This window comes from Lepidochelys kempii, chromosome 7, assembly GCF_965140285.1.
Source record: "Lepidochelys kempii isolate rLepKem1 chromosome 7, rLepKem1.hap1, whole genome shotgun sequence".
In the NCBI taxonomy this organism is placed as follows: domain Eukaryota; kingdom Metazoa; phylum Chordata; order Testudines; family Cheloniidae; genus Lepidochelys; species Lepidochelys kempii.
In genome coordinates, this window is record NC_136386.1 from 109,480,682 (window position 1) to 109,624,860 (window position 144,179).

General features: G+C 42.2%; 1 protein-coding gene and 1 long non-coding RNA gene across 3 annotated transcripts; both read left to right on the forward strand.

Moving 5' to 3' along the window:
- The first annotated feature begins 2,417 nt into the window (after window positions 1-2,417).
- CACUL1 (CDK2 associated cullin domain 1) lies at window positions 2,418-94,461 on the forward strand. Of its 2 annotated transcripts, XM_073354238.2 has the most exons (9): window positions 2,418-2,948; window positions 15,528-15,654; window positions 23,997-24,099; window positions 47,374-47,469; window positions 63,900-64,002; window positions 76,373-76,462; window positions 84,091-84,229; window positions 89,687-89,730; window positions 90,833-94,461. In XM_073354238.2, exons 1-9 carry the CDS (start codon window positions 2,627-2,629, stop codon window positions 90,871-90,873), a joined length of 1,065 nt encoding a protein of 354 aa, XP_073210339.1. In that variant the 5' UTR covers window positions 2,418-2,626; the 3' UTR covers window positions 90,874-94,461. The 2 variants fall into 2 exon arrangements, with proteins under 2 accessions (XP_073210339.1, XP_073210340.1); XM_073354239.2 differs by lacking the exon at window positions 76,373-76,462.
- On the forward strand, window positions 32,573-36,023 carry LOC140915003 (uncharacterized). The gene is made up of 2 exons (XR_012160070.2): window positions 32,573-33,018; window positions 35,689-36,023. It is a non-coding gene; the product is annotated as an uncharacterized LOC140915003 (long non-coding RNA).
- Window positions 94,462-144,179: the final 49,718 nt, after the last annotated feature.

A 144,179-nucleotide genomic window follows, 5' to 3' on the forward strand; every position in this document is an offset into this window, starting at 1 on the left:
ACTAAAATTCCCTCCCCCCTTTGCAGTGATAAAACAGATCAGTTTTAACTCTGCCGCAGCTTGGAAAGGCTCTGAGCAGCAGCAGGGGCACTAAGACTGTTTGTAGTCTCTTTAAGACAGTCTGCAAGCATAGGTGCCGACTTCTTCTTCCGCTGGTGGGTGCTCGACTCTCCTCTGCTCCCCAGCCCCGCCCTGACTCCACCCTTGCTCCACCCCCTCCTGCCCCTGCCCCACCCCCATTCAAACCCCTTCCCCAAAGTCCCTACCCCAAATCCACCCCCCTCCCTGCCCCTATTCTGACTCCTTCCCCAAATCCTTGCCCTGGCCCCGCCTCTTCCCCACCTCCTCCCCTGAGCGCGCCATGTTCCCACTCCTCCCCCTCCCTCCAAACGCGCTGCCAAACAGCTGTTTGGTGGCGGCAAGGCGGGAAGCGCTGGGAGGTAAGCAGAGGAGCGGGGATGCGGCGCGCACAGGGGAGGAGGCGGAGGAGGAGGTGGGGCGTGGGGATAGGGGAGCTTGGCTGCCAATGGGTGCAGAGCACCCACTAATTCTTCTCCGTGGGTGCTACAGGGCTGGAGTCGGGGCCTATGTCAGCAAGTAGGGTTGCCAACTTTCTAACTGCACAAAACCGAATACCCTTGCCCTGCCCCCGGCCCTGCCCCTTCCCTGAGGCCCCGCCCTGCCCAGCGCCTTCTCCAAGCCCCCCCTTACTTACTCCACCCCCCCCTTCATTGCTTGCTCTCCTCACTCACTTTCATCATGCTGGGGCAGAGGATTGGGATGCGGGAGGGGGTGAGGGCTCCGACTGGGGGTGTGGGCTCTGGGGTGGGCCCATGGATGATGGGTTTGGGGTGCAGGAGGGGGCTCCTGGCTGTGAATGAAGGGTTTGGGGTGCAGGAGGGGGATCAGGGCTGGGGCAGGGGGTTGGGGTATGCGCTCAGGGAGGGAGTTGGGATGTGGGAAGGGGTCCCGAACTGGGGCAGGGGGTTGGGGTGCAGGAGAGGATTATGGGTTGTGGGCTCCGGCTGGGCGGCACTTATCTCAGGTGGCTCCCAGTCAGCGGCGCAGCAGGGTTAAAACAGGCTCCCTGTCTGCCCTGGCCCTGCGCGGCTCCCGGAAGCGGCTGGCATGTCTGGCTCCTAGGCGGAGGGATCAGGGGGCTCTGCATGCTGCCTGCAGCCACTGCCCCTGCAGCTCCCATTGGCCACGGTTCTGGGCCAATGGGAGCTGCAGAGCTGGCACTCGGGGCGGGGTCAGTGCATGGAGCCCTCGTGCCAGACCCTGCACCTAGGAGCCGGGCATGCCTGATGCCTGGCAACCCTATCTACAAGGGGTAGGCAGATAATGAGCTGAGACTCTGCTCATTATGCATAAAAGTACTTTTTAACTGTTACCTCTTCCTTCCCTCTATTTGCCTCAGTACTGCCAAACCCAAGTGTTCAAAAATCACGCGAGTGGCTTAAAAATCATGAGATTTTCATTTTAAAAAACTACCATTTGAGGTTCTTTGTATTTGCCTTTTGGGTTTGACCTTTTTTGGGGGGTGATACAGTCAGATCACTTTTTCAAACTTTTCATCCACAACCATGAGGGCGTTTTAAAATGAGAGCCGCTTGTCTCACAGTCACGTGATTACAGGAGCTGGGACTTTAAGAAAACCACCAAATATGGTGAGAGGTGTGGTGAAATTGAGAGTGGGCTACACTGCGTCTGTTTCATTGTGTCTTGTCATGAAGCTAGGTTTGTATGGTCTCTGAAGCAGAGCACAATGGGGACCTGATCCTTGACTGGGCCCACTAGGCACGACTGCAATCCAAGTTACTAATAATTGGGTTACACTCAGTTCATATTTGGAAGGTTTTCTTTGCCGCTAGGGAGGGCTCAAAACCCTTTTTATATGACAGCTGAAATTCTGCAGAGGTTAATAGCCCTGGCCCAGCACTTCCTCCTCCCGCGGATTTTTCAAGCCCTGTCTCAGGGGAAATCACAAAGCCAAGCCCTTCCCTGCCAGAGAGCCCACCAGCAGATGGCAAACAGGGAGTCTCCCCCAGAGTAACAATGTCCCCATTTGGAAAAAAAGGGGGCACCTTCCCCAAAGAAAAGGGGGTTCCCTCCCCAGAAATGAGTCTCCCTTCCCCACCCCTCACAACAGGAAGAATGAATTTCCCTGACATGCGGGGGTCTTTTCTCCTGCACAGGGTCTGTCCCTCAATTCACAGCGAGGGTACCGCCCGCACCACCCCCGATGTGAGGCTGAGCAACTCGCCCGCCCCACGCCTTGGCCCTTTGCCTATGGTGTCATGGCGTCGGGAACAATGGCCGCGGGCCACGTCACGTGACACAGCCTACCGCCTCCCTGGCCCGGTAAACTACCATCCCCATAGCGCTCCGCGGCGGCACTGGGCGGAGGGTCCGCTTGAGCCACCGCCGCAAAGTGCCGCGGCTTTGGAGCGGCGTCCTTTACGGCTGAAGCTTGAGCTTGCTTTTCCGCAGCTTTGCCCTGCCCTCCTGAGCCGGAGGTTCCGAGCCCTGGGATGTAACGTGCAGGATGGGAGGTCGGTCTTGAGCTTCCCCCCGCCTCGCCGCCCCCCGCCGGACCGAGCGGGGCCCCCCTCCCCCGGGCAGGATGGAGGAGGAGAGCATGGAGGAGGAGGGGGGCAGCAGCTATGAGGCCATGATGGACGATCAGAACCATAACAACTGGGAGGCCGGTGTGGATGGCTACAGGCAGCAGCGCCCTGCGGGCCATGCCCAGGCCCCCCTCGGGGACAGGGCCCTGCAGCTGCCCGCGGATAGGAAGGGCCACCGGGGGCAGCCGCAGGAGGAGGAAGAGGCCCAGATGGTGCCCGAAGCCAATGGCCTGATGAAGGGCTGTGACTCTGCAGGGGCTGCTGGCAAGGGAGGAGCCGTCGCTGCTGCCACCATCAACACCTCCACCTCCAAGTTCTGTGAGTGACAGAGCCTGGCCTGGCCTGGCCCGGCCCGGAGAGGCCTGCACCCCACCCCGAGAATGCCCTGGGTCCCACCAGCTTCCCACACATACACCCTGTGACCAGGCGGCCCTGGCCTGGAGTCTGTCCCTGTGTCGCCCCTGGCATACTCTCACTCTGCGCCTGGGGTCCCCAGCCTGCCCTTGTGTTACACGTGCTGTGTCCGGGGCCTGGGAGTCTACCCTAACTGCCACTGCCCCACCCCTTCTGTAAAACGGGGCTGAAGCTGGGACTTCGCTTGTGTGTCTGAGCTATGCTTCCCTCCACTTCCTGGAGTCTAGGCTGAAACTGTCCTCTCACCCACCATGTGTTTGCCCTTCTCATCCTGCTGCTTAGCTAAAACTGTCACTGTCTTTCGCGCCTCCTTCCCTTTGAACACTCTCTTTCCCTTACATGCCTGTATGGGCCTTGAGTCCGTTCTCAAACTGGTCCACTTCCCTGATTATCTCAGCCCTTGCCTGTATCTGAACTAAGAACAAAAATATTTGAATGGTTGACTGAGTTGGAAGTAGAAAGCATCCCTTCGCCCTCATGCTTCCCACTTGCCTCAGAGCTGGGACTTCCCATGCTGCTTGGCTACTCACCTGGTGGGCTCCAGGTAGTTTGGTATCAAGTATCAGGTTAGCCGTGTTAGTCTGTGTCCACCAAAACAATGAGGAGTCCAGTGGCACCTTAAAGACTAACAGATTTATTTGGGCATAAGCTTTCGTGGTTAAAAAATCCAGATGCAGTTGCATCTGAAGAAGTGGCTTTTTACCCACGAAAGCTTATGCCCAAATAAATCTGTTAGTCTTTAAGGTAGTTTGGTAGATTCAGAAATATTTCAGAAAGGTCACAATGGAATGGTCATTTCAGCTTCTTCTGAATGAAATTTATGAATTCTGCAAGAAATCTTGAAATTTAATTTTTCATTCTGTTTTGGAACAATTTTGTTAAAAACAAAATTTCAGAATTTTCTGTGTAATGTGAATTCCAGTTTTCAGACAACTCTGTTTTTTAGGTTTGAGGGTGAAGGAACTGCTGTGTTTGCTTTTGTGTTGTGTGGGTCTCCTAAAATATAGATCTGTCATTAAAATGGCAGATTTCTTTTTTTAAGCATATTTGAGCATTTGTTCCCAGAGCTCCCATGAAATAGCTATGTACTAGTAGGTATGCAGACCTTCACTTATCTTCAGAATTCCCTTATCCAGTACTGCTATGTAAAAACTAGTAAAATGGTTTAATCAAAATATTTATGAAATCACGAACAAATGTTTGGTTTATTAGAACTCCTCAATGTGATCATCAGTGGTTCTCAACCAGGGGTCTGAGGCCCCGTGGGAGGCCATGAGCAGGTTTCAGGTGGTCCTTCAAGCAGGGACAGCTTTAGACTTGCTGGGCTCCATGGCAGAAACCTGAAGCTCCACCACATGGGACTGAAGCCTGGTGCCTTGAGCCCTGCTATCCGGGGCTGAAGCCGAAGTCTGAGCAGTGTAGCTTTGTCGGGGGCCCCTGTGGTGTGGGGCCAGGTAATTGCCCTGCTTGCTACCCCATAACGTTGGCCCTTGCTTTTATATGCAGAAAAACAGTTGTTGTGGCACAGGTGGGCTGGGGAGTTCTTATAGCATGAGGGGGCTCAGAAAGAAAAAGGTTGAGAACCCTGTGATAGATCATCTTGGCCTATGACAGATAAACGTTGGTGGTATGTGTACATGAGCAACATAGATCTTAGCTTCTGCAGCTGCTGCTCAAATGGCATAATCTATAGAGGCACTGTGATCTGAATGCAGGGCCAGGAACTCCTTTTGTTTTAATTTTGGCTCTGACACTGACTCTATTCTTGGTCTTGGATAAACCATTTAATCTCTCTGCCTTAGTTTCCACATCTGAAAAATGGGGATAATAATTACTCCACAGGTATGTTCTGAGGATGTTTTGAAGAGATAAGTGTGTGGGAGTGAGGAGATGGAAGAGGAGGGACAACCCAACAATTTCTCTCCTGCCTTCCCCACCTCAGCAGCAGCTTACTGTCTAAACCAGGGGTTCTCACAACAAATGTTTTGGTGGCCTCAGAGTGTGGCCACTAACTCTTGCTGGTGGCCACTCTGACAATTTTTCCTAAAATATTTTAGGAAAAACAAATAAATATGCACATATACACGTCCAAATCATTGTAATTTATTTATGCAGTAGGAAGGTGGTAGGAAATAGAGCTCCCCATTCAGTACACCCAGACTTTGCTTCTATTCTTGTGCTCAGTGTGTGTCATGGAACAGGAGTCCCTCACCTTGCTGGGGAGCTGCCAGGCCTGTTGAACAGCTGTGGTATCTAAGGCAACTGTAAACAGCAGGTGCGGCCCCAGGCAGGGAAAGTGCCAATCCATCTCTCTGTTCCTGCCTCCTCTGGTGCTTCAGCGAGAGCCCTCCGTGGGGAAGGTGGGCTGGGAACTCACCAGCCACCGGTGGAGTCCCAGGCTTCCTGTGCCCCAGCTGGGTGGGAGCAGGGGAGATGCCCAGGGGAGCGCCCCAGTGACCGAGTGCCACAGCTGCCTCCACTGACAGGAGCTGCCTCCGACACTGGCCCCACTTGTTTCCAGAGGTGCTGCCCAGAGCCCCCAAGGAGGTTGTGCAATGCAGGGCACCGATCCCCACTGGCAGCGCCAGCGTAAACACCAAAGCAGTACATCTCGCTGCCCTTGGTAACAGCTACTCAGGAGCAACAGCTGGATGCTGCAGGGAGGGGCTGCTGCTTTGCCAGCACCTCCTCTCCCCCCCCCCCGCCCCCATCCCACTCTGCCCGTGCTTTAGAGGCTGTCATGGCTGCAAAAAAATCCACCTTTGGCAGCATTTGAGAAATGCTGGTCTAAACTACTCTTCAATCTTGCAGTTTTAAAATACATACAGGAGGTCAAATCTATTTTAATATATAAATGATATTCTGGTAAGGTTGGTAGACCTAAAACTAGATAGACTTGATGTTGCATATTTAATTTCACATTGTCCTCCTTTTGTTCCTATAAAAGACTTAAAAGAAGTTACTTCTCTGTTGCGAGTTTTGTTGTACATCGCCAGATAGATGATTCTAAACCTAATATTTATAGAAGCCGTTCATTTTATAGTGTTTTTTTTCTAAGGTCATTAGAGAGTCAGTTCATGTTGTTTTACTTAAAATATTGAGAACTTATCGATTGTGTTTGTAATCAGATCGTAGGATAATTGTAGAGAAAATGGGTAAAGCGCAGTTTGCATCAACGCACAATGCGGCTGTAAACTGTTTTAAGTTTGGCTTTAGCTCTGCTTGCAAACATGGCTAATATGGATTTGTTGCTCAGCTTAATAAATCCTTGTTTGGCAGTGCAGATAGCAGCAGGATGATTGAGATATGCTGATGTATGTTTACCCAAATTATGTAAGAACTTAATTATAAAGCATTCTGTGTTCATTTTTCTGTGTAAGAAATCCATTGATGTAGACAAAAGTTTGAAATTTACTCTTGGTAAGCATTTTGAGTAGTGAGTGGGAAGTAGTGGTGTGTAATGCAGCCACAGAATGGATTCATAATTTTGCTACGTTATGCCAGGGTATAGCTGGGGAAAAATGCCATTGGACATTCTTTTAACATTCTGTACTACTTTGTTTAAAAACAAAGGACAATGGGGAATGGTCATCATATGAAGAGCAGCAATTTCTACAGGTAAACTCTTCATACAGTATATGACAGAATGTTTTCCAAAAGCATTCATTCTTAGAACTAATTTGTTATAGTTGTGAATGGTGATTGCAAGAGGAATACTAGAGTTATTTTTATTCATACAACAATAAAAGAAAAGTATGAGATGCAAGGTGTGCTTGGATACAGGTGAGTCGCATCATACGTGCATTTAACTTAAGCAAATTCAACTATATGCGCTCTGCAAAAAAAAACCAAAAAAACAAAAACAAGATACCTGTAAATAGTGTGGGCGATTCCGCCCACCATTCCACTCAATGAGCTTATGCCCTGGAGTGAGCGTGAGATGGGAAACTTGAATCTGCTGTTCCCTCAGTCAGTCTCAGTTCCCGCATGCCTCTCATAGTGTGAGCATCTCGCCACGCTGAGTGTGATTCTAGTGTTTAAAGATACTGTACGTATTTTTCGTACAACATGGCCCCTAAACGCAAGCCAACTACTTCATCTGGTGCTCAGCTGAAGAAACAGCGATCTGCTCCAGTGCTGGAGGAAAAACTGGCTGTGTTCGACTTAGAGACGGTATGTCGGTCTCCAACATGGCACGTAAATATGGCCGCAAAGAATCTAGCATCAAGATTAGAGAGAGAGAAATTCGTCATGCTGTGGCATCAAGTGCTCCAAAAACTGCTAAGATGACAAGCCAGATGCATGATAAGACTTCAGTGAAGACTGAAAAGGCATTAAACTTATGGCTGGAAGACATGAACTGTAAACGTGTGCCTATCGATGGCAACACGTTGCGAGAAGAGGCTCTTAGCCTCTGTGTGCTGTTCAAACCTCCCACCAAAGAGGGACAGCCTTCTGATGAGAAGGAATTCAAAGCCAGCCAAGGCTGGCTTAACAGTTTTAGGAACTGCTTCAACGCAAAAACGTACAGACTACCGGTGAAGCTGCATCTGCCAGTGAAGAGGCAGCAAAAGCCTACCCTGAATAATTAAAGAAAAATCGTAGAAGAAAAGAGCTATCTTCCGGAACAAGTTTTTAATGCTGATGAGACTGGGCTCTTCTGAAAAAAAATGCCCAACAGCACTTACACTTCGAAATCAGAAAGACAAGCCCCTGGCTTCAAAGCAGCTAAAGACCGTGTGACTGTGTTGTTTTGTGGTAATGTGGCTGGGCTTACTCTACAGGGCTGCAAATCGCCGTGCCCTAAAAGACAAGAACAAAAATCTACTGCCAGTGTCCTGGCAATTAAATAAAAAGGCTTGGGTGACGTCAGCAGTATTTTTGGATTGGTTCCACAAGTGTTTCATTCCAGAGGTCAAGCTGTACCTCGAAGAGAAAGGACTTGACTTTAAAGTGTTGCTGATTGTAGACAATGCTCTTGGCCACCCTGTGGCACTCTGGTTTGCGCATAACGATGTTGAAGTCGTCTTTCCCTCCCCCAATATCACCTCCAACCAAGGCGTGATTCGCTGTTTCATGGCCACGTACATGAGGTTTACGTTCTCACGGATACGTAGCGCTATGGATGCCGGTCCCAATCTTAATGTGATGGAGTGTTGGAAGTCCTTCAACATTGCCAATTGCATCACTTATATTAAACAGGCAATGGATGCAATCAAGCCTGAAACAGTCAATTTATGTTGGCAAAACCTATGGAAAGAATGTGTGAATGATTTTAAGGGTTTCCCGACCATTGACAAAGAAGTGAAACTCATTTTTCAGGTGGCCAGGCAAGTGTGTGGTGATGGCTTCGTCGACATCCTTGAGGAAGAAATTGAAGAATTATTTGAGAGCCACAGAGAAACGTTGACTAACGAAGAGTTAGAGGAACTGATAAAATCGTCTACAGAAGATGAAGATGATGATGATGACCAGGAAGAGCCAGCAAGTTGGAATCTTCATAAATTTTCTGAAGTGCTCCAAGCAGCGAAACACTTGAATGATTTAATTTCTGAATATGATCCCTCTATGGAACAAAGCCTCAAAATCACACATAGTATTATGGACGATTTGAGACCATATCAAGAAATGTTTGAGCAGCTCAAGAGACAACAGCGACAGTTGCCGATCACCATGTTTTTCAAGAGAAAAACAACCAGCAGCAGATGAGACTATGCAATCAACTTCTCGAGCTGAACCAGAGCCAACCACTTCGTCTATGACTCTCCATCACCTCTGTCTCCTGGGCTGACATCAAGCCCTGATGACCCCCTGTAATTACCCACTGTAATTAAAAATACAGTACTGTAAAATTATATTTTGCATATATACTCTTTATTATTTACTGTCTACATTATACATGTATACATATTACTGTACAGGGTTGTATACACAAGACCATGTACAGTATACTGTACTTTATGGGTGATTTAAGGGATTTTTAAGGGTAATTTTGACTATATACGTGATTTTCGCCTTATGTGCTAACTTTAGAACCTAACCCCCGGGTAAGATGTGACTCCACTGTGTATTGGTATATTTGAATGACACTATCTAGCAGGCTTTGCTAGTTTAGTTGGAATTCTCTCAACTATGCTTTGCAATTGCCTAGAATGCAGTTTCTTCCAACTGGCTCTTCCTGATCTGAATTACCTAAGACCTATTAAATAGGACTTGCACTGTAGTTAAGAATAAAGATTTACATTACTCTTGGAGGCCCTGTGCAAACCAGTTTCAGTCAAGCTTTCACCTCTCTCATTTAACACTGCTGATTAATCTTTCTGCATTTTCAGCTTTCCCCCTCTCCTCTTATGCTGACTTTGTTTTGGAATAATGCACTTCACAAATCCACATGGACTGTGAGACCTTTGTGAACATCAAAAGACCCAGAACATATGATTTAGCATTTAGCCATCATGATAGTTTGCAACCACTGTTTGGATGCTCTTTCTGAGAAGGAGTGGGTCCCCATAGGTGATTTAGAAACTGTAATCACCTTGCATTCATGTCCATGTTAACTCTTTCAGTTTTTCCTTTTAAAATTTCTTCACTTGCAGGATCTATTAGTGGATCTGTGAATTTAAATCTGTCTGGAGGACAGTGTTTAGGGACAAAGTGCTTCAGTCTTTTTTTAATTTGTCACTTTGTGCTATACAGGAAGTGAGGTTAGCATAAAAAGAACTTTGCAGATTTCTTATCAATTTCAAGTTTATTTTATGACAATTAGTGATTGCTCTTTGCTGCTTCTTGGCATTTGGACGGCTTCTGAATGAAGTTGATGTGAAAGAGTTCATGGAAGGCCTGGAACGTGAATATTTTTTGGCAGTATTTCAGTTATGACCGTGACATTGAAAATGCTTGTTGCAGTATAAAACTCATCAGCATTCTGCTTTTCCACTTTAATAGACAACATTTAATTCACTGGCACATTTGACTTTAGGCTCTGAAGAAACTGAATGCTCATCTCAAAAAGTGTAGAAAAATTCCTTTTATCTTGCTACTTTTCAAATCTTGGCAAAGTTTACAATTTACCTGGGAGGAATTGTTTGGTTTACTTCTGTCCCTTTAATCACCAGTTTTCTATCACTTGTTTCAACAGTAGTCATAGTGTGTCAGATAAAATCATACAGTGATAGCTGGTAATCAGTAATTTGCAGTATTGATCAGCAGTTTTCACATTTAGTATGGTTTGAATGTGAAATAGCCCCGGGATGAATACAACACTGAAAAATAAATAAAAGGTTGCCAGATTTATGTAGAACCACGTTATCAGCTGCCCTTTGGAGAATTGTATAGCTCATACCACACCAGAATTTTCTTCTGATATTTTAGAATGTTTTCACTTACAGATTGAAACTGGAGCCTAATGATGGTGGTGGTTTAAAAACAAAATAAAAAGCAAAAAACACTTACTTTCAAATATGTGCGATATTCATAAACAAATGGAAAAAATACAAATTATTACCCTAAAAACTCACTGAGTTGATCTTCCCACCCCCATCCTGCCCTTGCTCTCGATAAAACCGTTTGTGCAAAATCTTGATGTTACCCCTACGGAACTGATCATCAGGCAGTATTGTGCTAATTCAGCATTTATTTGGTGTGAGTAGATATGGGTGGGAAGAAAGGGATGTGATGTATATGAGAGCAAGAGTTCTTAGAATTCTGGAGAAACTTATTTTTTTTAAGGGAAAGAATAAAATTAGCAGGAATTGGACAGTGCACAGTCCTTGGACCGTTTGATATATAAACATTTTGGTTGGCTTCAGTTGAAAGCTGTGTGGTGGCAATCAAGTGCACTTTACTCCTGAATGGACTAAATAGGGTTTGTAATAGCTTTCTAATTAAAATCTACTACACAATACTTCCAGAATCTATAGGTTCTAGCCAGTTAGTACACTGCAACCGCTACCTCTGTCAGAGGGTTATTCATAAAAGTGTCACTTTACCCCTGCCCTCTTAAAGACTGAAACGGAATAGGTTTTCAGGTTTCTAGTGCTTAATTCTTTGTAGTGCCACAAAAAAGTTGATAGGACTTATCACTCCATTTAAAAATTGATTCCATGTAGTTCCAAATTAGTTCTTAGGTCACTCGATCTCTTTGTCAGGGTAGCATAGTTAATTACACTCAAATCTACACGAGGATTTGGACTAATATTTAGTGTTGGCTGCATGGAGGCATTATTTTTTGGATGAGACTTTAAATGAAAGTCTCTTCTTTCTCTGGTGACCAAACCATTCTTTTTAATACAAGCAGATTAGGCTGTCCAAAGCTACATGTAAGGTTTTGTTGAGAACAGCTACCCAGATACTAGACTATTATGAGTCTTAGGGCTAGATCCATAAAGCAGTTTAGGTACCTAATTGCCACTTTGAGCACCTAAATCCAGAAATTAAATCCTCAACCCCCCTAGTCAGCTGCCACCTAACTATGTAGGTGCCTAAATTCCCACCTGTAAAGTTCCCATGACACCTAAATTTCTGTTGCTGGCCATGTACATAGCTGCCTTGGTCCTGACACCACTGAGCAGTTTGGTGATTAAGCCTTGGAGGATGCTCAGACTAAATATTTCCCTGCCTGTCTCTCCTGCAGGGCCAAATCCTGTAGACATGTTCCCAGGCATCCTACTGGATCAGGCCATGCATAAAAATCCAAGGAGAAGGAGGTGGTCTCTCTGTTATGCACAATAACCCAGGGGTTAGAGCATTCACCTTGGATGTGAGAGACCTGGGTTCAGGTCCCCCCCTCTGTCTGATTTGGATCAGGCTCTTGAACCCAGGTCTCCCACCTCCCAAGTGAGCTCCCTAAACACTGGTGTGGGTATTATTCTGTCAGGTTGAAGCTGTTCCATTTTGTATAAATTACTTAAATAGTCCTTGTGCCAGAGAGAGCGAGACTGATTCTCTAGCGCAGTGGTGGAGGCGTTCACCTAGGAGGTGGGGATTTGAACTTGGGTCTTATATTCCAATGACTATTTAATTATTTATATTGCTCTCCTCAGCGTTTGCTGTTGGCTAGCTTAGGCGGCTCCCCACTCAGCTTGCTGGCTTTTGTGGATCCCATTCTTAGATGCCTCACGTTCCCCATGCATTGCATAGGGAGCCTGGGTGCCCAGCTTGGGGCCGTGGATTCCACTAAGTGACAGGGCACCTAAATGTTACATATTGTAATGCTGAGTTTGTCCCCTTTGTGGCTCTAGTCCTTAATGTCATAGATAACTTTTACTTCATTGATTTGCTGGAGTAGAGTGGCGTGCTGTCAGAACGAAGGTTTAGCTGTGGCTAAGGCAGGCTACAATACTCGATAGGCGTGCTATGTACACTGCTGAGTGTCCTAAAGCCTCTGGTGTCCATCCATTTGCAATGAACAGAATGTATAACAAATATTAAGCGAGGGTGAACAAATAGTTTTGCCAAGATGGGCTGGCAGTATAGCATTTTAGTGTTATACAGTCAGCAAAACTGCTGAATCTGAACTAAATGTTATAAGAAGAAATATGTAAAGTACCATTCTACTGAGAAATCTTTTCAATTCAGTTCTGCTTTTGATGCTGCTATTCAGACACTTGCTTGACTCGCACCTCTTTCCATGCCCTTTGTATCTTTCTTTTCTTGTGTTTGTCTTCTTTCATGTTGCAAGTTTTGCCTGAAATCCTCTCCCTCTTGTTGCATTAAGCTACCATGCTCCCTTCATTCAAATCCCAAACTAAAACATGTTTAGTTCACTAATCCCATCAATGTTAATCCACCAAAGAGAGTAGTGATGCTATATTTAGAAAAGTATTTAAAATATCTTCATGGTTTCTGACTATATCCCTCTCCAAAATGTTGTTTGAATTTATATTGTCCATTTAGAATGTGAGCTATTTGGAACTGAAGCAGTCTCTTCTTGTGTTCTGAGGAGCATAGAATATCAGGGTTGGAAGGGACCTCAGGAGGTCATCTAGTCCAACCCCCTGCTCAAAGCAGGATCAATCCCCAACTAAATCATCCCAGTCAGGGCTTTGTCAAGCCTGACCTTAAAAACTTCTAAGGAAGGAGATTCCACCACCTCCCTAGGAAACGCATTCCAGTGTTTCACCACCCTCCTAGTGAAAAAGTTTTTCCTAATATCCAACCTAAACCTCCCCCACTGCTACTTGAGACCATTACTCCTTGTCCTGTCCTCTTCTACCACTGAGAATAGTCTAGGACCATCCTCTCTGGAACCACCTCTCAGGTAGTTGAAAGCAGCTATCAAATCCCCCCTCATTCTTCTCTTCTGCCGACTAAACAATCCCAGTTCCCTCAGCCTCTCCTCATAAGTCATGTGTTCCAGTCCCCTAATCATTTTTGTTGCCCTTCGCTGGACTCTCTCCAATTTATCCACATCCTTCTTGTAGTGTGGGGCCCAAAACTGGACACAGTACTCCAGATGAGGCCTCACCAATGTCGAATAGAGGGGAACGATCACGTCCCTCCATCTGCTTACTATGCCCCTACTTATACATCCCAAAATGCCATTGGCCTTCTTGGCAACAAGGGCACACTGCTGACTCATATGCAGCTTCTCGTCCACTGTCACCCCTAGGTCCTTTTCCGCAGAACTGCTGCCTAGCCATTCGGTCCCTAGTCTGTAGCTGTGCATTGGGTTCTTCCGTCCTAAGTGCAGGACCCTGCACTTATCCTTATTGAACGTCATCAGATTTCTTTTGGCCCAATCCTCCAATTTGTCTAGGTCCCTCTGTATCCTATCCCTGCCCTCCAGCGTATTTACCACTCCTCCTAGTTTAGTATCATCCGCAAATTTGCTGAGAGTGCAATCCACACCATCCTCCAGATCATTTATGAAGATATTGCACCAAGCTTCCTGCTCAGATAATAATACAATTTTGAACAGATCAGTTCAGATTTGGTAAAAAACGTGCTATGTATTGTATTGACTATTTGTGTCTTTGGGCTAGTTGGAACTTGCGTTCAAGCTCCCTGTGAGCAAGAGCTAGCAAAGTGGTTCTACTAATGCAATACACTATGCATTTTTGAGGGAAAAGGTGTTGTTCATTCTAGAACAGCTGGAATTGTTCCATGGGCAGTTAATCAAGCTTCCTTGTCTGAGAAGAGAGAGCTTTAATTTCAGATGTTAGGGGCTTGACTGTGCCTGTGTGGATGCCCAAAGTGTGTGGGGAAAAGGACACAAGGAACAAAAGTGGGATGGTGGTTGAGCTCAGTAGTATATATAGTCCTAGGTACTTCTGTCCCCCATTACCATAATATCTGAGTGCATTACAATCTTTAATGTATTGCTTCCTGCAACATCCCTGCCAGGTATGGGTGTACTATGCTTCTCTTATAGAAGGAGAACTAAGGCACTGAAAGATATAGGGGTTGTCTACATGGTGCCTTATTTTACACCCCAGCCAGTGTAGACTAATATTCACTGGTGTGTTGTGCACTAACTGGCTCATATGGCCCCTTGCTGGCATGCACAAAAAGTTGCCTAGTGCGTGTTAATGGTCTACATCAACACACACTAGGGAACTTTTAGGATATGTCTACACTGTTTTAAAACTGGTGGCAGTGAGTGTAGAGACTTGAGCTCAGGCTATGGCACTAAAATCAGTTGCATAGATGTTCAGGCTTGGGCTGGAACTCAGGCTCTGAAGCCTGGGGAAGGGGTGGGTTTCAGATCTGGAGCTCCAGTCTGAGCCCAAATGTCTACACAGCTTATATTTAGTGCTGTAGCATGAGTCAGTGTTTAGATTTGGGGTCAGAGACTTGCCACAGATTTTGAAACACAGAATGGACATGAGTATGAGTATGCACCAGCAGGATCCACAGCGGCCAATTAATACACAATATGCTGGCACACATTGGAATTTACACTACAGTTAGTGTGGACTAATGCACCATGTAGACAAGTCCTAAATTGTCGCTGCATTGACCCATGAACCTTGTAGTCAAGAGTGTTGATGGTCCATTGTAAGATGGTGTGGTTCGCATACCAGTTGAGAGGGAGTGTTCTGGGAAACTGATGCTCCCAGCCTACCCTTGTTCTTCTGGTGTGGGAGAGCTTAGTGTTAATCTTTAATTCTGGTTTCCCACACAGTTGCATAATTTGTCATATGCTAAGTCACTGAGCCACTTTCTGTTTTTTTCATTTTGTCATTATTGGAGCTTCCAGGATGGTGATTTTCCCTTTCACAGCAGAATTGGTAACTCTTTTCTGGGGCCACAAAACACTGACTTAGCAACTTTTTCATTTGTAAACCTCAAATACAAATTAGGGCATAACCTCTATTGTGCAAGATGGGTGTATCCTGACAAAAATTAAATGCAGTTATTCATAGGGAGTTCTCTGCCTGCTTATCAGTTGTGATCTTAAATTGCTGACAGTTCACCAGCCTCTGAGTACCTCAGCTAAAAGTGCAGTAAAACACAGTTTTGTCTTTTTTTTTTTCCTTACAGTAATGAATGTTATAACCATTGAAGATTATAAGAGCACATATTGGCCAAAGTTGGACGGTGCCATAGATCAGCTTTTAACTCAGAGTCCTGGTGACTACATCCCTATCTCCTATGAACAAATATACAGGTAAGGAACCCTTTAAGTACTACGTAACTTCCTTTCAGTTGAACTTATGTGTAAAATCCTCCCTTACAAGCTACATATGTTATTGATTTTGTTTATTATATAAAATGCAATCCATTTACTACTCATGTGGTTAGAATGGGAAAAAATAAGCTGTAAAAATATCCTTGCATCTTCTGTCAGGGAATACATGCATTTATGCTTGATCTACGTAGAGCAAAACCATGATCATCTTGAATAAGTGAAAACTATAAAAATAAAATACGGTGCCCCTACAGAATTTTGGTATAATACACCCAGAAGTGTGTAACGCACCATTAATTATGGCAGTTGAGGGAGGCATCATGGTAAGAAGTTGAGTGAATGCCTCAAGTAACCTTTTAGGGTATGGTTACACAGCAAAAAAATCCCCATCTTAACAAGTCTTGGGGCCTCTGTCAACTGACTTGAGCTCGCCCTTCAAGGCTAAAAGTAGCAGTGTAAACATTCAAGCTTGGGCTGGACCCAGGCTCTGAGACCCTCTTCCCTCACCAGGCTTCAGAACCCAGGCTCCAGCATGAGCCGAAATGCTTACATTGCTATTTTTGGCCCTGCAGCATGAACCTGAGTCTTTTGACCCAGGTCCTGAGTCTCACTGCTGTGGGTGTTTTTTTGCTGTGTAGACATACCCTTAGAAGCCTGATCCTGCAAGGTGCTAAGAGTCTCCTCTAGAAAAGGATTAGTGATCTATATTTCTAAATTTGGGATGAAAGGGAGTTTTTGCCCTGTGGGTGGCAGCTATTCAGGGAGTCGGAGAAAAGCTGGTGAGGAGAGATGCAGCTGCTTTTATTGGGTAAGGGGCTGACTCTTGCTAGTGACACCAGCAGATTAAAGCCACCTTCCATGTTCCTTAGCAGAGGACTGGGTTCTAAGCATGGGTGCCAGGAATGCAGTCCTATTTCAGCTCTATTTCATGAGGCTTATGGCCTCTCAGCTCTTGTCTACTGCCCCCGCTTGGACATAGCCTTCCACTTCTCCATCCCCATTTCCCCAAGCTGGATCCTTAGAAAAAAGAGCCAGATGGGGAAAATTAAATTACCTGCCACATTGCATCTAGGGCACTGCCTGTTGCTGCCTTACTGTTTAATAAAAGTATTTATAATTTTTCAATAATTACAAAATTAATCACCTCTACCCTGCTCTTCTCTCCCGCTGCCCTGCTCTTAGAAAATGCTCTCCTCAGTCTCTGGACTGCAACATCTGTATCAAAAATTAAGAGGGATAAGTTCACTTTAATTCATTAGATGGTAACTGAATCTTCATTCTTTAGAAGTAACAGGTGTTCTCCCCATCTAGAAGTCTCAAATGAGCACAAAGCCAACAATAAAGACAAGCTTAGCACCTACCAGCATTGACCTATGATAAACAATAAACACAGCAAATCCAGACCATTTTTTCCCCCAGATAATTAGACTAACTCTTTACTCCTTTAGAAATAAAAATAATTGGTTTATTGTTTATAGATTTGGAGAGGAAAAACGGTCTTCTGGTTAAGGCACTGGACTGGAACACTTCTGAATGAATGATATATTTTCATGAGAAACTAATCATAAGGATAAATAATTTTAAATTGCTCCCAAAGGATTTTAGTCTCAGAAGCAACAATTAGTATTCAGATTGTGATGGTGCCTACAGGTCCCAACAGAGATCAAAGCCTTAGTGTTCTAGCCCCCATACAAACACATAGTAAGAGACAATTCTTATCTCACAGAGTTTACAAGCTAAATAGACAGGGTAGATCAAGCATAGGGGAAAGAATATGTATATAATATTTTTTATACTGACACACAGAAAAATGAAGAGACAAAGTGTTGCAGGAATTCAGTAAGAGAGCCAGGACTTGAAAGCACATCTCTTGTTCCAGTCCAGTGCCTTAACCAGAAGACTGTTTTTCCTCTCCAAATCTATAAACAGCTACGCATCTTTATCTTTCTCGCTGTCTGAGAAAGAGATGGGAAAAACAAAGACCTTCTGGACCTTAAAACCTAAGTTGTACTAAATAAAGTAGCCAATCCTTCTCTCACACACAAAGTACTTACATAAAGTCTGCCTATACACTGAATATTTTTCCTGTATCCCTGAGGAGTTAAAAATAAGACACAATCTGTAGAGAGCATCTCTCAGAGGAAGAAAATCTGAGGTAGACGGATCAGTTGTACTTCTAGTACTTTTTATAAGCTCTCTTTAAATCTAATTAAAAATTAGAATTTCAATCACCATTATTCAACAGTAGAAAATTTACAAATCTCAGATTATTTTCCATTCAGTTATCTTCTAATTGTTCTATTTGGGGAGTTGATAATCTCTCATTGAAGTGTGGGACTGTGCTAAAAGGAACATCAGTCTGGTAAAATTCTCTTTCAGCTTCCTTAGAGTGATATCAGAGCAGTGGTGACTCAGACTCAGCCTGCACTTGGGAAGTGAGAACAGGATCTGAAAATGGGAAATAAGTTCTAAAATAGAAGTCTTCAAATAAAAACTTAAACACACACACCTATATTCATATACTAACATTGTCCAACTATAGCTGTTTAACTACATAAAGGATTGCAGAAATTCAGGGCAGGAGTAGATATAGCAGCAATTCAAAGTACATTCCTGCAAAATGTCACGTAGAACTTTGTAAAATTACGTACTATTTCAAATGAATCAGTCCACTTCACTTATTGTGGGAGTGGCCACATATTGTGCTGTGTCTGAACAAATAAACCCCACAGCCATGTGCTGTCTTTATCTAAATGTCAGTTTGACACAACCAATCTCATCTGCCTTATTCTGTCTCCATTTCTCTTCATCCAAATTACAGAAATGTTGTTTCTGACATTAATGTATTATATGATATGTTTCTACCTGGTCATTCCTTCTTTAGACTTTATGCTAGAAGATTGAACTCCTCGGTATGGAGGAGTAAACATGAGAAACTATAGGGAGTTGAGTTGAAAACCAAGTATATGTAAGAGGAGGAGGAGCAGTTTTTAAGAGACCTGTTGGATAGGGAAGTTGCAGTGTAGGTGGCCACTGGAGGAGCCCTGGAAGGGGATGGACAGATGTGTTCTATAGTAAAAATTGTTGTCATACTTTGTAATGTTCTGAAGGAGCTATTAGTCTGTCATGACAATTCTACCAAAATGCGTCTTCAGTGGCCTGAGAGCATGACATAGTTACTGAGTGGGCTTCCCTTTTTTCACCTGTGAAACTGTGGGGTTAATTCCTGACATTTCACCAGTGTTATTGAGTTCTTGGAGATCTTATCCTATGATTCATTGTGTGATCCATATTGCATGTTTATTGGCATTGTTAGCCTCTGCTGAGGGGGGACGGACGGGACGACGACAAAGAAAGGAATTGGAGAGTTGTATACTCCTGAGGGCATTCTGTGCCAAAAAATTAAAAATTCTGCAACAAAAATAAAAATAAAAATTCTGCGCACAACACCCTAGGGCCCTGCCCCTCCTTGCCAGGTGCACCAGGTGTGGACGGGCAGGCTCAGCAAAGCAGGATCCAAGTGTGGAGGGGCTTGGTGTGGGGGGATCCAGGTGTGGGTTGAGCAGGTTCTGCGTGGGGCAGTCTGGGTGTGGGTGGCTCAGTGGGGTATCCGTGTGTGTCTGTGGGGATCTGGATGCACAGGAGCTTGTTGTGGGGTTCTGGGTACAACGGTAATGGGACGCTGCAGGGGGGTCCAGGTGAAAGTGGTTGGGGCTCAGCAGGGGGGATCTGGGTGTGGGGGGGATAGAGCTTGAGTATGGGTATGGAGGGCTCAGTGGGGGGGCCAGATGCTGGAGCAGTGGGGCTCAGTGGGGTAGGGATCCAGGTGCAGCTTCTTGGGGCTCGGTGGGGTGGGGATCAGGATCTGGGTGTGGGTGGCTCGTCGGGTGATCCAGGTGCGGGGGGGGGTCATCGTGGGGATTCTGAATTCGGGAGGGGGTGAGGCTCAGTGGGAGGGTCTGGGTATGAGGGTGTCTGGATGCCTGGTGTCATGGGCATTGGGTGGATGGGGGAACAGCTCCCTGTACAAAGATCCCTCCACCTGCAGATGAGGAGCGATGGGCGCAGGAAGCCCGGGAGGGGGAGAGGGGGTTGGCAGAGCTTTCTGCAGTCGGGGGAGAAATCTGGGGGTGGGTCTGACTCGGCTCCGGATGCTGTGCAAGGGAAGAAGAAGTCCCTTCCTCCCCAGCCCAGCCGGGACTAGCAGTTGAACCTGGCGCAGGGTAGGAGCCACCAGCCGGGTCTTTTCCAGTCTCTCCCTCTGCCCCACAGTGATTTACCTCTCTGCTGGCTGCCCTGGGCCCCCGAAACATACTGCTGGGGAGGGTCACATGACTGCTCTTGTGGCTTCCCCGTGAGAAAGGAATTTTTCTGTGGGGAAGCAAAGAAATCTGCAGGGGACATAAATTCTGTGCATGCGCAGTGGTTCAGAATTCCCCCAGGAGTAGTTGTAGTCAAGATTTTGGGTACTTCAGCAGAGGTGTACAGAAGGTCGTTTATAGTTTGGCTTTAGTTCGTTATAAATTTGTATTGTAGTAGCACCTAGAGGCCTCAAATAGGATCAGAACCCCATTGTGCTAGGCACTGTGCAGACACACAATAAGAGGCAGTCCCTACTGCAAATTGTGTGCATTCTAAATAGATAAGATGGACCAAATGTGGGGAGGAGAAACAAGGGCACAGAGAGGTAGTGACTTGCCCAAGATCATATAGCAGGTCAGTGGCAGAGACAGGAGTAGGAACCAGATTTCCAATCTGCTGCTCTATCCATTAGTCCATGTTGCCTCTCACTACTAGAAGGATTAGTAGTAGTATTAACTTTCAAAAGAGCCAAATTCACATAATTAAAAAAATACGCAAATTGTATTAATACAACAGCAAAAGTTTTTGGTAGGGTGGATTGATTTTTAAATCATCGATTTAAATCAAGTAGAAAGCCTTGATTAAAATCAATTATTTAAACCAACTTTTCCATTTGTATGTTAATTATTTTCTAGAGAGAGGTGCATTCTTATTAGTTAATATAACCATTAAAACATGTTTGTTTACAACTAAATGAGCCTTTGTGCTAAAATTGATACATCTTTTTGCTACCGAGGAAGCAAAACTGTATACATTTATAACTATATACATATTTAAGCAAACATATAGTTTAATATGTTCAGATTAATAATTGTACATTTTTAGTTTGTTAGAAAATGGAGAATGACATACTGATTTACTAGATAATTAACTTTGTGCTCATGATTTGTGTCAAGTTATATTAAGATGGTAACTGAAATTTAATTAAACACATGAATTAGAGTAGAAAACTTACTTTGATTAAACAAAACAACCTTAAATGTTTTGGATATATAAACTTCTCTTATCAAAACATGTTTTAAGTTTACAGCTAAATGATTTATTAAACAGAGGGATAAACTGTAGTAAGTGAATTAAACTGATTATTTTCAGGTAAGCCTGGGAAAATTTTCAAATATGCCTAAATGAAAGTGGCTGAAGCTTATGTTCCTACTCTCATAGGTCTCTTGAAAATGACAGTCTCCGAAGTTACATAGGCTTGACCTATTGTGCCATTTTTTTAAAAGCTTGACCTCAAAAGTTAGATATTTCCCCCCTGATTCTTTCATAATATAGAAAACCAGCCTTTAACTCAAAGTTTGATAGAGGCTCATGGGTTCAGTATATTTTATTTATTTATTTAAATGTTTTAGGAGATTATAATAAGTTTAGCTCTTAACGTATTTTGTATTAAATTCAAATTTCATTTTAAACAGGTTTATTTTTAGAAAGTAAGAACTTATAATTTAAATAACAAACTAAAAATATCCCATTTAAATTAAAAACCTGATTTTTAATTAAAAAAAATTAGGACTGTTAAGCAATTAAAAAAAATAATTGTGATTAACTGCACGATAAAAAATTAATTGCAATTTATCACACTGTTAAACAATAATAGATTACAATTTATATAAATATTTTGACTTTTTTCTACATTTTCAAATATATTGATTTCAATTACCACACGATAGAGTATACAGTGCTCATTTTATATTTTTGATTACAAGTATTTGCACTGTAAAAAAGCAAAAGAAATAGTATTTTTCAGTTCACCTAATACAAGTACTGTAGTGCAATCTCTTTATCATGAAAGTTGAACTTAGAAATGTAGAATTATGTACAAAAAAAACCCCTGCATTCAAAAACAAAACAATGTAAAACTTTAGAGCCTAAAAGTCCACTCAGTCCTACTTCTTGTTCATCCAGTTGCTCAGGCAAACAAGTTTGTTTACATTTTCAGGTGATAATACTGTCCACTTCTTGTTTACAATGTCCCCTGGAAGTGAGAAGAGCCATTCACATGGCACTGTTGTAGCCAGTGTTGCAAGATATTTACATGCCAGATGCGCTAAAGATTCATGTGTCCCTTCATGCTTCAACTACCATTCCAGGGGACATGCGCCCATGCTGATGACAGGTTCTGCTTGATAACGATCCAAAGCAATGTGGACCGTAGCATGTTCATGAGTCAGATGCCACCAGCAGAAAATTGATTTTCTTTTTTGGTGGTTCGGGTTCTATAGTTTCCACATCAGAGAGTTGCTCTTTTAAGACTTTTGAAAGCATGCTCCACACCTTGTCCCTCTCAGATTTTGGAAAGTACTTCAGATTCTTAAACCTGGGGTCTAGTGCTGTAGCTATCTTTAGAAATGTCACATTGGTACCTTCTTTGTGTTTTGTCAGATCTGCAGTGAAAGAGTTCTTAAAATGAACAACACATGCTGAGTCATCATCTGAGACTGCTATAACATGAAATATATGGCAGAATGTGGGTAAAACAGAGCAGGGGACATACAGTTCTCCCCCAAGGAGTTCAGTCACAAATTTAATTAACACATTTTTTTCACGAGCCTTGTCGGCTTGGAAGCATGTCCTCTGGAATGGTGGCCGAAGCATCAAGGGGCATACGAATGTTTAGCATATTTGGCACGTAAATACCTTGCAATGCCGGCTACAAAAGTGCCATGCAAATGCATGTTCTCACTTTCTGGTGAGGTTGTAAATAAGAAGAGGGCAGCATTATCTCCTGTAAATGTAAACAAACTTGTTTGGCTTAGCAATTGGCTGAACAAGAAGTAGGACTGAGTGGACTTGTAGGCTCTGAAGCTTTACATTGTATTGTTTTTTTGAGTGCAGTTATGTAACACAAAATCTACATTTGTAAGTTGCACTTTCACAACAAAGAGATTGCACTACAGTACTTGTATGAGGTGAATTGAAAAATACTTTTTTTGTTTATAATTTTTACGGTGAAAATATTTGTAATAAAAATAATATACGCTTTGATTTCAATTACAACAAAGAATACAATAGATATGAAAATGTAGAAAACATCCAAAATATTTAATAAATGTCAATTGGTATTCTTTTGTTTAACCGTGCAATTTAAACGGCAATTAATTATGATTAATTTTTTTTGAGTTAAGTGCATGAGTTAACTGCGATTAATCGACATCGCTAAAAAAGGTCAATTTTTAATCCACCCTATATTATGGCAAAGGTAAGCTGTGTCTAATCTTCGACGTTTCTGATTAGCTTAGGGCATGTTCTTGCTGCACGTATTGTAAGTATTTGTTTTATTACTGCTTACGTATATTTCTAATCTGTAGTTTTGTTGCCATGGAGGAAAATAAAATCTTTTAAAAGAACTAATGGTGATGATTTGACTTAAACCAACCAAATCCTAAAATGAGCAATTAAGGTACCATTTATGGTCTCTTGACTTCACGTTTCTGTGAAGATGTGGCTTTATGTCAAAAGTCTTAGACCAATGGACGGCGAATTGTAATATGCTCTAATTCTGAGGCACTCAGCCAAGTTTTATCTGTGGCAATAAATTTTATGTCTTTTGATGGTTTAAAACCAATTGTTTTGCTATTTTTATTTTTATGACTGGTTGCAGTGCTGTATATCTTATATACTTAATATGGTAACTTTAATGCTGTGTATGGAAGGAGAAACATACAAAGTGTACTCCTGACAGAATTACCAATGTACTTAGAAGTGCAACCTTACTTCCTAGACAGCATTAGGTTCTGATCCTGTCCTGAGCTCCATTATGGTGGGTCTTCATTGAGGTCAATGGGGATCCATGCTGAGATTTCAGGATTGGGGCCTTGGTCATTGGCTTAGTGTACAAACTGTTAAAGCTTCATCTTGTTGCCCTCTAAGTTGAGATTTAAAGCAATATTTTAAATGTTCACTGCCCTCCATTGCAAACTGTTGTAAATTCATCATTGTTCCTATATTTGTTTCTGCAGTTGTGTGTATAAATGTGTATGCCAGCAGCATTCGGAACAGATGTATAGTGACCTAATAAAAAAGATAACTAACCACTTAGAGAGAGTCTCAAAGGAGCTGCAGGTAAGAAGCTGCACAATCTAATTTTGTTGTTTTCCTGGGATCTGCCATTGTACTGGAACCAGCATTTAGAAGGGGTTGCTATCAAGACTAGTGCCTGCAATTCAGTAAATTGATGCATAATTAACAGACTGCGATTTAGACAATAACGCAATTGTAGGTAAGGTTAGATTGTACAGCACTGGTTTACACTTGGGAATCTGAACATAATATAGACCACAAATGCATCAAGCAGTCAGGATCTGGCCCATGTGACATAGGTGCTTGACTCCGCTTTGCTAACTTAAAGCACACAAGGTCACTTACAATCCACGTAGGTCAGAAATTGGAGACAACTGTGCATATTAAAGGAAAAAACTTGGTGAGTTATGTATGAGATGGTAAAAAGTAGGTGAATATTATGTGCCATTAAATATGAATTCTTTGAGTTAGAGACAAATGTGCATTTTTCTTACCCATCCCTAGATGTCAGTGGTTTACAGCAATCATAATACAGCTTGTATGTTCCTGTCGCACTCTGCATTTCTGATATTTGTACAGTGTCTTTCGTCTATTTCTTTTGTGTGTTGTGTTCTGGAATTTCTAACATGAAAATTATAACCTAGCATTCTCCAAATTGTCATCACTTGGTCAACTGGAAGTCGAGGGCATCCTGAAAGTTTTCAGGCAGCAGGCTGAAAATGGAAAACTATAGCTGTACTTTTATTGCTATACTGTAGGTAGTTCTGTTCATGTTTATTTCGAGTGAATGTTGCACTGACGTTAGTTGTTAACAATTAAACTAAAATTACAACAAAGTCATGTAATTGACTTTAATCACTTTTGAAAACTGATATTATAGTCACTTGCTGACTTAAAAGTCAAGCAGTAACACAAAACATCTAGGAGTCTTCAAATACAGCAGTTTTTTGTTTTCACTTGGTGAAAATATAGTACCTTGACTATAAACCTCACTTTTTTTCACAGTGCTTGAAATTAACAACAGTTTGTTTTACTGCTTTTATCTTAGATCTGTTTTTGGTTTTTAAATATAAATACACACATCAAAATATGTAATAATGTGCTTATGCTGATGTTACTCTCATCTAAATTTAGGCTGTAAGCATTTTGGGGCAGGGACTCATTCTTTGTCTACTGTGAAGTGCCAAGTAACCAAGAAATAAGAATAATTCCCTTACAATGTCTTACATCCCCACATAACAGCCATCCCAGCTGTTCTACAAGCATTACTTATAGTAGCTGGTTGCAACATCTAGAATTAAGTCTTCAGCTCAGGTCCTGCTGAACTGGTGCTTTATACACTTTTTTTCCTCCATTTGTATGAGAATTGACAATCATTGCACTGGTTCAACTAGTCCTCCTAATTCCATCCTACGATGCAATGCTTCGTGTTTGGAAATTTCCCAAAATCCCTTGCTCCCTGCTGTAGTGCTGGATTCTGAGATAGTTCCTTCAGGAATTTAAGAATTTATTGTTTTTAAAGGCATCTGTGCATGGATGCACTAAAATTCTTCTGAAAATATCTGCTATAACCTATTGCAAGAATAAGTGAGACAACTATTTTGTGCAGCCCCTGTCTTTGCAACAGCTTCCTTGCTTAGATTGAACCCACCTTACGACAGGTGATAGAATTATTATGGTATGATATAATGACATGACCTTTGACTTTAGTTACAATATTTTGTTTCATATACAACAAATCATATAATTTGAAATGTGCATATGTAAAGATCCCTCACTTAGCCTGGTTTCCTACAAGAAATCTCTGTAGGACAAAGAATGGCCATAGTGGGTCAGACCACTGGTCTATCTAGCCTAGTATCGGGTCTTCTAATGGTGGCCAGTGCCAGGTGCTTCAGAGGGAATGAAAGAACAGGGCAATTATTGAGTGATCCATTCCCTGCCTTCCAGTCTCAGCTTCTGGCAGAAAAACTAATTGGCAATAATCCTAGCAGGCAGTTTTGTCCATGTCTACCAGGCCCATACTTGCACACTGGCATTTTGGAGAACGCTAAATTGTGTTGCTAAAACAATTCATTCTTTTTTTATGTACTCACAATGAGGGAGGTGGGACATTTTTGATATTTTAATCATGCCTGTTTATTTTCACAATTAAACTCCATCAGTTTATACTTGCATGTCTTCAATATGATATCTCTTTATACTCTCTAATGTAGAACTATACGCTCAGTAAGTGATCAAGAACCAGTGTAAAGACGTATTATGAAATAAAACTGAGCATCCTGGTTTCTTGTTAGGACAACAGTCTTTTGTTTTTTCAGCTATTTTTATACTTTCCAAAGTATTAATTGCAAAACTGACTCTTGGGGAATGACACTTCTGCTGCTTACTCTAAACTCTCTTATTTAACTGAACAAATTCTGGCTTAACGTAACATAAATCATTGTCAATGTCTTATTATTTTGGTTTAGTTTCATGCATTAAGGAGCTGACTTAAATTAAAACAATGTAATCCAGCTTTAAATTGGTTTTAAGAATGTCTATACCGGAATTTGCACAAAGTTTGACTAAATTCACTTTTTAAAAAGACATTCAGTTTAAACCACTGCAACTCTGTTTAGAACAGGCCTTAAGTGTTAGATTCTTTGTCAGGTATCTATCTCTGAACCTGTCTGGGAAATCACTAGCATGCCATTAATACTATACAAATAATTAAAAATTATTACTGTTTAAATCTCAAGATTATGGACTGTACTATTCATAAATATAGTTCTAGCTTTAACTTCAGTGGATAGAACTCCCTGGTGTGGAATGGTTACCTGTGGTTCCACTCATGCATAAAAGATTTCATACTGTAAAGTGATGAAGTATGTGTGAAAGGATTCTAACTCTCTCATCTTGAGGTGATGTTAAACAATTTGCACTGTGGGTCTGATTGTACAAGTTATCTACAGGTGAACTCACACTGAATTCATGAGAGCTTTGCTCATAAAATGCTTGAAAGTGGTTTTAGTAAGTAGAGGATTTTGTGCTATAAGACTGTCTTGGGTTCCCAATTTTAGCATAGTAAGCTAGTAGCGTTGTACCAAGATTTTTGCCTGCATCAGCCAATTTCAACTGCCTCTCCTTCAGTTTTGCTTGCTGTAATCTGCACTGGAGTTTGAGTTACTTCAAATGACAGTTTCACAAAGCAAGTTAGACTGTGTACAACTCAACTGTAGGTGGGTATCAGCAGAGTACTGGGTCCAGAGCAGACTCATCATAAAAGGTCCACTTTAACACCTATTGAAATAAATGAAAAAACCCCTACTGATTTTAGTGGGGGCTTGCTTGTCTCAGAGTGCAGATCAAAGCCTGAAATTGTATCTACTAATGGGTACCAGATGTGTGAGTGGGACAGGATTTGGTGTGGCATTTATAAAGGGAGAGATGGTTGCGGGTATTTGTAGCTGCTGCATAGCAGGTAAACGTTGTTCTAAAATACTAAGCAAGATGGTTAAGTCTTAAAGTAGTATCAGTTTTTGGCAATTTTTTGTTGTTGGCTACCAGTCTGACACCAATCCTCCTCTTTTTCAATTGGGCTTGGAATCAGCTATAGCAGACTCTGGCAAATGAGTAGGAGCAAATGATACCTGGAGGAATACAAGGATGTAAAGAAATTGGCCAGGAATGTACTTGCAAAATGTACTTGTATATTCAAGGAACTTTACACAAGACTAGGAACAAAGACTTGGCACAAGCATGGGACAAAGGACTAAAGATATAAAGGAAGTGAGGTTCATCAAAGATAAACCTGGTGTGGTGTTGACTGATGGTAGTTGCATAAAGATAAATGGAGACTGTATTCTGAACAGCTTTTAAATGAAGAAAACCCAAGAGAGCAATGCAACTTTGAAATGGTGAACTTAGGTGTAGTGGAGCCTATCACACCAGATGAAGTGGCAAATGCTGTAAAAGAAATGAAAAATTATAAGGCCGTGGGCCCAGAAGGAATCCCTGTTGAGGCACAAAAAAGGTTGGAGTAGAAGGAATAAGCTTGGAATAGAATCTTCTGACATCTCTGTAATCAAATAAATTATGAGACGGGAAAAAATGTCTAACACGTGGAGGAAAAGTTTGTTGGTGCTGATATACATGGCAAAAGGTGACCTTGGCAACTGTACTAATTATAGAGGTTGTCATAAATATAAAGGGAAGGGTAAACCCCTTTGAAATCCCTCCTGGCCAGGGGAAAGCTCCTCTCACCTGTAAAGGGTTAAGAAGCTAAAGGTAACCTCGCTGGCACCTGACCAAAATGACCAATGAGGAGACAAGATACTTTCAAAAGCTGGGAGGAGGGAGAGAAACAAAGGGTCTGTGTCTGTCTGTAGTCGTCTTGGCCGGGGACAGAACAGGAATGGAGTCTTAGAACTTTTAGTAAGTAATCTAGCTAGGTATGTGTTAGATTATGATTTCTTTAAATGGCTGAGAAAAGAATTGTGCTGAATAGAATAACTATTTCTGTCTGTGTATCTTTTTTGTAACTTAAGGTTTTGCCTAGAGGGGTTCTCTATGTTTTTGAATCTAATTACCCTGTAAGATATCTACCATCCTGATTTTACAAGGGGGATTTCTTTATTTCTATTTACTTCTATTTTTTATTAAAAGTCTTCTTGTAAAACACTGAATGCTTTTTCATTGTTCTCAGATCCAAGGGTTTGGGTCTGTGGTCACCTATGCAAATTGGTGAGGCTTTTTATCCAACATTTCCCAGGAAAGGGGGGGTGCAAGTGTTGGGAGGATTGTTCATTGTTCTTAAGATCCAAGGGTCTGGGTCTGTAGTCACCTAGGCAAATTGGTGAGGCTTTTTACCAAACCTTGTCCAGGAAGTGGGGTGCAAGGTTTTGGGAAGTATTTTGGGGGGAAGGACGCGTCCAAACAGCTCTTCCCCAGTAACCAGTATTAGTTTGGTGGTGGTAGCGGCCAGCCCAAGGTGTAATATTTTGTACCTTGGGGAAGTTTTGACCTAAGCTGGTAAAGATAAGCTTAGGAGGTTTTTCATGCAGGTCCCCACATCTGTACCCTAGAGTTCAGAGTGGGGGAGGAACCTTGACATGGTGGCACAGTGGTGGGATTAACCTGAAATCATTTTGAGATCCAGTTGAGATTTTTTGAACTAGAAATACAGATTTTAAAAAGGAATTTTTAGGAAGTCCAGAAGCAGCTTTGAAACTGAAAGCAGCTTGGTTTCTCTCTGCTTTGTGGCCAAGCAGAGACAAAAGGGGATTATCTTGTGAATTGCAGGTTTTCTTTGCTTGGAGGCAGGGTACTTAACTCCTGCAGGGAAATTCACAGTCTTCCAACCCAGAGGTTTTTTTTTTTTTCTTTTCTTCCTAAAAGTAAATAGGGGGTGTGTGCTCTACCCATTTGCCTGGAGACAAAAGTGGCAGGGTTTTTTTTAGGATTTTGATTTTTTTTTTTGTTTTACAAGGAGCACAGGTTTGAAAAGAAATTTTTTTTTTTCTTTGGGCTGGGTAAGCAGGTTTCCAAGTAGTTGGAGGGTTTTTGCTTTAATTTGGGCCCAGAGCAGAGACAAGGGAATTGTCTTTTTCTGTAGGCTGACAATCACTATCAGAGAATAGGTATTCTATTCCAGCACAGCAAAATTTTACAGCCAAGTTTTGTTTGTTTATTTCTAAACCTCGGGTGTAAAGTTAGTTAAAAACAGAGAGGTTAGAATGGCCAAATCCTCGGCTCGACTACAGCTGGAATTAGCCAAATTTCAGGCTGAGGAAAAACAAAGGGAACATGAAAGACAGATAGAACTCATGCGGCTGGAGAAGGAGGTACAGGAGGCTGCCCACAAGAGGGAAATGGAGGCAAGGAAGCATGTGGAGGAGATGGAGAGGATAAAGGGCCAGCAGAATATACCAACAAACCCTAGCAATCCTTCTCCAGGTACCACTTCCCATCCCAGAAAGTTCCCCACCTACAAGGCAGGTGATGATACTGAGGCCTTCTTAGAAAACTTCGAAAGGGCCTGCCTTGGGTACAACATCTCTACTGACCAATACATGGTAGAGCTGAGGCCGCAGCTCAGTGGACCCTTAGCTGAGGTGGCAGCTGAAATGCCTAAAGAACATATGAACAAGTATGAACTGTTTAAATCCAAGGCGAGAGTCAGAATGGGGATAACACCCGAGCAGTCTCGTCGGAGGTTCCGAGCCCTAAGGTGGAAACCAGACATGTCATTTACCCGACATGCCTACCACATTGTGAAACATTGGGATGCCTGGATATCAGGAGCAAGTGTTGAATCTCCAGTAAATTTGCCCTTCCTAATGCAAATGGAACAATTCTTAGAGGGTGTTCCTGAGGAAATAGAAAGATACATCCTAGATGGGAAACCCAAAACTGTAATCGAGGCAGGAGAGATTGGAGCCAGATGGGTGGAGGTGGCAGAGAAGAAGAAAACTGGTCGCAGTTGGAGCGGAGACCAGAAGGGACCACCCCAGACCACACCCTATTACCGGGGGCCGCCCAAAGCCCCACCTACCTCCCAAAGAACCCTCCAGACCCCTTATCGTCCCACCACCCCGTTCTCCAGCAACCCACCTCGCCCCGGTGACCCGTCAGCTGGACGATGTTTTAAATGTAACGAGCTGGGGCATGTAAAGGCCAACTGCCCCAAGAACCCCAACAGATTACAGTTCATTGCACCGGAATCACACCAGAGGTCCACAGGCCCAGATACCTCCCAGATACCCTTGGAGCGGAGGGAAACTGTGAGTGTGGGTGGGAAGAAGGTCACCGCGTGGAGGGACACCGGAGCACAAGTGTCAGCTATCCATGCTTCCTTAGTGGACCCCAATTTAATCAACCCAGAGATCCAAGTGACGATTCAACCCTTCAAGTCCAACTCTTTCAATTTGCCTACAGCCAAGTTGCCTGTCCAGTACAAGGGCTGGTCAGGAATGTGGACTTTTGCAGTCTATGATGATTATCCCATCCCCATGCTGTTGGGGGAAGACTTGGCCAATCATGTGAAGCAGGCCAAGAGGGTGGGAATGGTCACCCGCAACCAGGCTAAACAAGCCGTGAGGCCTAGCTCTGTTCCGGAAACTTCTATCAGGACCCAGTCAGAGGTGATGGACCTGGACCCCAGGCCAATGTCTGCAACAGCAGTAGTGGATCCAGTCCCAGAGACCCAGACGGAACCAGTCCCAGAACCGGAACCAGCCAAACAACCAACACCAGACCCCGTGCCAGCACTGAATCCAGTACTTGCAACCTCAACACCAGAGGGCCCCACCGAACCTGAACTGGCAGCAGCCGATAACCCTACACAAGAGGCTCAGCCGGAGCCTGAATCCCAACATAGTGCACCAGCGGAGAGCGGTTCACAGTCAACAGAAACAGCTCCATCCCCTATATCGCTTCCAGAGGGACCAAGCCTATGTCCCCAATCCAATGAGGAACTGATGTCTCCAGCATCAAGGGAACAGTTCCAGACCGAACAGGAAGCAGATGAAAGCCTCCAGAGAGCGTGGACGGCGGCACGGAGCAACCCACCGCCTCTCAGCTCTTCTAATCGATCCAGGTTTGTTGTAGAAAGAGGACTTTTATACAAGGAAACTCTTCCTGGGGGACACCAGGAAGACTGGCATCCTCAGAGACAGTTGGTAGTTCCAACTAAATACCGGGCCAAGCTCTTGAGCTTAGCCCATGATCACCCTAGTGGCCATGCTGGGGTGAACAGGACCAAAGACCGGTTGGGGGGGTCATTCCACTGGGAGGGAATGGGCAAGGATGTTTCTACCTATGTCCAGTCTTGTGAGGTGTGCCAAAGAGTGGGAAAACCCCAAGACCAGGTCAAAGCTCCTCTCCAGCCACTCCCCATCATTGAAGTTCCATTTCAGCGAGTAGCTGTGGATATTCTGGGTCCTTTTCCGAAAAAGACACCCAGAGGAAAGCAGTACATACTGACTTTCATGGATTTTGCCACCCGATGGCCGGAAGCAGTAGCTCTAAGCAACACCAGGGCTAAAAGTGTGTGCCAGGCACTAGCAGACATTTTTGCCAGGGTAGGTTGGCCCTCCGACATCCTCACAGATGCAGGGACTAATTTCCTGGCAGGAACTATGAAAAACCTTTGGGAAGCTCATGGGGTAAATCACTTGGTTGCCACTCCTTACCATCATCAAACAAATGGCATGGTGGAGAAGTTTAATGGAACTTTGGGGGCCATGATACGTAAATTCGTAAATGAGCACTCCAATGATTGGGACCTAGTATTGCAGCAGTTGCTCTTTGCCTACAGAGCTGTACCACATCCCAGTTTAGGGTTTTCCCCATTTGAACTTGTATATGGCCGTGAGGTTAAGGGGCCATTGCAGTTGGTGAAGCAGCAATGGGAGGGATTTACACCTTCTCCAGGAACTAACATTCTGGACTTTGTAACCAACCTACAAAACACCCTCCGAACCTCTTTAGCCCTTGCTAGAGAAAACTTACAGGATGCTCAAAAAGAGCAAAAAGCCTGGTATGATAAACATGCCAGAGAGCGTTCCTTCAAAGTAGGAGACCAGGTCATGGTCTTAAAGGCGCTCCAGGCCCATAAAATGGAAGCGTCGTGGGAAGGGCCATTCGTGGTCCAGGAGCGCCTGGGAGCTGTTAATTATCTCATAGCATTCCCCACCTCCAACCGAAAGCCTAAGGTGTATCATATTAATTCTCTAAAGCCCTTTTATTCCAGAGAATTAAAGGTTTGTCAGTTTACAGCCCAGGGAGGAGACGACGCTGAGTGGCCTGAAGGTGTCTATTACGAAGGGAAATGTGCTGGTGGTGTGGAAGAGGTGAACCTCTCCATGACCCTTGGGCGTATGCAGCGACAGCAGATCCAGGAGCTGTGCACTAGCTACGCGCCAACGTTCTCAGCCACCCCAGGACTGACCGAACGGGCATACCACTCCATTGACACAGGTAATGCTCACCCAATTAGGGTCCACCCTTACCGGGTGTCTCCTCAAGCTAAAACTGCTATAGAACGGGAGATCCAGGATATGTTACAGATGGGTGTAATCCGCCCCTCTGAAAGTGCATGGGCATCTCCAGTGGTTCTAGTTCCCAAACCAGATGGGGAAATACGTTTTTGCGTGGACTACCGTAAGCTAAATGCTGTAACTCGCCCAGACAACTATCCAATGCCACGCACTGATGAACTATTAGAGAAACTGGGACGGGCCCAGTTCATCTCTACCTTGGACTTAACCAAGGAGTACTGGCAGGTACCGCTAGATGAATCTGCCAAGGAAAGGTCAGCCTTCATCACACATCTCGGGCTGTATGAATTTAATGTACTCCCTTTCGGGCTGCGAAATGCACCCGCCACTTTCCAAAGACTTGTAGATGGTCTCCTAGCGGGATTAGGAGAATATGCAGTCGCCTACCTTGACGATGTGGCCATATTTTCGGATTCCTGGGCAGACCACCTGGAACATCTACAAAAAGTCCTTGAGCGCATAAGGGAGGCAGGACTAACTGTTAAGGCTAAGAAGTGTCAAATAGGCCTAAACAGAGTGACTTACCTTGGACACCAGGTGGGTCAAGGAACTATCAGCCCCCTACAGGCCAAAGTGGATGCTATCCAAAAGTGGCCTGTCCCAAAGTCAAAGAAACAGGTTCAATCCTTCTTAGGCTTGGCCGGTTATTACAGACGATTTGTACCGCACTACAGCCAAATCGCTGCCCCACTGACAGACCTAACCAAAAAGAAACAGCCAAATGCTGTTCAGTGGACCGGAAAGTGTCAGAAGGCCTTTAACAAGCTTAAAGCGACACTCATGTCTGACCCTGTACTAAGGGCCCCAGACTTTGACAAACCGTTCCTAGTAACCACAGATGCATCCGAGCGTGGTGTGGGAGCAGTTTTAATGCAGAAAGGACCTGATCAAGAATTCCACCCTGTAGTGTTTCTCAGCAAAAAACTGTCTGAGAGGGAAAGCAACTGGTCAGTCACTGAAAAAGAATGTTATGCCATTGTCTATGCTCTGGAAAAGCTACGCCCATATGTTTGGGGACGGCGTTTCCACCTGCAAACCGACCATGCTGCACTAAAGTGGCTTCACACTGTCAAAGAAACTAACAAAAAACTTCTTCGGTGGAGTTTAGCTCTCCAAGATTTTGATTTCGACATCCAACACATCTCAGGAGCTTCTAACAAAGTGGCTGATGCACTCTCCCGTGAAAGTTTCCCAGAATCAACTGGTTAAAATCGTCCTTGAGATGTGGAAAATATTGTTAGTCTTTATGTACTTGGTAGTATATTTAGAGATGCATGTGTCTTATTAACTCTGTTTTCCTAGAGCTCCAGGAAGAAATCCCAGCCAGTGTTTCACCCTAGCTGAGATTTGGGGGGCGTGTCATAAATATAAAGGGAAGGGTAAACCCCTTTGAAATCCCTCCTGGCCAGGGGAAAGCTCCTCTCACCTGTAAAGGGTTAAGAAGCTAAAGGTAACCTCGCTGGCACCTGACCAAAATGACCAATGAGGAGACAAGATACTTTCAAAAGCTGGGAGGAGGGAGAGAAACAAAGGGTCTGTGTCTGTCTGTAGTCGTCTTGGCCGGGGACAGAACAGGAATGGAGTCTTAGAACTTTTAGTAAGTAATCTAGCTAGGTATGTGTTAGATTATGATTTCTTTAAATGGCTGAGAAAAGAATTGTGCTGAATAGAATAACTATTTCTGTCTGTGTATCTTTTTTGTAACTTAAGGTTTTGCCTAGAGGGGTTCTCTATGTTTTTGAATCTAATTACCCTGTAAGATATCTACCATCCTGATTTTACAAGGGGGATTTCTTTATTTCTATTTACTTCTATTTTTTATTAAAAGTCTTCTTGTAAAACACTGAATGCTTTTTCATTGTTCTCAGATCCAAGGGTTTGGGTCTGTGGTCACCTATGCAAATTGGTGAGGCTTTTTATCCAACATTTCCCAGGAAAGGGGGGGTGCAAGTGTTGGGAGGATTGTTCATTGTTCTTAAGATCCAAGGGTCTGGGTCTGTAGTCACCTAGGCAAATTGGTGAGGCTTTTTACCAAACCTTGTCCAGGAAGTGGGGTGCAAGGTTTTGGGAAGTATTTTGGGGGGAAGGACGCGTCCAAACAGCTCTTCCCCAGTAACCAGTATTAGTTTGGTGGTGGTAGCGGCCAGCCCAAGGTGTAATATTTTGTACCTTGGGGAAGTTTTGACCTAAGCTGGTAAAGATAAGCTTAGGAGGTTTTTCATGCAGGTCCCCACATCTGTACCCTAGAGTTCAGAGTGGGGGAGGAACCGTGACAGAGGTATAAAGCTGATGAGTTATACATAAAACTGTGGGAGAGAGTCACTGATAAGAGACTAAGAAAATAAGCCGATATTAATGCAAATCAGTGCGACTTCGTGCCAGGAAAAGATCTGTAATTGAGTTCCAAGAAAAGTCACCTGGTGATGTATGAGGGAGAAAAATTGTACCACAACTTTATGTGCAGCATGTTAAAGCCATGTGTGTAGGTGTAATGTCAACAGTTAGAACGTCTAGTAGTGAAAACCCTTCATCAGTAAAGGTGTGAGTGCATCAGGGATCAGCATTGAATTCTTGTTTATCCTCATGCTAGATATCCTGACAAGGAACGTATAGAAGGAATCACGTTGGTGCATGTTGTTTGCAGCTGATGTCATTCTGCATAGTGAGGAGAAAGATGATCTAGAAGAAGATCTTGAAAAATTGACAGATGTGTTGGAGAGACATGGTCTAAAAACAAGCAGAGGAAAAACAGAGTACACGATATGTAATTTCAGTAATGTGAACACGGGAGTATTATCCTTGAAACTAGATGGCCAGACAGTACTGAAAACAGTTTCAAGTATTTGGGTTCCAGAATCCAGAAAAGTGGGGGAAATGGAGGATGAAATTGGAGCTGGGATAATAAATGCGTGGCTTAAATGGAGAGGGAGAAGTGGTGTAGTATGCGACAAGAAGATACCAGTAAGATTAAAAGGGAAAGTTCACTTTTACAGTCTGGCGCTGAATGTTGGGCAATGAAGATAATGATCTGTTCCACAGAAATGCGCATATTAAGATGGTTGAATGGTGTAAGCATAAAGGGGTAAGTGAGGAATGTGTATGTTGGAGACATGCTCAAATGGTTTGGTCATGGAAAGTGCAGTCCTGACAACTATGTGGGTAAGAGAGTCCAGTTGATCAAGACTAAAGGAAAAAGACGGAGGCCAACCCAAGAAGTAGTGGTGGAATCTCATAAAGGAAGACATTGGGATATGGTCTGACAGAAGATACAGCTTTGAACAGAGCACTTTGGAGGGAGGGGACTCGTAGAGTGGACCCCATTTAATGGGATTAATGCAAGGAAAAAAAAGTCTTAATATTTTTAAGCAATTGACTTTGTTCTAGCTAGAGGACTCCATGTCAGGAATTTATCTTCCTTTTTACACCGACAAAATTTTTTAAGTTGTCCTATGGTTCCCATGTCTCTTTTTTAATCTACTATGATTAGAAAACATTTTCCATGCCTGACTGAAGAGAACACATTTACATTTTCTATAAAAGGGGGGTATTTAAAGTTTTTAAAGAACTACATATCATTTAAATCAGAGCAGGACAGATTGTAGTCTGGAAGCTACCTATTACTCTCTAGCACTTAAAAATTCTTAAAACATGTAGTATTTCAGTGCATATTTCACATGTGTGGCCCACAACACGGTAGCCGTTCTACAGTGCTGTAGTTGAGCAGACAAACACTTACCTAACTGGTATGATTTAATAGGAATGGATACAGAAGATGGGGTCTAGTACAAGGTGATGGTATTATAATTTTGTGTCAAAAGAGAGTGGGTGATAAAAATTGCAATGGCAGGCATGCAAAATGTCATCTCCTCAGCAAGCAGAGTACTTAGCAGCGGTTGTGTAACAGCTGCATTACAGAGCATCTGTGTACAACCAGTATGTCAGAATAATCTGGTTATCCTCACGCTGAAATTTCCTAGTGGGAACACTGAACCAAAGAAGTTGTAGAATTGTCAAATATCTGAACATAATGCTTGAGCATTTGATATCTCTAGACAGGCTTTTTAGTCTTGCTGGTTTCTAGTCTTATTAAAACCTATCCTCTGTCTGTAGTGGGTTCATCACAGAGATACTTTTACTTACAAATTTATTAGAGCATAAGTTTTCGTGAGCTCTAATAAATTTGTTAGTCTCTAAGGTGCCGCAAGTACTCCTTTTCTTTTTGCGAATACAGACTAGCACGGCTGCTACTCTGATACTTTTACTTGACACTATTCTTTCTAGACTAGAGAATATTTGTCCCATGTACGTATTCTTTTGAACACTGCATTAAGGAACTTCCACTGAAGTCAATAGAAAGACTTAATGATTTCAGAGGGGTTGAATAGAGCCCTAAAAAAGCAAGAGCAAATGGTGTTTATAGATTTAGAATCTTTAGCTGTCCTAATGTCCAATATTACTCATGGTTATCGATTTGAGATTTATAACTTGTACTGTAGGTGGCAGTAGAATGCAAATAAAAGTTTTCTTCTTTGCACTGTAGCTTCGACTTTGCAGAGGGCTATATTTTAATTTTGACACAAGCAGCAGTTCTGTCTAGAAAGAATACTGCTATATTAATTGCAAACTAAAAAAAAAGACCAATTAACTTTTCTTCTTAACATTAATGGATCACAGCCGCTTCTACACCCCCATTAAAGTTACAAAACATACAAAGTATAATGTATTGCTTCTGTATTCATTGGCTACCGCCTCCTCTGTTCCAAATTGGTTGCCAGGCCTACTTAATACATTCTTTGCTGGAGAAACTACAGTGTAAAGGGTGGATGTAAAATGAATCTACAGGGCTGAATAACGCTTCTTTAGGTGGCACTGAAAAGTTGACAAACAGAATAGGAAAATATTGCTTAGCTTGAAAGAGTATATTCTTGGATATCAGTAGTAGGGTGGGCTGGTGAGCAGCCCAAACCACAAACAGAAGCCAATGTATATTTAATTAAAATATGTAATGTATGTGTCACTTGTTGTCATAGATCATAAACTTTATAAGGCAGGAACTGTCCTCCTGTTTGTGGAAAGTGCCTACGTTTTGGAAATTCAAATAATATTTCTTAATATTGATGTATTGGGAGGAGAGAGTTGAGCAGGGGATGGCTTCCTGGCTTCTTATACTGCCATTCTCACCTCTCTGATCACCATTTATTAGAGTGAGTGGGTCTGTTGAATGGCCCTTCTCTTTCGGGTCCTCTCTGTTGCATCTGTGAAGAGACTTTTTGAACAAGGATTTCTTTGTCTCATCCCCTCTCCCATCCAGCAAATAGGCAGAGAAGGTGACTGTGTGCCTCAGTAAAATTGGGGTATGCTTATTGAACCCTTTTCTGAAGAGCCAGATTGCCATGTGTGTGGTGAGTGGGCTGAGCAGAATTTCAGAAATGAGGCAGCCTAAAAATGGCTACTTCGGCATTCGTTAGGCATTAATAGAGATTTCCCTCCTGGCTATCTAGGCAGAAGGCTTGTGGGGTTCCTTTGGCATGGCAGCCCTAGGTTCAGTTTTCTGAAGGACTTAGTCCCAAAAAGCTGAAAGCACTAAATAAAATCGTATAATTTTCAGTGGATATTTTGTTGGAAAAAGTGTAATCTGTAATGGTCGTGGCCATGATAAAAAAATAAACAAGACATCTATTTCTGTTGTAGAGGCTTGACAGATTAATTTTCCCAATGTGAAAAACAGCAAAAATTATTTATTGCACTTGTGGATGTGTCTAATTAGACCGTGACAGTGAGAGAAGTGATCATTCCTGGTATTGCACTTACATAAGTTGCTCTAGTTGGGGCATTATTTGTTACGCTTTCCTTTTTCAAATAAGTAGTCAAAATTGTATTAAATATGAACATCTCACTTTAAACTCACTAATTTGCAGTTATGATGGTCATTACTTTTTATCATGATTCTCTGTAACACAGAATCACCCCTACTTCTTATCAAAATGGGTTTATTTAGTAATTTTTTGGTAATGTTTTATCATGTTGCTCTAATGGCTTGCACCAGGTTTTAAAACTGCATGGAAATAGATGTGTGGTATTCTAGCAGTTAACTGTTTCCCTGTGGTAAGTGTGCAAACATCTTTAGCCATGACATGTCTGTCAAGCAACTAGCTGTCAAACTTGGAAACACTCTAGGCATTCCTCTTACTTTGAATGTCCATTTAGTATCTCAGTTTAATGAAGAGCCATATAAATAAGAAGCTAAATTCTTAAAACTACCAAATAATGTATTGTTAGTGTTTGTGTGGAGTCGGACACTGATTATTAAATTATAAAATTTAGTTAAAGAACTTTCTTTCTGCAAATATTGGACCTTTAAAATTCTAAAGTGCAACAAAACCATCTCAAAATAGTATGACTACGTAATGTTCATATGAAAAGGTCATTGCTTCTATCATTTCAGTTACAGCTGTATACATTTCTAAAAATGGTCAGAATTACTTTTAGTGCTAGGAAACCAAACCTGGCATAGTGTTGTACCAATAAAATAAAAACCAGCAGGATCTTATTAAAGGGAAAAAGGCAAAATACCACATTTATTGTGAATACAGAAAGAATCATAGTAAGCAGTTAGTTATAGCTATAACATTCCATTCAATCTCATATTTAGTCACACATTCATTCATACAAACACACACACACACACACACACACACAGGTTCTGCAAGGATGTTATCATAGTTACCAGCCTTAGAGTTGCTCATGCCAAGCCACTGGCCAGGTGGCCTGGACATGAGGAGGGAGCAGGGCCTTGTCAGATGCTCATCTGATGCTCCTGGAAGTTGGTTTGCAGAATCAGACCCCAAAGTTCTCACTTTTTAGAGTCTATTTTTATAGGAATTTCTTCCTATGCCAGTCTATGGGAATTGCTTCATCATGCTGTTGCTGAATCAATCAGCAGATAGCACATTCCTGACGGCTCCAAGATGTTATCTTGTTCTTTGGTTCTCCCATTCTTGAGGCTGTTGGGTGGATTCCAGTCTGCACTCCGGGAGGGGGTGGGGGGGGGCGCTCTGGTTATTTCCACTTGACGCCTTCTTCAGCCGATGGACACTGGATTCTTAGGCTGGCACCTCCCTGATCATTCAGTTATTATCCACACCAAGCATCCATCCACATACATCCTCTATCTCTATTTTAATCACAATTGTTAATACAACAAAAGGGCGGGGAGTCTCTGGGTGCTGTTTCTGTTGTTAGAGAGGGAGAGAAACAGTACCAAAAACCAAGAGACTTCTTAATTAGTAATTTAAACTCTGGGGAATCAAACTCATTTGTGATTTTAATACAGAACTTCTTTAATATGATCCAACAATAGCACAGAATTATGCCAATGAAATTTTAGCTGTTGTATGTCTTCTGCTTTCAAAGCGTCTATGCTCCATCCCTACCACAATTTCAGAACAAGTCTCCATACGCTGCCCCAAACCAGTCTTTTCAATCCATGAAAACGGGTTTAATCATTAACGCCATTGAAAATCAATTAAAATTAGCGGGAGGTAGGTGTCTAAATAGCTTTTGAGGATCTCTGGCTAAGGCCTTGTCTACACTGGCAAGTTTATGCTCAGTAAAGCATCTTTCTGCTAAGCATCTAACTCCCGGGGTGTACACACTGCCAAACCAATTAGTGCGCAGAAACGGCGCAGATGCAGCGCTCTAAAAAAACCCACCCTGACGAGAGGCGTACAGCTTTCTGCGCTGGGGTTACAGCGCTATGGTGCCAGTGTAGACACCCTGGTCGATTGCAGCGCTGCGATAGGCCTCCGGGAGCTGTCCCACAATGCCTGTTCTCACCTCTCTGGTCATTGGTTTGAACTCTAGTGCCCTGCCCTCAGGGGAGAGGATGCTGTGCAGTCCCAGCTGCGCTCCAGCCATAGGAATTATGATATCTACGGACAGATTTCACGATGCATGACAGAAAGGGGCCATGACCAGACACATTGCAGTGTAGGGTAAAAGTGAAGGAGCTGTGGAAAGCATACCACAAGGTGTGGGAGGCAAACTGCTGCTCCAGTGCTGCGCCCACGAGCTGCTGGTTCTACAAAGAGCTGGACGCAATACTCAGTGGCAACCTCACCTCTACTGTGAAGGCCCCTGTGGATACTTTGTTGGCTTGCATGCCAGTCGAGAGTGGATTGAGTCAGGAGGAGGAAATCTTGGACGAAAAGGGGGAGGGGGACCCAGAGGCAGAGGATGACTCAGAGGCCAGAGATGCATGCAGCCAGGAGCTCTTTTCTACCCTGGAGGAACCTAGCCAGTCACGGCAGTTGGATCTTGGCGAAGCGCAAACAGGAGAGGAGGCCCCTAATAAGTGGATCTGATTTTGGGAATCGCTGAAGCGAGTTGTCGGGGGCAGGAGGGTTGCAGAAAGCAGGCTTGTCTCCCACTGCATGCCTAGTCTGAGCGGCGGAACAGGCTGTTGATAGACTCCCTCACTTCGTGGGAATGTCCCTCAGAGATCTCCAGGAAACTCTCGTGGAGATACTGGGCAATCTGCTGCCGCAGGTTCCTTGGCAGAGTTGTGTTGTTTCTTGCCCCATTAATGGTAATTTTCCCTTGCCACTTTGCTCCAAGATGGGGAATGATCATTAGGTCCCCACTACAGTGCTGGCTCTCCCCAAGAGCACACCAGCAGGTTCCGGGAAGAGTGATTTACCCTGCCCCTGTGGCTACTCACCATTTTGCGGATCTTATGGCTCATGTGTGCTTGCCTGGGGTCAGCCAGTTAGTGAAAGGTGTGTGAGTACTGGCTGTGTTTTAAAGCACTGAATCAGTGTTGTCTGTGTTGCAAACAATACTGCTTCTGTAAAATGTTGCATTTAAACTTCACAGAGATGACCTTGGGAGCCCAGCCTCCCTCTTTATCGGCGGAAGAATGGCTGCGCAGAATTAGAAAGCGGCCAAGAGCAACTAAGGAGGATTTTCTGCGTGAGGTTATGATACACTCTGCCGCCAAGAAACAGGAATTGAAGGAGTGGCTGGACAGTGAGAAGAGGGACCGAAAGGAGAACGCGGCACACCAGAAAGAAGCTACAGAGCGGCTCTTAAACGTTATGGAGCGCCAAGTGGACATGCTCCAGGCGATACTAGCTCTTCGAACCGAGCAGCTCCCTCCTTTGTTTTTGGACCATTTGTCGCCTTTCTGTCCGGCATGGTCCTATTTAACATTGGACCGTTGGATCCTGAGTACAGTAACAGTTCGTTACACCCTCTAGTTTTTATGCACCCCTCCCTCCCTCCCACCCACCATCCCGTCCCTCTTCAGGGACCTTTCTCACGAGCAACTCCTTGCCCAGAGGTGCAATTCCTCCTACGTGTGGGGGCTGTAGAGGAAGTTTCCCGGGACTCGAGAGGGAAGGGATTTTACTTCACATCCATGAACTCGGAGCCCACCTCCAGGGGTCTTGCTTGTGAATCACCTAGCGTGGAATGGACGTGAGCAAGAACTCTAAAAAGAAAAAACGGTTGTTCTTCGAGATGCATTGCTCATGTCCATTCCATGACCCACGATCCTACCCCTCTGTTGGAGTTACTGGCAAGAAGGAACTGAGAGGCTGCGAGGCCCCTTACATCGGCGCATATGCGTGTGACTCCAGAGGTGCACTGGAGCTGGCCCTGCGGATACCACTAAGGGAAAAATTTCTGGTAACAGTGCACGCAATGCGCGCACACCAAGATGTGTTGCTCATGTCCATTCCATGCTAGAAGAACAACAGTTATGCAAGGTTAGTAACAGTTTTTTACTTGAATGAATTAGATTAGTGATTTTTTTTTATGAAGTATTAGATACTGAGGGTCAGAGAGTTGTATCTTTCTTCCTCCGCATATGAATAAAGAATATTGATCTGCAAGTGCTCTGCAACAAAAAATGGGGCACATCTGTGCTGGATATCATACTATTGAATTAGCAGCATGGTTATTGCTATTCAGTTGGGTGATAAAGATGACAGCCTAAAGCGGCACAGTTGCCAACAGTTTTATTGCAGAAGGAAGAGGAAAAGACTTTTTGTATCTGTAGATGAAAATGTGAAATGTCCACCCTGTAATGAATCTTATTTTGATTGATAAATAATTTTAAAAAAGATTGCTATTCTATACTCTAGATGGCTTTGACAAAAATTTACATAATACATATACAAAATCAGCAGCTTAATCTTCTCCTTTCTCTTAAAATACCCACCCAAAGCAAGTTAACGTAAAAATACCTCACCTTCTTCAAGTATACCAGCCTATAGCTATTTAATCCCTAAGAAAATAGATTAATTTCCAATATGCTCTGAACAAAGTTAGGTTATTTCAAGTGAAGGGAGTGAATTCCAAACTTGAGAGACGCTCATAGATAATGACTTTCCAGTAGTCCTCTCTTCTTAAAACAAGGGAGTTCTAGCTCAAGTACCTCCACTGGTTACATCCAGAGGCAAATCCAAGGTGTGCATCCTGGCAAACTGTAGCCTCCAAAAAATATGAAAGCTCCCAAGAGGGAAAGACTTCCATTGTAATTGAATGCCCAGACTTATTGTCTGGGGAGAGTTCAAAACCTCTGATGCAACACTTCCAGATGTCTTTGCTACACTTTTACGGCCTTGGTTTTGCACAAATAATTTGTGAATCTCTACCCACAGCCAGTCACACTGTAGACAGTGTGGACAGGGCACGGATCTAGGGAGAGAGGAAATGCCTTGTGGCAAAGAAACTACCCGTGAGTCAGTGGAACTGAGAATGCAGAATCATTAAGTACCTTTCTGTTAAGAAAAATGAACAAAAACGAAGACCAATTATTCCATAAACAAACCCCAGCTGTCCAAAAGCCTTTTAACAAAACAAGAGGAGGCAGGAGCCATGTTCACATTCTTTAGTGGTGTACTCAGTCTTTCCTTTATCCTGAATGGTCTGGAGGTTTCAAATATTTTTTTTTTCCTGGTTCTTGATATTTTTCAACTTTCCTGTAATGATCTTACCCAAGCAGTTGAAACAATTTCGGTAGATATTTTGCATGGTTTTTCATTTCCCTTGCATACAGATATTTGTGTGAAATCTTTAACTTTTTTTTCTCAGTATCTCACTTTTCTATTTAGCATGTTTCTTCTATTACAGTTCATTAGTTAAAGGGCAATCAGAGTTTAAAGTCTTTCATAATTGCCTCACCTAGCTGTAAAAAGGTAGTTGTCGTACTTCACTATTTCTTCCATGATTTAAATGGCTGAATGGATTTTTTTGTTAATATTTTCAATAATAATTTGCTTCTGGACTGAGACCAAGAATGAGAAATTTCAGCCAGAGCAGACAGTATCTTTTATGATAGTTATAACCGACTGAAAATAGGGATTTAAAATAGAAGTGACATTTCTACTAGAGCCCCTGTAGAGAATCATTTTAATGAAGTCTGATTACTTGACTGTCTGAATAAGTCCAAGATCCATTTCTTCTTCTTAATTTGCAAAGTCTATGCAGTTATTTAGACAAATAGTCCCACTAGAGTCGTTGGGGCTATTCGTGTGAAGAAGGACTTACTGCGTAGAGTCCTTACTTTGAAACAAGTAGCTCATTGCAGTCCAACAGTTAGGAACAACCCTACAGTAAAATACCATTGAACTGAAAATTTAAGGAAAGGAGGGAAAAATTTAATGAGGCTATGGACTTCCTTTTAGGTACCTAAAGAATTGTTGTGAATCACTGTGGGGAGGAAATGCTTTTAAAATTATGAAATACTCTTCATAGTGATTTTTTTTGTTTACAGTAGTTTACAGGGGAAAGGAGGGGGGATATTGTTTGATAAAGAGAGTGAAATATTGTCACTTTAAAGATAGCTTTTTGGAGGTGAATGGGATTTAGCTGTTCAGTGCTTTACTGTCAGACACCCACGAAAGCTTATGCCCAAATAAATCTGTAAGTCTTTAAGGTGCCACCAGACTCCTTGTTGTTACTGTCAGACACTGGCTGCCATCAACTGTATAAGGGCCAATGTGAAATACCAGAAGAATAAAAATGAAGATAGGCAGCTTGGCTTCGTTAATTTACTCGGCATTAATTATTTGACGCTGGCAGTTACTATGCAAGTTAAGGAAACTTAAGGCTCCTATCCAACAAAACCTTAAACACGTACATATTCAAGCACATAAATATTCCCACTGAAGTCAATTGGCCTTCTTTGTACTTAAAATTAGATGTGCTTTAGGGCTTTGGATCAGTACCTAACACAACAGTTTCTTCCTTTATTATAAGGAGATGATGGTCACAGTTCTTTACTCTGCTCATTTTTGTGTATTCATTGTATCAGAGGAACTCCAGAGACACCATAATCAGGTGGAGTTTTATGACACTTGGGTTGTAGTCAGTATTCGTCATGGGAATTCTTAGAGCCCTATATGACTGTTTCATTAGGTGAAATTAAGGTATATTTTAATCTTTGTGGGAGAAATAAGCATTAAATAAAACTCCAGGACACACATTAATGGGAGATCAGATATAATGTATTGGGCAGAGTGTTCAAATATGGTAAAACAATTTATTATGTCTTTGACTTTTCTCTCTTTTTTATGAAAGTCTTATGTGAACTTCGCATGGCCAGATAAGGATAGAGATGTCCAGTGTGAGATTGTCTCCTGTTTGACACATCCTTTGAAGTGGAAGTTTCCTTTTAAAAAACTTTACTTAGGTTACAACAAATCTTTAAAAACTGGAAATGATCTCAATAATAAAATAGCACAGACAGACACAAAAATGTACCTTGGAGACCATAGTTTGGGGTGGAGAAGTGGAAGGGAACATATTTTAGAGGAAGCAGCAATACTGTCTGCTTGGAAAATGAGATTTGATGGCACACTACTTTCAGCAAATATGTTTTTGTGCATAAATGTCTTCTAAACACTGTGTATGAAAAAGGAGTCTTCCGAGCTCATAGCCACCTCTACATACCCTCTCCTCATTTGCATTTTGTTCCAAGAGTGGGTTGGCTGGGCCTGAGAATTGGTCCCATAATCTGTTTTTAATCATACATTTGTTACACTTGTTCAATTTGATCCTATATAACTCTGTCACTTTTATTACAATGTATCCAAAAAATCTCTTTTATTCTTTTGTGGCTTTTGATTTGCCTTTTTAATGTCTTTACTTCTGTTTCCATGTAACTGGGTTCCGACTGTGAAAATTAACACTTTTTACGAATTTACTAGCTATATTAAGAAAAAAAAGATTGCTGGAAAACCTTGCCTTGTATGGAATGATTGGTTTTGAACATATTAGAAGTAGTGTTAGTATGTCTTTATGAAAATACTGGTAACAGTGAAATCACCTAGAAGATAAGAATTCTGGCTTGTGAAGATGAGGCAATATTTCAGGTGTAGCTAAATAACCGCACACCTACCCACGGGAATTAATATAATGCGAACCATTCTGAATGAGCATTAAGAGTCAGTGTGGCAGACCCGCTTGAGAAATGTGCATCTCTCTCACTGCCACTGCACAGGGTTCAACCACTGTTGCAGTCTTCACATTTGTCTGAGCATAAGAACTACCTGCTCCTACTCGCACTGTGGGAAGGAGATGGGGCAGGGGAAGGCACGTTCCCTGTTAAAGTTTAATAGCAAACTTGACTGGCCTTGGAGAGTAGCAAACCCCTTAAGAGTGGTGCTGTTGCTTCTGCCCTAGGAGCTTCATAAGGCATTATGCCTCACATCACCTCCAACTAAATGTCTGATCATACTTCCCTCACGCTGAAAAACTCAGCAAAACCCAGAGACACAGTTTCTTATATGCCGAGCAGTGGCTTAATGTCACCATAATGTCTAAGAGGTAGATCCTAAAAATGGAAACATGCAGGCACACTTCAATACCCATACAGATTCATTGTCAGGATCTAGCCCTGACAGACTAAACCTTTCAAAAGAATGTTTGGATGCTTAGTTAAATGTATATACTTGGTTGTGCTAAATACTGGTTTATGCTACAGGCATGCTGGTGGTATCATTGGACATATTTGTCAGAGTAATGACAGATTTCTGGGGGGGAACTGGGTGTTGTAGCCTAAGTTTTTGCTGGGTGTCTTGGTGGAGGTTGTTCTAATTCTAATTGGAAATAGGAATTCTGGATTAATATGTGACTTGCTCCTCTTGGACTAAGTGTCGCATCCTTTATAGCCTTGGGAGTTTTGAGTTGAAAGTTTAGTCCATGGTGTCCTACATTTGTGTTTTCCTTTGTGTTAAAATTACTCCTTCCCTTTTACTGTTTCTTGCAGGCCAGCCCTCCAGATCTGTATATTGAAAGATTTAACATAGCTCTTGGACAATATATGGGAGCATTGCAGAGCATTGTGCCTCTTTTCATATATATGGTAAGTTTAGAACATTCTTTTTTTTGAATAGACTATGTCCATGCACATTGAGATGTTAACTGAAAGTGGAAAGAGATAAGTGCAACTTTAATGACTTACGGAATATAGTATTCATTGTTGCTTTTGCTGCTGGTATCACACTTACAATCAAATCTAGGAAAATAAGAAAAGCAATGCACTTAAATTGAGAGTTGTTTGCTATTTTTCTGCCTTGCCAGTGTCTTCATAGCAGAAAGATTGATATTTTTTTGTATCGACAGCAAAAAAATCAACTTTTGTGTAACTTTTTAAATGTATTGCGAGTTTGGCCAGCTCATAGGCTTGTTGTACGTTGGCCTGGTAGTTTGGGTGCATTATGGAAAAGGTGATTTCTCTCTTTAGGTTGCATGAGTTCTCTAGGCCTACAATGGCTTCTTGAAGTCAAGTGGGAGAAACCACACAAACAAAAAAAGCTAAAAACCCCACCATACGGTCTCGGAAGTATAATTAGCCATAACGATAATGGAATTCGGAGCATCAGTTGCACCAAATGATTGTTTGCAAAGCTTACGGTTCGCAAGTATTTTTGCAGAAGTTCTAAACTCATTGAACTGTAACTATTGGTTTTATTGATTTTTCTAAATTCCTGCCTGTGGAGTTTTTAAGCTCTTTGATACCTATGCAGAAGATTATAATAATTCTGTGGGAACCTGTTAGAGCTCCAAGATGTATATTTTTGTAATAAATAACTAAAAACAAAAATTGCATGTGATCTTATCAAAAATAGTTTATGCATTGGACTTCACTCAAGAATATGAATAGAAGGAATATTTCATATCTAGATCAAGAAAAAACTTAAATAAGATTTTAAAAAATGTCTTATACTTTTAATTTTATCTGTTTTAAAAAAATTCTTTGCTAGATGCAAAAAAACTTTGTTAGAAGGGGGAGTGCATATGCATATGCGTGTGTTTAATTCACTTGTCGCAATTTTAGCTAAGGGGTCACTCCTGTATCTTTATTATAATCCTCCAAATTATAAAAGGAGATGGGGATTCTTCAGTCCCCTCCACGTGGACCAGTGAATAGTGGAGCCAGGGACCATGATGAGGAGGTGAGGATTCTCCAGTCCTCTCCTTGGGAGCAGGTACTGTCTATTTTGCCCAGCGTAATCTCTTGTACCAACCCCATTGGCCTGCCCAAAAAAACCCCCAACAGCGCCCTCCCCCAGATTCCCCAGAGATCTACTTGCTGGTGAAGGGATGAGTCAGTTCAGTCCCTTGAGATGGGATATGAATAACTAGGCAGAGATGGCTATACTTCTTGATTTACCAATCTTTGTTGCAATGAGTTGGCTCTCAAGAGTGTGCAATGCTTCCTTTCTGCGTGCTACATGAGAATCCGTTGCATTATCTGTATATGCTTTGAGCTGTCCTTTGTTCATGATTTAGAGCCCATAGCTAAAATAATATATTCTTAATGTTCAAGTACATGCTTTTATCACAGGTTTATTGTGTAAAATCCTGGTCAAAAGCTGTATTTAGCAGATTACATTTGGGCATTGCAGTAATTTTATTCTCTTATTCAGTATACTAACTTTTATGTAATCACAGGTTCTAATTGCTCCATAGGTTTCCCCATCCCATCTTTGTCATAACAGTGTTATTTCAGTTGGTGTTCATTTCTTCTTGATGTGAGGGGAAACGTCTTTAATTCTGTTAGTTTCTTGATAGAGTTTTTGAGAGTACAGAAAATAGTGAAAACAAGAAACTGTAATTGTAAATCAAACGGTCAGAACTTACTGATTAGACACTATAGATGAGGGCTGTGTAAGTAGTAAACAGGCAGATGGTAACAGAATCTGCTTTTAACTCTGTTTAAAAAGAAAAATATAGATTCTTCTTCGAGTAGTGTCCTTGTGGGTGCTCCACTCTAGGTGTGCTTGCATCTCTGGGCTGCTAATCTGAGAACTTCAATAGCAGTGTCCATTGTGCCCGCACATACATTGTCTCTCCTCGTGCTCTGCCAGGAGGCTAGCCAGCATGTATGGCCTCCTCAGTTCCTTCTCAACCGCCCCTGGCTAGAGATGGAGCCATTAGCAGTCCATTAAGACTATCATCTTAATTTACATACCTATGATTAGTTAGTTTCCTAGTTGTAGTTCTAGTTGTTTTTCTACTTTTATTTTATCCTTAAAAATAAAATTTAAAGAAGACTTTATTTTTTCTTCCGGCCTTTTCTCCCCCAATGGGGACCTTTTCCCCCAGTGGGGTATGCCCAGTTCGCTGAGCTTCAAGAATTGCCTCACTTGTAAAGAGGTGATCCCAATTGTGGATAAGCATTCTCAGTGCATTCACTGCCTCAGAGAAGGCCACGTTTAACAAAAGTGTTACCTTCGCCAACAACTCTGGCGAAGATCCTGCAAAGACAGAGGACTCCGCCAGAAGATTATCTTCATGGAGGCAGCTCTCTGACCCCAGTTTCCTGCTAGATGTGAGTCTTTCCCACAGCCTTCTACATCTAAGGGGTGTGGACCCCTCTCACAAATCATCTAAGAAGACAGCAGGAAGCCTCCATAGTGAGCGCCGAGATAGCTGCAAGCGATCACCGTCTCGCTCAGTATCTTCGGCACTGAGGCAATCTCAGTCCGGCACCATGGCTCATGGAAACCGACTGCAACTGGTACTGCTGACAGGCCCACGGACCCAATGGGTATGGGCACTGACTCATTGGCACTGAAAGACAGGAGTAAGCACTGTTCTAAAAAGATGCTTCTAGTATGCAAGTCTGCATCGGTACCACCAGTGATGGCTCGCCAGGCACCAGAGCAATTGGTGCGGGAAAGATCTGTCCCCGCTGGCACCACCACTCCTTTTTATATAGCAGTCATAACAATGTTATGACTTCCGCATCACAAGTCCCCTCCTTTGAGTACTGAGACCTCTGCACCAAGCCTCTACCAAGCATGGGGAGTATCCCTGCTGCCATGCCATTCCCCTCTGCTCTCTAGCGAGGGTTCAAACAGTGAGCCTGAGGAAGTGGTGTTGCAGTACTCCTCCCAAGCTCCATATGGTGCTCTTTACCAACAGAGCCCCAGGATATACCCACAGATGGTCCCATCATCACCATCCTGGTATGGCTATCCATGGGTGCCACTACCAGGTTCTATGCCACCACCACCTCAAAGGCCATATTGGGATCCTTGGGTGCGCACTGCCATCATGCCTCTCGACCTCTGAGCCTCGTCCGAGAACCCTTGAGGCACACTTCCCTCGGCCACACTATCCAGGGCTTCTGAATTGCCTCAAGACTTAGAGGAACAGGAAGCCAGTACTGAAGAGGAAGTGATACCAAGGACCATATCATCCTCCTCCTCTTCAGACAAAGCTGTCATGGCTTCTCCACCATCTTTGGCAGATGACTTTCGTCCCTTCGGGAGCTAACAAAGAAGGTGGCTGACGTGCTCTAGATTCCATTGGAGGAAGTCAAGGATACCCACCATCAACTCCTTGGTACTTCATTCTTCAGCCTCCTCAAAGATCACCCTCCTGATTGAGGCCATTTTAGACCTGGCAAGGGACTGTGTGGCACACCCTGGCATCAATGGCCCCAACCTGTCAGCGAGCGGACAAAAAAAAATACTATAGCCCTGCCAAGAAAGCTGAATTCCTATTCTCCCATCCACCACCCAACTCCATCACACCGTCAACTCCTGTGGTCGACAACACCAGTCAAGAGCTTCTCCTATGACAAGGATTGGAAGTGCCTTGATCTGTTCGGTAGAAAAGCTTACTCAGCTACTCTACAATTTCGTATTGCCAACTACCAGGCCTTCATGGCAAAATCAGATTTCATAAATTACTCAAAACGGAATGACTTTATTGAAAAGATGCCAAAGCACATTGTGACTCATTCAAGGCCATTATCCAGGAAGGCCAATTAATGGCAAAGACGTCACTGCAATCTGCCCTCAGTGCAGCCAACACGGCAGCTAGCTCTATCTCTACGGCTTTGGTGATGCGACGAGTGTCATGGATCCATTTGTCGGGCTTTCCGAAAGTCCACGTGCGAGGACCTTTCCTTTGAGGGCATGAAGCTCTTTGCCAAGAAGACTAACGCTTCCCTTCACACTCTGACAGACTCCAGGGTTACCGGGAGTAACCCTCCTCTGGTCATTGGGTATCTATATACAGGGACAAAAGAGACTATTTAGTTCCCTGTCCCAACATAGACCACAGGCATCTCAGTACCAACTTCACTGCCACTACGAGTCACAAAGAAAGAAAGGGAAATCCTCTAAATGCAAACCACCTGGCCCACAATCTTCTTCATAGCCCTCTATGTCTAAGCACCACTTTTGATGGGCAGGTTGAGGCACCGTTAGACCACTCCCCCTGACTGACTGACTTAGCCGATGGCCAAGGATGTTTGGTGAGGTGCCAGCTATGCCCGTTTTATACCATCCGTGACTTTAACCGCTAGGACGCACTGTCCCTTCGCGGCGGGCAGCCCGGGCTCGGCTGACGGATGCCCCAAGGTCCTAAACACCCGTGACTTTAACTGCTAGAGCTCAGAGCTCCTTCGCAGTGGGCAGTCAGGATTGACTGACAGGCACCCCAAGAGTTTGCCCTGTGGAGGCGGCACAACTCAATGCTAGGCTCTTAGTACTCTCACCTAATGGCCAGGCTTTATAGCCAAAACGGCTGAGGTTCTTTAATTGTGTTGGCTGCTTTACAGTAAACCAGAGAAACAAGTCAGGCTTATGCACAAATGGTTACCAAAATTTATTAAACTAGATTCTAATCATGTGGTTACAAAATTGCTAGTGCCTACTTATTTAAATGTAGAGATGTTACACACACACAAACAAGTTAGAAAACTGAAGCCACAATCCCAAAGAAAGAAAACAAAGTATAAAGCTCTATTTCAAAATATGTGTACACTAAAGATAGGAGATCAGGTGTGGGTGCTTCTTACCCTCCTTGCACGATTCCAGCGGTGCCAAGCCAGGATCTTTCACTCAATTCCGCGGAAAGACGAATAAGGGACAAGGCTTAGGGACCCTTTTAGCTGCAGAAGCCTTGGGAGGCTGTCACTTATCTGACCAGCAGATAGATAGTGAAAAGCACTCAAAAATCCTGGTGCTGTAGGTCCCATACTTAAACCTCTGTACTCCTTTATTCTCTTTCTCCTTTCTTATGCCAAATTGGGGCTGGTCTGTCTAGGTGACGCCAGCTCTCGCAAGAGTAGTTTACACTTGCAAGGGAGAGAAACAATAAGTTTCGACTACTGGACATTCCTTTTATTAGGGTAAATATTTTCCCACCTAGGATGTTGGGGTGTGTGCATCACGCTATTTAGTAGGGGCTAAGAGCCATGTCTGTCACAGCTTCTCTGTCTGCTGTGAGCCTAATCGTTGTATATGTTCCCAGAGGTACATTGTAGCAGCACACCTGTGCTTCTCACAGCTTCAAAGGCTGTGCTGGAATTTATGTTAAGTGCCCTGTTGTTTTGGCTCCCTTGTGTTCCCAGCAATGCTGGTCTGAGAGGGGGGGCTGGCTGTCTGGCTACACTGACACAGCTGACCATCATTCTATCCCCGTTTGGCCACCAATTGGAAGCATTCCACAGTGCCTAGGAATGCATGACATTGGACCGATGAGTCCTAGAGATCATTCGAACTGGGTACTCCATCCATTTTTACCTCCCCATTCCTCTCCACAACACCCTTCCCCATCCATCTTCAGGGACCCTTCTCACGAGAGTTTACTATGACAGAAGATAGATCTCCTCCTCCGGTTAGGATCCATAGGACCAGTACCTAACATCTACGAGGCAAGGGGTTCTACTCTCGTTATTTCCTAATACGCAAAAGGAAGGGAGGTTGGAGACCCGTACTAAATCTCAGAGCTGTCAACAAATTTGTCAAGGCTCAAAAATTCAAGATGGTCACTTTAGCAACGACAGGAATAGGGAGACTGGTTTTCAGCCCTCAACCTCCAGTACACCTATTTTTATATCTCAAACCTACCAGCTCACAGACGATTCCTCTGGTTCGCTCTGGGTCACAACCGCTACCAATAATGAGTGCTCTCCTTCGGGCTATCATCAGCCCACAGAGTATTCTCCAAGGTTCTCAGTGGTTGCCGCTCATTTACATTCTCAAGGGATAGTGATCTACCTCTCGCTGGACGATTGTCCTCTCAGAGCCCAATCTCTTTGAGAGTCTCATCAAGTCACTAAAGCTACAATACACTTTACAGAACTGGGCCTACAGATCAACACCCAGAAGACAATCCTCGCTCCAGTGCAAAGCCTGGCATATATAGGGGCTGACCTTGACTCGTCATGGGTCAAAGCCCTCTTATTCCAACACAAGTTCCTATCCCTAGTCACACTCATAGACACTATTCAAAGCAGCCCACAAATACCAGCTAGAGTCTGCCTCCAACTCTTGGGGCATATGACAGCAGGCACAGCAGTCGTATCACATGTCAGGCTTCACATGCGATGTCTCCAAATGTGATTCATCTCAGTTTACAGACCAATCAAGGACAGACTGGACAAATCCCTGTTGCTACCCACCAGGATCAAAAACTCCTTAAACTGGTGGAAGGACCTAGACAATGTTTGCAAAGGGATCCCCTTCTCACAAACATCACTGTTATTGCTCCTCATCACCAATGCTTCACTCATAGGGTGGGCCGTGCATCAAAACGGCCTCACAATGCAAGGCAAATGGTCGCCTTCAGAGATATCCCTCCACATCAGTGAGCTGAGAGCGGTCAGGAAAACCTGCACCCATTTTCTCCCGCTGCTCACAGGATCACACACAGGCCAAGTTATCTGTCAGGATCTTTATGTATTACGTCAATTGGCAGGGGGGAGCTAGATAGCCCTACCTATGCACAAAAGTGATGAGCTTATGGAATTGGGACATCTCCCACAACATTATACTGTCTGCACCGTACCTCCTGGATACAGAAAACTTGATAGTGGACAGTCTCAGTTGCAAATTCCCACATGACCATGAGTGGGAGATACACCCAACAGTACTTCACAACCAGTTCAAGTGATGGGGAGACATACCACCCAGTCTACACACCTGTTCGCCACTCACCTGAAAAAGAAATGTTCACACTACTGCTCCAGAGCGGGGATGGGACAGCACTTGTTGGGCGATGCTTTCCTCTTCCCTTGGCATAGGGACCTTCTCTACCTCTTCCCTCCATTTCCCCTACTGTTGAAGGTTCTGCTGAAAATAAAAAGGGATGGAGTTCATGTCATTCTGATTGCACCTAGTTGGCTGAGTCAGACCTAGTACCCTTACGTGTGTCAGCTCACAACGTACTCACCAGTCTCTCTCCCGACCATTCCGCACCGCTTGTCATAGAACAAAGAACATACCCTGCATTCCAACTTGGGGATTCTCCACCTCAAGGCATGACTCCTGCTTGGTTCTAACACCTAAAAAGCTCCTCCTGTTCAAGAGAGATACAAGAGTTCTGTTACACAGTAGAATATCCTTGACATGTTGTACTTGTACTTGAGGGGAGGGATAGCTCAGTGGTTTGAGCATGGGCCTGCTAAACCCAGGGTTGTGAGTTCAATCCTTGAGGGGGTTATTTGGGATCTGGGGCAAAAATTAGGGATTGGTCTTGCTTTGAGCAGGAGGTTGGACTAGATGACCTCCTGAGGTCCCTTCCAACCCTGATATTCTATGATTCGATTCTATGATACCTGCAGAAATGGTCCAGGTTTCATATTTCGTGCATGTCCCAACACATCTCTCCAAATGCCATTCATACACACTCCACAAAGTCGATCTCCTCATCCATCACCTTCCTCAAGAATGTCCCTATCTTCTAGATCTGTACAGCGGTGACGTGAGCATCAGTCTAAACTTTCGCAGAACACAGGGTGATCACTGGGACTCTGCCTCCTATGCCATCTTCGGCTCCACAGGACTGTTATCTGTAACTGACCCAACTCCGCAGTCCCAGCCCTCGAGAAGGAATACTGCTTGGGAGTCGCCTACAGTGGAGCACCCATAGGGACACGACTCGAAGAAGACGAAGAAGTTACCTTGTGCAGTAACCAGGATTCTTCGAGATGTGTCCCCCTATGGGTGCTCCACAATCCACCCTGCTCCCTCTACTTCAGAATTTTTGTCTTGACTCTGCAGTGGAGAGAGAACCGGGGAGGGTTAGCCTGTGTGCACTGGCTAGCCTCATGGCGCAGCATGTCTGGGCCCAGTGGACGCTGCACTGAAGTTCTCCAGTCAGCAGTGCAGAGGAGAGGCGCAAGCACACCTACAGTGGGGCACCCAGAGGGAAAAACACATTAAAGAACCATCACTGCATAAATAGGGCCCTACCAAATTCACTATCCATTTTGGTCCATTTCACGGTCATTGGATTTTTAAAATAATAAATTTAATGGTTTCAGCTATTTAAATCTGAAATTTCACGGTATTGTAATTGTAGGGATCCTGGCCCAAAAAGGAGTTTGTGGAGGGGTCACAGGGTTCTTCTTGGGGGGAGTTGTGGTACTTCTGTCCTTACTTCTGCGTTTCTGCTGGTGGCAGCGGCTCTGCCTTCAGAGCTGGGCAGCTGGAGAGCGGTGGCTGCAGGCTGGGATCCCGGCTCTGAAGACAGAGCCGCTGCCAGCGGCAGCACAGAAGTAGGGGTGGCCTGGTATGGTATTGCCACCCTTACTTCTGCGCTGCTGCTGGCAGGGCTCTGCCTTCAGAGCTGGGTGCGCAGCCAACAGCCGCCACTCTCTTGCTGCCCAGCTCTGAAGGCAGCAGAGACATAAGGGTGGCAATACTGCAACCCCCCTAAAATAACCTTGTGACCCCCTCCTGCAACTCCCTTTTGGCTCAGGACCTCCAATTTGAGAAATGCTGGTCTCCCTTGTGAAATCTGTATAGTATGGATAAAAGCACACAAGAGACCAGATTTCACAGTCCATGATGCTTTTTCATGGCTGTGAATTTGGTAGGACCCCATGCATAAAATGACATAGCTTCGCTTCCTAATTATGACAGGTTTCCGAGTAGCAGCCGTGTTAGTCTGTATCCGCAAAAAGAACAGGAGTACTTGTGGCACCTTAGAGACTAACATATTTATTTGAGCATAAGCTTTTGTGGGCTACAGCCCACTTTATTGGATGCATAGAATGGAACATATAGTAAGAAGATAGATATAATATACATACAGAGAACATGAAAAGGTGGAGTAAGAGGCTAATTAATTAAGATAAGCTATTAGCAGGAGGAAAAACAAAAAAAAACTTTTGTAGTAATAATCAAGATGACCCATTTAGACAGTTGACAAGAAGGTGTGGGGATACTTAACATGGGGAAATAGTCAATATGTGTAATGACCCAGCCACTCCCCGTCTCTATTCAAACCCAAGTTAATGGTATCTAGTTTGCATATTAATTCAAGCTCAGCAGTTTCTCCTTGGATTCTGTTTTTGAAGCTTTTCTGTTGCAAAATTGCCACCTTTAAATCTGTTACTGAGTTGCCAGAGAGGTTGAAGTGTTCTCCTACCGGTTTTTGAATGTTATGATTCCTGATGTCAGATTTGTGTCCATTTATTCTTTTGCATAGAGACTGTCGGGCCAGCTTATTATCACTACAAAAGTTTTTTTCCTCCTGCTGCTAATAGCTCATCTTAATTAATTAACCTCTTACTCCACCTTTTCGTGTTCTCTGTGTGTGTGTGTGTGTGTGTGTATGTATATCTATCTATCTATCTATATCTTCTTACTATATGTTACATTCTATGCATCCGATGAAGTGGGCTTTTTCCTAGTTATGATTTTCTTCAAATATTTGCATCATGGGCCATGATTCTATAATCTGATCTGTATGGGAATGTTCTAGCACCCGGGCAGGACTTCAGTAAAAAGAAAAGGAGTACTTGTGGCACCTTAGAGACTAACCAATTTATTTGAGCATAAGCTTTTGTGAGCTACAGCTCACTTCATCGGATGCATACTGTGGAAAGTGTAGAAGATCTTATTATATACACACAAAGCATGAAAAAATACCTCCTCCCATCCCACTCTCTTGCTGGTAATAGCTTATCTAAAGTGATCTCCTGTAAGGAGAGTGATCACTTTAGATAAGCTATTACCAGCAGGAGAGTGGGGTGGGAGGAGGTATTTTTTCCGATGAAGTGAGCTGTAGCTCACGAAAGCTTATGCTCAAATAAATTGGTTAGTATCTAAGGTGCCACAAGTCCTCCTTTTCTTTTTGCGAATATAGATTAACACGGCTGTTACTCTGAAAAGTGACTTCAATGGGACTCTGCATGGATGGAAGGGCCCACTTGGATGGATCAGATTGTGGGACTGGGGCCACACCCAGTGGCCAGTGTTTAAAAGAAGGTACTTGTAACTTAAAACAGGAATAAACTAATGCTTAGAAAGCTTCATATGTATAGTATGAACCTAAGTTACTATTTAGCTTTTCAGAGTAACAGCCGTGTTAGTCTGTATTCGCAAAAAGAAAAGGAGTACTTGTGGCACCATAGAGACAAACCAATTTATTGAGCATGAGCTTTCGTGAGCTACAGCTCACTTCGTCGGATGCATACTGTGGAAACATCTGATGAAGTGAGCTGTAGCTCACGAAAGCTTATGCTCAAATAAATTGGTTAGTATCTAAGGTGCCACAAGTCCTCCTTTTCTTTTTGCGAATATAGATTAACACGGCTGTTACTCTGAAAAGTGACTTCAATGGGACTCTGCATGGATGGAAGGGCCCACTTGGATGGATCAGATTGTGGGACTGGGGCCACACCCAGTGGCCAGTGTTTAAAAGAAGGTACTTGTAACTTAAAACAGGAATAAACTAATGCTTAGAAAGCTTCATATGTATAGTATGAACCTAAGTTACTATTTAGCTTTTCAGAGTAACAGCCGTGTTAGTCTGTATTCGCAAAAAGAAAAGGAGTACTTGTGGCACCATAGAGACAAACCAATTTATTGAGCATGAGCTTTCGTGAGCTACAGCTCACTTCATCGGATGCATACTGTGGAAACATCTGATGAAGTGAGCTGTAGCTCACGAAAGCTCATGCTCAAATAAATTGGTTAATCTCTAAGGTGCCACAAGTACTCCTTTTCTTTTTGAAAAATTTAATTATTACCATGAATGGCCTTTTCTGTATTGTCAAGTTGCATTCAAGTAATGTATTTTGTAAGGATAACAGTATTCGTATTTAACCCCCGCTTCCCCCATGAAGGAGTCAAACAACCTTTTTTCCTGAGAAATCTGTGGTACATATTGAACGTGTTTTTGTTCCTGAGCTCCTTGGCTTGTCTCAGCTTGTCTCCTCAGTATGGCCTAACAGTGTATTTTGCTGTGGTTTGAATGTGTGTACCCACTGAAGTCAATAGCAAAACTCCTATTGACTCCAGTAGTACAGGATCAGGTCCCATGACATGTATGGGAGCATTGAAAATGTAGGAAGTATGTATGCTTGATCAGCTCAGTGTGTTTTCCCGCATATCCTGTAAGGCTCATCTTTATGAGGTGGTGGTGGTAGATTTCCGGAGAAGGGATTGTTGCAGGAGAAGGAATTCTCATTTCTTCCTTTTGCGAAGAGCTGTCATTTATGGTTTTAAGGTTGCTGTTGGTTTACTCTTTGTTTAGGTGTGCTTTTAGGCTGGGCTTTTCTAAGGATCTTAAAGAAGCTAAGCACCTAACTTCCACTGAAATTCGGTGGACTTGGAGTCCTCTGAAATCCCAGCCTTCTTGCACAACTAAACAAAGATCTAGCCAGCAGCAGCCTACATCTGAACTCTTTTGGCTCCTTTGAAAATCCCAGCTTTAAATAATTATCCAGGACACCTAGAACTTAGGTGCATCTTTTTTTAATAAATCCAAATAAAAATAGGATTCACTTCTGGATGCTTACTAAGGGTTTACTACACAACATGCTGTGGGACATAAACTGTGGAATTCAAGTTAAACAAACAAAACATTTCCTATTACTCCCTTAAATTTATAATTTTGGAATATTCTCCTATTTTTGTCTAGACTTTGATTATTCCTTTCTTACATGGATTTGTCCAAATTATGTCATGGCTGAGTCCCAGCAGTTGAAACCCCGTTACATCTCATGTCATGAAGTCAGTCTGAACAAAAGTGTTGGCCCTTCTAGTTTTGACTGCTGAATTTCATCACCACTACAATTCTTCTCAAATATTAGCATTCTTATTTTGGCACCTCCACAAACATTGATGCTCGCTGGATGGAGAATATATTGCATGGATGGTAGTAAAAGTGCTTTTCTTTCACATTTCCTGGTTCACCTTATTAGCACTAACTCAGGTTCACATTTGACATTTTAGTTGCAGTTAACTTTTACAAAAAATCTGCTGGTCTCTTCACTAAAGGGGGTAGGGGGGAGAAAACCCTCCTCCTTGGCCTTTCTGTACTGAAATATTTATCACTTACAGCATAACTACATTTGTGAGAAACAGAAAGTGGATATAGCATGTAAACAGCATTTCCAAGTAAACAAATAGATCATTTATATTCTGTAATATTGCCTGTATGATAGGATACATACAGTAATGTTTTCTGTCACAGCATTATAGAAATTAGAGATACAAAAGCCATCTAATCTTTCCCCCTTGTTGTTTCAGCAGTATTCCCTACTCCCCCCCCCCCCCATATTCTGTGTTGCTTTTCCAGTTATAAAACTTAAGTAATGGCATTTCCACCACTTTCCACCATTTCACCACCAAAGAGCGAGAGAGCATGTTGTCTAATTTGTTTAATCATGGCCGAGACAGACTTATTAGAATGCTTTGACTATCTTTCCCCCGCTGTCCCAGTCAGATCTGTTGTTTTCTCAGCTCGGTGTCTCACCCCACCCAGACAAAAATAGTTACTGCTGTGCTTGTTTCTGGCTGTCAGACATCAGCTGTCCGAGTTGGCATGGAAGGGAGACTCTGTATAGATAAATCACTTTAACTGGCTCTAGTCAGCTGGCGAAAAAGATAGGTAAATCTGACATTGCAAATACCATTAATGTAGTACTTTGGGTCTAGCTAGAGTTAGAGTTTACAGTGGCCTAGCTAGCTGATGGCTCCTATACCCGAAAAAACTATATGTTGCATCATTGGCTCCATGCAACTATTTATTGGGAAATTTCAGGGAACAAGGAAATAAGGTCTGACAAAGGGCACACTTGTTAGAACATGAATGTACCAATCTCTTTTAAAGTTCAGCAAAGGGTACATATGAATCTGATTTATGCATAATTTCTGTACTGTAATGCCATGACTAATATTAATTCCACCAGTTTGCATTATTAATTAATGTATTTAGGAATGTTGTACAAGATGTGTCAAATCATCTCTCTGAAGTTATCAATTTGAGCCATGAATGTGATTTGATAAATACCTAGATGGTACTAAACCACCTTGTACTGTAAAAGACATCACTGGAACACTGCATCATTTTTCAAAACTAATTGGGACACCTACTAAAATTATAAAAATAATGGGATCAGATTAAAGTCATAACACCTTTTCTAATGAAGTATAAAAGACGTGTGATCTCTTATCATTGCTATCCTAATTAAAAAGAATGAAAATGCCAATAGCTATAGAGAAATTCTGAGTGTTTTCCTTAGGAAAACTGTAGAACATAATTCATAGTCCAAATCAAATGCAGTATCTTCATGCAGTAAGAAGACCAAAAAAATAAAAAAATAAAAAAAAATGCCACCATGGCTAAATAGCACAGTAAAAGAGGCATTTAGAGGCAAAAAGGCATCCTTTAAAAATTGGAAGTCAAATCCTACTGAGGCAAATAGAAAGGAGCATACTCTCTGGAAAGTCAAGTGTGAAAGTATAAGAAGGCAAGCCAAGAAAGAATTTTGAAGAACAATTAGCTAAGGACACACAAACTAACAACGCATCGTTTTTTTCAATGCATCGGAAGCAGGAAGCCTACCAAAAAGACATTAGGGTGATTGGATGATAGAAGTGCTAAAGGAGTATTCAAGGAAGACAAGGCCATTGTGGAGAAGCTAAATTAATTATTTGCATAGGTCTTCACTGCAGAGGATGTGAGGAAGATTCACACACCAACCATTTTTAGGTAACAAGTTTGAGGAACAGTCGCAGATTGAGGGTGTCAGTAGAGGAGGTTTTGGAACAAATTGATAAATTAAACAGTAGTAAATCACTAGGACCAGATAGTGTTCACCCAGGAGTTCTGAAGGAATTCAAATATAAATTGCAGAACTGCTAACTGTGGTGTGTAACCTCTCACGTAAATCAGCTTGTGTACCAGATGACTGGATGGTAGGTAATGTATTGTCAATTTTTAAATTTTAAATTTAAAGGAGATCCTGGCAATTACAGGCCAATAAGCCTAACTTCAGTACCGGGCAAATTGGTTGAAACTATAGTTATGAACAGAATTATCAGACATGTAGATCAGTGGTTTTCAAACTTTTTTCAGTTGTGAACCTCTAAAAAATTTAAAATGGAGGTGTGGACCCCTTTGGAAATTCAACCTGTGGTCTATTGACTCGTACCATAGATGTCTTGGACTGAAAACTGACTGAACAGAATTTAGCTATAAATGTTGCACGTGCTCAGCACAGCATTTGACACGGCATGAGAAAGGACGCTAAACTGTGGGTTTCTATGGTTCTAAATGTTTGTTGCCTTTATCAAAATCAATTGGATTTAGGTATTTTTGCAAACTTTACCAGCATCGTTTGAGCAAGGAACCAAGGTGCTTTAAAACACTTAATTGTGGTAAATTAAATCAAAACAAACACTTCAACATTTCAGGTTTTTTTTCCTAAACTCATTTCAAATTTAGGACTGCTATTAACATAAATTACTAAACAAAATTGAACAGGAGTGTTTGTGGCACCTTAAAGACTAACACATTTATCTGAGCATAAGTTAGTCTCTAAGGTGCCACAAGTATTCCTGTTCTTTTTGCGGATACAGATTAACATGGCTGCTACTCTGAAACCTAAACAAAATTGGTGTTTCTGAAATATGGATTTGTGGTGGAAATGGCCCACCTTGATTTTCATACACATTGTAAGGAGAGTGGTCACTTTGGATAAGCTATTACCAGCAGGAGAGTGAGTTTGGGGGGGTGGGGGGGGGCGGAGGGTGAGAAAACCTGGATTTGTGCTGGAAATGGCCCAACTTGATTATCATACACATTGTAAGGAGAGTGATCACTTTAGATAAGCTATTACCAGCAGGAGAGTGGGGTGGGAGGAGGTATTGTTTCATGGTCTCTGTGTATAGAATGTCTTCTGCAGTTTCCACAGTATGCATCCGATGAAGTGAGCTGTAGCTCACGAAATCTCATGCTCAAATAAATTGGTTAGTCTCTAAGGTGCCACAAGTATTCCTTTTCTTTTTGCGAATACAGACTAACACGGCTGTTACTCTGAAACCTGTCAAAATAAATCTGTTTCTGGTCTATTTAATGTATTGCAGATTATGATTAGAGAATAGCAAGTGTATTCTGCTGTAGTATTTCACATTTCCTTTCCTCCGTGGTTCTACTGGGATGGTTGGTTTAAACTCCTAGTTATCTGCAGTGAGATTTATTCCTGGGAATAGGGTGTGTTGATTGGTGCTCCTTTTTTTGCTTGCTAACTGACTCTGTGGCAGCAAAGCAAAAATATTGTAAGGTTAAGTGTAAATAGTGGTTGTGTAGTGGTGGTTTTCTCTTGGAGTAGTTGAATTAAAAACAGTTTACGAAAAAGACTAAGCCAAAAACTTAAATCTGCAGGACCTCCCAACCAGATCATAATTTCAAAGTCAGTCAGTTTTGTTCATAAACTATTTGGCAGTCTTTCATGAAGACTTGTATAATCCTCATGAAACTACCCGTGCTAGCACAAAATCTGCTAACACTCCCTTGCCATGAAGCTGATGAAAAACACTTCAGATGTTTTTTATACACATGCACCCCCCCACCTCACTCCTGTCCTTCAAAAACAAGTAAGTGAGTAGAATTTCGCAGATAACAAATCACATCTTAAACATTTTGATGCCTTTGATAAACACATTATTGCTATAAACATGATATCGACTCCTACTTGGGTATTGTAGTCTGTTCAAAACTATCATTAAAATAAAATGTATTTTGCAGATGCAAACCCCAATTCTGCAAACATGCATGTGCTTAACCTTAAGGATGTCTCATTGGCTTCAGTGGTGCTACTCATGTGCTTAACTTTAAGCATGTTGCATGTTTGTAGAATCAGGGCTCGTTTGTGTAATATGAATCAGATTAGCAAGTAATCTGTTTAGAATTCAAACAATAGCATTATTACAGTTTTTAAATTTGGACTCCATTCGGTGGTAAAGTATATTTGCTTAGTCTGCCATTGTAAAGTCAAATATAAAAACCTTTGTCTGTATTGTTTTCCAGAATAAATTTTACATAGAAACCAAGCTTAACAGAGACTTAAAAGATGACCTTATAAAGCTGTTTACGGAACATGTTGCAGAAAAGCACATTTACAGCCTAATGCGTAAGTAAATTTATTGGACTTTTCTTAAAATGGGGGGCAATCAGATTCTGTCGCAATTCTGGGAAACTATAATATTTTCAAGTGTAGGTTTTAGGAGAAAAAGCAGAATAGGTAGGAATAAAATGGCAAAGAACTAGAGGATTTAAATACAGATTCCAAGAACAGTACTTAAAATAAGATTTAAAGATAAGGGAATGGGTGCCATACTGTGGGGTTTTTTTGGGTCTCCCAGTAAAAATGCAGTGTAATAAGGTTGGTTATTTATAAAGGTATAAATTTAGTAATGTTCTAGGACAGTGATTCCCAAACTTGTTCTGCCGCTTGTTCAGGGAAAGCCCCTGGCGGGCCGGGCCGGTTTGTTTACCTGCTGCGTCCGCAGGTTCGGCTGATCGTGGCTCCCAGTGACTGCGGTTCGCTGCTCCAGGCCAATGGGAGCTGCTGGAAGTGGCGGCCAGTACGTCCCTCGGCCCGCGCCGCTTCCAGCAGCTCCCATTGGCCTGGAGCAGCGAACCGCGGCCACTGGGAGTCGTGATCGGCTGAATCTGTGGTAAACAAACTGGCCCAACCCGCCAGGAGCTTTCCCCGCACAAGCGGGGAACCACTGTTCTAGGAGGAAGAATGAGGCATATTAGTGCCAAAACAACAATTACGCTTTCACAAACATCATTTTGTGTAGATGTCACTGTTCTCTAAGTACTTCATGCTAAAGATGTCCATCTTACGATTATGAGGACATAATATTTTATTGTCCAGCTGCCTATGCTCTTTTCTAGTTTCAATATCAAAATGCTAAGTAAAATGTGACTGGTGTGGTGTGGTTGGAGGAATCAAGTGCCCAGGTGTTAAAGAGGGTGTACAGCAAGAGGAGAACCACATCTCCCTTCCCACCCCACCAATTAAGAAAAAGTTGGGGGATGGACAAAGTAGTGGCTAGTGTAGCCTTAGTGTACCCACATAAATCTCCAAGCACAGCCCCTCTTCCCACCAGATACAAATCAAGACATCCACCCACACAACACAATCAGCATACCAAATAACCTCAAACACACACAGTCCCTTATGTTAATACAGATCACTCATTTGCCACATGCACAAATCCACACAACTCTCCGGGCATAACACAACCAGCACACCCAGTGTAACCAAACATCACTCTGAAGCATAAAATGTCTGAATCAGTATGTAGCATAGAAAGATTTACAAGCATGGTTGACCGTTCTTTTTGTTCAGAATATCACCGGGTTCAATGATCACTGGGATTCATGGTCTGTTACAATCCGGTTTTTAAGTTCTCAGCCTCTTTTGGCTCTCTTATCACACATTACTTTACAAATTACACCCATACGACAGCATGGGCTTTCAGCTACTAGTGTGATTTAATTTAGTATGACCTTCTGTAAGGCAATAAGCTCTGTAGCACACTAGTTAACATTTTTAGAAAATAAATTTCTGATCTCTCTTGCCATATAATTTTTCTGTGAATTATAATTGCAATATCAAAAGCAATGTACAAATAACAGAAAAAAGAATTTACCAGGTAACACACGTGACTTTTTCCTTTGATTACCATAGGGTCTCTCTGTCTTTCTTCGCTACTGCTTTGTGATGAGTTGCAGAAATCAAATTAAAAGAAAATATTGGAAAAAGATAAAAAAAATAAAAAACTGCAGGAAGTAGAGAAACCTACTGTATGGCTTTGTGTGAAGTAGGGTTGCCAACCCTGAAAGATTGTCCTGGAGTCTCCAGGAATTAAGGGAAGCAGTGGGGGCAAAAGATCTATCTGGCTTTAAGATTAAACTTGATAAATTTATGGAGGAGATGGTATGATAGGATAACATGATTTTGGTAATTAAATATTCATGGTAAATAGGCCTAATGGCCTGTGATGGGATATTAGATGGGGTGGGATCTGAGTTACCCAGGAAAGAATTTTCTGTAGTATCTGGCTGGTGAATCTTGCCCATATGCTCAGGGTTTAGCTGATCGCCATATTTGGGGTCGGGAAGGAATTTTTCTCCAGGGCAGATTGGAAGAGGCCCTGGAGGTTTTTCGCCTTCCTCTGTAGCATGGGGCATGAGTCACTTGCTGGAGGATTCTGTGCTCCTTGAAGTCTTTAAACCACAATTTGAGGATTTCAATAGCTCAGACATAGGTGAGAGGTTTTTCGCAGGAGTGGGTGGGTGAAATTCTGTGGCCTGCGTTGTGCAGGAGGTCAGACTAGATGATCATAATGGTCCCTTCTGACCTTTGTATCTATGAATTAAAGGTTAATCTTTAATTAAAGATTGTCATGTGATGAAATCTCCAGGAATACATCCAGCCAAAATTGGCAACCCTAGTGTGAGGTGCACTGTTAATGGACTGCATTTATTTAGTCTCACCACTCAGCTTATTAGAACTAGGCCATTTAACATCTTGTGTTATATTTTTAAACCTTTGACAAACTTCTTACTGTGATCTGACTTTCTTATATCCTGACTGTAGTAGTGGTTTTTTTTTAAAATCAAAGATTAAAAAGTGGTATCTTGACAAAATTTTAAACTTCCTACAGTATCCCTGGAAGTAACTGAGTACATGCATACAGTAGGGAAATTGAGAAACATCTTGCAGTAACCTTCACAAATATTTTCCAGTCATTCTAAAATTTAATGCCAGAATAAAGGAATTACCCCTTTATATTTTAAAGACTGTGTAACAAAAACAATATTATATCGTACCTCAGTGACTACCTACGGTTTGACTCAATATCTTTACATAAATTGCATTTTTTAATTTAAAAAAATAATTTGGATGTCCGATTACCTGCTACTACAGTTCAGCAAGACAATTCATGAGAATAAATGTTCAAAATAGGCATCTACTTAGGGAAATAAGGTAACTTTAATTTGAGGCCCTCTTGGAAGATTGAATTTTCTAATATATTTGAAAAAGTTTTGATAAGACGTTGAAGCTGTCATTTTTTTTAACACTTCTCCCCTCCCTCCCCCACCTCCCCAAACACACACGCACACGGCCAATCTATCAATATGAAAAATGCTTGGAGATTATATATTCTAAGCTCAACACAAAGGAATAACTTTTATTTTTACTTTTAAAATTTGTTCATCTTTTTAATGCATTTTTGTTGATGGTATCTTGTCATCCTATTGAAGGCTAAAAGTTGAAATTTCTATTTCAAATCCCATTCAAGAGGGGAAATGAGTGTAGTTTAAGTTTAATTGATTTGTAAAGTGCTCCTGCACAAAGGCACTGTTTAAAAAAAAAAAAAAAAAAAAAGGGATAAATGGTGTGGAGCTTTCTGCCTTTAATATGCTGTGAAGGCAAAAGTCCCATTGACTGAGGCTTTGTCTACACTAGCACTGTCGTTGGTCAGGGGTATGAAAAAACATACCCCTGACAGTGGGCTGCTGGTGAACCGGCTGTTGGGGGAGGCTAACTCCCAGCCCATCCCGTTCTGACTGAGGCCCCACCAATCATCCTTCCCTTCTGCCTCCCCTCCCCCACAGGAACCCAGAGCAACCCCGTGGCCTCACCGCAACAGCCCCAAGCACCCGCAGCTCCAGACGGGCCCTCAAACCCAGCCTCGGAGCGCCCCCAGCCCCAGAGCTCCGGGTGGCATGGCTGCAGCCCCCTCATTCCTGAGCTCTGGGCGGCACACCAGCCACCCCAGCCCTAACCAGCCTGGGCTATGGAAGAGCAGGAACTGGGAAGGAACTGCAGGAAGGGGTGGACCGTGGGCAGGGTCACACCAGGCTGTTTGGGGAGGCACAGCCTCTCCCAGACTATGATACCCACTGCCCATGCCCCTGTCGGATATAAGTTTCACAGACAAAAGCGCTGGTGTGGACAGCGCTATGCCGACGTAGCTAACACCGCTTGTAGGGGTTGGTTTAATTATGCCTGCAGGAGAGCTCTCTCCTGCCGGCAAAGAGGGGCTATACAGGAGACCTTACAGCCCAATAGCAGTACAGTTCCACAGTGTAGACATAGCCTAAAATAGGGCCTGCTTCTGAACCCATATAGTTGGAGGTGAGAAGAGAATAATTAGAACTCTGATCTTACTTGGAATCCTCTAACACACCTAGGCAGTTGGGGGTGCAATGGGTTCTGAGTTAAAGCCTGTAGTTGAGCCAGGGGTTGAACTTGAGCTGCTAACTAGTGTTAAAAGCTGAATTGATGTGTCTTCGCTGCTATTTTGATCAGAGTTAAGAACACGCTTTTTATGTAGTGTAGGCATACCCTGAGTTGTTGTTTGTGGTGGGTCTGAATTGAGAGTCACTGAAGGAAAAAGGAAACACCTGCATATGGGACACAGTCTTTTATGATCAGTGCAGGATGGGGCCTACACTCATCCTTGCTTTGCAGAAAAAGCATAAAATAAATGAGCTTTATGCAGATTTCTGGCCATGTTTTGCCTGTGCTCATACCCGTTCAACCTGATTGTCTTCGCAAAAATACATGGGTGTAACTGGTTGCAGACTTTGGCCCTTAGTGTGCTATTTCTGGACATAGTATCATAATTTAAAAAAATACTATATAGATGCGCATACACAGCTGTGTACCTATGTATAAGTATATGAAATTACACAAACAGAAATAATTGTCATGTCAGAGCTCTTTAAAGTAGAGCCACATAAACTGAGTGAATAGAACCATATTATTTTTCTTATGCGAGCTAAAGCTGGCTTCATTTGATAAGGCCGCTATATTAAATGATTAATGGAGCATTTACTAAATGCAAAACTACTTACCTGGGTATAACAAGGAGAGATGAAACATCTTATTTACACAAAGCTTTGGTGGTAATGAGTGATGCAGATAATTTGTTCTCTTTTTATTTCATGAAAAAATCTTGTTTGTTGTTGATGGCATTTATGCATGAGATTATTATAAGTAACAAAATCCAGAAATGAGTAATAGTCACTAATCTAAACCACAATCACTTTCTTTATACTGTAAACCCAAATACAGGTCATTTGAAAGGCTTACTGTTGTCATTCTTTTCAAACGCACTAATAAACAAATCTCCAGTCCTTCACTTTACAATAAATTGAGATAGAAGATCGTCTTGTTCCTTCATGCGCTGTGTGAGTGATATGTCCCATTTGAAATGATAGGAATAAAATGTTTTCTGATAATAGAACACCTATTATCCCTCCCAGTTTGGTCACTGACATTTTAAAGTGGATTGTAGTTCAGGAAGCCAGGCTTTTCTACAGGTTTAATTGGAAACCTCTCCAGACAGTCATGGCTTACAGCTATGCCTTGTGTCCAGAAGAATCTTTAAAAGTTATTACTTTGTTGGGTGACATCACTGTTGACTGATGGCATAATAGGTACCTGAAAATCTATGGTCCATTTGCAACTTCTTATATCTGCAAACATATCCAGCTGCCGCCTTCAGTGGCAAAAAAAGTTTTTTAAGTGACAATTGAGGGTTCTCATCTTTGATGTGAACAACTCCTTGGCACCTCCAGGAGGAGCTCACTGCAACCCTAAAGTAGAAAGCTCAGCTGTACTAATTTCAGTTGGTCTACTAAAGAACAAGCTAATAAGGAACAAACTGGATTTGGAAGAGTATCTAAGGCAAAATAATTCTGATTATTCTCAGTCTGGAGCAGTGCTGCTCACTAACTTGTTTGGCTGGGGTATGTTAGATTCTATTCTTGGGGCACCACCAAGAGCCTCTGTAAGTGTTGGCATCGTACACTGTCTTGCTGACTTTCACCATTCCTGTTTTCATGTGCATATTCTCCCCTTCCCTTCGTGTCTGTATCTGAGCTGAAGAATTTTCAGAGAGTTAATTGTATTTGGGAGAAACCTACCCTTGTAAAACATGTGATAATGCCTGCCATTTGGTGCAGTCTGGTGATTTCCAAAGACAAAAAGATTTCCCTTCAAACACATCATTTTGATCCAAAGATAAAGCACTCCCGTCTTGAGGAATCATTTAGCTGTAACTAGAGGAGGAGATCTGCTCCACCAGAGGAAAGAAATTAATTTCTTCCACATAGCTTCCCAGTTGCTACTTCCCTTTTCCACGGGTGCGGGGGTCAGGGGGGATTGGAAGGAGGCTGAATCTTCATGTTTTCCCTTCACTCACCTGTCCTCTTATATAAATGGATGAGAAAGGGAAACATCCAGCTGGCTGTTAATATAGGTGTGTGACAGAGTGTACCACTCATGCTGAGGAAGTACTATAAGGAAAGAGAAACATTGGCTGCAATCACTCTTTTACTGATATAAAACTCTTTAGTCAGATTTCAAACCAGAAGTGCAAGATCTGAATAAAGATGGACCCCAGAAACAGAGAATCAGAGTCTAGGCATGAAAATACGTGCACAAAATTATACTAATTGTTTACAATATAGTTCAACACTGATTTTTATCTAGCCCCACACTTCTTTAGTCTGTGCTTTCCCAAGTCATAACATATACCTAGACAGTCATACGATTAGCTAATCAAAAGCTACTCATTTATTTGACAGATTTGTTATCTACAGGCTGACTCACTATAATAGCAAGCAGGCATTTGTTTTATGTAGTACTCAGGTTCAAGATTTAATTTACTTGAGTGCATTGAAAGTAAATATTTACCTGAAAAGACACATCTTGATCAAAAGCCAAAGCCAATATTTCTGTCATTGGTTGTCACAAAAATAACTGTGGCATGGATTTGTGTGATTTACATTTTGAAGTCTGAGAGTCTGACATTTCGCTCTCAGGGGTCTGTGGTTCTTTTGCCCTGACACTGGAACCCCTCCCCATCTCCAAGAATTCTTACTTGTGAAACATTTAATTGATCCTATGATATATTTTAGTCAGAGTTGTCTTTTACGTCGGACAGTGTTATTTCTTTTTCCCAGTCATGTTCCCCCAGACTCAGAAAGGGGTGGATTTAAAGCTGTTCACCTTTTCATTTTTAAAAAGGGCAGGAGTTCTTTCATAATCGCATATGAGAAAAGAGTTCGTTTTAAAAGGTCTCCTATGACGAACATAGGGGGAAAGTGCTTCAACTGTAAAAATTTCAAAGAGGAAGCAGAAAAATTGACCTAGAAGCTGAATAAGTTCAGCGATGGCTCTTTGCAAAAGAAATCCACTCAGATCATCCCTTCTTGCTTCTGATATGGAATTAAAAAGCATAAACGCCATATGAAAATACAGAAAAAACTAAGGCAGTTGGAGGCTGGTACATGTTGCAGGGAAAGGGGTTTTTCACTTTTTGATACCTCAGTTAATGGACAGGCAGGAAAGGGTGTGTTACTTGATTTGCACTCCAGCGAATTACTAACAGATGTGTAACTCTATACTGTCATCAGCGAGCTCATTAATGTTGGTGGAACAAAATGTACTGATTTGTTCTTAGTTAACTAAGAAAGAAGGCAGTAGAGTGACTCACTGTCTTACAGTGATATGTCCCATGCTCAGCTTTTATATATGGGAAGAGGGACTATGCAAAATACTCGGAGAAAACTGGACAGTACTTAATGTCAAGATCAATGCCTGAATGGGCTGCTATGGCAGAGAAGCTGGTATCTTCCCCCACCTCACCTTTTGGAACAGGCAGGCAGAACTCAAAATTAATCAGATGGAAGGATCTTGCTATCTTCCAGTGATGACCTCTCTTTTTTCTCCAGTTTGACTCTTCCCTCTCAAGGGGTCAGCTATGGGAAAGCTACCTGCAGCTGCGCTGGCAGAGCAAACTAGAAAAAGGGCCTGAAAAGAATATCTACGTTTTTGGTTTCCAGGCTGCCAAGAGGGATGGGGAATGCACAACAGTCTCATGGGTGCCCCCATGTAAAGCCCTGCAAATCCATGGATATCCACTTTATATTCGGGGATATCCGCATCCATAGATGCAGATGCGGATGTCCACGAACCATTTTTGTGGATCGGACGTGGATATAAATTTTGTATCTGCGCAAGGCTATAAATATAGGATCTCAAAGGCGGGGAAGCAGCTGTCAGCCTATATTCCATCACTCTTTCCCCCTCCTCCCCCCATCTACTTACTTTACAGAAGCAGCTGCCTCCCTCTAAACTTCCGTGATACGGCAAAAATGAAGTCGGGAGAGGTTTCCTAGATAGCTTGGCTGCTTAAACCATGGTGATAGGCGCATGGGGGATTTTGCTGCCTCTCTTGATCTATCACCCCCCCCCCCCCTTCTGTGTATATTTGCGGGGAGAGAGAATATAGGCTGCTTCCCTGTCTTCCAGATCCCACTCTTCCCACCACCACCCCTTCCCCCCCCCCCCCCCGCCCCTGGCATACAGAGAAAGGGGAGGTGATAGGTCAAGAAGCAGTTGTCTACAGCTCATAACCTATGAGGCTGCTTTCCTGCCTTCCAGATCCTCATAGACTATGAGCTGCAGACAGTGGCTTCTTGATCTATTATTTCCCCTTTCTCTGTATGGGGGGTGATGGATATAGGATCTCAAAGATAGGGAGGCAGCCTCATAGGCTTTGAGCTGCAGACTGCTGCTTCCCTGCCTTTGAGATCCTACAGTACACACACACACGCACAGATGGTCCTCTGAGAGGCACTGTCAGCGTGCTGCTGCGGAGGCGGTGCGGATGCAGATAGAAATAAAAGATGAAGTGCAGGTCGCAGGTTGGATGCAAGTTGATTCTTGCTGATGCGGATCGGATGCGGATCCACATTTTTGTATCTGCACAGGGCACTACCCCCAAGCTTGCTTTACCTTTAAGATAGGGTTGGTACTGCTCCCACTTTCCTTTTCACTCCTACCTCAATGCGGAAATTAATCTCTTGTAAGAAAGGAACTATTTTTATTCTTCATTTAGATGACTTGGGCCCAGCAGCTGTGCTGTCTCAAAATCAGTACAGTTTGAGTTAATAATCCAGAAAAGCTTTCTTAGTGAGCTATTTTGTAGCTTTAAAGGCTGGTGCAATCTGCCTACCAAAAACAAGTGGTAAAAAATATTTGACTAGTCAAGGTGTAATAAGGTTTGGGGAGGAAAGCACAAATTCACTTCTGTTAATGAGAGGATTGATCTCCAGGTGAACTTGCTAATGAAATTCCTTTATAAAAAGGCGGGTGCAGTAATCAATAAACCAGCACAGAGATTACTGTTCACTTTTCTTGCCACGTATTGTGGATGCATCTGGTTAAATCTTCAAATACTACATATTGTGGAACAGAATTATACCTCAATTTGAAAAAGAAATGTTTTTATGGGAAAATATCTAAACTAGTATGGAAATACTGTAGTCAGCAACTAAAATCATGTTTAAGTCTAAACATCTCCAAGCTATGGGTTAGTCATGCAAACAGTCCTAAGTTTCAGGACTAATTCCATTGACTTCAGTGCAAGTTAAGCACCACTAGTGTAAGTTTGCAGGTTGATTCATGAGCTGTCATCTCCTATGACGGTGGGGTCCCACCTGTGGTCCAGTGTCCATTTGTGCACCTCAAGTGTCTAAGCTGTGCCCTTAGGCAACTGTGTCACTGAGGAAAAAAATTGTATTTTGTGTGTTCTATAAGCTGTACCCCATGATTTTTAAACAGTGTTTGAATCAGCCCTATCATTGCAGGGGGCCTGTAGGGGATAGCACTTCTCTAGCTGCCTCCCATTGTTTCCTCAGCAGCCCCAGGATTAGCTCTAATGAGAACTGGGAGCACTTTGAGCAGTTACTATCCCTTTGTTAGCTTCTCTGCTGGCTTCTTGCTGCATTGTAGGGGTTGAGGAATGAGGTGCATACTCACTTACCAAATTGTGAGAGCCCCAGGGAGAACACAGCAGTTTGACTCTGCCGTATCTAAGGGAAGGAATGCCTGTTGATGGATGGCTCCCCTTTCTCCTCCTCCTACAGCCATGCAGGGTAGCCCAGGAGAGGGAGGGGAAAAAAGCTGAGAACAAGCAACCAATTATATCTCCCTTATTCTCTGCCCCAGCCCTATCACAGATGAAAGCAGCTTGGGGGGCTGTTCTGACTTGCACCTGGTGGAGTGTAATGTGATCCAGCCATGCTTCCTCTCTCGTTCCCCCCCAACATGCCTTCTGTACCATGGTCAGAGAGCTGTAATAGCCAACATTGTTGGCTCTACATCTGTTAGAGACCCACCCATACAGCGTTTTGCTTGGATCAGATGTGCCTTAAGAAAAAGATGTTTTGTGTCTCTGGGCACTTTTTGTTTTCCATAATGTGAAAGCAAATATATAAAAGGTATGATGGGATGAACTCTGAAACAAATTTATAAACCAGAGATTTAGTATCTGACTAGGGTGACAAGACAGCAAGTGTGAAAAATCAGGACGGGGTGGGGCGTGCGGGGTGGGGTGGGTAATAGGAGCATATATAAGAGAAAGACCCAAAAATCAGGACCGTCCCTATAAAATCGGGACGTCTGGTCACCCTATATTCGACTCTGATTTTATTTTATGTGATCAGAGGCATCTAAGTAATTTGCAGCTTGAAGAATGTTTTATGCACCTGTTTAGGGAGCTTGCTTTCCTGACTTCTCTCTGATTGATAGGAACATAACATTTGGCGATACCATTTTTCTCTGTAATAATATTCTGTCTGTCCTCCCCCATTGTGTAAAATTGCCTGTGATGAGTGTTAGTCCTGCTCAAGTATGTTTAAATATCTCTAGCTGTTGCAGCCTATGTGGGATATAAGATCAAACACTACTACAAAGCAAGATTGGCTATTGGGTTTCCTTTAATGAAGTCAGTGAATTATGTCCAAATGGTTTGAAGATACTGTCAGATGCCATGTATTCAGCTGCTTTTAGCTGTGAATGTTCTGGCTTTTGTTGAGTTTATGTTTATTTTAATGTTTAAATGTTTACCTTTGATGTGATTATTCTTTTTAAATAGTCTTCTCAAAAGTTTTAAGGAGGAACTGAAAAAGCCATTTAAAACTAAATCCAGTACACATACGTTGGTTCCATTTTAGATAGAATCATTTTACAATTGCACCTAAACGTCTGATGGCTAGGCTTGTGTTTTAGATGCATGATATATCTATAGCTTAATCTCTTCTAGATCATATTTAGATATTGCTACACATTGTAATAAAGTCTTGTTCCCTAGGTGACATCACTTTAGGCAGCTTTCCTGACTAGCCTAGGTACTGCTGCAGGGAAAATCTGTTGAGGAAAGGTTTCAAATGTCTCATTGAATGCAAGTCACAGTCCTTTCAAAACTTCCAGATTTAAAGGGACACTGTTCTTTTTAAAATCACACTTCTGTCAGAGACAAATTTACCTATAATAGTTACAAATAGCACTTTGGATTACTGTAATTGAAAGATTAAAGAAAGAGATTTCTCTTGTCAGTTTCCACTGTTTTATACAGGTCTTTTATACCACAGAAGAAGGAAGAACTTTAAAAAAAAAAAAAAAAAAGCAGTGGTTATAAGTATGGTGACTGCCATCTTGACCAATATTGGGTATTGAACTGGGGACGCTCTACAGCTAAAAACATATGTTTCCAAAGTGTGAGCTAAAGGGACAGGACCGTGCGCTGTGGATCGGGCAGAGAGAGGAGTGTGTAACACATGCTGACCAGTGGCTTCTGGAAACATACAAACATGGCAGGAAGGGCTTGGGGCAGATGTAGCTCTTTAACAAAATGAATTACAAGTAGTTCATGTTGTAGTTTATACAGGTACAACATTAATCAAATCCACCTCATGTTAAAAACTGATGCCGCATAATATGCTTAATAATAACAGTACCAAATCAACTATCCAAAGAAAAAATGCAGTTATTGATAGTGTCTCTCGGTTACATATTAAGCCAATAAGTGCATCAAGAATGAAAGATAAATATTCTCTCCTATTTAAAAAAAAAGAAAAAAAAGAAAGAAAGTACTCTTGCTTATAGCTGATTTTTAAAAAAAACTTTGTTTCAGGGTGAGTGTTCATGTTTGGACTTCAAATCCAGAGCAGATATTGTTGCCAGGATGGTAAATGTCTTAAAACAGTTATTAGTGGAAATTCTTATGCTTACCATAGCACTGTGAATGTTACCGCTAAAAATAAGTTGCATTTACTTCAGTTCTGTTGCGGAGTCATTGAAACACAGTTACTTGCCTGTTTTCCCTTACAAGTCCTATATGCTTAGCTGTAACAGGAGAAAGATAAAGTATTATTTCACATTTTTGCCACACATAACTTTATATCGTATATTGCACTTTAATTAAAAGGTTATACAGTACTTACATCTGTAAGAATACAGTTCTCACTCATTTGTCTCTCACTTGGTTTCCTCATTATGAACATCAGGTGACAGACAGAGCAGGAAAAAATAACTTTCTTTTAACTGCCAAAAATATATGCAGAGAACCTAAAGTATTTGATCAAGAAAATGGCTAATCAGGCTTCTCTTTTCATTTCAGCTTTACTTTTAGAAGCTCAGTCAACACCGTTTCAAATAACCCCTTCAACCATGGCAAATATTGTGAAAGGCCTGTATACACTTAGACCAGGTAAATATTCATTGCTTCCTTTTGGAATCTCCCATCATTCTATAGTGCCAAAACATTCCACAAACTGGAATATTATGTATCTTTAAAAAGGTAGTTTCATGATCTTATCTGTCAGCCAGTGTTCAGCTGTGTTGTGTAATGTCCCAGCAAAGCTTTTGTTATGAATGCAGTAGATCTATATTGTGAACTGCAGGAGGACTAATTCTTGCATTGGGCTCCCACCTTCACTTAAATAGTTTAAAATAAGAGAGGGGAAACTGAAGCAAGAGCACTGTGCTTCTTTGTATTACTATAAGGGGATGAGGCTGCTCAATGGGACAATCATGACAAATATTCAAAAACAAGATAGATAAAACAGTGGGAATGATATGGCCTTTCCATCTATGATGCTGTGGTGATTACAGAAGTAATTTTGCTAAAACAAATAAATAATTCATTTATTTCATTGTAAAGTTTTATTTTGCCCTTGGGTAAAATGTATATAATGTGGGCTTCAAGTCCAACATTAGTTATCTCAACAAGCCTAGAAAAGTGTGGTGTGTGAGGGTATGTCTACACTGCGATAAAAGACCTTTGGCACTGTTGCAGATGGCCTGGGTCAGCTGTCTTGGGGCTGTGGCGGCAGGGCTATCAAATTGCAGTGTAGATGTTTCCATGAGTGGAGAGGGTCTCAGGGCCTGGGCTCCAGCCCAAGTGTCTAAACTGCAATTTTCAGCCCTGCAGCCCGGGCTCTGTGAGTCGTAAGTCAGCTACCCAGGCTCTGAGACTCGGTGCCAGAGGTTTTTTATGGGAGTGTAGACGTACTCTGAGATTTTTCATGGCATTAGAAATTTAATATGAAATTGAGAAGGTACTGTAAAGTATAATTTGGAAACTGAAGGGAGCCCTGGTCAAGGGACAGTATTCCCAAGGAGTTTAACAGTACAGCAGCAGGTAATTTAAAATAACCATTAGTCACTGGTATGTGTAGTTTGCCATGTGGTGAGCTCTGCAGTTGTTATAAGACTTAATAGGCATATAATAAAATATGTAATTCTAACAATATTGTAATGAACGTGTATTCATATGCTTTAGTTAGTGACCAGGTATAGTCTCTGCTGTAAATCTCTACTGTCAACAGCATCTAACTGGCGATGAGGAGAGGAAATGTTTTGGGCATTCTGTGAAGTTCCCGGAATGAACATCGGTCATGCTCCTTTATTTTTCTGCTTCAAAAACACAAATACCAAAATGGGCCTGGTTTTCCTCTTACCTACAATGCCAGTTTTAGCTCCATGGAGTTATTCTATTGTTTTGTACTGGTGTAACTGCGAAGAGGATCGTATCCAGGTGCCATCACATCTTCTTTTCTATGGAATTGCCACTCAAAGAACCAGACATGACAAAGAGGAAGCTTTATGAAAACTTCAGTCTGGCGTGTATGAGGGCCAGTATTGTGGTGGTCAGACTATCTACAGAATTCACACAGTTAACACTCTTCGCAGGCATGTCTTATTTTTATCAAACATTAAAAAATATAAGGAGGTAGGGGAAGGAAACTGGTGATGACTTTCATCTTTACCCTCTTTTACTTTTCAGTGCTGGAGAAGGAAAATGTATTTAAAAAGAGCACAAAGCATGATTTCATTCTAAGTTGAGCCGATCTGTAAGATTTTGATATTACTATCCTATTTTATATCCCAAAAGACAAGAGTATTGAAAACCTTACAAAGCCTGTCAAGATTAAATGGAACTTGCCTTGCCTTTTCCTTCACAGACAAAGTTTAGTTTGGTTCAGTACTGTCATTTCCCTCTCAGATTTTCAGTATTCTTACTGTGTTCCAAAGGCTATTTAAATAAGATTGTTACCAGGTCATGAAAAATCACCTGGCTAGTGTTGAGTAGGAAGACCTAAGCCATTGATTTCTGCAGAATTTAAGTTTTCCCTTAAAAACGGTAAAGCTGTCAGTTACCAGCTGCTCCAACATCTGTGGAAGTCCTCTTGCAAGCCCCAACCTCAGTCCTCATATGACAGATTGCTCAAGCCATTCCATTATTTGACCAAAATAACTGACAACCAGACGGGACTGTACAAACCGCCCTCTCTCTGCACCATCCTAACATGAAGTGATTGGATTTTGTATTGCCAGATGTTTAAAAATCACGAGTTGTTGTCTCGGAGTCACCGGGCGATGCTCTGGAACTACTCCGTATAAAGCCAGTCAGGACTCTGGGGGAGCATGTCTCCTCTCTCTGAGCATACTGTTGCCAGGGGAAGACACCTACACAGCTTCGACCTTCCTTGATCTGACCTTGGAGCATTCAGCATCCCCTTCCATGCCGTGCGCTTCCTGCAGCGAGTCCGCCCGGGCGGGACTCCTGGGGAAGCCAGAGGGCCCTGCACCCCAACTTTGCAGTCAGATGTGACTCTCAGCCAGTGTAAAACAGAAGGTTTATTAGTCAACAGGAACACAGCATAGAACAGAACTTGTTAGCATGGAAATTAGTGACTTTCGGCCAAGTCCAAGTTGGGGAGTCCTGGGCCCGGAAGCCCTGGACTCCCCCTTTTCCAGTCTCCTCAAGCAGACTGCCAGCTTCCAGCAACCTGACCTCAGACACCTCCGTTGCTGCTGCTTGTCTTTGTCTCGCTTCTTGGGCAAAGAGTCATCTGGTCGTCACCTGGTTGCATCCCCTCCTGGGTTTCAGGTTGTGAAGGGCACCGGTCATAGCATATGTGCAGGCAGCTGGAGCAGCCTCACCTGCCTCAGAGGTCTCAGCCATAGTCAGACACCCCTATTCTCACCACCGAGGTATTGGTGCAGCACATGGGAAACTGAGGCACACACAGTATTCATGCAAAACAGTAAAACTCACATAGGCTCAACAGTAAGACTCACATCCATCATAACAAGGGAAAATCCCCACTTCATCACAGTCATGTCCACAAAAATTAGATTTTAAAAAATGATAAATTTGAGGTTCTTTTTATTTGCATTCTGGTGTTTGAGCTTTTGAGTTTAACATTTTCAATCCCGTCTTCACAATCTTGAGGGATAGAAAAATGAAAGCTGAGATTGTCCTGTAATTGCATGACTCCAGAAGTGTAGGCTTTAAGAAAAACACCAAACAGCACAAGACTTGCAATAAAATCATGAGTTGGCAGCACTATAATTATAACGTTGAATATCTCTTATTCTAAATTCTCAAGTCATATACCCGGTGAGCTGCATACCTATTAACTTTGAGTAGAAGTGCATAGTTGTCTGAGTAATCCTGCTGGATGCTTCATAAGTAAGCATTCAGAGACAGTTGTAATGTTTAGAGTGAGATAGTTAGAGTTCACAGTGTCCACTTAGCCAATCTGTGAACAATGCTTATGCTATGGAAGAGAACAGAATGTCTTTGGTTAGCAATTAAGGATATGCATTTCCACGATATGCATCTGAGGAAGTGAGCTGTAGCTCACGAAAGCTTATGCTCTAATAAATTGGTTAGTCTCTAAGGTGCCACAAGTCCTCCTTTTCTTTTTGCGAATACAGACTAACACGGCTGTTACTCTGAAACCAATTAAGGAAAGAATATTGAGTTTGTGGTATACAACACATCAAATTCTTAAGCTCAATCTGTCAAACATTCACCTTGTCATGGCTTTAGTCAATAGCAACATAGTAAAATTAATTGAAAAGATGAAGATAAGGATACTAGATGAAGATAAGGATACTATATGAATGCTGTTCTAGCTGGACTGGAAGTGCTCTAAGTTTGTACCAAGAATAATTCCTCTGTATTGAAAGATGTTCCTTAGTAGAGTCAGTCCTTGGTGATTTAGATTCTACCGTGTTCAGAAGAGCAGGCCCCTGGGAGGCTGTGAGACTGCCCCAAAGGTGAGAAGCTGTTCCAGTTGTACACGATTGTTGATGCCACTCAGTCTCCACTGCTGGCACTGGAAATACAAAGGAAGGGAATATGAGCTTCAAGAGCTATCTCTTCTCCACGCTCTATCTCCAAATGGTTCTCTGAGACTAGGCGATTGACAGAGTAATAGGAGAGGCTGGCAAAGGGAGGAGAAGAAGAGTAGTGCGATTGGAGAAACTTGCCATGCACTTAAGTACTCTGATCTGGGCTGAAGTCAGGGAGCAAAATGTGTCCAGCACCTAAGTTCCCTGTAAGCTGTGCAGCAGCCTGTTTAGCGCTATGCATGTGCTTAGGGAACCCGCCCGGCCAGGTCCTGCCAGGGGAGGGGCGGCCCAAACCCAGCCCCGGCTTGGACCTGCTGTGGCCGAGGCACCCCGCCCCTAGCCCAGACCTGCCAGGGAAGGGGTGCCTATCCCGTGGCCCCAGCCCTGAAGCTGCTGTGTGGAGAGAGGCTCATCTCCCACCCCAGCCCAGGTGCTGTTGCGGGGAGAGAGAGCTGGGGAGTCCATTCTCTCCATACCGAAGCCCTGGAGCACCCTCTGCACCCCAAACTCCTCATCCACAGCTCCACCCCAGAGCCCACACCCCAGCCGGAGCCCTCAGCCCCTCCCCTCCCCCCACACACACCCCAAGCCTCTGCTCCAGCCCTGAGCCCCTCATCCGTGGCCCCAGCCCAGAACCCGCCGGCCCCAGCCCAGAACCCGCCTCACCCAGCTGAAGCCCTCACACCCCTGCACCCCAACCTTCTGCCTCAGCACTGAGCCCCCTCCCACACTCCGAATGCCTCGGCCCCACCACATGAATTTTGTTAAATGCACCAATATGAAGGTGATGCGTCACACATCACCTCCATATTGGTGCACATAACAAAATTCATTCCATAGATTTGTGGGGAAAAATTAGAGGGAACACTGTCCAGTAGCTCTCCTTAAGCAGCTCAATCTGCTTCTTTTTCCTTCTCTCTTCTCTACCTACTCTAGCATGCCTTTTCTGGAGGAACACAGAGACACTAGTAGACTCCTCTCCAGATCTCCCGCAGCAAAATTTGTTCTGATTAATGTTGGGGATGGGGAGGGTAAAGGGTAGAGAAAGGAAGCCACATAGTGGAAGGAAGGAGACAGAAGAAGGAAAGAGAATAGGGGTTGGGAAAGAGAGGAAGAAGGAGAACTGAAGGATGACACTAAACTGGGAGGAGTGGTAGATACGCTGGAGGGGAGGGATAGGATACAGAAGGACCTAGACCAATTGGAAGATTGGGCCAAAAGGAATCTGATGAGGTTCAATAAGGATAAGTGCAGGGTCCTGCACTTAGGACGGAAGAACCCAATGCACAGCTACAGACTAGGGACCGAATGGCTAGGCAGCAGTTCTGCGGAAAAGGACCTAGGGGTGACAGTGGACGAGAAGCTGGATATGAGTCAGCAGTGTGCCCTTGTTGCCAAGAAGGCCAATGGCATTTTGTGATGTATAAGTAGGGGCATAGCGAGCAGATCGAGGGACGTGATCGTTCCCCTCTATTCGACATTGGTGAGGCCTCATCTGGAGTACTGTGTCCAGTTTTGGGCCCCACACTTCAAGAAGGATGTGGATAAATTGGAGAGAGTCCAGCGAAGGGCAACAAAAATGATTAGGGGACTGGAACACATGAGTTATGAGGAGAGGCTGAGGGAGCTGGGATTGTTTAGCCTGCAGAAGAGAAGAATGAGGGGGGATTTGATAGCTGCTTTCAACTACCTGAAAGGGGGTTCCAAAGAGGATGGCTCTAGACTGTTCTCAATGGTAGCAGATGACAGAACGAGGAGTAATGGTCTCAAGTTGCAGTGGGGGAGGTTTAGATTGGATATTAGGAAAAACTTTTTCACTAAGAGGGTGGTGAAACACTGGAATGCGTTACCTAGGGAGGTGGTAGAATCTCCTTCCTTAGAGGTTTTTAAGGTCAGGCTTGACAAAGCCCTGGCTGGGATGATTTAACTGGGAATTGGTCCTGCTTTGAGCAGGGGGTTGGACTAGATGACCTTCTGGGGTCCCTTCCAACCCTGATATTCTATGAAAGAGGTGACCATATGAATGAGCAACATTCACAGACAAAAGAGATGAGGGGGTGAAAAAAAATAACAAAATGAAAATGGCAGGGGTGGGGGCAGGGAAGAGAGGATGGAGAAAAACAGGTCAGATGCAGTGACCAGCCACGGCATGGGGTTGAGGTAACCCAGACTTGAAGGTCTTGAAGATGGGGGGTGGGGGGGTAAATGTGGGTTTAATCCTTTGTTCTAAGAAAATATGTAGACATTTACACAGTGCATTTGGCTGCTGTCCATAACTTTCCTTCATTGGTAAAGAATGTGTAAGATACTGATCTCTCTGACTCACGTCACCATTAGAGGATTTATTGTTTATAGGTTTAAACACTTTTTATTTCACATGGTCAGTGTCAATGGCAATGGCACAGAAGAGCTTGTCAACAGTATTTAATGTTAAGAAATTAGCTTGGGCTAACTTGTCCAATGCTGATAGTTTAATGGGATATTTGTGTGTACTCATTAAATGGCACAGTACCTTTAACTTACTGTGTAATGTGCAAGGTGGTATTGCTTTGTGTATAAATTATCAGTGAACCTTACTACAGTGATGAAGGTATTGGTTTATGCACTGGTGTTCATGTGTAAGGCCATGTCTACGCTAGGAACATGGTGTATTTTTAACACATTAGCTAAGGCATGTTCAGTAGTCAGGTAAACCCTATGAGGGAGCCAAGGGTTTACCTTAACCAATGAGTACAACTTGCCTTGTCTACACTAGAATTGCAACAGTTGTTAGCAAACATTCTCTTCTTCTCCAACCAAGCTCAGCTATAGATACTTGCACTGTTACTCTGTGGTACCTCTCTGTTTCTCCATGTTTCTAAGGCAGTTGCTATATGCTACATTATCTTTGCTTTGTCACTTCTGAGAGTCTATGGAATCAGTCTGGAGGCATGGTTGCTTCAGTGAAGAGACCCTGTCTGTGGAGCTGCCTCCTGGAGGATGTATACCATTCTGACTTTGTATGCAGTGTAGTTGTTTAAAAGCTTGTCTCTTTCACTACCAGAAGCTGGTCCAATAAGACATTACCTTATCCACCTTGTCATTGGGTATCTGGCTGGTGAATCTTGCCCATATGCTCAGGGTTTAGCCTTCCTCTGTAGCATGGGGCACGGGTCACTTGCTGGAGGATTCTGTGCTCCTTGAAGTCTTTAAACCACGATTTGAGGACTTCAGTAGCTCAGACATAGGTGAGAGGTTTTTCGCAGGAGTGGGTGGGTGAGATTCTGTGGCCTGCGTTGTGCAGGAGGTCGGACTGGATGATCATAATGGTCCCTTCTGACCTTAATATCTATGAATCTATTCTGACTTAATAGCATTTTACACCCTCTTGCTCTGGTGTAAAGGATTACAGAAGGTACAGGGCAATGAAGTATAAGATTCGTACTGTTTACAGCAGTAAGTGTCTATCGTGCCATTGGCTCTTGATGGAGAAGCACTGACTCTTGGGCCAAAAATGTGTGAGACTTTAAGAATATCTAGTCTTTTAATTCAAGCTATTTAAACAATTTGTATTATTTTTTTAAAAACCTTCAGTCCTTCCTCAAAATAATCATTGCTAATTCTTAAAGAAAAAATTACCGCTCATAAGGTTTTTTTTTTTTTCTATTCTGCATGTTTCATCATTTTTTTTATTTTTCCCTTTTCACACAGAGTGGGTTCAGATGGCACCAGCTTTGTTTTCTAAATTCATCCCAAACATTCTCCCCCCTGCTGTGGAATCTGAGCTTCAGGAATATGCTGCTCAAGACCAGAAACTTCAAAGAGAGCTTATGCAGAATGGATTTACCAGGTAATAATTATTAGCCTTCAATGGCAGTTGCACACACTAGACAGCACTGATACTACTAAAATGCATATACTTCAAAAAACCCCATAAAAATGTAAATATTGTATTCAATAGAATATTAAATATTATTCTAAAGACTTGAACCAGAATGTTCAAATCTGGGTATTTAGGCACCTAAATCCATATTTAAGCACCTAACAATGTGGCCTGAGTTTTCAGACGTTCCGAGCACCCACAAATTCCATTGAAAGCAATAAGAAGTAATAGGTGATCAGCAGCTCTCAAATACTTTCCGATAAAATTGAGATGTTTCTGATTATTTTTATACCCTCGTGGTATTTTGATTTATTTATTAGTGGGTGGTCATCTTCACTGTCAGTTCCCATTCAGCATTGTCCTTTGAACATAGCTTTTCCCTAAAGTAGTAAAAGGACACCATCAGTTTGAATTTTTGTTAGTTTTTAAAAATGCGCTGGGGTCTGCTGTGCTCCTCTTCTCCTCCCACTCCAGTCCGTGCTCTCACATCTTACCGGCCGATTGTCTTTCAGTGAACTTGGCAGGCTGCAGCACGTGACTGCCACTGCTGCCTCTCCTGACCCCCTCTGCAGGAGCCAGAAACGCTAAGGTTAGGCTGAGGAAGTTAGCAAGCCCAGATCCTTTCAGAGGAGCATCTCTCCAGAGTAGAGCAGCTAGTGCATGAGGCAGGAAGTGAAAGTGACCCTCAACAAAGCATTGAAACTGATAATACACAAAGTACTATCAAATGCACAAAGTAAACAAACTGAGTAAAAGAGAATTTTATTTTTCTCTAAATGTTAATTATCCTAATCTTAGTGGCTGCTTATAGCAATAGTGCATATACAATATTCTCACAGAAATGGGAATTTATAGATAGTCTTTCTTAAGGCCTTCAGTTTTCACTTAGATCAATATTATAATTATAATATTTCAGTTGATGATCAGTATTTCTGAGAAGCACATTCTTTTATCTCCTAACTAGAATAACATCATGTGTTGTATGTTGGCTGTCAGGAGACCTAGAACTGTGTTCTCTCCAATCATAAAGAATACACATAAAACAAAAGGTCAGGTCGGTCTTAACACATTGGTGTTGACCTTCAGATCGCCTTGTGATCTGTAGCTGAGCACGTCTGAGCTCCTTTGAAATATCCCCCAAGTGAGAGTTCCAGTTACTAAAGTAGAAAAGTTATTAGTAAATATTCTGCTGTTCAAAGCACCAGTGCTAAGGAATAATCATCTGCCTATCTTTTGACACAAAACCAGCACTCTGTATTTAATACTGGCTTCTATCAATGGGCAGCATCCTGGTGTTAAGATTAATGGGAGTAAGATCGGGTAATATTTTAAGTATTTCTTATGTGCCATTGCCTTGGTATTTAAGTGGTAATTTGAAGACTCGCATGTTTTCTACTGTGCTTGTATATATTGAATAGCCTAAGAAAAGGAGAGGGTGTTTATACTAACTTGGAAATTTAGTCAAGCCTTTTAAATTTTGACACACTCCATTTCAAAGACCATAGATAGAGCAGAATGTATTGAAGTTGTTTTTGAGAAAAATTGAAGTTATTAAAAGAAACCCCCTATTGGTCTCTTGAATTACAGTTTGTTCTCAGTTATGGGGTTGTTCTTTGGGAGTGGAGAAGCAGAGGGGAGATTGATATTGATCTTAGCAAAAGTTCTCGCTGCATTAAAACCCTCATTAAGAATGTGTGGTTTTAAAAAAAAAAAAAAAAAAAAAAAAAGAAAGATTAGAAAAGACTTTAAGGGCATTTAGCCACAAGATGACTTGAGATTTCTAAAGCATCATTTTTATCAGTAAACATATTTGAAATGATACAATTACATCTAATCACTTAAACCTGGAAATCTGATTATGAAATATGTCTATTTTTAATTGAGAAGTTAAACTATATTTCCTCAGAGACAATTCGTAAGCAAGCCTTGAGCTGAGCTTTTTAAACACTGGCAATATTCCAAGTGCTAATAAATTTGACCTGAAAGATCTTTTTCCATGATGCCATAGGTCAATAATTAATGATTCATAGTTTTATCGTAAAAGGTTTAACTCTTCCCATCGAACTATACTGACAGCACTTTGAGTGCAAGGAAAAACTGTGAAAACGTGTGTCCTGGTAGATAGCTATTTCAGCATCGTTTCTGACATCACCACTGCAACGCAGAGCCTTATTTAAAAACCTACATAAAAATTATTCAGATAAGCCAACCTTTCTTCTTATCTTATTGATTATTCATGTAAATCTGTGTTCCCAGAAAACTCTATATTTATTTTGTCAGAACAATTTGATAATTCTAGAGTGTATATTCAGTCTTGACTGCAGCAGTCTCTCTCTTTCTCTTTGATCCCCCAAATTGTCACTTTCCAATCCCCTCCAAAAAATGCTGCAAATTTCACCTCTTCTCACCATGCCACTCTCCTCTTCCTATCCCTTCACTGGCTTCATCTCACCTTCCACATCAAATTTTAACTTCTTGTCTATGTTTTCAAGTCTCTTTTCTGTTCTACCCTACCTTCTCTCTTATTTTCTTCTCCTTTTTGCTCTTCCCAAGATTTTTTTTTGCTCTTCCCAACGTTCTCTCATTGTTCTGCTTTTTTTCCCTATGCTGCTCCTTTTCCTGGAATCTTTGCCTAGGGTGTGGACTGTAACCTCCATAGCCCTGATCCTTCACTGGGATTTACATGGGTGCAAGAAAATACCTTTATCTGTTTGTAAAGGACTTAAAAAATAACTTGTGGGGCCCTTGGGCTTTAATATCTTTGTCTTAGTTTTGTATCTGCATATGTGATGTTGGATAACAATTCTTGGGTACGTCTGTCCCGATGTTTTCTGTGAAATAAAAAAAAACGTACTTTGCTATCTACCAAATGCTACCTGTGCCGGGTGAGGGGGGACGACAACAATTCTTTGAATAAGGAATACCCACTATTTGGGTTTAGTCTTTGAAGGTGTTTATAGGATAACTCTAATATAATGTAACTGATTTTATTCTGTAAATATCAATATGCTATATGGAAAAAAGAAGGTAAGGTCTGATTTGGGCATTTGGAATAAACATATCTAATATGCATGTTGTGCTTGAAAGAGCAGTATTAGAATATACTATATATGCTTAGATATTGTTCTGATGGCAAGCATTGGGGTTAATTTACAAAAAAAAAATAAAAAAATTCTTCTTTCCATTTTTAGCATTTAAAAGAGCCCATCACTGGCTCTGAGTGCCCTAGCAGTAATTTAAATTCACTTTACTTAAAAATGATTGACAATAATACTAATGTTACTCAACAGTATATTACTAGTCCAAAGATATAAAAATAAAGGCCTCCAGTTTTACCATCTACATATAATCATTACCTTCCTAAGTGCTTGAGAGAGGCTTTGCAATATATGACTGGAAAGTTCCCCAATCTATACGCTAGCAGACTAGTGCGGGGGGGAAGTATGTTCAAGAGTTAAGGGGCCCTTGTGGGGAACAACCTACCCTCCATCTAGTATGGACCCCACAGCAAGTGCTTTGAACCACCAGGGGTCCTTGAAACATAGTTTGTCAATTTCTGTTTTGTACAAAAATAAATAATTGCCTGTTCCTAATGTTACTGACCACTGTAGCCCAGTTCCAATTCACGTTGTCTCTATACATTACCTTTGGTAATGGTTGTTATTTGGCATGGGAATAACCAGGGTCTTCTGCTGCCAAGTTTTGATGTTCTACAGTGCTTAAATAGAGCCAAGCATTGATGGCTGGTTCCTTTGAAGAGCAGTATTTGTGTCTGCCTGCAAACAGGCTAACTAACTTGTTCTTTCTCTCACAGTTCTGTGACCTCATAGGAGTATAGAGGCAAGAGGTCATACAGAAAGGGGGATGGTAGAACCTAGAACAAAAAAAGTGGATGATCCTCAAGAACTCTTTTGTGCAGCCTTTGGTCAAATGCACTATGAGAAACCACACACACTCAGAACTATATACTAAATTAAAAAAATCAAGTTGTATTAGGCTTTTATACTGAGAACTATAGGCTTTTATTCAATTAGCAATTGAAGCTGCAAAGTTCCATATTAGTTCCTCTCTAATTTAATTGTATATATGGCTTGCTTATGTAATTGACATTCATGCTGATGAAACAGTTGTTTTGCTAAATTAATTCTAGAGTTGCTAAAAATCAGCTGAGTCAAAAGAATGTACACTGGGATGGAGATAATTTCCTGCAATTAGACTAAGATTCTGGTGTGCTGTTTAGTACTTAAAATTACAGATTAACTCATTTATTAAATATAGATTAAAAAGCCATCAATTTTAGCAGCCTGATATATAAATGATGAAGTCAAAACAACATTCCTATTTCCCAAATGAGACTTTCTGTACAAGCAGCAGATTGTTGACATCTTCACTGCTCCACATATCACACCAAAATTAACCACAAGGAGACTGAACATTGAAGAACTAATTACATGACTGGCACCCCTCTAGAAAGTTTTCAGCAGTGATAATCAAATGACTAGTGCAACTGAAGGTGGTGGGGAAGTTACCTAATCACTCCGTGGTGATTTTTGCATTAATGACCTTAAACAAAGTGCACACCACAGGCCACTCTCAAAGAGGATGGATTTATTAAAGTGGTTCACTACTTCCTGTTGTGTCACATGAACGCTTGATCTGGATTGCCTGCTAGCAGAGAAGTGAGAGATTCTGGCTAGCATGAAGAAAATAAATAACATTGAGACATCTCTCTTGCCTCATAGTCAGCTATTGCCATCTAGCTTCAAATAAAACTACAAAGCAGCTCAGTTTTCTGTACATACTAGTCAAGAAAGTCAAAGGGGTGAAGAAATCCTAACCCTTTTGAAGTGAATGAGAGTTTTGCTGTTGACTTCAGTGGAGCCAGGATTTCACCCAGAATTCTTTTAAAAAAAAAAAATCCTCTGTTTAGAGGAATAGTATTTGGATTTAGTGGATCAGAAGAATAAGAAGATTTCGGCTACTGCTAAATCTAAAAATCTTTCAGATCTTCTAAAATAGCTTTATAAAACTGGTATAAGGAGTTTGTTTTAAGACAAATTGCTCAGCTATAGTCTGGTCTCAACTCATACATTAAATAGTTTCATTTAAATCCAGAGGGTGAGCTTTTTATTTATCATAAGAATTATTTTTAAAATCAATTTTAAAGAAAAGGATAGAGTAACTAAACTATATAATTGTCTGATTGCACTTTTTATTGTATGTGTATTGATTCTGCTGTGTTTTTTTCCCCAATCATATATTTCGACTGTTGTTGTCATTAGCATATTTGCATACTGTTTAATTTCTACTAAATGTCCCAGTATTTCTTTTACAAATTAAATATGATGACTTTGCTGTCATAGGTTTCCACACTGTTTTTTTGTTTGGTTCAATGACCATTCTTTTCTCCCCATTCTTTCCCAGAGGTGACCAGTCACGCAAGAGAGCTGGAGAAGAGTTAACTTATAGTAAGTAAGAATCCGCTATTGTTCATTGTTTAGTTTAAAAAAAAATAAAAAGAATAAAACTGTCTTTGATCTTCTGTGCTAGTTGGGTTATGGGTCTTTCAACCAGCAGGTGGAGACCATATCATTTTCTATGTATATAAAGGTGTAACTCTTCAGCAGGGGGAGGAATGATTCTTTTCCGAGTGGACTGCTTGAATACAGAGAAAAGGGTGGGTCTCTGAGGTCTGGGAGTGATCAGAACCTGCACTCCAATGTGTTGCTGTCTTCCACGTAACCACTGCTAATAGGACCAACTCTAACAAGGCCCCCAGTGTTGCCTCTGAGACAACAAGGTGTCCATGCAACTGTGGAGATGGGGGGCCAGATTCTCCACACAGTTACAGCCCTTTGCACCATTAAGCCCATGTAAAGAGGCCATAATTTGGCCAAAAAAATGACCAGCAGACAACTCTCTCTATTTATGCAAGTGTACCAGATCTGGGCCCTGTACCTGAGTTTCCCACCTTATTCCCTCCCCTGTATAAGGGATATATGAAAGGAAGGAGGGAGGAAATTGGAGCTCTGCTACAATTCTTTGCTGGCTACCCTATCCCAGAGGTACAAATTAGAGCTGCCCAACAGCTTGCTCTAACTTGTCAGGGCTGGAGCTGGTCAGCTGAATCAGGGATTGATAACTAGGTCTTTGGTGCCCTCACCTCAGTAGAGCTTTGGCACAGGAGAGAATCTAGTCCCATATCTTTTATGGTGAGATTTAAAAGCAAGGTCCTGATCACTTGACACTAAACATCCCCTGGATCTTTTGGTAACTATTAGTAGCATCAGCTCTCATTGAATTTTGACTGCATTCTCTCTACCCAATTTCTTCCAATAATATCAGTGGAATATGTCCTTCTTAATTTCCTTCTCTAGACTGATATGGAGCATTGCTCTGTGCTGCCATTCTTCTAGACAGAAGGGTGGTAGATGAAATGACTAAAGAGCTGGCGTATCAGATTCAGTTTGTACACAGTGCTTTAGGATCTGTCAGGATGAAAGGCGCTACAGAAGTGTAAGTTATTATAAGGATTTCTGATTAACCATGTCTCTTTTATGTATATTTCAGATGGCTCGTCAGCATGTGCAAGCTCCAGAGGGTACAGATAGTGAACATACCGGATGTGCTTTTATTCCTAGCCAGAACGACACTGGAGGAGCACAGATAATATCCAGCGCCTCAGCTGGGGTCTGCTGATATTCAGGAGCTCTGTCGCAAGCTATACCTGGAAGAGCAGTTTGGACTTTCTTCGTTATGTAATAAAATGTCAGTTGCTGCTACACTTGGGATAACTTTGAAAGACATGATGCTTCGGTTTGGTCTCTCAGCAAGTTCCTACTCTCTGATTCCGTGAGGAATGCGCCTTGAAAACCAGATAATTTCTAAGTGAAAATTGGCAGCCAAAATCAGCAGCTTCCTCCAAAAATGTTAAAATGGAAGAATCTTTTTTGCACTCTTGTTTTTTATTATGGACATTCTTTAAACTAATTAACACATCAGTGTATTAGTTTTAAAACTTCAAGGTATTTTCTGAAGCTTTTACTTAAATAATAAGAATAAAGATTTGTTACTTTGCAGTATTTATTATTCAGTACAAAGTGACAGCAGCTTTAAGAGTTGGTCCCTTCTAAATATAATTCTGACAATGAGGTTTTTGATTCCGAATTTGTTTCTTCCATTGGTTTTTTCCTTAATGTTTTTTGACTCTGTGCCTTCAGCTTGTGCACTTGGCAACTTTACAGACCATATTTGGTGAATGCAAAATGGGTTCTTAAGGGAAAGCTTGTGATGTTGTGAACAAATATGCTGCAAAGTCACAAGGTTCTCCTGCATTACTAGAATATGAATTTAGAAAGGAAGAAAACTTTTAACCTGACAGTGTCACTTATAGTGACTTGGCCTCCTTCCCACTTTTTGTTTTTCCTGTGTTTATTTAGTATTAATGCTGGGACCAATTCTTGTAGAAACATCCCTATGCCCCCTCCCTTTTCTGGTGACTTTGGTGGCCTCCATAGTAATTACAATAGATGAATGTGAACTCCAAAATGAATGCAATGCCATGTATTGTGTTGTGTGTTATTTTGGAAAGTTAGCTGAGAGTTGGATTATGAGCAAGATTCTCCAGTCTGTTGAATTATGCTATGGGCCACTCTGGCAGCAATGAGCAGACTTAAACCTGCCTTAGTTGGTCAGTGGATGACAGCACCCATGCAGGGCTGCCGGAGTGGCTCTCCCAGTGCTCCTCCTGGCTACCAGCATAGGGCGTGTGACTGGTGAAGAGGGATATGGCCCTGCAACCAAACAGCCAGAGTGTAAGATACACAGCATCGTTCAGGATCAGGGAGATACCATGTGTGCATATGTGCATGCATGCACCCTTCTAGACTTGTGCCAAGCTCAATTGGGCTGGTCCAGTAAATCTGGACCTGTAGTCTTAATTGTAATGGTTAGGAGATGAATTTCAGTTAGCAGTATGGGTAATCGAATCCAGTTAATTTAAAAAGGGAGAGAAATGTACTTGAAAAAGTAGCTTTGATTCCAGATTCCTTTTATCATCTTTAGTTAAGAAGAAAAAAACAAACAAACTAGTAATATCAAAAACCTTTCTGAGCTGAGGCACAAGTGTATCCACACTTCTGCCACACACAACTGTCCTACCTTTAGAGAAATTCTCTTAAGCTTGCATGAGTGGTCTATAGATTTCAGGAAGAAGCAAAATATACATGTGGCAGTGACAGAGAGTTCTTTTCCTTCCAACTTTGCTTTGTAAACAGACTCTATTCCCTTCATGTTTAAATTTACAGTGTCATAGATTCCAAGGCCAGAGGGGACTGTTGTGATCATCTAGTCTGACCTCCTGTATAAGACAGGCCATAGAACTTCCCCAAAATAATTCCCAGAGCATAGCTTTTAGAAAAACATCCAATCTTGATTTAAAAATTCAGAGATGGAGAATCCACCATGACCCTTGGTAAATTGTCCCAATACTTAGTTTCACTGTTAAAAATTTACTACTTATTTCCAGTCTGAATTTGTCTAGCTTCAACTTTCAGCCATTGGATGGTGGTGTACCTTTCTCTGCAAGATGAAAGAGCCCATATTTGTTCCCCATGTAGATACTCAGACTATAATCAAGTCATCCCTTGATCTTCCCTTTGTTAAGCTAAATAGTTATATCATTGTAAGGCATGTTTTCTAATCCTTTAATCGTTCCCGTGGCTCTTCTCTGAACCCCCTCCAATTTATCTATGTCCTTGAATTGCGGGCACCATAGCTGGACACAGTATTCCAGCAGCGGTCACAGCAGCGCCAAATACAAAGGTAAAATAACCTTTCTAGTTCTACTTGAGATTTATGCGTTCCAGGGTTTCATTAGCTCTTTTGGCCACAGTGTCACACTGGGAGCTCATGTTCAGCTGATTATCCACCATGACCCCCAAATCTTTTTCAGAATCACTGTTTCTCAGGATAGTCTCCCATCATGTAAGTATAGCCTACATGTTTACATTTAGCCATATTAAAACACACATTGTTTGCTTGCTCCCAGTTTACCAAGAGATCCAGATTACTCTGAATCAGTGATCAAAACCAAACCATCAAGGATAGGGTTTTCAAAAGCACTCAGCATTTGGTGTATCTCTGCTTCGACTGAAGTCAATAGGAGTTTTATCGTTGGAAGCAGAATTAGGCCAATGTTGATTGCTTTTGTAAATCCTACCTTGAATGAACACAGTGGAGAAAGTAACAAATGCTGATAGAGAATGGCTACTGATTTTAATTTTGCCACATTCCAAAATTTTATCAAAAACAGTTTAAAAAAAAATCAAATTTCAAAATTAAAACCATTTGACAGTGTCCTTAGTTGTACATTTACTCTGTATACGGTGACAGAAAATATTCTTGAATTAAGAATATACACATCAACTAGTTGATATACTACATCAGTTCCATTCTAGTTCATATGATAGTATGCAAGCTCTCAGCTTTATCATGCTGTTAAGGTTTTGCTCTTCTTTTTTTTTTTTTTTACAAAGGGTTTACTGATCTACAGTTTGTAAATAACTTGTAGGACTTAGGCCTCATATTTGAGGCAATGATTTTAATTTACTCCTTTATTGTTGCATTACACTTAGGACACAGACTTTTGAAACAATAATTCTATAAGAAGGTAAAATAAAACATTCCTCTTAGTGTGGACAATATTATATGCACTATAACAGTACTTGAATGCTTTTCACCGTGTGGCGTTCTCATTTGGCCAGCGGACATGAGAACTCTCCTTGTAAAGCATTGTATTATGTTGTAAATTGGCATTAAAATTTCTGTATGTTTTGGCATTATTAACCTAATGCTGAAGTATTGTTTATCTTGTCTTCTAGGGTTTTATCATTGTGAGCTGAGCATGAAATGGAGTATAGCATAATATGCTAAATTATTTTGTTTCTTTGTAAACTTGAATTTTACTTACAGTAAAACTAACTCAGCCAATTTGAGCATTGATACTGTAAAACCATGACTACAAGGCAGCATGGTCCTAGCTACACTAGTAACTCTAACCAAATAACTTTGTGGTAAATTTGCATCTGTTGCTTACCATGAGACTAAACAGTAAATTTGGTTATACATTGGGTGTCCTCTTCTATGTCTAAGTTCTCTAGGCAAACTTGCTATATTAAAGTATTTTTAGATGAATTTCATTTCTTGCTTCTGAAAGTTGAAATATTTATCTTACTTCTTTTGTGTTTGTAGGAAGTTCTTGACTAAACAATGTTTAGGGCAGTTTTCGACACAGAAATAGTCTGTGGTTCTGTATATGGCCCAGATTGTGCAGGTGCTGAGCACTCAACTCCTGTATAGACTTTGGACCTCACTCAACATCTTATGTAGACATTGTGAAAATGTAATGCAGCTAAATGGAAAAGGTGCAGAGAAGGGCAATGAAAACAATTAGGAGGATGGAACAGCTTCCATACCAGGAGAAAGAGAAAAGACTGGAACTATTCAGTTTAGAAAAGAGATGACTTTGGGGAGTATGATAGAGTTTATAAAATCATGGTGTGGAGAAAGGGACTATAAGAAGCAGCAGGCTTGCAACAAACAAAAGGAAGTACTTCACACAACGCACAGTCAACCTGTGGGCCTCATTTCCAGGGATGTTGCGAAGGCCAAAAGTATAACTGGATTCAAACAACAATTTAAGTTCTTGGAGGACAGGTCCATCAATGGCTATTAGCCAAGATGGTCAGGGATACAACTCCAGTTTCTAGGTGTCCCAAAACCTCCAATTGCCAGAAGTTGGGAGTGGGCAATGGGGTGGATCACTCATGACAGCCCTGGTATGTTCATTCCTTCTGAAGCATCTGGCACTAGTCCCTGTCAGAGACAGGATACTGGGCTACATGGATCATTAGTCTGACTCAGTATGGTTGTTCTTATGTAAATATTTGGGTCTTTCTCTCTGGGATAATTACTGGCCAGAAATACAGTCTGCCAGATTCATCCTTCAGTGGAGTCAACCAGGGTGCATTTAGCCCAGTATTTCCTTTTCACACACCAAATAGAAGGCCCAGTTTTACAAGGTGCGGAATGCCTCCATCTCCTTTTAACTTGACCAGGCATGATTCTTCATCATCTTTCATGTTGAGAACTCCCTGACCCCAAAACAAATATTTACTTCCGAATGATTGAAAAATGATTCTCATGTATTCTGTGAAATTTTTCTTTGGAAAGAATAGGTTTTATAGGACTGACCTAACTTAAGTACTTGCAAGTGCACCCCTCTCTTCAGGTCTGACTGACTTGTGCTTGGTGTAGACTGCAGTAAGGAGAAAGATAAACAGCTTTACATCACCTTTGCACTCCCCCAGTGCTTGGGGCTGGTTCAGCCCCCAGTGCAAGTTGTAGCCGTCTCAGGGTTGTTCAGATTTCCCAGCAGTGGCTCCCCAGAGTCCATAGGTTGTCCTGGAGCGCTGTGTTTTCCCTCCAACATCCTCCTGGCATGTTCCTTACACCAGGGGCTTGTGAGGATAACGGTATATTTGTCTTCACTGACACTATGCCACCTGGGCATTGCCTTATGCTAGGGGAGGGTGCCCTGTTGGTCACATAGGCCAGGTTTAAGACTGCTTTTACCCACTGGAATAGTGTGAAAACAGTCTTATTGGAGCTGAGGATCTGGCCCATTCTGTCAGTGTTTTTTGTAGGTGTGGCTCTGTTGCTGTGTCACTGGGTTTCTTTGTCGGTGTTTGATTCAAGTCTGTTGTCTTCTTTAGCTGCTGAGAGGGAACGGCTTCTCCTGAGCTGTATCCCCCGCCCTTCCAACCTCTGCTTTCTCAATGCTGCAAGAGAGAAGATAGTGTTGTGTCTCCTCTGAAAACTCATGGTATTTTTTTTCTACTATACCAGGCAATGAGGAAGGATTAAATTGATCTTGTCCAGATTTGAATTCATAGTTTGAGGGAATCTAGAAATTTCATAGTTGATGTAAAAAGAAAAAAGAGTACTAGTGGCACCTTAGAGATTAACCAATTTATTTGAGCATAAGCTTTTGTGATGCATCCGATGAAGTGAGCTGTAGCTCACGAAAGCTTATGCTCAAATAAATTGGTTAGTCTCTAAGGTGCCACTAGTACTCTCTTTTTGCGAATACAGACTAACACGGCTGCTACTCTGAAACATAGCTGATGTGTAAACCATTGAGCCATCCCTCCTGGCTCTTCTTCCATCCATCTTTGGAATCCTGGTGGCTAACCCCCTGGTTCTGAGCTCCTGCTAAAGGATTTTAATTAGCATAACATTGGAAATGTTGAATCCTGTAATGATGGGATAAAAATGGTGGCAGCTACTTCCTCTCTAGTATTGTTTTGAACTTGTTGCTTGTAGACACAGATTATGTAATTTAGGTGAGGTGACTTGTGGGGGAATTTTGCCAGAAGTTCCTCCAATCTCTGTTAACAGACAAATGGTAATTTAATTGATAACATTGCAATCTCTCTCTGCATGCTATCAACAGGAGAGCTGCTGTTTGCACAAAGGGAACAACTCAAAATTGAAATGCACCAAATATTTAGTTGGCGTTATCTGAGTTGAGGACTTAGTGATGTGGGCTGCACAAGGGAGTAAGGAGGAATAAGAACCTCCCTTAACCCCCTGCTTCTGCCACCAGGCCTTGGATCTGGCCACACAGGAGTAAATAGAAATGCTGTGTGCCTGTTTACGACAGACCTGGAGCAGGTGAGAAAGGAAGGATGGGGAACAGGTGGACACTTGGTTTCAACCCTCCACCCCCACCCCTGACACACACTCACTGGCCAAAGTGAGGAAGAAGCAGAAGAGGGATTATGACTCGGGGGTATCTCTGAGGCACAGTGCTTTCCAGAGCTTCCCTACAGGGTTGGGGGTACAGTGTACACATCATCCCTTGCTCAGGTTTGTGCCTAAGGGCACAATCTAGCCCTTAGTAGCTGTTATTTAATGGTATTGTCCATGCTGTACATCTGAGGTCTGGTGAAGTTTGGAGGACCTATGTGTGTGGGGGTCCTATACACCACTCCGTTCTAAATGGCTACCCAGACACTCCTTGTGAAAAATGGTTCTGCCCGAGTTCCTTGTTATACTTCCCTAATCCTTTAACGCTGTTGTTTAGCTTTTGAACCCTTCCCTCATGCGAACACATTTCTCTCAAATCTCCTTTCAGACACCTTCAGTCATTTCAAAGCTGCCTCTCTTCCCAGCAAGAATAAGCTGAAGTCTTTCCTCATAATTTACAATCACTCTATCTGGTAACACTGAGCCGCATCATGCCCGGTGCAATCCTCTCTCGGTGACATGATGGCCAGCACTGAACACAGTACTCTAGTTAGAGTTAAGAAATTAATTTATTTCTTGGGATTACTCTGGGCTCATCCCTATAGAATCTCTGCCCCTTATAGTGTCTGTATAACTGTAACACCTTTATTTTCTTCTCTTCCCCTGCTAATAAGTTGTCGTCCCCCCCACCCGCTCCCCCTCAATGTTCTGGAGGATTGTTCTATTTAGCACATTTGGGCACTTTCCTCTCTGCTGCGCAGGAGGGAGCAAAAACACTGAAATTCAGCAGAAAAAGGAGTAGACAGGAAATGCAGCCACGCAACACGGCTCTCTCCTTAGATTTCTTCTATGCCTATAATGCAGAGTATATGGGCAGCTGGAGGGAGCAGTTGCCCTGAATGGCATAATCTTCTCTGACCTAAAAAGTGACTGGCTGCCCTGAACCAGCCATGCCCTCAGTATTCTGAGAGAGGAGCTAGATGGTACGTAGGAGGTTGGTTTTGCTTTTCTGGAGCTCGATCCTGCTCCATGTAAAGTCAATAGCACCAATTCCATTGACTTCAGTGGTGCAGCATCTAGCCAGCGACTGGAGATCCCCAAGGTTTGGGTATTGTGTTCCTGTGGATAGCCATCCAATGGGAACATTTGTAGGCCCTGCCTGTACTTCCTACCCTGCTTTGCTAAGGGGAGCTTGAGGTAGAACTTGCAAGGCATGACCTCTCTTCCTGTGCAGGAAGAGGAGGATGTGTGTTTTTTGGGTCCTTCTTCAGGACTAACTTGATTTATGTTGAGTCTCCACTGAAATGCATTTCCCATCTGCTGCGTGTGCAATCCAGCTCCTTTTAGAAACTGTCTGTATTGTTCCTCCACTATCTTTGCCTCTGCACACCTGAAGATACTGTTTAATTCTTTTGTCTGAATCACATGGGTAAGTATAGGAGGTGAATGTGTGTTTAATTAACATTTTGAGATGTCTCTTAGCCCTTTTATTGTTGCAGTTGCTATTATGGGGGACCAGTGCTCTTATGCTGGCAGCTTTCCAGTCTCCTGGAATCTGTCTCACTTAAGATTTCATAATCCTGCTTATTAATTTCCTTTAAAACATAAGAATCTACAATTTCTGGTGCTTAAACTATTTATAATGTACACAATCTTATAGTATTTGTTCACTCAATTACAGCTCTTCAGAGAGCTTTCTAAGAATCAGAGAAGCAACTGCAAAGCACACAGCTTGCTACTTCATGGCCACTGAGAGTTACAGGGAATATTGTGTTGAACACACGCAGTTATATTTATGATGACCTCTACATTGAAAATGCATTCACCACAGATTTCTGTGCTCGGTGTACCTATTAATTAGTTTTATGCGGTAGGGGTGGTCGAGGGAACATTAAGCACAAAAAATAAGTTAGAGCTTTATTAATATTATTTTCCTAAATTATTTTCTATTTGTGTTACAGTGGTGCCTAAGGGCACAGCCATAGTTTGGGGCCTACTTGTGACTGACACTGTATAAACCCATAAGAGATGGTCCCCGCCCTGAAAAGCTTCCAATCTAAAATAGCCAAAGACTGGAAAAGAATCAGAGGAAACAGAGGCAATTTACCTAAGATCACACAACAAGCCTGCAGCCAACTTGGGAATAGAACCCCAGTCTCCTGACTGTCACTCAAGTTTCCTACCTGTGCAGCCATGTGAGTCGACATTTTCAAAGGGGACTAGTGATTTTTGGGTGCTCAATCTGAGACAACATGAAGGGCCTGACTTTCAAAGAATAGGTGCTCAGCTGTTTCTGAGAAGCAGACCCCTTTAAGATGTGTCAAATTTGGTACCTGAAAACAGCCTTCAAACTACTAGTCACTCTGGAAACCTACACCCTCGTTACTCTAGTTCTAATGTATTAACTGCAGCATCTAGGGATCAATGAAGAGACTCCAGAATTCACCATTGTGACATCACAAGCAGCATGAATGGTAATGAGAATTGCTGTTTGTCATGTCACACTCTGGGATATTGTTAGTGAACCAAGAAATACTAGGATTATTTCCCAAGAGAAAACAAAGTGAACGAGTTACTTTTTGTGCTCACATGTGCTGAATGCTTAGTTAGTGAGGGAGCCAAGAAATTTGTGCTTCTCAGTTTTCTGCTTGTTCTTTAAGTAGGAAGTAATTATCCTTTGAACTGTAATCTGGCAGTAGTAGTGTGGGAAGAGGTGGGTTGAGAGCTCTCCTTCACTACTCTGTCTCTTGCTAGTTTGCTGCCAACAAAACCAACTCCCCTTCAATCACAATTATAATTCAAGACCCAATCAAAACCAAGTAGACTGAGTTTAGGCAGAATTAAACTGCCATAATTCAGCTTTTATATCTGTGACCATTGCTTCAGAATTCTTCTTTCATACAAAATAAATGTTGAAATAATTATTGAATTAGCCCTCTACCATATTTTTTGTCTGAGTTGATTTTAACCTATTTAATTTCTTAACATCTGATCTTTCAAAAGAAATCTTTATTCTGGCTGTCTAACCCTGAGGTTTGTGCAATACTGAAGAAGCTACTGTCCTGCTAATCTGTGATGGGCAGCTAGACTGTGCCCTGGCCTCACTTAACTGAGTAGGGAAGCAAGGCCTCCCTGCTTGCCAGTCTCTTACTTGATTAAATCTACTTGGTTCTGGTTTAGAGGAGTAAAATCCTTGCTGTACAGATGTTCCCTGCTTTGGGGAATGGAATGTGAGTGCTGGCTCAGGCATGGAGGGGAAGAAGTAAACTGCATCCTCTAAGGAAGGAATTATGCGTCAGACACCCTTGTGAGTCCCCATGCCCTCAGTACTACTTTTGGGCTGGTGCATTTACACCCCAGTCCTTACTCAGGGCAATGCCCACAGGGATGGTCAAGCCCCAACTAATGAGCTAACCTACGGCAGATTATTTTTCATGAGCTGGGGGAAAGATGAAAATCTCAAAGCAGAGAGGTGGTGACCTGGGTCAAAGCCATATGCAAAATTCTACATCAACACTGATATTTTAGTCACAGCTACAGCATGAAATTCAGAAGATTAGATCCCCACAGTGGCAAGGTCTCCCTTGTACATACAATAATGGTCTGTTTGTAATTAACCTGACCATGCAATGTATAGACAGTAATACAAATTGCAGATAAAATGTGACGTTTAAACCTAAATCATGAATATCTGTTTACACCAATTTTACAGGGGTGGGGAATCAGTATTAAAATTCAGCTTAAAATGTAATTATAAAAAATGAGTGGTATCTGCTTACTATTAGGTGACTTACAGATGCACACATTTCACCAGTTTAATCATTTTCTAAATTGATTTAAACTGCTGCAAGTCACTGGTGTGGGCATTTTTAAACTGGTTTAAAAGTAATGTTGATTTTTACGCTTAATTTATCACCACAAATTACTTTTTACAGCGGTAACTCCTTGTTGAAATGAACTCCGCTATGTATTTCTACAGCAATACGTGATTTATTTCAAACCCCACAGCTACCTCCCCTGATCATGGTGAAACTCACTAACTGAATAAAAAAAATGCCCTGACCACCAGTAAAAATTATTTTGTCACCCTTTTCTTCCCCCCTGCCCCGCCCATCTCGATATGCAAAATAAAACAGACCTGATCTGCTGTTAGTTGGGACTGTTAGGACTAACTCATCTCTATTGTCACAGCAGTGCGCTATGGACCATGGAATCATTTTTAATTTTTTTTTTTAAGCGAAAGTTGTTCTCCTAAACAGGAAACAAGATAAATTCCGAGGAATAACTGGCTAACAGTTCAGTTCTTTACTATCATGAAGAACTAATTCATAATTTAAAACCAAAGAAGGGCACATTAATATGCCAATTCATGATGAGATTTGATGTTTAAGGAGCACTCCTTCCTGGGGGTGAACTTGTCACTGACTGAATCCTGAGTGTGGCTAATGCTGTTGTAAATGTATGCTCTGATCAGCCACGATTTCCACATTCTCCCCCTCAAGGAGCTGGTAGAATAGGAGCAGAGCCCCCAAGCATGGCAGGAAACTGAAGCAAAAGCTTTCCTGCTTGGGTGCCAAATCGTAGGCTCCTAGTTACTGTTCTAAATAAGTGACCTTAGTCTCAGAAGTACTGAGCATGCATACAGATTCCACTGACTTCATGTGCCTAGGCCAGCATTTTCATGGGCTAGTGGCTAATGCTGAAGTTGGACTATCCCTCAATGGGCTACCTGGACCTGGGTCCAGAGGTAGTAAGTGAGTGCTTACAGGGGATGGATCACTTGATGATTACTTGTCCTGTTCATTCCCTCTGGGGCACCTGGCCTTGGCCCCTGTCAGAAGACAGGATACTGGGGCTGGATGAACCTTTGGTCTGACCCAGCATGGCTGTTCTTATGCAACTACTTTCCTCTCCCTCCCCCCCCAACCCCAGCAAGGAAGGGAGGAGAATGGAATAGGTGGAGTCTTGTCTCAGACCCTTCCCCATGCCTTCCCCCAACCCTATGACCTGAGGCTTTCTCTGTGTCCCAGCAATCCTTGGCTGCCTTTATAACCCCTTGATAACCTGTGTAATTTAGTTGCCCTAACTTACTTTGTGGGGAGAGCAAATGTGCATTAAAGCTACTTTTGCAATCCTCTTTTTGAGTTGCACGCCTTGGCCGCAGTCGAAGATATAGGGCCCAGACCTTGGGCAGTACCCTGGCCGCAGCACGTGAGTTAAGGATGGTGTGGCAGCTTTAATTCTGATCACCTTTGGCTGACTTAAAACAATTGCCAACACATTTGGGTGCTCGATTTAATTTTTGTTACTGGGTGCTAAAGCAGCAAAGATGAAAATATTGATGCCTTGAAAGTGTCAAAATAGCGCTAGATACTTCCTGTGTAGACATAGGGCTCTCTGAGGTGGTGGTGAAGGGGAATTAATTTAAATGTATTAAAATCTTCCATAGTCAGGGCTGGTTCATGATTCCCTAGGTGTTACTATACTGTCATTCAAATACTCATGATTCACTGATTCTTACAATATATGAGATTCTGCCATTGATCTCCTTTCATAATTCACTGTAATGCATGTCTGATGTCAGTGACTCAGATAAAAAGGAACTGAGCAGAGGTGGGTTTGCAGCAGTACCATGATTCAAAGTGAAATACCTAGACTTTTTTTTATTTAAGCTGAATTTCTTCAAAAGCCTTTCAAACCCATAACCTCTTTTATCTTTTATTCTGAGCCAGAGCTTTTCAAAAAGGCCTGTTTTAGTGCATGGTAAATCCCTGGATTTATTGAAATAGAAACAACTAACTGTTAAGTGCAGGAGCCTTTGGCCATAGCTGCAATATCACCACAAGTGAAGAAAAAATACGAAAACAATCATGTGAGTGGAACAAGTAAATGAAAATCTGCACATGGCCCATTAACGAGCTGGGTTAGCAGCCAGTGCTTAAAGATTTTGAAGGCTTGGTGCACCCAGCTTCTGTAGTGGTATGATTATGCTGCTTCAGGGTGTTTGCCACAATAGTTCTACCAGCGTGGGGATGTTGTGGATGTATACTAGTGTGGATGCTGACTGGGCCTTATGAGCACAGTGATTTTGAGTGATAGTTCTGGCATGTTCTCTTAGTGAATGGAAAGTTCCCCCCACTTTAATGTGTTTGACGAGTTTAGACACACAGGACTAAACTCAAGACTGGCTTTTAGTTGCCTCTTTCTGTCACAGCTTTCCAGCAGTGTTGCAAAATATGCAGTCTTGGCCAGCTAAGCCAGACTCTTATTAGACAAAATGGAAAAGGAGAGGGATAGGTAGGGCCGTCCCTGGCTATTCTGGGGCCCTATGCAGTCCCCCCCCCCATACACACAGGGGGTGGGGGTGGGCCCTAGGCCTGTGCGGGGAGGAGCAGGGGTGTGTGTGGGGCCCCAGGCCTCCATGGGGGGCTGGCTTGGGGGGCGGGGGGAACCACCCCCCAGCATTTACCAGCAGCGCAGCTGGGGCCAGGTCGCTGCACTTCCTGCTGCCGGTGAGTGCAGCCCTGGCTCTGCCGCAGAGCTCAGGGGAGTGGGGACAAGATGGGAAGAGGTGGGGCTGGAGGGGGAGCAGGGGCGGGGGCCCTGGGGAAGAGGCAGAGCAGCCACTGGGGCAGCACGCAGGGGGCATCAGGAAATTTGGTGCCCCACACAGTTGCGTGCTTTGCATATGGGTAAGGATAGCCCTGGGGAGAGGAAGGAAAAGAAATGAGGTGGGGAATGAAAAGGACACCTAGGGGGCACAAGGGGAGAGAAACAAAGTCTCAGATCCCAGATGGTATTTGGGATTTAACGCCAATCTTTAAAAAAAGGGAAGGAGGAGGATCCTGGGAACTACAGGCCAGTCAGTCTCCCCTCAGTCCCTGGAAAAATCATGGAGCAGGTCCTCAAGGAATCAATCCTGAGGCACTTAGAGGAGAGGAAAGTGATCAGGAACAGTCAGCATGGATTCACCAAGGGCCAGTCATGCCTGACTAATCTAATGACCTTCTATGACGAGATAACTGGCTCTGTGGATGAGGGGAAAGCAGTGGACGTGCTGTTCCTGGACTTTAGCAAAGCTTTTGACACAGTCTCCCACAGTATTCTTGCCAGCAAGTTAAAGAAGTTGGGCTGGATGAATGGACTATAAGGTGGGTAGAAAGTTGGCTAGATTGTCGGGCTCAACAGGTAGTGATCAATGGCTCCATGTCTAGTTGGCAGCCGGTATCAAGTGGAGTACTCCAAGGGTCAGTCCTGGGGCCAGTTTTGTTCAATATCTTCATTAATGATCTGGAGGATGGTGTGCATTGCACTCTCAGCAAGTTTGCAGATGACACTAAACTGGGAGAAGAGGTAGATACGCTGGAGGGTAGGGATAGGATACAGAGGGACCTAGACAAATTAGAGGAGTGGGCCAAAAGAAATCTGATGAGGTTCAACAAGGACAAGTGCAGAGTCCTGCACTTAGGATGGAAGAATCCCATGCACCGCTACAGACTAGGGTCCGAATGGCTAGGCAGCAGTTCTGCAGAAAAGGACTTAGGGGTTACAGTGGATGAGAAGCTGGATATGAATCAACAGTGTGCCGTTGTTGCCAAGAAGGCCAATGGCATTTTGGACTGTATAAGTAGGGGCATTGCCAGCAGATTGAGGGACGTGATCGTTCCCCTCTATTCGACATTGGTGAGGCCTCATCTGGAGTACTGTGTCCAGTTTTGGGCCCCACACTACAAGAAGGATGTGGAAAAATTGGAAAGAGTCCAGCGGAGGGCAACAAAAATGATTAGGGGACTGGAACACATGACTTATGAGGAGAGGCTGAGGGAATTGGGTGGTGAAACACTGGAATGCGTTACCTAGGGAGGTGGTAGAATCTCCTTCCTTAGAGGTTTTTAAGGTCAGGCTTGACAAAGCCCTGGCTGGGATGATTTAACTGGGAATTGGTCCTGCTTTGAGCAGGGGGTTGGACTAGATGACCTTCTGGGGTCCCTTCCAACCCTGATATTCTATGATTCTATGAATTGGGATTGTTTAGTCTGCGGAAGAGAAGAATGAGGGGGGGTTGATAGCTGCTTTCGACTACCTGAAAGGGGGTTCCAAAGAGGATGGATCTAGACTGTTCTCAGTGGTAGCAGATGACAGAACAAGGAGTAATGGTCTCAAGTTGCCGTGGGGGAGGTTTAGGTTGAATATTAGGAAAAACTTTTTCACTAAGAGGGTGGTGAAACACTAGAATGCATTACCTAGGGAGGTAGTGGAATCTCCTTCCTTCGAAGTTTTTAAGGTCAGGCTTGACAAAGCCCTGGCTGGGATGATTTAATTGGGGATGGGTCCTGCTTTGAGCAGGGGGTTGGAGTAGACGACCTCCTGAGGTCCCTTCCAACCCTGATATTCTAGGATTCTACGGAGCTGGTAAAGGTGGTAGTGTTATCTTGGTCCCTCTGCCTGTGCCGGTCTGGGGAGGACATCTCTTCGGATTCGGACGGAGAAAGTCTAGGATGCCAGGAGATGGTGGTGTGGCAGCCATGATGGTGAAGCTCACTCCTTCCCGTTCTCTGTCTTTCAGTCAGCCAACATCACGGTAGCCTCCAGCTGTTTGTCCATATTCCCCAGAGTGAGAGAGAGAGAGAGAGAGAGTGTGTTAAAGACAAAGACACCCAAAGGAGTAATGGGCGGAATAGTCTAGCCTCTCCTTAGGTGGTCTGCCAGTCAGCCTAATTTCTAACACACAAATTTTCTTACATTGACTTTTGGTCTCATGTTGTCTTGTTTATCAGGCATGATCTTAACACAGTCCTTGTGTTATAGCAGTAGGCCTTTTTGTTTTTACTAATTCAGTCTTTGTCTCCATCTTGCAACTTTTCCCATCAAGATTTATTGTTATAGGTTATTGTGACACTTTATGAACTTTCATTCAGTTTTCACAATTGAGCTCACAATTTGGGTAAATTTGTAGGCCCAATGATCGCAACAGGCATTTTAAAATAAATGTGAAGGTGTTGATCCTTTGGTTTTATGTTTTGCTTTTCCAGGCCGAATTTTCCATTGCAACAACTGCATCCTCTTCATTCTTCAGCTGTACTTCCCCCTTTTCCTGTGCCAACAGCCATCAATGTCAGCTTTTGAGTGATATTAAATTGAATAGTATTGGGAGCTGATTTATGCTCAGCCCTTTTATCCTGTTTGAATGCAGATGCTTTTCCAAAACCAGTTGTGTTTACAAAGCTGATATCCATCACTGTGCAGCTCTCAAATGTAATAATACAGCATGCATTTGACTTCTCTCCTCAAGGTCTGTTGTTCTCTTATAAAAATCACATTTTGTGTACATGAACTGGCAAAGGCTTTATTAAAAAACAGCTGGGCAGTGTGTCAAGTTTTTCTTACTCTAATGTTATACCTATTTCCCCATAGACTAAATTTTAAAAAATAATAAAATATTACTCTGCTGCCTTAAATGATTGGCCAAGGTCTGTGACCTGCCTTCGACTACTACATCTGGCTTCAGTAGCTAGCTGACCTATGAATCCAGCATTAAGCTAGGCTATGAAAGCCATTTCTTCTCCTTTGGCCTGATCCAAAATCCATTCAGGACTATGGAAAGATGCACGCTGACTTTAGTGGGCTTTGAGTCAGGGCCTTAATAATATTCAAGGCCAAACAGAACCTAAAGCCCCAATTCTGTGGTTGTTGAGAACCCTCAGCTCTCACGGGAGTTTCTAAAGTGAAGGTTTTGTTTTAGATCAGTTATCTGCTTAATGCACTGGGTTGAGACTGACGAGATCTGGATTCAGTTCTATACTCCGCTACAAACTTTCAGTGTTACCTTGGATAAGACAGTTTCTCTTTTGTAAAATGGGGATGATATTTCACTACTTCGGGCCTATGGTGAGGAGAAATTTAATATTTAGATGCTGCTTAGATACTGTAGTGAAGAGGCCCATACCGGTAGATTGATAGATCGGACAGCCTACTGGGTGCCTCAGAGTTGGATAAACACATGTGCTCTTCTGAATGCCTCTCTAAATTAGCTATCAAAAAGGCTTTAACTACATTCAAAGAACAGATAAAGGGAATGGTGATTGAAGGAAGCCAAGGTGTCCTAAACAGCTCTGTTACCACTGTAGTACACTTAAAAATGAAATCAGCAGTTTGACTAATTACCCCTTCATCTAAGCAAATATTTAAAAACAATTCAAAACTGTTTGTTCCATGCTTTTCCCTTTGGTACTTTGGTGGCCTCATTATTACAGTGCCTCACAATCTTTAATGTTTGTAGCGTCACTGTGCTACTCTGAGGTAGGGGAGTACTGTTACGCTATTTTAGAGACGGGGAACCGAGGCACAGAAAGACTAAGTGACTTGCTCAGGGTCACGCAGGAAGTCTGTAGTAAAGTAGAGAACTGAACGCCCACATTTCCTAAGTCCAAGGCTCATGCCCTACCCACTGGACCATCTTTGCTCCCCTTGTTCAAGCGCCATCTTCTCCCCCGTGGGATCAGCTATGATGTCTCGTCAGCTTGGAAAAGGGAGAAAATACTGAGAGCTACACACATAGGAGTCAAAATGTGGTAGTCCCAACCTTCATGGAAATAGCTGTGGAAACACTGTACTCCTATGTGTAGACACTCCTCTAAAATAGCCAGGGAAGACCTCTGCAGTCCCTGGGGAGGGTAGCGATCCTGGGGTCAGTAACCTATCCTTACAATACCTGTCTCTTTAAGCTTTATTTACATTGCTCATAGACAAGCCTCCACTGAGGCAGCCACGATATCAAATCTTTTGAAATAGGCAGCTTTGAAGACGTCACTGGAAAAATGTAATGTGCATGTAACACCCCTGTTGTGAGGCAGGAAAGGCCAACTCCTCAGCTGGTGTAAATTGACATGCTTTAGATTTCAGTGGAGCTATGTCAATTCCTATCAGCTGAAGACTTGCTCCAAGTGGCTGTAGGTGCTGCTGTGTATTAAACAGATGTCTAGGCAGAATCATTGTAACGACTTTTTACCTCGTATTCAGCACCAATGATGTTACCATATGCTGCTGCATTCATGCTCCAGGAGCTGGCAAGCCAATGTAGTTCACTGCTGTTCTTGGGTAGGTTCTCTGGTCCATATGTCCCCATTAATTCCTTGCTGCACCTATGCTGTGGGTTCTCTGTTAACCTCTAGATTGCCAGCCATAAACATATATCTGTTTCTGAAAAATCCAAAGTTGTTTCTTTACAAGTTTAATTTCATAAGCAGGTTGTTGTCTGACTCCAGTAGACTTGTTAAAGGGGAACTCAAATAGTCAGGCTGATGATTTCACCCGCTTCACAATAATAAGAACATGGTGGGAAAGATCTTCTGGATTCTCAAGGCCTGATTTTTAAAGGATCCTCGAGCCAGCCTCCTTTTGGGAGGACACAGGCACAGATCCTCACAGGTATTTAGGCTCCAAACTTCAACTGGAGCAACAGAAATTTTGTCCTTAAGTGCCTTTTTGGCTCTGGGCCACATGTCTACTGATGGCTGTCTAATTACCCAATTTGCAGGTGCAATAAGGTGAGCATGGTTAATTGCAGGCACGCACACAAAAGAAAGAGATTAATGGTGAAACCCAAACTCCAAATTTATAGGCCAAGATTTTTAAAGATGGGTGCTTAAAGTTAGGCTCCTCATTGGCCTTATTTTATAAAGCATTGAGCACCCAGCAGCACCCTTAAAAAAAAAATCTCTGCCTTGCTTTCTCAGATCCATCAATCCGTTGATAATTGTGTTTGAAGCAAAGTGTAATCACCATTTTTATATATGGGTGACAATAACTGTTCAGCTGCTTGCAAATCCCACTAGGAAGCAGATGGAGTACAAATTAACTCAAACAATCCCAAGGCCCTCATGCTGCCAGTATTGTTGTTAAGTCACAGTTGAACCCTGGCAGCTCATGAATAAATTCTAATAGTTCAGAGAAGAAATGTTTGTTATGGTCATCAGGCTCATAGCCCCAGAACCTGTGCAAGTTCTTGTTCAGCTCCTGTTTTGCTGGCATCCTATAGTCTGCTGAGATGTGTCAGGTTTGTACTCTAACACTGACAAAGGACTTATGAAGAATATCAAAGCTCTTCTCACCTCCTGGGTATTAAATTCCTCTCTGCCTGTAGCGCTTGCAGAGTTGTGAGGCTATCAGCATCAATGAAGCCGTTTAATTCCTTCGGTCAAAGAGTCCAGCGTGCTGGCTTGTGCGCTCTCAGAAATGGGGAAATAGAATGGCAGGGGTGGTGGAGTGAGTGTAAGCCATTCTTTGCATTTAATCCTTGCAGGTCAGTGGTGGTACAACCTGGCCTGTTACTCTGCTGCGCCATCACCGGGCTGTTGCAAGTGGAGCCAGTTGTGAGGTCCCACATGTATCTGAGCCAGTGGGGTCTGGGTAGAGTCTAGTTTCTAGCTCTGGAATTCTAGGGCATGCTCCATGCTCAGACCTTTTGTCTGACGCCATACCTGTGTCTAACACCTCCTGCAGCCCCCTCGCCAGTCACTTACACACACATTCCCTCAGAGTTCCACCTAGCTGTGGTCAGTTTGGGCTTCTAGTTAAAACCCTTTGGTGACAATGTGGCAGAAAAGCAAGTGACACAGGCTTAGCAATGGAATTTCTTAACGATTATCATCATGACAAATCCTTAGGGATGTAGCCTCCTTGCAGGCTGAGCACCACCCGTATCAATCTCTAGCTGAGTTCTTAGGATTCGTCCCCCTGCCTACCTGCATCACCTCCATCTTCTGTAGATTGAGCCTCTAGCAGCCTCTCCCATCCATGCCCCAGCTCCTACCACACACAGAGAGGAACTCAGCAACACTCTTTGGATCAAGGAAGATGGAGGGAGAGAGAACTGAATATCATCAGCGAACTGAAAGGACTTTAGCCCACACCTTCCCACTGGCCCCAGATATACATTGAAGAAGTGGTAAATCTGGGCTATTTCAGCCCAAGGCATGGAGAGGGCACTTCAGAGTTGTGGGCTTCCCCTCACATATTCCACTCTCAGTGGAACAAAATGGGAGATAGCCCTTGGGGTAGAAAAATAATGATCCAAAAACCACCTACTAGGGTAAGTCTACGAGAGAAAAAAAAAAAACTAACTTCAGGTCAGCAAGCCAGTCATCACCTCATGATCAATGATATCTAAGGCTCCTGCTAGTCTGAAGGTAAGATTTAAGGGCATCATGATTCAATTGCCAAGTTTTTAGAAAGCCGACACACAATTTAGCAATTCCATATTTATACAGTTCTGATGATTCTCTGAAAGCAGAAGAGAGAACTCAGCAAGTCTAACTGAAAAAAATGGATTGATTGTGAGGTGTTGAAGATGTTTGGTCCTTTTTTCTAGATGTCTGACCTACACTGCAGAAGGAAATTTTTTTAAACTTTTTACTAGTCTTTTCATCACTCCCATCTCCATTTCCTACTTCACACTATATGCTTATGAAGTAATAATCCATCAAAAATTCAGCTGAAGGCAAATTAAAAAGATCTACTCATTTTCTTTTCCAGTAATTGAGCTCATTTTCATCATGTTACACTGGATTTGTTTTTGTAACATGATTCTTTAATGAGTTATTAATGAGTCTATGTAAATGAAAGGTAATGTATATCATAGGACTGCACTGAATTAAAAGAGACTGCAGTCAGAGAATACTAAAAAAAATTCCAGGAATTTAGTTCCTTTCCTTCCTTTCTAGACTATTTTGAAAGTAATAAATTTTACATTAAATTTTCTGTTTTGTTCCAATGACAATTATTTTAGACAGACTCAAACATTTTGCATGAAGGGAAAACAGAACAAACTGGTAAAAATTACAAGGCTAAGAGTAAAATCTTCCCAATGCAGTAGATAAGGAAGTACAGTGTAATCAGATCTTTATCTGACGTGACCCACATGGCTCCATTGAAATCAATGGAGCTACACCAATTACATCAGCTGAAGATTTAGTTTCCTTTAGAGAATATACACTTACCTTAACAATTCTGGTCCCAAACACTTATGCATGGGAGTACCATGCTACTAAAATTACATTACTTAGCCCACAAACTAGAAAATGATCAAGTCATACTTAAGTATGTGCATCAATTGAAATGTCACTGATGGTTTTTAGAGGGGAAGGGGACTGTAAACTGTACTTCCCTCACCTACCCCCTTGAATTGGCTCTACCATTCTCCTCCCTGTTACAAAGAAAACATTGTAACTGTGCTAGAAACGACTGAAAATTTCTAAGTGAGAAAAAAAAATCACACCAGAAAGTAGATTTCCTATAAAAGGAGCACAATGGAATGCCTGCCTCCCTGCCTCTGGAGACACTGGCTTAGATGAAATTGCTGGGACAACAGGTAACTCACTGATTTTCCAGAGGAGCTATGCCGTGTCATTTAACACAGCTAAAATGTGTGCCTGGGGCATACAGAGAGGTGTGAGGATGAAGGACATGGCTTCAGACCCACTTTCTTTCCTCCTCTTCCTCCAAGCTTATGTGGCTCTGCAGACATATTCACTTCATTTTCAAGTGCACAGACTCTGTTGAGGGGTGTGACCTGGAACAGGTGTACCACTCAGCCCTCTATCTTACCATCCTGGGCTCCTTCTCATACTGTGCTGCCATGACCAGCTGCAGACCGCTCCTGATTCTGCACTCCCATCAGCATTCACACACCCACCTGGAAGTTACATGAAAGCTCTGCCAGCCTCTGCATGAGCCAACGATAGAGAGATTCTAGCCAAAATACCCCCCAGCTCCTTGGACCTGTACCTTTCTGCCCTGGTCAAAAGCCTGACCAGTAAAGATTATTACAATTACCCAGTCCGCCCCTCCCTTGATGTGGAGGGGAATATGCATAAACTTTTGTTAACTGAGCTGAGATTTTTCCCCAAACACTTCACTTACACCACACTGTTTTAGGTAAAAATATAAAACAGATTTATGAGCTACAGAAAGATAGATTTTAAATGATTATAAGTGATAGCAAACAGATCAAAGTAGATTACTTAAGAAATAAACAAAACACAATCTAAATCTTCTACACTACACAGGATTTGAATCAAACAGCATCTCACCATATTAGATAGTACAAGCAGTTTGTAGATGTTTCATACACAGGCACGGCTTTCTTCTTTCTTGCGTAGGACCAGCACTTTCCTCCATTCACTCTTTGTTTCTCAGGTGTTAAGCTGTAGAGGGAGCGAGGACTCTTGGTGATGTCACATCCCTCTTTTATAACTTATTCCATAGGGTGGGACCCCCTTTGTTCCAAGCCAAGTTCCCAGGCCAGTTTGTGGAAAAATACAGGTACCAAAATGGAGTTCAGTATCATGTGGTCTAGTCTCATTCCCTTGCATGCTTCACTGAGTCATAGCAGGGGCCATTACCCATATTCTAGCAAGAACATCCCCAGGAAGGCCCATCAGGTGTGGATAGGAGTCTTCCATGGTCCATTGTGAGTTAAGTGTTCCTTGTTGGCCATTCAACTTGAATAGTTCCTTCTTAATGTGCTGGCCAGACTAAAAGTAAAGCTTTGTGGGTGTTACCCAGAGCAAGCACATTTGAAATACAGATACATAGCTTTGAAGTGAATAGTGCCTTGTGTTTTTAAAATATATGGTGATGTGCTGTAAGCACTCAACTTCCATGGACCCACTTGAGCCCTTGGACTGAAAGCACATTTGGGGCCTGGATTATGCTTGAGACAGTCATTTAAGTTAATGGAAATTGTGTGGCTAAACCCCTTAGCTTTGAAAATCTCATCTTCTGCGGTCAACATTCATGTTCTGTTGTGCTTCATAAATAATACAATCCCAGGCATGTTACCGAAAAGGAAATAGGAAGGGGCGAAACCCCAAAGCCCCTCATCCCACAGTTACCACAACGGCAGTAAGGATTTTCTCTCTCTTTGTCTTCCCCCCTGTGATGAGGCTCAGACTGTTTAGTGCTAAGAGCTGACCCATGCTTTGATATCGAAAAGACGACATGGCTAAACAGAACATGGCTTGGGGCAATCAATGTCTCCAGTCATACTCCACTCTGTATGGTCTAATAACCATTTCATTCTTGGGTAGATTTAATTTTTTTTCTTCAGATTAACCCTCTTCTTTTTCTTTTAGAGATTACTTTTCACATGTCTGTTTAATAATAACAATAAACTATTACCTTCATAGTGTTATTTTAACCCCAAACCCCCCCCCCCCACTATGTTTAACACTGAAAACACAGCTTCCTTAGGGGAAGCAGTTGCTTAAAGAAAACAGCAAAACTAACCACAATTTAGGACATGAAATATCTACTAGAGAATAAGTCAGTAGGAGCTTTACTACTGACTTATGGGGCCAAGGTTTCACCCTGAGCCTCCAATTCAGCAACGTTTAAGCATGCGCATAAGTCCATCCATATTCAACAAACTAAGTGGGAGTTAAACACATATCTAACACTGAGCACAGGCAAAGTATTTTGCTGAATAGGGACAGTCTACTGAGTCATGGTCTCAGTGAAGAATTGAGATGGACAGAACATAATTAGTCAATCTGGCAAGGGCACTGGGGATTCTGTCAGAGGTCTTTAAATGGGTGGCAGTTAACTATTTTTCTTAGTAGCTGGGAGGTTGAGTAAATGCTACCACAAACCAGTGAAAGGTACATGCAATACAACAGAACTCTGCTGCACCCTAAGAGTATTATGAAAACTATACAGTGACTATGAAGGAAAAAGAGAAGAAGGGAGAATGATTCTAGGGAAGAGGTGATTTGTGGGATGCTGATCAATTCTGCTATTTTGTTAGCTGTAATGATTACAGTCACATGAATCCTTCCTTCATGCTTGGTCAGCCAATTGAAATAAGAGGACATGGAAGCAGAGAGTTAGTCTCCTAAACTGCTGTGTGTATAGTCACGGGTATCAGATAGCAGCTCTGATGTCCACAGAGGATGAAATTTACCCATTACCTTGGGGGCTGTGGATCCATAACAGTTCTGAAGGGCTGGAGTAATTGATTGTTAACAATTACACAAAGGATTACACAAACAGTTACACAATTGTACACAAAGGAGACTTGATAGCCCCTGCCAAGTGCACACAACCCTCCCTAGAGGGGACTTTAGGGACAAATTGGGCATCGCTGCTAAGTCCATGACATCACTGAGCCAATAGCCGTGAAAAGGGATCACTTCTTTGCCTGGCCCTCCAGGTGAATTTCATCCCATGCATAGTTCCCAGCACAAACCTAATTTACTTGGGCTGTGCACAGGTGCACGTGTTTAACTCAAAGCTCCTTGCAGGCTGTTGATTTCCCAGATTAATGCAAAGTGTACCCTTTATTTCCCAAATGGCTTGTAGCATGGAGAAGTTAGACCACTTTGACTCTATCATCACTTTGCTGCCCTATACCTAAGATTTAATGTGTTTCCATCAAGCACAATTAATACAAGCAGCTGGATGATAACAAGAACATTTTTAGTGCAGGAGCAGGTACAGGAGGGATTGGCACTTTGGTTGATTAAAAATCAAACCTCTCAAAAAGGCTGGCAGAAAATAGAATGACATTTGTCATCAGAAAACAACTGCAAAGAAATAAAAGTTATAGAGACATAGCTTCAGCTAGTTTATATTGGTAGTGCTCCAGTGAAGTCAGGGGAAAAATTCTGATGTACTCCAGCTGAGCTGTTGGCCATAGGCTATAAGAAGCCTGAAAATGACGTTTCCATTTAAATGATGGCGTATCCATCAGGGATCCATGAGGGTTAGGTTGTATAAGATGACTTTATCCTAAACACCTAGCTGCTTCTGCTCAACCAGTGCCAAGCAATCAAACAGCAGGTGAGTAGTAAGTTAGAATTGAAATGCATTGGAACTGTTGCGTGAGACTTCTCCAGCATCTGGCTGGATTCTGTGTCTCTCTAACTATTGCAATTAATCCAGATTTTTTTTCCAAATGAAAGCTTGCTTTATGAAGGGATAAACAAGCTCAGCATGAGCATAATAAATGTGACTTAGTGTTGTGCTGGGGTTTTAGCTCATGAAAAATGATAACAGTGAGTTGAAATAAAAATTAATTATTTGGCAATATAAACAGTCAATGTGCTATATCTGCAGGATACATGGTACATTTGGTTACTAGGGGCTTGTGGCCTATTTGTTGTGTCTTGACAAGTGCTGTCTTGCAGAGGAATAAATGCACAATTGGTTTATTGGTACTGTTTGCTATTTCAGCCCAAATCCTGTGAGGAACCTCAGTTCCATAGTGTATTGATTTCCTTCTCAGACAACAGAGCTGTCTATTGTTAGGGAAAGCATAGCCGAAGCTGGTGACTTGCTGATTTGATTGACTGGCAATAGTACAAAGTTAAGTCTTATCTAATATAGGAACATAATGTAGCACTGAAATCTGTGCAAGTGACTGCTGGGGCATGCTAGACCTGTCATAATATTGGAGGAATACAGAGAGTGACATGCTTTAAACCAGATAATGCTTTTGACAATTCATCATTAGTGAATATCTCAGATTCACACAACCTGAAAAACTTGGCTTCTCTTGTTTTAGTTAACAGAAACCACAAGGATAAGTACACCGAACAGCTATTTAAATACTCACCTGACTGTGCTTTTATGTTATTGGGGGGTAGGCAGTCATGCTTTTCACAAATCTGATGCTGCTTTCATAGATTATAAGGCCAGAAGAGACTATTGTGATCATCTAGTTTGACCTCCTGTATAACACTACCCATAGGACTTCCATGAGTCAATTCCTGTTGGATCTACAGCATTTCTTTTAGAGAAACAACCAAGCTTAATTTAAAAATTCCCAGTGATGAAGAATCCATCATGGCCCTTGGTTAGTTCTTCCAATGGTTGATTAAAAATAGGGCACAAGTGTTTACTCGGAATTTGTCTAGCTTCAGCTTCCAGCCATTGGATCTTGTCATACCTTTTTTGCTAGATTGAAGAACCCTCTGTTATCAAATTTTTGTTCCCTGTGTCATAGCTATAGACTTACTTGAGCGTTGATGAGGTGATAAACTGCCCTGCTTTTATGGCTTTTTCTAAAGCGGGTGGCTGTTTGAAGTTCTTTCCTTTTAATCACAAGCACAATACTAAATGTGTGCACTTTAACAGGACATCCAAATCCTTCATTCGGATGCTCAAACCAGCACTTGGAACCCAGAATCAGGACCCTAATATTCTCATAGTACACATCTATGTTTCAGTCTGAGCATCTAAAGGAGGAGTTTGGACATCAACTTAAAATATGAAGGTTGGGCCCACAATCTATATAACTAATATTTCCATTTATATGAACATAAAGAATGTTTTTGTTTTTTCTTCTTGCCAAGAGATGGCAGGTACTAGTGTTGAGAACAAAGACTGGGTGGGAGGATGTAAAATATAAACTTAGGTGTAAAATGTCCAAGGAAAATGAAATGAGAAATTGTGTAATTCCTGTTTCCCTACCTGCCAGTGCCCAAATGTGGAGCACATCATGTGAGAGGGAATGGGGGGGGAGGGGGGAAAGAGAACAAATTATTCAAGAATTAAACTTAAAATGCTGCTGGATTATCCCTTCAGTGTAAAGAACTTTCTATAAACTTAGCTTCGTGATTCTTTATATCTGATTTTTACCATGATGTGAGGGGGATACAAAAAACATTTGGTACTAACTGAGTGATGTCCATTGAAATGAGGTACATTGTAGAGCTTGGCACTTTACACCCAATCTACTACTTATGGTTCAAATTGAAGGGATGAGGAAGAGTATTTCTGTTTCCAATGTTGTTCTATCCATCTTAGGTACTTTTTTGGCCCCCATTACTGAGGTATCTGAGCACTACACAATCTTTGATCTTTATTTAATCTCACAACACCCCTCGCAAGGTGGGGATGTAAAATTGTCTCTATTGTACACAGATGGGGAGCTGAAGCCAAGAGACTTGCCCAAAGGCCACAGGAAGCATGGACTTGACCCAAGATCTCTAGAGTCTAATGCTCTAACCATGGGACCATCCTTCTTCTCTTTAGCCTGCTAGATTATCTCAGAGGGGGATAAATTTATCCCCAGCTCACAAAATTACCTCTGATCAATTTTTTTTGGTCTTAGGAGTATACCAGGTTACACCAAACAGCAGGTATTCTAACAAAAATGGGTTTAGGGTTAGATACAACTGTATCTCCTAATGTGGGTTTTATCCCACTTTGCTATTTACTCAATTTCAACACTGCATCAACGATTTCTCTCTGATCTTTGCTCATCCTCTACTGTGCATTTGCTTGAGAATCTGAATGTTCTGTGGGTAGCTTGACATACAGTTAAGTAATGACAATGCCAATTGTTCAGATTACCATCTCCAAATTGATTGTGTTATTAACAAATTCTCATATAATGGTGCTAACAGAACATTTCCATGGCACTCAAAGGCCTCTCAACTTAGAACTTTATAGCTTTTACAAAAAGCTTCTTCTCTGATTATGAATTTAAATCTAATTTTGTGGTCTTCTTAACATAAGGTGGAGGGAGATATTTTATCCTGGTCAAATTATCCGTTCCTTCTTTGAAAATCAAATCTTACTCAGTATAAATTTATTAAACTATGAAAGGCAAACTGCCTCACTAGCATCAAAATAAAATTAACAATAGAGTAATGCAATTTTATGATGAACTGTGTTACAAAAATCTGCATGTATGATAATTCCTCGCTGTAATATATATTGCTTTGGAAAAAGTAGATATGTTTGTTTTTTTTCCTTCACCTATAGATCAGTTTTATAACAATCCTGTGTATGAGAACTCTACTCAGATCTTCCAGAACAAAACACACAGTAACACCTTGATCTTGTGAAGATTAATTTTACACGCTATACAGTCAATGGGACTTCTCACTGTGCCTAAATGAAGCACCTGTGTAAATATTTACATAATTTGGGGATACGAATTAATTAGTATCAACTGTAATGTACTGGATATTTTCATAAATTCACAGATTAAAAGGCCAAAAGGGACCATTGTGATAATCTAGTCTGACCTCCTGTATCACAGAAGCTATAGAACTTTCCTGAATTAATTCCTGTCTGAAATAGAGCACATCTTTTAGAAAAATATCCACTCGTATTTTTAAAATTGCCAGTGATGGGGAATCCATGGGTAAGTTGTTCCAATGGCTGATTGCCCTAACTGTTAAACATTTGTATGTGCACCGTCAACTAGATGGAATGAAATTTGCTCAAGTGTCTCCTTCTAAGAGCTGAAGTTTACAGAGGTGTGACACTCTGTACCTCTAAATAGCACCCTTGAAACCTCACATTAACCACTGAGATGATTTATATGGTTTTTTAATACAAAGTATGCCTTGTAAGGTATCATTTAAAAAGTCTTTATCTGTTGAACATTACTATCTTGTTGAGTTGTATGCAAAGTTATGAAGTATTACTATATATTTGTTACTGAAATATGTGGTAAGTGGGAAACGCTCACAGCTAATCTTTCAGTGGCAACAAAGGAGTAACAAACAGTGACAAGACAAATTTATTTCAGGACCAACCACACGTGTTGATGGCCTATCAAGAAGAATCCACTCTCCCAGAGACCTCACGCATGTGCAAAATGGGGGCTGCCTAATGCCCATGTCACAGCAAGGATCTTTTTAGCACCTGGAGAGAAAGTATAAATGAGGGTCAATGACATCACCACTGGGCCTCTCTCCCCCCACAGCTCAACATCTTTTCAAGGCAATAAAAATTAGTCACCCCACAGCACAAGGGATTATGAACAAATGGCTGATGTTTCCTGAGTGTTCTGCACAACCTAGCAGGTTAACAAGATATCATCTAATTCAGACATTTAAGTCTTTATGTTAAATACACAACATGCTGTCAGATTTAGCACAGCTAGGTCAGGCCATTAGCATAAGCAACACAAGTGCTTGAGGCAACACATAGACAATCAATTTGTGGGCCAATTTAGTCTCCCCTACAACAGCAAGACTGGAAGGAGAAGGGATTTACAGCTAACTTCCCTTCCCAAGTCCTTAAAATGTCTGACACCCAGCAACAGCACCAGTGTCAGAGGCATCTCATCCCCTGATCTTCACCTTGATCAGCTTGGGGGCCTAGCCAAATCACAGGTCTCACCTGAGCCCAATTTGATGTTAGTGGAGGGGACACAGTATCAGCGGGTATAAATCAGCATAGCTCTGATCTTGCATAGAGAAGCACCAATGTGCACTAGCTGAGTAGGATCTGGGTTGGAGCATTTCTCCCCTGCATAAGGAAGAACATGTTAGTAGTGTTCTGAGAAGACACAAAAGCCTTTGTTTATAGTAATGTTAACACACAAGCTACAGAAACATCATGAAGCCAGGGAACCTTTGTTTTATTTCTCCAGGTGGTTGCAGTTCCCATTTTTAAAAAAGTACATTCCTCTAATTTCCTCTATCACTGGGCTGCTGAGCAAAGCAGAGATTTTTGTGTGGATATACTTCTGGAGCTTTAAGAATAATGTCATGGAAAATATTTAATCTGGCATTAGTCCCACTTCTCCATCCCCTACCACCCAATTACACACTGTCCTACTGAGGCTGCCAACAAGATGAAGGGTGCTAATTAGTGCCATCTGAAATGGTTTGCGGTTGGCTGAGATTCTTTTGGGGGGAGGGACATGAGCAATAATAAAATAATTCTCTAGACTATTTTCTTCCCTGTTGAAAAGAGATGGACAAATATAAATGTCCCTATTCTGTAGACAATGAAACTGTCTATAAATTTAGTCACTTGCCTAAGATAACCCAGAGGGAGATCAAGGCAGAACAACCTGGCTCTCCTAATGCCTAAGCCTATGGACCTTGCTACCTCTCAGATGTTATTGAAGTTGTCTGTTAATGATGATGTTTATATCAGATTGATCTAGGTCAATTCAAAGTGATGGCCTAGAAGCAGAAGGCTGCTTATCTACTTGTCAGTCACTGGAGTCATCTAGTTGCCGTCTGTAACAACAACAAGCTGTGTTTAAGCAAGCACTCTGAACATGGAGAGGGCCTTTCTACTAAACCACTTCCTTTCAGAGAAGGAAAAAAACTGTTGTTCTGATTAAGAAAGGTACAATGTTTCCATTTACATAATTTGTTTGGGTCATCATTCATTACTTTTGTTTTAAACAAAATGCTTCTAACTTGAATTCCCTCACACATGGACTAAGAGGTTGAAAAGGCAAGAGAAAAATACCATAGCGTGCAGTTTATTTTCCATCCATAGAAGTAATTTAGTAGTAGTATCAAGGACAATCTTCATACATGGCTGTATTTGCTTTTCACAATCAACTCTCTAAATAACTTTTTCCATAAGTGATGTACCTGAATATTTGGATGCTAATAACTAGACTATCTTTAAATTTATTAATCTGAATTTGGGTTATTGTGGATGATGTACTAGATGTATTGTATGGCTTTTAAACAAATCTTTGTCCTTCTGGATAATTTAAGCACTATACCCAGATGTACAGACACTCTTTTCTTAACCTGTGTGCCATATAATTTTAACAGTAGCTTTAATAATTTTTTAAAATTATTAATACTACTGCCAGTTTACAAAACACAGGCCTTGACATTCAGTTTCCTTTAAAATCTTTCCATGATCCTCCTCATTGCTGGGTTCCGGTAGCCCCCAGAATTATAATTTAAATAAGGATGGCCAAACTACCTAATACATTTGTTCCTTGTATCCTCTTCTATTCAGCTGTTGAATTCACCACTAAACTTTAGTCTCTGTCTCCTGACAGTGCTATCCATTTATAATTATCTCTCCATGGTTATACACTTTAAACAGTTCGTTGTCTATGTGATGCAATGCAACAGTATCTTAACCTATTTTCCTTTACCTTTTGTTTAATTTTATATTAGGGAGTCACAAAATGAAGTTAAACTTTAATCTCAGCTACACAGTTTAGCAATAACTATCCAAATCATCAAAAGTTTTAGGGTAAGAATGGATCCTAGAAATGGTAATCTTTGGTTTCCGCTGTAGAGTGATCCAGCGATCCACCCAAGAACTGTGCAAAATTGTTAGTGTAAGCCCTATAAAATAACGTTTTGGAGCATTTGGTTTTCTGTTTGGTTTTTTTCTTCCACCAAATAATCCTTATCTCCCCTCAGAATTTTTCCCCACCGTTGTTTTCATTAAATCACTGTAAACGAAAACTCCAAACAGATCTCTCTATTTATTAAACAGTAGGTGTCACGACTGTATCAGATGGGCTTTTTAAAAAAAACTGGTTTGCATAACAATGTTAAGTGATGTCTGTCTATTATGATTGGTACAGTGTGTAATTGTCTGAGGTCTCTCCAAGGTCTCTTTGGAAATGTGGTCTGTGACAATTATTGTCTTGGTGTAAAATATTTCTAGAAAATGACGCTGTTGGTTACCCTCTGTTCAAGGTTGTTTGTTTTATTCTTGAAATGAAATGTCACTCATATAAAGATTCGGGCAGCAAGTATTTACCTACTAGAATGATTTTGTGATTGATCCTTATATATGATTACATATCTATAAAAGCTTTCATCTTTTCTTGACTGCAAGGTTATTCAAATGTGAGATTTTCAAACATGACTAGTGATTTTTTTTCACATTAAGAAAAGGAGGACTTGTGGCACCTTAGAGACTAACCAATTTATTTGAGTATAAGCATCCGATGAAGTGAGCTGTAGCTCACGAAAGCTTATGCTCAAATAAATTGGTTAGTCGCTAAGGTGCCACAAGTCCTCCTTTTCTTTTTGCGAATACAGACTAACACGGCTGCTACTCTGAAACCTTTTTTCACACTGATTTTCAGAATCTTTTAAGGTATCTCTAGTTGGACATCCAAATACTGACCTCCCCCCAATTACTAGTTATTATTGAAAATGATTTTGGACTAACTTGGTCACAGCTCTTCTGCTGCCACTTTTTAAAAAGGATAGTGTGATTTTTTTCAAGCTCATTTCATACCAGTTTATATCATTTATACATCTTTAATTAATCTCTTATGATGATTGTTAGGATATAGATATTCAGGCCTGCCTGGAAAGGCCTGTACTCTAAGAATGTAGGTCTATGTTTATCATTTAGCTAGTAATAGAGGTATACAAGAGAGAATCTGTGTAAGGGCCTTCTCTCACTGTGACAGTCTGAGGCCCTGTTCTTAGGCCAAGGCCTTTGGATAAGCAGCAGAGGCAGCCGTAAGCTGGGAAGCGACCGATCACATCCTCCCATCCCAAACTAGTCAATATGGGGCTGTTAGGAAGGTGATCCGATCTATCACCTCCAGAAAAAGGGAAGAGCCTAGAAGATGTAAAAGGAAATTTAGATTGATAGTTTTCTGCCTGGTAAGAACTCACTTATCAATAGACACAGTTGGGAAACCCTTATGTCATTATAGATGTAGTTGTGAAATCCTCACTTCTGTATTGTTTTGTCATTATAGTTCCCACTTTGCTATTGTTTATTTGCGTGGTCTCTGTCTGGTTCTGTGAAGGTGGTGGGATATAATTGGTTAGCTAAGCATGTTACAATGTGTTAGAATTGGTTAGGTAAATTTCAGTAGAACGATTGGTTAAGGTATAACTAAGAATATTACTGTATAAATTAGGGGCAAACAGGAAGTAAGTTGGGATTCAAAAATAAGGAAAAAGGAACTTGGATTTAAGCTTGCTGGAAGTTCACCCCAATAAACATTGAATTGTTTGCATCTTCGGACTTCAGGTATTGTTGCTCTCTGTTCATGCGAGAAGGACCAGGGAAGTGGGAGAGTGAAGGAATAAGCTCTCTAACAGTGATGAAAGAGGAGACTTAAATGATCTTCTACAATACATGTGGGGTAGAATATATTGATTATACACAATTGTACACCTCTTTCCATGTGGACTCTATTAGCATGGCATATCCCCTTTACAGTTGCTCGGATGACACTATTGGTTGAATGAATGTATCACAGCTGCCTTGATTACAACCCAGGAAAAACTGAAACCTGGATGGTAGGTAGGGGTTATTAGCAGGATAAACTTTCTCTTCTTGGCTGTTCTGGCACATGGAGAGGGCAAATTCTGAAGTAGCAACAAGTTAAGGAACTTAGTGTTCTCAGAATTATTTTGCCACTTCCCAACCAATCTTACCCAGCAAGTAGGATTTAAGTCTGCAACAAGTTAGAAGGAAGTGTAATTGCCACAGCCTTGCATTTGTACATGCAGTCCATTTGTGTAACACATTTTCATTGCTGCTACTCCTCCAGCTCCAGTGCTTGCCCCTTTTTGATGGTTCTCCAAAGCTAGTAGCTGTCTCAGCGTCATGGTTAGCCTACACAGGATCAGGAAGGTGTCATTTCCAGCTTGGGGAAAGGTAACTGGTCTGGTTCTGATCTAAAAATAGAAGTGTAGCTGAAGTGGTGGGAGGATCATGTGTGAGCCTTTCTGAGGCCCTAGGTGCATGCTCAGGGTAAGGTACTCCCTAGTGCCGTGGTGGCTGCACTTCCATTTTTAGCATGCTAGCTATATGAGAGCTAGTTCAGCTACGTCTCCTCTACCTGGAAATTACACATTCCAGCTCCATTGTACATAGATCCACAGAAAGGCAAGTGAATGAAACAAGGGTAGCATCAGGATATTTCTGCTCACCACTGGCTCCTCTCCCTCAGCCTGAATTGACTATCCTTCCATGTCCTCCCCTCCCTGAGTTGATTTCCTCCCCCCCCCCCAAGTAGATCCTCAGATGCAGGAACAAAACATAGTGCTATTATTTTTCTTCCCCTCCTTACTAGTGCCACTTTGAGTTACAGGAAGACAATATTTTCTTGTTTAAAAGCAACTGTTCTGAGTTCCTTGGTGCAAGAGCTGGTCAGATTCCATTCCCCCGCCCCCCGGGGAAAATATCAACTTCTTGTTGAAAAATGGGTTGGTTGGTTTGTTTTGCTTTGCCTGAAACTGAAACTTCTTGGTTTGGGGACAGAAATTTTTGGTTTTCAGGTTTCTGTACTGTCAATAAAAAGTCAAAAAATTCTGCAGAAAGCAAGTGCTTTTAGCAAAAAACTTAGGTTTGTTGAAAACCCAATTTTCCATTGAGAAACAGTTTCAATGGAAAAGTGTATCATGGCCTACTCAATATGTTATTTTCCTCTCAAGAAAACTTTTGATTTAAAAGAAAGCAGTGAGGCTATTAGCACTTGTCATGCTATCAGTTAGTTTGAAATGTATTTCCAAAAGATCCCATTACTCCATTATTGCCTGGATCTTCAGAAGATGTGCTAACAATGTGATCCAAAGCCCACTGAAATGAGTAGAAAGATTTTTACTTCACTGGGGTTTGGATCAGGCCCTTAGTCTTGTTGGCAGTCCAATTTGCTTCGCTGAAGGCAAGACATTTTGTCCTAGTCTTAGTCTGTCGGAAAATAGTTTAATGAAGTGGAAATAAAGCTTCTGAGAATGTGGAAGCTCTGTCAAAGATTGTCACAATCTACTCTAGACACTGCACAGCCTTTCACAGTTTTTAAAAGGAAGTTTAATAAGATTAATTGAAAATGAAAGTTGCTTTTTTGTATGAGCTGTAAGTGTAGGGAACTATGCAGAGCCACAGCCAGCAGTAGGTTTTGTATCATTACAGTGTGCTGGGTGTTTTATGGACAAATATAGAGATACACCTTTTCCCCAAAAGCCAGATGTAAGGGTCAGACATCAGTGGGAGTTTTGTAGTTCACTTAAATGGGATCAGGTTCTATATACAATATGTACAGCTGACAGTATGTGACATTAGCACACAAACTAACGGTGGAACTGGTGTGTGTCTTGTTAGTTCTGTGTTTTTGACTTAGACTCTTTAATGAATTCATAAATCAACCTTACATATTTAACACCTAACATGGGGAGGACTAGGATTTTCAGACCCGTTAGAAGAGATGCATACTTCAGGAGAGGCTTGAAGGAAGGAGAGGTTGATACCAAGCTGGGAGGGGTTGCGAGCACTTTGAGAACAGGATTAGAATTCAAAATGATCTTGACAAACTGGAGAAATGGCCTAGAATAAAAAGGATGAAATTCAATAAAGACAAATGAACTTTGGAAGGAAAAATCAATTGCACAACTACAAAATGGGAAATGACAGCCTAGAGAGGATACTGGGTGATCCTAGCTTTCCAGAGAAATGTGACATAGCCATACCAAACATCATAACTGTATAAGAACACCACATGAAGTTCTGCCTGGAGATTGGCCTGCCTGTGTATATGACTACTATTTGATTTATTGCACCAAATCCCATCTTTGCTTCCTAACACCAGTGACTGTACCCTGAATCTCATATAGTGCTTACTGTGAATTCTTCTTCTTTCTCCCTCTGTTTACATTTTCGGCAGGGGCTTTATGCTGAACAGCCAGATCCACTTACTGTCACTGTTTTAATGAAGGCATTTTAAAATGGAATGATTATAAAGTGCTTGAAGTTTCAGCTTTGGATATGAAGTCGCTTTCCCATTAAAAAATATCTGCTTCCAAATCACTGTCGCCTTTACTCAATTCTAGTTATGTGCACTGTTCTGAAAGGCTTGCAAGGTTGATTGGCAGTCTCAGAACAGTCTGCATTCACTCTAAGGACATGTCATGGTAATGAGACTTCCGCTGTTACAATAAACATCTTATTAAAACCTAATTAAGGGCCCAATTCTGCAAGGTGTCATTGCAGCCGACATATCGCTGGGTACCCACAAATGCCAATTTGGGAACTTTAATTGAAAACATTAACCCAAAAGGACATCATGTACACTGAATGCCTCAACATAAGAGCCCTAGTCTGTTTCTGTAGTGTCTGTGTATTCCAGATGAATTGATCTTGGTGATATCCATTGGCATGAAATAGCTATTGCCCCCTGGCCACAATGGAGACTAGCATCCATTTCATTGTTATACTGTGCCATGATTCATGCTGCAGCTAGGTATATTAGCCAATAAATGATGTGTTTCAGCTTAACAGTCTTTTGAGAGAGAAAGTTTTCCTCATATTTATGTGCCACTGAAGTTGCTTTAAAACAGGACGGTTCATCTAGACCAATTGTGTGGAAATTTGACATTAGCTAGATCTGTTTCATTCTGAAAAACAATTCAATTTCTTCCTCCAAAGGCTGGGAAACACTAGTTCCTTCAGAATTTAATCTCTAGATGACCTTATTGCTGCTGCATTTCTATCCAGGGGAGTTCAGCTGCTCATGAGAGTGGAAGGGACTTGTTTGTTTAGAACTGATAATGCAGCATGGAGCCTTTACCCCTAAATCAGTGGTTTGAGGACAGAGGCTGCTGAAGGGATGCAGTGCTGCCCTGACGATGCCCCCTTCCTGGCCATCAACACCCAAGTCTGGGTCTATGCTGGACCCCATGAACAAGCTCCCCAGTAACCAGAATGCTGTGTTTGCTTCCTCCCCTCCCCCCGCACAGTGAACTGTCCATCATGAAAGGTCTCTGTCAGGCTTGTCTGATCTATCTCACAGGGATGCTGTGAAGGTTAATTAAAGAGTCTGTACAGTGCTGTGCAACTGTAAAGCACTCTGCAGGTGCTAAGCAGTGCCAGCATTATTATCATTCATGTTATTCTGCTCTGATTTATATCCTCCACAGCTCCATACCAATTGCGTTTTCCTTATGTTACATGCTTGCTTACCTAGAACAAGATCATAGAAATGTAGGGCTGGAAGGACCCTTGAGAGGACAGAGTCCAGCCCCTGCTCTGAGACAGGACCAGGTAAACCTAGACTATCTCTGACAGTTTGTCCAACCTCCAATGATGGAGATTCCACAAACTCCCTTGAAAGCCTCTTCCAGAGCTTAACTACCCTTATAGTTAGGAATTTTTCCTAATATCTAACCTAAATCTCCCTGGCTGTAGGTTAAGCCCATTATTTCTTCTCCTATCTTCAGTGGACATGGAAAACAATTGTTCGCTATCCTCTTTATATGTTAATGGCTGTTACTGTTACCAGGTGTCCCCCCCCCCCTTCCCCCCAGTCTTCGTTTCTCAGGACTAAATGTGTCCAGTTTTTTTTTTTTAAACCTTTTCTCATAGGTCAGGTTTTCTAAACCTTTTATCATTTTTGTTGCTCTCATCTGGACTCGCTCCAGTTCATCCACATCTTTCCTAAAGCATGGTGCCCAGAAATGAACACAGTACTCCAGTAGAGGCTACACCAGTGCTGAATAGAACTGGACAATTACCTCCTATGGCTTTCATATGACACTCCTGTTAATACACCCTATGGTGATATTAGTCTTTTTTTTGCAATTGCTGACCCATATTCCATATGTGACTTTATTCCGTATGTGATCCACTAGAACCCCCAGATCCTTTTCAGCAGTATGATCATCTAGCCAGTGAGTCCCCATTTTGTCATTGTGCATTTGATTTTTTTCCTTCCTAAATGTTGTACTTTGAACTTGTCTTCACTGAATTTCATCTCATTGATTTCAGACCAGTTCTCTAAGGTGACATTACACTTATAACTTTTCCTGCCACCTATAAGGTAAGATTGCACCACTTCCCTGGGTTTTTTAACCTCCAGCTAGAATGAGAATCTGACTATAATCTTGTCTGCACTAAGGAAGAAAACCGCTGCAAGAACATTGCTTTCATGAAATACTTTGTTACATCACTGGTCCTTGAAGCAGGTTAGTGCAGTTATGCACCAGCCGTGTTTTTGGTGGGACTATTGTGGTGCTTTCACGCAGGGTCTGTTTACAGGACTTAAAATAAACCATGACTGACAATGGTTGTCAGCAAGGACTTCTCCCTAGGCCTCCCATCAACTGTAAATGAAAACAATTGGCTGCTAATGTAGACAGGAAAAGAATTCAGAGTAACAGCCGTGTTAGTCTGTATTCGCAAAAAGAAAAGGAGTACTTGTGGCACCTTGGAGACTAACCAATTTATTTGAGCATGAGCTTTCGTGAGCTACAGCTCACTTCATCAGATGCATGCATCTGATGAAGTGAGCTGTAGCTCACGAAAGCTCATGCTCAAATAAATTGGTTAGTCTCTAAGGTGCCACAAGTACTCCTTTTCTTTTAGGAAAAGAATTGTTTTCAGCACCACTGCATGGAAACTTGGTGGAACAAGGTGTCCATTCTACTGTCTACAACTGTGCTAAATCCCTCCCCAAATCTGAATTAGGATCTAAGACCACATTTTTCATAGGTGGCCTCTAGTTTGGGATACTCCAGTCATTGGGTGCCTAGCTTTTTGGGTGTGTATCTCACCTAAGACCTAATTCTGAGAGATTCTGAGCTCCTCCATCTACAGATTCAGATTTGTGTCCATTTATCTACCAATGTGCCAGCAATGCCCCTCTGCCATGTACATTGGCCAAACCAGACATTCTCTACACAAAAGAATAAATGGACACAAATCTGACATCAGGAATCATAACATTCAAAAACCAGTAGGAGAACACTTCAGCCTCTCTGGCCACTCAGTAAAAGACTTAAGGGTAGCAATTCTGCCACAGAAAAGCTTCAAAAACTGCTGCACTTAAATTAATATGCAAACTAGATACCATTAACTTGGGTTTGAATAGAGACGGGGAGTGGCTGGGCCATTACACATATTGAATCTATTTTCCCCATGTTAAGTATCCTCACACCTTCTTGTCAACTGTCTAAATGGGCCATCTTGACTATCACTACAAAAGTTTTTTTTTTTCTCCTGCTGATAATAGCTCATCTTAATTAATTAGCCTCTTACAGTTTTTATGGCAACTTCCACCTTCTCTGTATGTATGTATATCTTGTGTGTGTGTATCTTTCTATCTATCTTCTTACTATATGTTCCATTCTATGCATCCAATGAAGTCGGCTGTAGCCCATGAAAGCTTATGGTCTAATAAATTTGTTAGTCTCTAAGGTGCCACAAGTATTCCTGTTCTTTTTACTTTTGCTATGAGAGTGCCCAAAAGTCCCCATCAAGATTTGGAGCTTCATCATGCTAAGTGCTATAAAATCATTTAGGAAGACAGTCCCTGCTTCAAAGAGCTTACAGCCTAATTTGACATCATTTCATCATCCTGGGGGAAAAATGATGATGTTTTAAGGTGGTGATTTTTCACCTCCTAAGTGCTTGTGCTAACTCATCAAGCCAGTCTGTCCCTAGCTGAATGTTGGATCTCTCTTCCTTTTTCTATTCAAGGTCATTGTTGAGACATATCTGGGCATATTATTTCTGGCCAATGCAGATATGGTAATACAGGTATGTTCCGTGGTAATTTTTAGACTGTATTCCTCCATTACACCCGAAGAAATTATGCACAGAAAAAAAATCAAGATTATGCCAAATTAAATACTTTTTAAAAACAAATTAAATTATAACACTATTTGAACCTTCTTTAGAAATGTATGCAGGTATTTTGTATTTATATATCACATTTTATCACAGAATCTACTGTAGTCCTTGAACAAAAAAAAGTGGTGTGATTTTTAAAATTGAATAAAGTTGTTAAAGGAGAACTTGTTAAACTGAGATTCGTTTTTATAATTTTCAGCAAAATGACCCCTTTTCTGTAATAAATTAGATGCTCCCATCTTTTCAGAGTCCAAGTGCAAAACTAAAAACAAACAAAAGAAAGCTTTGAGTCCTTGCGGTATCTCAAGTACTGTGCAATGTAACAAGATTATTGTGTAGTTATATTGGGTTCTTCTCTCATACTTATCAAAATACTAGCATCAATAAGACTAAACCAAATGCTTTTTTGTTAGCATAAAGTCTTTTTAAATTCCAAGACTGAAAAAAAGGAACACCAGCTTGTTCAGTTTGTCTTCTGAAAGAGAGCACCTCTGACTGGAGAGGACTAGATTATACTGTGAGTTGTTGCACTCAGCACCAGCTATGTTTCGTTACAATATTTATGTATCTGAAAGCTAATGGTTTCAGGAACAGTCAACATGGATTCACCAAGGGCAAGTCATGCCTGACCAACCTGATTGGCTCTGTGAATATGGGGAAAGCGATGGATGTGATGTACCTTGAATTTAGCAAAGCTTTTGATATGGTCTCCCACAATATTCTGTGGTGGGACGGCTGCCCCACAAAGGCAGAAGAAGGGTTAAAGCAGCCTTGGGGAGGCTGTGCAGAACCCAGCCAATTAGAAGAGGGCTTATTGAGCCAGCCAATAGGGAGAAGGCTTAGTGGAGCAGCCAATCAGGGCCAGACTGGCCTATATAAGAAGGACTGCTGAGCAGAACAGAGGCAGTCTCTCCCTGGAAGCTGGGGACGGACGGACTGGCTGCCCTGGGGGAGGGGAGTGAAACGAAACGAAACACAACACACGCACCGTGGACAGAGCAGTTCTGGGTAGGGTTAGGGGAGCAAGAGGGAGCTCCAGCCTGATGGCTTCCAGACGGAGGCCCAGATACAAGGGCGGAGAAGGTGCTAGGGCTGTGGGGAAGTGGCCCAGGGAAACAGAGGGTGGATTAGGAGGAGGGGCAGTACGTGGCTACCGGCTATAAGATCCTTGGGCCAGGACCCAGAGCAGCAGGTGGGCCCAGGTCCCTGTCCCCTTTGCCCTCCTTCCCCCGCACCCCCCTGCACTGGGGAGTGGACAGTGCATGGACTGCAGTTTGCCACTGAGGTGAGTGGCTAGACCAGAGACTGCAGTTTGCCACCAAGGGAAGTGGCTGAGGACTGTCAGGTCCCCTGGAAGGGGGGAGAGAACCGAGTGGGACATAGCTGGAGGGCTGTGTCCAGAAGAGGATGCCGCGGTCTGGGGAGCGACGTGGGTCCTAAAGGTGGAGACAAGAGTGATGGGCAAGACACCACTAGACGAGGCACTCTGAAACGAGCTAGTTCCCAGAACAGCCAGAAGGTGGCACCATGGTGGTGAGTCTTGCCCTGTTACAATTCTTGCCAGCAAGTTAAAGAAGCATGGATTGGATAAATGGACTATAATGTGGATAGAAAGCTGGCTAGATTGTTGGGCTCAATGGGTAGCGATCAACGGGTCGATGTCTAGTTGGCAGCTGGTATCAAGCGGAGTGCCCCAGGGGTCAGTCTTTGGGCTGGTTTTGTTCAACATCTTCATTAATGATCCAGACGATGGGATGGATTGCACCCTGAGCAAGTTTGCAGATGACACTAAACTGTGGGGGGGAGAGATCCACTGGAGGGTAGGGATAGGGTCCAGATGGACCTAGACAAATTAGAGGATTGGGTCAAAAGAAATCTGAGGTTCAACAAGGATTAGTGCAGAGTCCTGTGACAGAAGAATCCCATGCACTGCTATAGACTGGGGACCGACTAGCTAAGCGGCAGTTCTACAGAAAAGGACCTGGGGATTACAGTGGATGAGAAGCTGGATATGGGTCAACAGTGTGCCCTTGTTGCCAAGAAGGCTAACGGCCTATTGGGCTGCATTAGGAGGAGTGTTGCCAGCAGATTGAGGAAAGTGATTATTCCCCTCTATTTGGCACTGGTGAGGCTACATCTGGAGTACTGCATCCAGTTTTGGGCCCCCCACTACAGAAAGAGTGTGGACAAATTGGAGCTAGTCCAGCAGAGGGCAACAAAAATGATTAGGGGAATGGGGAACATGACTTATGAGGAGAGGCTGAGGGAACTGGGCTTATTTAGACTGCAGAAGAGAAGAAGTGAGGGGGGATTTGATAGTAGCCTTCAACTACCTGAAGGGGGGGTTCCAAAGAGATGGAGCTCAGCTGTTCTCAGTGGTGGCAGATGATGGAACAAGGAGCAATGGTCTTAAGTTGCAGTGGGGGAGGTCTAGGTTGGATATTAGGAAACACTGTTTCACAAGGGGGGTGGTGAAGCACTGGAATGGGTTCCCTAAGGAGATGGTGGAATCTCCATACTTAGAGGTTTTTAAGGCCCAGTTTGACAAAGCCCCCTCGCTGGGATGATTTAGTTGGTGTTCCCCCTGCTTTGGGCAGGGGATTGTACTAGATAATAGACCCTAAACTTCTGTGATTCTATGAAATTTGGAAGATGGTAGGCTGTTTATGACCAAAACATGACAATGTCAACTTCCTCTGACTGTAGAGTGCTCTGGATTGCATCGGATGCCACCTTCCTTGTTTACAAAGCAAACTATTTGTGTGTGTAAATTCTCACTAAAGTCAGGGTTGCAGAATCTAACCCTTTACCCATCACTTACTCCAAGTTATGATAAATCTCAGCTTCTCCCCCCCCCCCTCCCCGCAGCAAACTTGGTCCACAGGATTTTAAACGCCTACTCTGGCTGACTTGTGTTTTGAAAACCTATAAGGCAGCTAGCCATCTTAACATCAGTAGTGAATGCTGATTAGTACATTGGCTTTCCAAAAGCTTTCACTGTGCTCTTGTCTGGGTTTTTTTTCTTTTTGTTTTAGCATATTTATAGAGAAACAAGCAAACAAAACCCCCCTGAAATATGGAGCTTATGGGGAATCTTGAACTGGCACGTTACAGTTATGTCAATAAGTCTAAGATTCTTACCAAAACTTTTAAAATGTAGCCTGAGGTTTGCGTTAATATTTACACTAAATCCCCACCATTTGCAAATTGCTTTCTTTCCCCCTTGGACTCTCATGAGGGTGAAATACATTTTCACCAGACACCTAGACATGGAGTCAATTTTCACAGCAGCAGGAATCTCATTAGGGCTCGTCTGGCTGTTGAAGGCTTCCTTCCTTCGGCAGCAGAATGGTGAGCTACTGTTGTAGTCAAACTTGAAAGCAGGCACAACTTCTTTACTTCAGTTTGCTAGCTAGTCACGTTTCTGGCAGGACGATGGTGTCTGCTCTCTGCTGTGTTCTGGGAGGAGGAAGAGAGGAGTCAACCATGTGGTGGAGCGTTTGGTCTGCTGGACCTCAGCTCTGTTCCAGTCCAGCTTCTACTTTGGGTAAGAAAAGAGAACCCCAACATGACTTCATTTCAGCCAAACTCCTTGCTGCAGAAATGGGATAGCAGGTATGGTGTCTACGTTGACTCAGATTCCATGGTGATGGGATGCAGAGTTACAATCTGGATAGGACTTAAAAATATATTTTTCCAAATTACTTTTTTATAAACATGGCCTCTTTATAAGCCAAATGTGTGTGTGTTTGTATTTATATTTATATACAGGCATTTCTAGAGTACTTGTCAGCATGGTATAATTGCTGTACCGTTTGGTGATGAGTCATACCTGAACTAGAGCCTGATTTAACCACTTGTCGTCATGAGTCATTCCTGTGCTAGGCTCCAGCCAATCCACAAGTCAGGAGCTGATCATGTGACTCTCAGAGCAGGTATATAAGCCTCACAGGAGAAACAGCAGCTCAGTTTGTTTAATGTCACTTCATGGCTTGGAACTCTCCTCAGCCTGATAGGGATAACAAACTCCACAGGCCTCAGCTGTTCCAGCCCTGCTCTTGCTCCAGCCTCGTTACCAGTTCTGTTCCAGCCTTGGTCTTGTTCCTGGACTTACTCTTGCCTTGTTCCATGACTGCTCTGGACCCCTGATTCTGACCCACCGCTCCAACCACTAGTCCTCACCATGCCCATCATGGTTTCTGAGAGTTCTAATGCACCCATACCCAGCAGCACTATGCACCATATGTTGCCTTTGAGTACTCCAGCACAGTAGCAAGCAGCCCAGAAAGTAGCCTGTTTATGTAGCCCGTATCCTGTACGGCTACAAAAGACTCCAATGGCCTGCCAGAGCCAAAGAGAAAAGGAATAAACAAGCTTTTCAACACAATGAACGATGAATTGTTGGCCATGAGATAGCTAGACATTTGGATGCAATAATATTTAGCATTCATAGACCTTGACATCTTCAAAGTGTTTAGTGAACATTAAATAATTAATCTTTATAATACCCCTCTTATACGTAAATATCACCTCCTTATTACAGGTTGGGAAATTGAAACAGAGAGGTTAAGTGATTTGCTAAAAGCTACAGAAGAAGTCAGTGTCAGAGATAGGTTTAGAACTTTGGACTTCCTGGCTGCTTGTCCTGTGCACAGACCACACACGCTGACTTCAGTCCTATATGAAGTGAGACTCTTCAATGGAAAGTGTCTTTGCATTTTGGTCAGACTTAAGAAATATATCTATGTAGGTGCTTGTTCCCTTCAGTAAAGATTATATCAAGACCATGCTTTTTCCTTAATGAAGCTGGGAAACATTTTGCTAGCTGTCTTGATGGGAAATGCCGTTCTTAGATACTTCATAGTTGAAGTAAACTTATACTGCAACTAACCTTGAAGAAAGCATTTATTTGACAACTAAGTCGTAATTTGAATGGTTAAGATTTTTCCCAATGTCTAAAGATGTTTTGATGACCTTTTTATGCAACTGCAAGTCTTTACTATAGCAGAAAAGCTGAACTTGACCTTGTTTTTTTAAACTTCAGTGCTGATTGATGAATTTGCTGACATTTTCCAGTGACCTCTGTGACTTGAAGACTTCCTAGATCTGACTTAATTGAAGATCAGCCTGAATGAAAATGAATTTCAAAAGTGCTCTGTGGTTTGTGATTTCTGTTGAAACTCTCCTGAGTTTCTCAAGTCTCAGGAATGGAGGTGAGTTATCATTCAGATACCAACACAAGTTGCACAAGATAATTAAGTGAAGCCTCATTTAAAATAGAGGGGAGAAAAGCACCATGGTATTATACTGACAGGCTGCTGTCACATAAGACTTATGAGGATTCTTTAATTGTTCTCTGGATTGTTTCAGACTGGCCCGTTGAGTTAACTCTGTCATGTAGTCTGGAAATATTTAAGTCACATTGGAGACTCTAGGAAGTTTGACTTCTGCTTTATGTGCCTGGGCAAGATTTTTTGCATCCTCCACAGGAACTTGGATAGCCCTCTTATTAGTAATTATTAATTGATTATTCTATTCATGTCCCTACTTCTCCATGACAAGAGCACCTGGGAATGTCCCAATTTTTAAGATAGTCAATGAGGGTGGGATTTTCAAAAATGCTCCGCATTGGCCTAACTCTGCTCCTACTGATGTTACACCAAAGTTAAGCCCCTCTGAATATCCCATTCCAGGTTTCTTCGAAAAAGAAGCCTCTTTTCTACTCCCTCGGTTAGTACCACGCCACACAAATGAGTCTGGTTATCAGAAGAGTTCCTTTTGTGGGCGGGTGTGCTCAGGTGGTGTTCCGTGGAGCCTTCCGTAGCATTGCTACCTGCCTTTGTTTTTCCTTTTCTCTCCCTTCTTCTCTCTTTCAATTGAGTTTTGCTTCTCATTTCAGATGATCCTGTCCTTCAACTATACCAGGAAGTGTTTTAGTTCAACCCGCCTGGTAACTACAGCGGCGTGACTATGTTCGGCAAACCCGTGGGGGGAGGAGGGGAGTTGCCTGCTGCTGTGCAACGTGCTGCAGTTCACCGAACTCCCTGTGGGAGGAGGCTGTATTTCTGATGGGATCCACTCAGAATTAGGCTCTCTAACCTTCACTTTCTATCTGGTGTGGGGAAAGGCTCAGTGGCCTTCTAATGTTTCCTCTGCTCTCCCATATTCCAGGTTAGCTGACTGACCTCTTTCCTACTTAGCTCCTCAGGGAGTGGATGAATGATCTGGTTCCCCATCCTACTTCAGTGGGTCAGCAACGAAGACTCACTCCCTCTTAAATCCTCTTAGTATCTTCTGAAATGGCAGGCCCTGTCCTCACTCCTGTTTATTTCCAGGAGAACCAGGAAATACTCCAATCTGTTTTTATGAGCCCTTTGGGCGTCAAAGTGAAACCCAGTAGTCACCCGAGTTCTTTGGAATTTCCCTTTTCAACATTTACCCCCGGGCATGGAAGCTTCTCTTATAATGAAAAGTAAGTACCTGATTCCAGAAGCAGTCCCATCCATTTCAGTGTGCTTGCTTGCGATGTCCAAGGTCACACAGGAAGCCCATGGCAGATCAGGAAACTGAAGGTGGGTCTACCAGGTCCCAGCCTAACACCCTAACCACAGGCCTATCCTTCCTCTTTCTTGCTCATTTTAGGTTCAAATGCGCACCCCTTACTTTCCCTGGTGAGCAATTACTCTCGCAAGAAGACTCATTGGTTTCAACTGAACTATTTGTGTAAATAAATTCTCACTAAAGTCAGGGTTGCAGAATCTAACCCTTTACCCATCACTTACTCCAAGTTATGATAAATCTCAGCTTCTTCTCCCCCCCCACCCCCCCGAAATTTGCATTGTTGGAGAGTGGAAATCACAGGAGAGTGGTACGCTAGAAGCGTGCACAAGTATATCATTATAGTAACTCTACCCAGACCCAGGGGCCCATATTGTTGTATGCCACAAACCTATTCAGTGAGACTATGTGCATTTGAATTTTTGAACTGGTGCCGTGTTTGCCAATCTGCTGTACTGGAGAAAGCTTTTCATAGAGCTGATAATATCAACATTTGCCTCTTTTGCTGGGATGGGCAGCTGGAATAGGGCCCACAATGGAAAATTCTCGTTATTCTTACAACCTTTGCCAGCCTATTAAAAACAAATGTACAGAAAGTGGAGTCACTGATCTGACTCTAATGGGAGAAATGCACTCATGTAATGCTTAGGCTGGAGTCTCCATGATTTTCATTGTTCCCTAATTGATCTAGCAAATCTTATGGTTTACCTAGTAGGAAAGGATGAATGTGGGGGAGGAAGCCTTCTGGGGAAGGAATTTGCTATTCAAGATCCAAACAAAACCTCTGCTCTCTGTGCTTCCCAATCTTGTGAGCCCATGCAACTTTTGTTAGCCTGACTGTGTCAAAGCCAGAGAGGGGAAGAAGGGTGGGAGTATCCAGGAGGACTCGGGACTGTCTAAGGAAAATCCTGGCCATGACAGAGGGAGTAATTTAATTTATTCTGATTTATTGCTGGGTGGCTTAGTTACTTAACAATCTGTCCTAAGTAACTGGAAGCACCTAACTGTGCTGCCCCAGGAGCAGAGCAGGAGTGGGAAAGTAACTTGCTTTTGGACTGTTCTAGGAACAGATTATTTCCTCCTCTGCATCTGTTCATCTGGGAGGCAGGTGTATGTGGAGCCCATTCCTTGCCCCTCTGTGCTAGAGAGGAGGTATCTGCCTTTCAGAGGCTTTACTCCTTCTTGAGCTGACACCACCTGTAACATGAGGCTGACTGGCAGTGGGGATAAAACCTTAAAAGCATGAGCATCTAGTGCCTGAGTTAAAAAATCTTTCTGTGTTAACTCAGAGACTGTACAGACTTATAAACCTCTGTGGTCCAGGCACTAGAGGTGGACAGAGAGCCACAAAGTAAGTATAAATAACAGAGCTGTAAAGGGGTTATTTTACCTAGGCATGGAAGGATTTGATTTGTAGTGGTAGGTGTCCGTAAACATCAGTTTCACAGTACAGACACAAACTGGCAAAAAAATATTTCCCTTGATTACTGAAATTTACAGATAGACAAAGTGAGAAAAATGCTGCTTAAAACCTTATTTAAAGTTTGATTTAAGGATATTTACTTCATATATTTTGGCGTGATGTTGACCATTTGTGTTTTAATGGTAATATAGAGCTTTAGCTTTTTGAATTTCAGCATCTGTCATTAAATAATTATTGTCTGATTCCTCCCCGCCCCCGCTGCCTGTCTCCCCATAATTTTGTGCAACTATGAAAACTGAAATAGATTAAAAATAGACAAAAAATGCTTCAACTTGTGGATACTATCCATCAAAAGGATACAGAAATAAAAATTGAATTCTGCCAGCCCCACCTATACTTCTTTACTTGGCTGAGCAACCTCCTAAGGGTAGGTCACAATCGCTGATTGGCAGAAGATGTGTGAACTTAGTGGCTTCCTTCACTTGAGCAACTTGCTGCAGCTCTGTTGGGGTTGCCACTCATGCTGATGTTTTTATGGGAGCATTTAGATTTCTACAGCTCTGGGCTATGACCAGGCATGAAAGAGTCATGCTGAACAAACATAAAGGTGGAATCCCTGGGTGACACATGTACTGTGCACCTGAATGTGTAAGCTCAGAAAATAGTACGAAGGCTACTATATTGCTTCTTGATAGTTCAGGGTACCATCTGAGCCAAGTTAAGGGGGTGTAGGGCACTGTACGTAGTGGGATTTAGTGAGCCATAAATATCACACATTAAATAGAGCACTACCATACTGATTATCCGTGGCCATTTCCCCATTATCAATGCTTAAAAAACAGAATGTCTGGCTTTATGTAAAGCCTTAAAAGAGAGCGGAATAAATCCTGCTGTGTTTATCATGGAGCAATTTCCAAGCTTCTTATAAGTTTGGTTTTAATTAACAGAAACATGTCAAAACCACAGCTCATAATTCAGGGCTCTCTTGAGGCTCCAGTAATTAAATGCACTTCTAATTTCAAATTTAAGATGCCGTTCTATTTCACATGGACGTCTCTTTCTGGCTGACAGTATCATTTGTCACTGATGCCTTAGGAGTGCATGAAACAAATGATAATCAATATTATACATTGTTGACTCATAAAATTCCACTGTTCAAACATACTACAGATTATTCTTTCAAACCCTTCTGACCCACTAGGCCCCTTCTTTGGTGTATGAAAGCCACTCCCTGATCAAAAGCTTGCAGAGGTCCGACCGTGTTCCTTCTCATTCTTTGCCCATGTTCTGCCTTCTAGTGCCCCATAGCAAACCCCTTGGACTCCTCCTTGGCCTGGTGATAGCCTATCCATCTCCTTCCACAGCCTAAGTTCTTCCTGGGTTCCTGCTGCATCTGCTCCACTCGTCTCCTACTCCATCCCACCTGATCCTTTCCAGCATTCAAGCTTTACACTCTAGGACCTTCCCCTGTCTCCCAGTTGTTGCTCTACCAGACCTTCCCAACCTGTTAGCTGCTACTACACTTACAAACAAACACACACACACACGTACATTTTAACTGACCCTCTGCCCTCCTCCAGTCATGCAACTTAGTTCCCAATACCTCAACACAAACAAGCAAAACCCTGTTCCCCTTGATCTTAAGCAGGATGGGGATAAACACAAAATAGTATCTTATTATTTGTTGGTACAGAGCCCAGCACAATGGGGCCCCATTCTCGGTTGTCCCCTAGGCTCTACCCTAATAAACATGATGTTAATGCTACTATATTGGAAAGCAAGGTGCACTTCCCACTCCTCCATTCTCTCCTTTGACTGAACAGACAGACAGTTCATTCTAGAACTTCAAAACAACTGAATTACTCGCAGCCCCATGCACCAGACTGCTAATCTCTCTGGAGGAAGAGTGAGAGGCCCTGTAGGACACGACTGTTCCAAATCGTATCCAAGTGTAGTTAATTTTATAGACTACACCACATTCCCTACTAGAGGTATCAATAAAAAAGGATGCAGAGGAAGAAATACATCATTTTAATGAAAGACTTCCATGCAAATGCCCCTCCACTGCAAACAATTGGGACTAAGTGGTATAAGCAGGTTATTTCTCATCTCCAGAGCTCTCTGTCACAGTCACTGATGCATCTTCTTCATAAATATTCACCCCACGGGACGTCACCCCATAAGTCTCATTAAAGAAAGAAAGTAGATTTGTATTCTTGGTAGCAAAAAGGTGGCAAATAATGTTGAAAGAAAAAGTGTCCCTTTTACTTCTGAACCTCAAATATGCCCAATCATTCATTTTAATTTAGACTTAATAGAATAATCCCTATGTTAACTAAAAACCTCTTGATTAAGAGCGAGATATATGAGCTTTACACACTCAGCGACATTTTCAAAGGCACACATGGGAGTGAGATGTTTAATTCCCTTAGGGATTGTCTACATGGCACCAGCAAAGTGCACTAGATGGGCATTATTTGTGGCACTCAATAACGTGCTGCACTCTTGCTGCTCCATGTAGACCCTGCTGGTATGTTCTGAAGGGGACTTAGTTGCATTTCAAGCAGATCTAAATTAATGCAAGTTGAATGCAGTACCCTTTAAAGTATGGTAGCAGGGTCTACATGGAGCAGCAAGAGTGCAGCATGTTCTTGCGCTCTACAAATAACACCCCTCTGGAGCACTTTGCTGTGTCATGTAGACAAGCCCTTACTCTTCTTTGAAAATCCTGGACTATATATTAATTTTATTACTCACTGGTATGTAATGATCAACCATATGATTATCAATGATATTTTAATTATTATTTCCCCGTATACGTTTTTATTTATTTATTAACTATTTATTTTACAGTGGTAGCAAGGAGACGAGTAAACTGTGGGATGAGATTTGCTTTGGCAAAAAGTCTGAAGAGCAACAGGTGAACAGGCATGATTTAATGAATGATAGGTGTGTAAATGGAAGGAAATGACCTCATAATGAACATGAATTTCTAGGAAAAGACAATATGCACTGGAGCTCAAGGAAAAGGAATGATCTACAGGGATCGCTTTTGTGAACTGCAATAATAAGAAAGCAAATCTGGCTCTAGAAGACAGAAATCACATTCTGTGGACTCTCTGTGGAGGGGAAGGACGGTTTTGTGGTTTTGGCATAAGACTGGGATTCAGAATATTTGAGTTCACTTCTTGTATGACCTTTGGGCAAACCCTTTGGCAAAACCTGAAATAGGGTGCCTCATTTCTCTGTAAGATGAAGATGATGATACAACTTTTCTCACATCCTTTATCTGTCTTGTCTACTTGGATTGCAAGCTCTGCAATCTCTTATTATTGCTTGCGGCGTTGCACAAAGCGGTCTTGATCTTGGTGGGAGCCTCTAGGCAATACCATAATACAAATAAGAAATAAATACTAATCTGAAGTGGTTCTGACATTGAATTAATGGGGCCAGTGTATCTATTATGTGCTCGCTTGTAGAATCCCTGCTCACACTGACGAACACTGGGTGGGTAGATGTATTGGTTTCAATGGGACCCACTTGCATCAATGCTCACTGTAAGAGCAGTAAAGTATGATTAATGCTTTTCAATCCTTCTTATAGGAACAATGTGTTTTCTGCTGGGATATATATCAAGGACTATCAGGCTATGTCTATCCTTGGAGCCAGGGCTCTGATTCCCAGCTCATGTAGACGTACCCATTCTAGCACTGGTCCAACTGGCATGCAAAAGGAGCAGTGTAGCTGGGGTAGTACGGGCAGCAGTTTGGGCTAGCCACTTGAGTACATACCCAGGGAAAATGAGGAGGGGGAATACATTCTCGGGACTCTTCAATTCTGTGCAATTAAAGTTTATAGAGTAATATGCAGAATCTTTTTTGGTAGGATGGCATTTGAATTAAAACAGAAAACAAAATGTTTACCCAGGTGTATCCTGAAATAAATGCACATTTTGAGTCCTCCAGTCTGAGACAGATCTAACATTTATGGGAGGCTTTGAAGGGAAGAATGTATCCCTATCTTCTAACAAAGGAAGGGTGTGAACCTTTGTATCAGTCAGGATTCTGGAGAACGTGGTAGCCATCCTTCTGGAGCTGGGCCACAGAAGGCCTATGGAGGTAACATATATGGACATAAAGAGCTAATGGACCATTAGTTAGAGCTGGGAAACCCATTAGAAACTGGCAGATTTAGCCCCATTTTTATATTTGTGAACTGTCCATGAACAATCTGAAAACAATCTGAAATTTTTACGGACACCTAGCTTTAACTACACTATCTGTCTATCTATAATAAATAAAACCATTGACATTTGTGTGAAACTTGCATTTTGTTTTTACCCAGGTGTGATGCAAATGCACACCTTCTGCTCCCAGCCTTCCCACACAAACACCTACACGTATACACTCTTTCTTCATATTGCTTTGTTTTGAGGGCTCAAACCCGGGCTGAGTTTTTAATGAAACTGAAAGCTGGGTGAGTTTCACATAACTTGGAATGCGTTTTGTGAACAATTCACACAGCTCTAGGGGCACAGTCCACTGCCCACTAAAGTTAATGGGAGCCATCCCACTAACTTCAGCAGGTCTTGTGTCAGGGCCTAGAACAATACGTTAGTGAAGGCTTCAAGAACCTTACTTCCATTCAGCATCTATGCACGTCTTAGTCAGCCATCTGCTAAGTAGCATTCAGAAACCAGAGATTGCCATGAGCTGTGGCTGCAAAGGGATAAGATTCATTCCTGTGAAGAAAATTATAACCGTGTAACATAATACCATTAATTCCTTTGGTTATATCACCAGAGCACTCGAATTACAGACACCTTTTACACTGCAGAAACTGTCTATTTTGTAGTGTTGCCTTAGGAACAACATTGTTTTCCTAACTTGACTTTGTGAAACTGCTGGCCCCAGGCTTAACCAGTGTTACAGTTAATAAAAGTTATACTGGATAGACTAGAGAAAATCACTGTAATTCCTTTAGTTACCATTTGTATTCAAACCATTTGATAATGGACTGTCTCTGAAATATCCTAATTTGCATTAAAATATGTTTCTAACCCAAAAGGAAAATGATGTGGAATTTTTCTGATGGGGAACACAGTGGTAAGAGATGGGGGGGGCGGGGGGTCTACAATATCAAGTCAACTTACCACGTCAGGATTTTCAAAGGCACAAATGGCAGGCCCTTAGACTCAGATCCTCAAGGGAATTAGATGCCTACATACCTTTGAGGATCAGGGTCTTTACTCCTTTTTAAAGTCAGTGGGAGTTAGGCTTTTGTCCATGCCTTTAAAATCGCTTCTTTAACCTTTCACCTCCCTTGGTTTATGTTCCTTTCTTCTCTTGCATTTTGCAATTTTACCAGACTGGTTTTCTCCTTGCCTTCCTGATTCCGTTTTTTGTTGGATACCTTCTCTGAGTCAGTTAGCTGAGTCTCAGGATTTTAATTTCCTTCCTTTACATTTAGGGGCTTTTAGATTACCTTCCTCTGTTTGTTTGAAAATCCCTTGTTCTAAAGTTCTGTGTCACAAGTGCCAGGTTATGGTCCAATCTCTCCCCTGAGGCTGTTGAAGTGAATTATCTTAGTGTCTCTGTTACTCAGCCTCTCCACGTTTAATCCCTGTATGTTAACAGTCAGCAACACCAGGGAAAATCCATCTTTTGAGAGCTCGCAATGTTTACCAAGGTCATCAGATTTTCTTGTCTCTGGTGAGTAAGTAAAGATCATGGAGAAATTAACCATAATAATTGGGAAGGGGGGCAAAGAGGGAACCACAACAAACCAACACACAACTCCTCACCTTCAGATTTCTTATAATTCTGTAGACCCCTCTAGTGATACCTCTGCCAAGCTGTCCTACCACAGAACAACGGCCTGGAGCATGCAGATGAATGTATCTTAGTGCATGTATAAACTGTTGCCTATGCAGTGACTCAGGCCTCAGCCAGACTATGCCTACTGTGAGGAGAGGCAGAGACAAACAAGCCTAAATTCTAAACCCAGAAACCTGGCAGGAACAGTAATATAAATAATAGACTAATGATACAATATGAAGTAACATCAAATACTTGCTTAGGAAAATAATAAACTATAAATTACCATCTCAATAAAAGACATTTTTTTCAACAACATGCTGTGTCACCTCTACAGAAAATCAGCTCCTTCTCTCCCTGGCTGCCAAGTCCAGCTTCACCCCTACTCTCCTGCCTTCACCTCTCTCTTATCCTGAGTCTGTCCTTTGCTTCTGCGCTGCACTGATGGCACCTCTTTCCAGCAGGTCCAGCTGCGAATGACAGCTCCGCCTGCAGAGAGTGACACCCATTTCCCCGGGCACCCAAACCGGATTCCCTCTGTCAGTGCCCTGTTGGTCAACCTCATCAGTCATACGCTCTGTGCCCCTCACAGCTGGGCACCTGGCATGCTGCCCTTCATGGGCCATCTTTCTCTAACAGAACTTCCCCAATCTGGTCAGCACACTCTCTTCACGCCTTCCCAGCGCCCTTTTGGGCGATTCTAAACCCCCTCCCCAGCTCGAGCTGCTCTCTCATTGGCTGTCTCTCTGCCCTGGACAGCCTCCTGCACTGCTGCATCACAGCTAGCGACCGGGCCAGGGTTACTACATCGACTGGCATGACTTTACATTTTGTTTTGCAGCTGCCCCAGTCCTGTAGCTCAGCTCATCCAGGGAGAGAGCATCTTTTAAGTCCATTTGCACTAATTACAGCCAATCTTGATCCCTTCTGTAAGGTGGCTACAGCCCCAAATCTCATCCTCCTGCTCCCC

Excerpts from the sequence above, each read along its gene's own strand:
- CACUL1 (XM_073354238.2), top strand. The coding sequence starts at position 2,627 with ATGGAGGAGGAGAGCATGGAGGAGGAGGGGGGCAGCAGCTATGAGGCC. Across the intron at positions 15,655-23,996 it reads TCCTATGAACAAATATACAG|TTGTGTGTATAAATGTGTAT; the intron begins GTAAGGAACCCT and ends TTGTTTCTGCAG. Across the intron at positions 89,731-90,832 it reads TGGAGAAGAGTTAACTTATA|ATGGCTCGTCAGCATGTGCA; the intron begins GTAAGTAAGAAT and ends TGTATATTTCAG.